Below are 121,896 nucleotides of genomic sequence, written 5' to 3' on the forward strand. Positions count from 1 at the left end.
CTAAGATTGAGACCATCTGCTTCACTCCAGTTCTATCTTTTGAATGGAAAATAAACACAAAAGATTCATTAAAATCACTCTCATAAATTAAATTGTAAGGAAAGGATTGACAAGTCATGTATTTTTCCCTAGAAATGGAGTGAACGGTCAAGGATTTCCTGACAAAGGGTCTCGACCCGAAACGTTGACTGCTTCTTTCAACGGATGCTGCCCAACCTGCTGAGTTCATCCAGCTTGTTTGTACGTAAGGATTTCCCCAAACAGCTCTTGAACCATGATCTTGGATCAGCTCTGATCCACCATCATGAAATGTTTCAAGAGATGGTCCCAGCCTCCTAGACAATTCAGACCACTGCATTTCACTTGACTTCAAAATATTTCTACAGCAGATGCCTTCTCTGTAAGACCACAAGACCTAGAAGCAGAATTAGGCTATCATGGCTGATCCATATTTCTCTAAACCCCACTCCCCTGCCTTCTTTTTGTAACCTTACATGTTCCGACTATCAAGAACCGATAAAACTTCCACTTTTAATATACCCAATGACTTGGCCTCCACAGCTGCCTGTGGCAACAGACTTTATCCTCTGGCTGCCCTCTGGCTAAACAAATTCTTCCTCATCTCTGTTCCAAATGGATGTCCCTCTCTTCTGAGACTGTATCCTCTGGTCCGAGACTCCCACACCATAGGAAATACCCTTTCCATATCCATTCCATCCAGGCCTTTCAATATTTGACAGGTTTCAATGAGAGTCCCTTTACTCTTCTATATCCCAGTGAGTAAAGGCTCACAGCCATCAATTGCTCCTCACAAGATAAGCCTTTGATTCCCAGAATCATTCTTGTGAAAATCCTCTGAACCTTCTCCAATGTCAGCACATTCTTTCTTAAATAAGGGGCCCAAATCTGCTCACAATACTCCAAGTGAAGCCTAACCAGTGTCATAAGTAACCTCAGTATTACATCCTTACTTCCATATCCCAGGCCTCTTGAAATGAAGCCCAATATTGCATTTGCCTTTCTCATCACCAACTCAACCTGCAAGTTAACCTTTAGGGAATCCTGCACAAGGACTCTCAAGTCCCTTTGCACCTCAGATTTTTGAATTTTCTACCCATTTAGAAAATAGTCTATGCTTATGTTCCTTGTACTAAAGTGCATGACCATATACTTCCTAACACTGTATTCCAGCCTGCCACTTATTTGCCCATTCTCCTAATCTGTCAATATCCTTCTGCAGTCTCCCTGCTTCCTCAACACTACCTGCCCCTCCACCTATCATTGTATTGTCTGTAAACTTGGCAACAAAAGCATAAATTCCATCACCCAAGTCATTGACATATAATGTAAGAAGAAGCAGTCCCAACACCGAACCCTGTAAAACACCACTAGTCACTGGCAGCCAATCAGAAAAGGCTCCCTTTATTCTCAATCTTTGTCTCCTGCCAGTCAGCTAATGTTATATCCATTCTAGTATCTTTCCTGTAATACCACGAGCTCACAGCTGGTTAAGCAACCTCATGGGCAGCACCTTGTCAAAGGCCTTCTGAAAATCCAAGTAGAGAACATCCACCAATTCTTCTTTGTCCATCCTAGAATCATAGTCATAGAAAACTACAGCAGAAGAACAGGCCTATCAACTCATCCAGACTATGCCAAAACATTTAAACTGCCTAGTCCCATTGAATTACACCCGGATCATAGCCCTCCATACTCCTCCCATCAATGTACCTATCCAAACTTCTCTTAAACTTTGAAATCAAAATTGCATCCACCACTTGTGCTAGCAGCCCATTCCACACTCTCACCACCCTCTGAGTGAAAATATTTCCCCTCATGTTCCCCTCAAACATTTCATCTTTCACCTTAACATGTGACCTCTAGTTGTAGTCTCATTCAACCTCATTGGAAAATACATGCTTGCATTTACCCTGTCTGTTCCTCTCATAATTTATATACCTCTGTCAAATCTCTCCTCACCCTTGTTCATTCTAGGGAATAAAGTGCTAACCTATTCAAGCTTTCCTTATAACTCAGATCTTACAGTCCCAGCAATATCCTTATAAATTTTTCCTGTAGACTTTCAAATCTTTTTTACACCTTTTCTGTAGGTAGGTGTTCAAAAATGAGGCATCACCAATATCTTACACAACTTCAACATACTCATCCCAACTTCTGCACTCAATACATTGATCTGTGAAGGCCAATGTTCTTTGTGACCCGATCTACCTGTGATGCCATTTGTAATGAATTAAGGACCTGGATTCCCAGATCCCTTGCTTCTTCTACACTGTGTGTCCTAAAGGCTCACTTTGTAAGACCTACTCTGGTTGGTCCTTCCAAAGAGCAACACCTCATATTTTCCTGCATTAAATTAAACCTACCATTTCTTTGCCCATATTTCCTGGCGATACAGATCCTGTTCCAAGCTTTGATAATCTTCGTCATTATCCACTACACCCCCAATCTTGGTGTCTTCTGCAAGTTTGCTGATCCAGCTAACAACAACATGATCTAGCTCGCTGATAGAAAAGACAAACATCGGACCAGCACTGATCCCTGTGACGCTCCACTAGTCACAGGCCTACAGTCAGAGAGGCAACCATCTATTCCCACTCTCTAGCTTCTCCTGCAAAGTCAATGTCTGATCCAATTTACTACCTCTTCTTGAATGCCAAGCGACCGAACTTCCTTGACCAACCTCCCCTGCAGGACCTTGTCAAATGACTTGCTGAAGTCCGTGTAGACAACATGCACTGCCTTGCCTTCCACAAAAACTCTATAAAATTGGTTCGACATGATTTTCCATGCTGACCATCCCTAATCAATCCATCTCTCCAAATACTCATATATCCGACCTCTTAGGATACCTTCCAATAATTTTCCCACTACTGATGTCAGGCTCACCCACCTATAATTTCCTGGTTTATTCTTAGAGCCTTTCAGAAACAGTGGAACAACATTATAAATTTATGCACTTGCCTCCCTCAGGCCCTAGATACTTGTCCACCCTGATTTGCTTCAAGACAGCAAACAACTCCTCGTCTGTTATCTGATTATGGTCCATGGCCTCACTGCTGCATTGCCTCACTTCTACAAACTCTGTGCCATCTTCCAAGTAAATACAGATACAAAAAAATTAATTTAAGGTCTCCACCATTTCTTTAGGTTTGATGCATAGATTACCAATGCGAGCCAGTTTTTTCCCTTGCAATCCTTTTGCTCTTAACATACCTGTAGAATCCATTAGGAATCCCTTAGGATTCTCCTTCGCCTTGTCTGCTCTATCAACCTCATGCCTTATTTTAGCCCTCCTGATTTCTTTCTTATTCTCTTGCATTTCTTAGTCTCCATAGGCACTTCATTTGGTCCTACCTGTCTATACCTGCTATACACCTTTTTTTTCTTAACTAGGGCCTCGATAGCTGTTGATAACCAACGTTCCCAAAACCTGAAACACGAGGAAATCTGCAGATGCTGGAAATTCAAGCAACACACACAAAATGCTGGTGGAACGCAGCAGGCCAGGCAGGACACTGTCCTGATGAAGGGTCTTGGCCCGAAACATTGACTGTACTTCTTCCTATAGATGCTGCCTGGCCTGCTGCATTCCACCAGCATTATGAGTGTGGTGTTTGAGTTCCCTAAACCTGTTACTTTAACTTTTATTCTGATAGGCACATACAAGCATTGTACTCCCAAAATTTCTCTTTCGAAGGCCTCCCTCTTACCAAGTACACCTTTGCCAGAAAGCAGCCTGTCCCAATCCACACTCACCAGATTTTTTTCTGGTACCATCAAAGCTGACCTTAGTCGAATTTAGAATCTCAACTCAAGGACCAGAACTATACATTACCATAATTCGCTTGAAACTAATGGCATTATGTTCACTAGATGCAAAATGTTCCCTTTTGCAAACTTCTGTCACCTAGCCTGTCTCATTCCCTAATAGGAGATCAAGTATTGCACACTCTCTTGGGGATTTCTATGTTAAGATTAAAGAAACTTTACTGAACACATAGGACAATCTCTATCCAATTTAGTCCTTTTACAGTATGTGAGTCCCAGTCAATATGTGGAAAGCTAAAATATCCTACTATAACAACCTTATGTTTCTTGCAAGAGTCTCTCTACAAATTTATTCCTCTAAGTATAATTTTTGCTCCATTATATGCCCTCTTTTTGGCTTTTATGTTGGCTTTGACTTCTCTTATCAGCCACAGTTATATCACCCTGCCTTTAGAATTCTTTTACCTCTTTGGGATGAATTCTGAATTGCTCCCAGAAATTCCACCCATTGCTACTCATTCATCATCCTTGCCAGTGTTTTTTCCCAATCAATTTAGGCCACCTCCTCTCTCATGCCTCAGTAATTTCCTTTACTCCACTGTAATGCTGATAGGTCTGACTTTAGTTTCTCCTTCTCAAGTTGCAGAGTGAATTCTATCATTTTCCCTAAGGGTTCCTTTACCTTAAGCTCTCTAATCAATTCCAGTTCATTGCACAACACCCAATCCAGAATAGTTGATTCCCTAGTGGACTCAAACACAAGCTGTTCTAAAAAGCCGTCTTGTAGTCATTCAAGAAATTCCCCCTTTTAAGATCCAGCACCAAACTGATTTTCCCAATTTACCTGCATATTGAAACCCCCATGATTATTGTAACATTGCCCTTTTGGGAATATTTTGTATCTCCCATTGTAATTTGTAAGCAGCATCTTTACTACTTTTTGAGGGTCTGTATATAACTCCAATCAGGGTCTTTTTACCCTTGCAGTTCCTCAGCTCTACCCAAAATGATTCAATACCTTATGGCCTAACGTCACCATTTTCTAATGATTTGATTTCATTTTCTACCTACAAAGACCAGAAGACCATAAAACATAGGAGCAGAATTAGGCCATTTAGTCCATCAAGCCTGCTCTACCATTCCATTATGGCTGATCCCGGATCCCACTCCACCCCATACACCTGTCTTCTTGCCATATCCTTTGACTTCCGAACAATTAGGAAACTATCAACTTCCACCTTAAGTATACTCATGGACTTGGCCTCCACCGCAGTCTGTGGCAAGAGCATTCCAAAGATTCACTATTCTCCGGCTAAAAAAATTACTCCTTACCTCGGTTTTAAAAGGTCACCCCTCAAATTTGAAGCCGTGCCCTCTAGTTCTGGATATCCCCGCCAGAGGAAACATCCTCTCAACAACCACCCTATCTAGTCCTTTCAACTTTCGGTGGGTTTCAATGAGATCCTCCCACATTCTTTTAAATTCCAGTAAGTACACACCCAAAGCTGCCAAACACTCCTCATATGCTAACCCCTTCTTTCTAGGAATCATCCTTGTGAACCTCCTCTGGACTCCCTCTAATGACAACATATCATTCCTGAGATATGGGGCCCAAAACTGTTGAAAATACTGCAAGTGTGGCCTGACGAGTGTTTTATAAAGGCTCAGCATTATCTCCTTGCTTTTATATTCTAATTCCCATTGAAATGAATGCCAATATTGCAATTGCCTTCTTTACCACAGACTCAATCTGTAAATTAACCTGCTGGGAGTCTTGCATGAGAACTCCTAAGTCACTCTGCACCTGTGATGTTTGAACCTTCCTCCCATTGAGATAATAGTCTGCACTATTATTCCTTTTCCCAAAATACATTATCATACATTTCCCATCACAATATTCCATTTGCCACTTTTTTGCCCATTCTTCTAGTTTCCTTAAGGTAAAATCTTGCCTGACATGTTTTGGAACTCTTTGAGGAAATAACAAGCAGGATAGACAAAGGAGAAACTGTACATGTTGTTTACTTGGATTTTCAGAAGGCCTTTGACAAGGTGTTGCTCATGAGGGTCTTAATACTATAAGAGCCCATGGTATTACAGGAATGACACTACCATGGATAAAGTAATGGCTGATTGGCAGGAGGCAAAGCGTGAGAAAAAGGGAGCCTTTTCTGATTGGCTCCTGCTGGCCAGTGGTGTTCCATAGGTTTTGGTGTTGAGACAGCTTCTTTTTACGTCATATGTCGATGATTTACATGATGGAATTGATGTCCTACTGGCAAAGTTTGTGGACGATACAAAAAGAATTGGAGGGGCAGGTAGTTCTGAGGAAGCAGAGAGGCTGCAGAAGGACTGAAACAGATTTGTAGAATGGGCAAAGAAGAGGCAAATGTAATACATTGTCAAAAAGTGTATGGTGACGCACTTTGGTAGAAGGAAAAAAGGCATAGGCTACTTTCTAAACCGAGAGAACATTCAAAATTCTGAGGTGCAAAGGGTGCCCTTGTGCAGGATTCCTTAAAGTTCATTTGAAGGTTGAGTCGGTGGTAGTGATGAAGGCAAATACAATATTAGCATTCATTTCAAGAGGTAAAGAATATAAAAGTAAGGGTGTAATGCTGAGGCTTTTTAAGGCACTGGTGAAGCCTCATTTGGAATACTGTGAGCAGTTTTGGGCCCCTTATTAAAGAAAGAATGTGTTGATTTAGAGTGAGTTCAGAGGAAGTTCACAAGAATGATTCCAGGAATGAAGGTTTATCATATGAGGAGCGATTGATAGATCTGGGTCTTTCCTCACTGGAATTTAGAAGAATGAGGAAGGGATCTCATTGAAATCTATCAAAAGTTGAAAGGACTGGATACAGTAGATGTGGAGAGTCTAGGACCAGAGAGCACAGACTCAGAATAGAGGGACGTCCATTTAGAATGGAGATGAGGAGGTATTTCTTTAGCCAGAGGGTGGTGAATCTGTGGAATTTGTTGCCAAAGTCAGCAGTGAAGGGTGTATTTAAGGCGACAGTTGATAGATTCTTGATTAGTCAGGGCAGGGAAGAAAGGAGGCAAGAGAATAGGGTTGAGAGGGAAATGGATCAGCCAATTTCCATTGTTATTCTGCATTATTCTATTGTTTATTAACTACACCTCTCATTTTCAATTCTATATTTACAAGCAAATTCATCTTCAAACTTCGTTCCATCTGGGTAGCCACCAACCTGATGGCATGAACATCAATATCTAAAACATTCGGTAATTCCCCCCCACCACATCACTATTCCCCATCCCTTTTTCCTTCTCTCAGTTTATCTCCCTGATTGTCCATCACCTCCCTCTGGTACTCTTCCCTGCTTTTCTTTCTTCCATGGCCTTCTGTCCTCTCCTATTAGACTCCCTCTTTTCCAGCCCTGTATCTCATTCATCAATCAACTTCTCTCCTTTCCCTCCTGGTTTCACCTGTCACCTTGTGTTTCTGTCTTCCCTCCTCCCCCACCTTTTAAATCTACTCCTCATCTTTTTTCTCCGGTCCTGCTGAATGGTCTAGGCCCAAAACATTGACTGTACTCTTTTCCATAGATGCTGCCTGGTCTGCTGAGTTCTTCCAGCATTTTGTGTGTGTTCCAAACTCCTAGAACTGGGATTCAGAAACTCTTTGTGCAATTGGATTCTACTTCTTAACCAACAGATTGCAGTCACTAGGAATAGGCAACAAAACCTCCACCATGACTACCCTCAACATTGCTGCTTCACAAGGCTGCATCCTCAGCCCCAAGCATTACCCCCTCTGTTGGCCATGGAGGAATTAAAATATGGAAGGAAACATTGAACTTGAATGGGTCAAGGACAGTGGAAGTAAACAAACCAATTGTTTTTGTTCTTACCATATGGTTGAAGGAATGGAGACTGCCATTTTGTGAAGCTGCTCTGTAACTTCCATCAAACAGAATCAATTCTGTTTGAGAATTGATTCTTGCTCTGCGGTAATCTAACCAGAACAATTGAAGCGGACTCAAGGGGTTTCTGCTATTGACCTGCTAAACCAGAGATCATTCTCAGATAAACTGTACAATGGCAGGTTTGCCAAAGTAGTCTCATTATCTTGGCCCAGTGCCTGAGTGATCTGGTTTGATTGGTTTGAACCAGAGCCAAATAAATAAAATAAGTCACCTAAGGCATGAAGTTGTGTAACTCTTCGACTATATCCAGTGGGAGGTGTTATAGGTGAGTCAGATGACCTCAGGCCAACAAGAATGAAGTGGATAATTTGAACTGATAAGAAGCATTTAAAAGAAGCAGCTTCAAATGCAAAGGCATTTGAAAGATTAACCATCACAAGGAAGAAGCCCCAAGCCAGGGTCTGGGAGAAGAAAGGCTCAATCATTTGACCCACAGGCCCTGTTAAGACCCTGTTTTAATGTTATAAATTGGGAAAGCAGTCCGAGTGAGTATTGGTACAATGGGAACAGGAGAATTCATGTCTTAAGTTGTTTGCCTGTGGTCAACATTGTTGTGTGTGCGGACACAATAAAATGTGAGTTTTGATTAATTAAGAGTTGCATAGTGAGTTTCCTAACCTAGTTCTGTCGATGAATAGTCAACATATTTTGGTGTCCCTGAGTTAGCTCATAGTTAAAAGAATAGAGGTCAGGGACCCTAGTTTCGAGCTGAGCCACCTATTAGATTAGGATATTAAAATGGGAAAAGGGAAGGACAAGAAGAACACAGGAAGTTCAGAGGGGATCGGAGAGAATACCTTCTTAGTTATATATTAAGAAAATGGCCCGACTATGAGGAGTTGAGAGTGAAGGGCCAGGGATGCATTGTGAAAAGCAGTTAATGAAAAGGAATCAAAGAAAATATGAGAGATTTTAAAAGGTGCTATGATGGGATTTGTACTGGACGATCTAATTGAAGGGAAGAGAGAAAAACAGTAGTGTAAAATGTAGGGAAGAGTTATAGAGAGAGAGGGGGGAAAGTAAATGAAATTCTGAGGGAGCAGGGTTATGCAAATTTGATACACGAATCATCTTCAGGCTTAGTGTGAACATTTGAAAACAGAAAAGGAGAAAAATAAAGAGGGGTGTAAAAAGGCGAATACAGAAGTGGAGAAATGAAAAAGTCAGCATCGGGATTTACGGACTGCTATGAATATCGTACAGAATCAGCAGCTGAGAAGAAAGGCAGCGCCAATCACACCCAGTGTTTAAAACAGATCAAAGAGCTGCAAAGTTAACTCTCAACTCAGAGAGAGGTAAAATGTGAATTTGGGGTGAGGACTAACGACGATGGTGATATAGGTTGGGGTAACTTAGCATATGAGGCAATGAACTATAATATAGAGGATGACTGGGGAAGTGGCCCGCCTCCCTATGGATCTTTTCAAGAGGGGGTGAAACCTTCAACACCCACTGCCCCAATGGCACCTGTGATAAGTTCTGGAGACACCAGATCCCGGAGAACCAGTTGTAACAAGGTGTTCTGCCCTTTTTGACAGGGTTCATTGAGTGCTATAGCCCGGCACTGCAGGGTTGGAATGCAGTTGTAAAAGGTATTACAGTTTCTACCTTCCTTGCAGATAATTCTCATTGTACTGGAGAACCACAGGGGTGTCAGGATATGATAACAAATGATCCCAAGGGACTATTTGTATTAAAATATTAATGGGGGAGGAGGTAAGAGATCAGAAATCAGTACCCAAGAACACAGACACAAACAAAGGAAACCCTTTTTCTTTTGTATAAGGTTGTTCCCCTGTACAGGGTGATGAGAGGACAGCCAACTGTGGGATATATGTGAGGATAAAAGAACACAGCCATCAAGGTGGAAACTCACACCAAGCATCCCAGAGGGAATAATGGTCAGTATTTCGGTCCAGTTACTGCGCAGCCCTCAGGTAAGATTACGGTTCTGTGGGATCACACTCATGTGAATGCGAGTGGGGCAGTGACTCACTCGAGATAGATCTATTCGGGTGGTTACAGCCAAGTATTTTCCAAAGGATGCTTCGTTCTTTATTAACTGTACACAGGAGAACAGGGGATAGGGGATAGCAGAGATAAAAGGTTCACAATGTGAGCAAATATCATGAGTATACCTGGAGATTCTTAAGTAATGCACCAACATAGGCTATTGTTATGGATGGTACTAGGAAAGGGATGGGACTATCAAGATGCCATCAACAGGGAGACCAGCAGTCTTGCCCAGAAGAAATGACAAAGCAGAAACTTGCACATTGTGGTTTTAGCATTTATGAATATTGTTTGTTGGCTATTTCACCTGTGAATAATCAGTCTCTCTTAGAACATGCATCGGTGGGACAGACATGTTATATAGCAATAGCAGACAAGTTATACCAAGGGATAGAAACAATGCCCTTTGGAAAGTCACAATTTCACAATGAGGAACTTGACGTTGGATCTGGCTACTGGAGGACAAACATTGTCTGAGCTGGCAGTAAATATGGTAACAAAGGAGAACCTCACAATCTAATGTAGTGATACAGATCAATATTTGTGGGACTATGTTGTTACTGAGTTGCCACTGAATCCTCATTTGACTGCAGAATGAACATGTGTCATGAAGGAGGCAAGGCAGATGAGACTATCTAGATTATAATCTATCAGTGGACTAAACATATTAAAGTAATTAAAACACACACTGGTTGTTTCTGGTTTAAGATGGTGCAACTGAAGATATGCGACAGTTTACTGGTACATCATAAGGCAATAAGAATCGACTAAAAACGTTACTTATAACATCTTTCATCTTTCAATTGTGGTGAACCATCGCCACACACAGAGAGGAAGCAACCAGTGTTGAGGCTGGTTTGAAAGATGAGCCTTTCTGAGGCATTGCGATACGCAAAGTGTTCGAGCTGCCAGGTTCACAGATGGAGTTGGTATCACTGTCAGAGATGGAGTGAGCAGTTTGGAGGGGGTCAATGTGGCAGAGTTTCAATGCCCATCCACCTAACCCAGATATGAGGTCGGATCGCTCCAAGTGCCGAGCCGATTTGGTGAGTTCGAGATGGCTTCAGGCAGGGCAGCCCAGGCGTATTGGGCACTGGGATCAAGGTCCTAGAATGTAGAACTACTCAGTGCTTGGACAATGTGAACGATGACACAGGTAGACTGGGACCCCAAGTGTTGAGTACAGAGGTAGATAGAAACATAGATACTTCATTGATTCCAAAGGGAATTAGTGCCACAGCAGCATTACGAGTGCACAGATATACAAATATTAGAGAGAACTAAGAAAGAACAAAAAAATAAGTTACCCCAAACAGTCTATAAGAAGGAGGTCATCACCTCCCTGGCTATAGACTGACTAATTATAGAGCTTAAAATCCGAGGGTAAGAATGAGCTGATATAGTGCTCTTTGGAACAGCGCGGTTGTCTTAGTCTGTTACTGAAATTGTTCCTCTGTTCAGCCAAGGTGGCATGCAGAGGGTGAGAAACATTGTCCAGAATTGCCAGGAATTTCTGTTGGGTCCTTTGTTCTGTCACAGCCTCCAGTGTGTCCAGTTTGACTCCTATAACAGAGCCAGCCTTTCTAATCAGATTATTGAGCCTGTTGGCATCACCCATGTTGATGCCATTGCCCCAGCACACCACTGCATAGAAGATTGTACTGGTGACAGACTGGCAGAACACGTGAAGAAAAGATCAAGGTGAGGCAGATTTTGATCGCTCTCCCGCAGATGTTCATTCCTTTCTCCACAGCGCCAAGACTATGATCTGGCTGCTGAGCATTTCTGTCCCACTGGTGTGAAAACCAGGGACTGAGGCTTGATTTCGGCCTACTCCAGCTGCTCTGGGAGCAGATCTGGGACTCGGTCTGGCTCGGGATGCTGTAGGCTCGCTTCTATTGTATGCACAGTGCGTTTTTTCTCTCTCTCTTTCTCTCCACAATGATTTTTTTTTAATTGGGTTAGACAAGTTTCTTGCCTATAAGCAGACAAATTTCAAGGTGTATAATTTATATAATCCTTGATAATAAATGTGCTTTGAATCTTTGGTGTTTGAAATGATTGCTGTTGGAATACAACTGCTAAGTGGCCTCTTAATGGTTGATGGCTCTGTTGAAGGTTACATGTTCTACAATGAAGTCTGTTATTGGCCAATTGAAGATTCATCTGAACAGATACAAGGTATGAAGATTAGGTTGGCGATGAATAGACTATTCACAATATTTGTTCAATTTCATCAGACGCCACGGCAGTAGGCTATGTGGATGAGAAAGGTGAAATAGTAGTACGCATTTTTATTATTATTCAAAATCAGTGGGGACTAGCCTCTTCTGGCCCTTTGAGCCACTGCACCCAGCAACCCCCCAATTTAATCCTAGCCTAATCACAGAACAATTTGCACTACCAACTGGAATGTCTTTGGACTGTGGGGGAAACCAGGGCATCCAGAGAGAGAATGTACAAACCCCATTCCGGCAGCAGTGAGAATTGAACCCGGGTCGCTGGTACTGTAAATGTTGTGCTAACCCCTACACCACTGTGCCGTACTGGAGTTATGAAGAACTGATACGGGTTCTGTAAAGGAAATGAGGCCAATGTTTGTTGATAATCGTGTTTGAATAATGATAATACGGGAAAATGATGGGAGAATTAGGATAATGATAAAAAGTCCTGTTTTTTTGGGGGGTGCTGCTTTAGAAAGAAAGGACTTAGAACCCAAGTACGACTTCACTGTGAACGTAATGGTAATACTGACATGGACACAAATCAGAAATGAGATCATGGGTTAGCAGGTACGACAGGTAACTCAATCCCTGTTGCTTGGAAGCCTCAAGATCTTCTGCATATACCTTACCCCTTGATGTAGTCAACAACTGATACCACAACCACTGCAGTGCCAACTGGTACTGGTCCTTTGTTGTGAGATGAGGTTCAGACAAATACAAAGGGAGTAGGATTTGTTTTAGAAGAAACAGAAAAACAAATTATTCTAGTACCGGGATAGAGACCTACTGATGCACCATCAATAACTCTCCAAGACATGAGGTGAGTATTGGCTTTTATTGACTGAAAGAAAGAACAAGCAGTAATTGACCACCATACTACATCCTGGAGACTGAGGGCAGGGCTCAGGCCTCAATCGCCTTTATACCGGGGTCTGTGGGGGGGAGCCACAGTCAGTGGGAGGAGCCACAGGAGCAGTCAGCGGGGGGGGGGGGGACATGTCCAGACAGGTATATGTAGTTCACCACACCTACACATGTGTTTTTCAACTTAACGACACTCCAAGTTCCTAGCTGGTGTGGAATAAGCCACCAGAGCTTTTCCAATATTTATTAATTGAACAGTTGGGTTCATAGTGTTGGAAAATATCAAAAGGAGATTGGAGGTGAGGCAGAGACTGGGGGAGGTGAAAGTAACTAGTAAACAATAATATCAGTGGTTCATTGATCTTGGATGATGCAGAATGTAAATATCAAGTGTATGAGTATTCAGAGTTGGATAATCCAGGGAGGGATGATTCAGTCTTCCTGAAAATGCTGAAGGTGGGCCTGACATCAAAGGAGATAATTTGCTAGAGCTGCAGCTTCCCAGGCCATGATTGGAACTAGTGTCCTGAAAAGAGGGGTAAGTGTGAAAATCACTCACCAAAGCAGGCAGAATCCAGCAGCGCCCTCTCTTTCCCAGTTGACTGCTGACCAGACTAAAGAGCTGGTGAGGTTAGCCAAATGGCTGACAGCAGCCTCTGATGGTCATCCACGGAGGTACACAAGAGGTTTATTACCGGACCGGCAATGTGAAATGCTAGTGGACAAAGGGTCATCAGTATTGATAACTGACCTATCCTTGCCCACGACTGGAGAGACGATTTACATTACCAGTGCAGGAGATGAAACAACGAGGGTGGAGGGAAGTCAGCCCCGGGTACCTGAGATTGAGGGAGTGCAGATTCCTGTAGATTTTTGGGTGTGCCCAAACAATGAAGATGCTATCCTGGGAATAGACATACTGAGAAAGACAGGACTGATAACAGACTCAGGAAAAGGAGAAATAACTTGGACAAGACAGGGACAGCGAACATGTGTGAGCCGCAAAGCAGCTAACATGGCCCACAGAGAGACAACAGCCCCAAGCAGGGAGGAGAGACAAGGTGATGTGTGGGAATCATGTCAGGAGGTCCCAGGGGTTGGGCCAGGTACAGTCAGGAGCTGCTGGAAGTAGTGGACCTGCCTGAGATTAAAGTAAAGGCTCACCAGAAAGGGGACAGTAAAAAGCAGAAAGAGAACAAGTGGGCAAACACCAGTGTGAGGAGAACAGTGGAAGGATGTATGAATGCCAAATCGGTAGGATTACATGGAGATGTGAAGGACCACTATAACCATGGTAACACATTGAGGGATCGAGCAAACAGCAGTGACATATTGCAGATCAAAGAGAGCCAGAGAGAGAGAAGGTAGTCCTCCCACAGCCAGGAGACCAAGTCACGGTAAGGGAGCCGGCTGAAAAGACAGGTTTCACTCGCAGGTGGATGGAACCACAGGAGGTGCTCCGGACGAACGACGCCCGTGTGGGTGAGCAGTCCCAGCAAGGCAGCCAGTGGAAACACTGGACTCCGGTTAAACCGAATGACCCACGTTCTTGTCGCCCTCACAGGCGGAGCAAGAGATCGAGTGTTCCCGGTAACAGTGTCATTGCAGAGAGCCAAGTGATGACCACCAGCCGACTGCGTGAGACCTGACCAGAGCTGATAGACACAGACCCAAAGCAAACACAAAAGTAGATCTCACCAAGAGAGCTCAACAGCAAGCTGTGAACGCCATGTTAAAGTATAACAGTATCTGTACACTGTAATGAAGGCTGCGTGCTGAAGACAGATGATTAGTTGTCTAGAAAAACAGATGGGACGGCATCCGAGTTACAGCAGAGACATCAAGTGCCACAATTGCAATGGCGTGGCAGACCGAAATTACACACATCGGGCCAGTAACCAACTGAGCAGTCCTGAAGGGTTTGCCACCGGGGTGAGGAATTGCAGTCATTCAAATAGAGACCACCCCAGCCCCTCCAGTACACCGATGAGAGGGTCTGAGAGACTAGTTGTCAAGATTCTGACCAGCATTTGTCATAACAATATTCTGGAGTTAGGGCATATAAAAATATGAAGTTCAACAGCAGCCATTCTTCAGACATGAACATGGACTGTAGATTAAGTTTAAAATGCATCCCTGAACAAGTTTCCTGGAGCTGTGAACACCAGTTGATTGAAAACCAAACAATGCTGATGAACATTCATCATGGGTGTCTGGAGTGTGGGTGCAGAGGAGGGGTGTGAATATTCAAAGGAAGCATTGTGCATACATTGTAACTATTGAGTTGTCCTGTTGTTACCTTTGATCTTCAGCATATAAAATGTCATGTAATATTGGATCAGGCAGGTCTCTTCCTCCAAGAGTGTCTCAATATGATACCTGCTTCACGTTTTTGTTGAATAAAACACTTCCGTATCCACTAACTTCAGTGTCTCTCCGGTAACTTTGTTCATGTTGCAACACCTTATTATTGATTGTCACTCTGCAACACTTTGATAAGAATATAACTTAATTAGTTTTTACAAAGTGACAAGCAGAAAAACGCACAGAATTTTGGGCCACTGTTTGAAAGGCAGAGCATAGGTTCAGTTCTCCTGCTGGAGTTGTGTTGCAGCTCAGCCTTTCCTCACAGTTCCTGGGTGTAAGATATCAGGGCTCTATGCTTTAAGCTTTTGGAGATTCTAGGCAATTTCACTTTAAATAATCACTTCCATTAACAGGTTTACACCCACCACTACCGGTTAATCTATCCAACTGTCCACCTACTCTGTGAAAACCATATTTTATAGAACTTGTGTTTATGCATGTGCTTCCTTGTCAGTCATATCTGATTCAACGTTAATGCAAATTCACACTTAAAAAAGACCTTCTTAACAAAAATAAGAACATAAAGTACGGAGACACAGAGTCTGTGGGCTCTGAATTCACCATCCTATAAATAAATCCAGGGATCTGGTATCAGGTTTCTTCTGCTCCATGAGTTTGAAGTGTCTGTTGAGACCTTGAGGCAAGTGTAGGCTTCTCAGAATATCTTTGAATCATTTCCTCTGACCACCTGTTCTCTTGACTGTGTCCAGAATAATGTGTGTTGAGTGCAGGGCATGTGAACAACGTGGCTCACTCAACGTAACAGACTGAGTATAACTAGGGCCTCACTGGTGGGCTCTGGGAGAGGCCACTTATCCTTCCAGTGGAAATGGTGGATTTCCCAGAGGTAACCTTCTAGTTTCTCTCCAGTGCCTTGAGGTCCCTCATAAGTCCCAGAAGCATATAAGAGGGAAGGGATCGACCCTACCCAATTGACCATGGGTTGTATAGCAAGTTTGAGACCTGTTATTCTTTCTCTTCCTCTGTCAGCTATAAATTAGAACACAGAACAGTACAACACGGGAACAGACCCTTCAGACAACAATACTGTACCAAACCAATTAAATTAGTAATCAAGAGGACAATTAAACTAATCCCTTCTGCCAGCACAATGTCCATATCCTTCCTTTTCCCTCGCATTCATTTCCCTATCCGGTTATGCTTACTCTGTGACGCACAAAGACAAGTATCACTGGCAAACTGCAGTTCCACTGAGACTGGTCCCAGTTAGGTGCCATAAAATGAACGGTTCCTAAATGGTGCTGCATATTAATTGCGCTCCAGCAGAACAATGCTTGGACTATTACCACAACAGCAGTAGCAAATTGTATGAAGCCATCCATTATTTACTTAGCATCACAAACCTACTACATCTTGCCCTTTTAACAATAAAACTCAGTGAATAAGTGAAACCAGTAAAAGTAAGGACAAGATCAAATATAGCTTAACTGCCATCTGTAACAGGGCTCTCTCACAAAATAAAAAAAAAGCAGCTCTGTCTTGGATACCAATAATTTATTGGCATGTAAAATAATATTATAGAGGGAGATAACAAGTTATTTATAACTAGGAAAAAGAATTGATTAACCACATAAATTATTTTGTTCCTATTATCACAAATAATAGAATGGAAATTAAAACAGAATATTGATAGTGGTCTATACTGTGTGAAATTGAAGTCATTGTAATTACTAATCCCATTGTGACTTGCTTATTAAAGTTCAGATTCAGATTTGTTTACTTATCAGATGCACATTGAAACAGCTAAACGTGTTGTTTGTGCTAACGACCAATACAACCCAAGGATGTGCTGGGGACAGCCCGCAAATGTCCCCATACATTCCTGCGCCAATATAGCATGCCTACAATGTTCAGCAGAATAACACAAGCACCTACAATGTATCAGATGTAATTTCTATACTTGCGCAAGTATATTTGGATAAACAAGGCACAGATGGATAAGGTTCCAATGCAGGCAAATGGGTTTAGTGTTGATGGACAAAAAGATCAGCATGGATGTAGTGGGCTAAAGGTTCTACTTCTGTGCTGACTTGGGATCTTAGTGATGCTGGAATAGTGGATTTTCCAGACGGGTACTGAATGAAATTTCTTTTAACTCTTAGATGTTATATGGGATGAAGATAAACCTTCCAATGAACCAGGGGGATTGAAGGTGAGTGCAGAATTCAGTTTACCTAGTGAGTGGAAAGAAAACACGGTAACTGGAGCCCCAAGGAATAGAAAGGATCACGGAAAATCGGACCCTGGTGAATGAGAAGAGAACAAATGAAGCAGGGTGTTGGTAACTGGATAGGGTGCATGGGGAAACTGTGTCCCTGTGAACAGGAAGGGAGTTCTGCAAAGATTACCAGGTAAACTTGAAGCTGAATCATCAGGGATTCTCTAGTAATTAAATAGCAGATTATTGTAAATTATTATATGAGTAAATGTACCCAATAAGCAGTCTGCAGAATATATCATTTTAGGTATTAAAATCCTCGAAAATAAGAAGAGGCTTGTTGTTAGGAGGACAAGAAATGCACTGCAGACTGCAGAGTTTTACTGATGCTAAGTAAACAAAAGAAGATTTAATCTGGTTTAATGCTGTTTAGCCTGGAGATTGTATCCTGGTTTTAATTCTGAGAAAGTGAACTGAGAGATTGTACAAACTGTGTCTCCGATATTTTACCTCTGTATTTTTGTTAAGAATGCTATTGCTTTTTAATTTGTGAAATCTTACATTAAACACTTAATTTTAAGTGTAACTGACAAAAAGGACATTATTAAATAAAAGTTCCATAAAATATAGTTTTCGCAGAGTGGGTGGATAGATTAACCAGCAAAAGTGGGTGTAGAACTGTTAATGGAGATGATATTTAACAAGAAACTGTCAAAAAGCTCCTCAGACTTCAGGAATTCAAATCACAGAGCACTGGTAACTTCTACCTGGAATTGTGAAGAAGACCAAAAAGACCTAAGTGAGGTATGAGAACTAATTCAATGCTCTAGTCAAAAAAGGATTCTGGGGGCTTATGTTGTTCATCATTTTGGATTTACAAATTAAGTGGTAAGCAAACAACAGTTTCTCCAAATCTGTCAGGATTTTAGAGTAGTTCAAGATGTACTTCAAAAAGATCTCTCCTTTTGTAAACATGAGGAAATCTGCAGATGCTGGAAATTCAAGCAACACACACAAAATGCTGGTGGAACACAGCAGGCCAGGCAGCATCTATAGGGAGAAGCACTGTCGACGTTTGGGGCCAAGACCCTTCCTCAGGACTAACTGAAAGGAAAGATAGTAAGAGATTTGAAAGTAGGAGGGGAAAGGGGGAAATGCAAAATGATAGGAGAAGACCGGAGGGGGTGGAGTGAAGCTAAGAGTTGGAAAAGTGATTGCAAAAGGGATACAGAGCTAGAGAAGGGAAAGGATCATGGGACGGGAGGCCTAGGGAGAAAGAAAGGGGGAGGGAAGCACCAGAGGGAGATGGAGAACAGGCAGAGTGATGGGCAGAGAGAGAACAAAAAGGGGAGGGGGCATAAATAAATAAATCAGGGATGGGGTAAGAAGGGGAGGAGGGGCATTAACAGAAGTTAGAGATGTCAATGTTCATGTCATCAGGCTGGAGGCTACCCAGTGGAACAAGTGCTACACCTGCCCTTACACTTCCTCCCTCACCACCATTCAGGGCCCCAGACAGTCCTTCCAGGTGAGGCGACACTTCACCTGTGAGTCGGCTGGTGCGGTATACTGCGTCTGGTGCTCCCGGTGTGGCCTTTTATATATTGGTGAGACCTGATGCAGACTGGGAGACAGTTTTGCTGAACACCTACGCTTGGTCCGCCAGAGAGAGCAGGATCTCCCAGTGGCCACACATTTTAATTCCACGTCCCATTCCCATTCTGATATGTCTATCCATGGCCTCCTCTACTGTCAAGATGAAGCCACACTCAGGTTGGAGGAACAACACCTTATATGCCGGCTGGGTAGCCTCCAACCTGATGGCATGAACATTGACTTCTCTAACTTCCATTAATGCCCCTCCTCCCCTTCTTACCCCATCCCTGATTTATTTATTTTTCCCCCTCCCTTTTTTGTTCTGTCTCTGCCCATCACTCTACCTGTTCTCCATCTCCCTCTGGTGCTCCCCTCCCACTTTCTTTCCCCCTAGGCCTCCCATCCCATGATCCTTTCCCTTCTCCAGCTCTGTATCCCTTTTTCCAATCACCTTTCCAACTCTTAGCTTCACCCCACCCCCTCCGGTCTTCTGCTATCATTTCACATTTCCCCCTCCCCCTCCTACTTTCAAACCTCTTACTATCTTTCCTTTCAGTTAGTCCTGACAAAGGGTCTCAGCCAGAAACATCCACATTGCTTCTCCTTATAGATGCTGCTTGGCCTGCTGCGTTCCACCAGCATTTTGTGTGTGTTGCTCAATATAATTTATTCTGGAGACAATAAAGGGTGAGTTTTGAATCAATTAAGATTCCACCAATTTTACATTAATAAATGCAATTCTGGGACTGGAAATAGAAGTCCTCAGTAAGACCTTTATTCCCACACAAAAACAGAGTTCTGTGCTGCTACTGGGTACACCCTACCCTCGTTATATGCGTCTTCAGACTATGCGGATTCACAGTTTGGCGAGGGGCCGATTTCTACCTATGTCTCTTTATATGCGTCCAAAATTCACAGTTATGCGAGGAGCCCCGCTTTCCCGCCAATACAATTCAGGTGTGCGCGCCTCACAGTCTCACTCCCGCCAGTCTCGCATTGGTTTTGGCAACGTGTGGATGCGCGATCTTGCGCTCTTAAACTTTTGTTGGTTTTACCTAGGGCGCAGTGATTTTGTGCTTGAAATATTTAACTATGCCCCCTAAGCATCCGATGTCATGTCCTGGGCCATCAGCTGAGCGGCAGAAAACCGCTTTAAGATTTGATAAAAAGTTGGAAATTATAAACAGTGCGGCATCAGCTGAAAGTAACACAGCTCTGGGACGCTACTACCGGGAACAGAATCTTGCCTTTAAAGTTCTTTTGTTGCTTGACAATGCGCCAGCCCATCCTAAACATTTGGACAGCATTCATCCTGACATAACAATGCGTTTCCTGCCGCCTAACACAACATCGCCGATTCAGCCACTCGACTAAGGTGTGATGCACATTCAAGGCGTTTTTTTTTACGGCGAACTATCTCTCAGATGCTGCAAGCAACAGAAGATTTTGAAAATCCCGGGAGTTTACCAACGGTGAGAGAATGGTGGAAGTTGGAACACTTGGCACAAATGGACATGGACCCAAGTTTAGAACGGAGTCAGCATTTCCGTTGTTCCCTGCCATCAACCCTTCTTCCCTACAAGCAAATTTATGCTGAAAAACAAAATGCTGCCAAACAAGCAATCCTCACCACTTTCTTCAAACCGGTGCCGGCAGTTCTAAGAGCTCTATGAGTCTTCCTTCACCCCTTGCTATGCTTGATATGATCCTGACGACCACAACCATTGAATGCATCTTATCCACGTAAAGCTGCCCGACACAACACCCACCCATCTCCCTGAGTGCACACACCTGCCACTGTTGGTGAGTACTGTACATCCTAGTACGTTAACTTTCTATGATTTATTACATTGAATATTACTTTAAATTGATGATATCTAATACGAATGTGCCTTGTGGTACTGCTTTTGTGTCGTATTGGTATGAAAATGTGAATATATTACAGATAAAACATTTAGGAAGCCCTCTGGATCGCATCCCTATTTTCTCCATTTAAATAATTATTCACATTATGCGTCGACTGCGAGGAATGTATCCCCGCATATAACGAGGATAGGGTGTATTACCTCCCAAGATGAATTTCACTACTAATGTGGTCAATGTTTGAACAATGTTGCCTTAACCTCTGCTTCCTTAAAGCTATTCTGGCTAACTGCCTACAAGCTAGCAAATAGCTAGTTTCCACAAAGTATATGTGGCGTGGTGAAGTGTGTGAGGAGCACGGAAGACTGTTGTTAAACCATGCCAAGAACAACTGGCAAGGAGTTTCTCACTGCACAGTCTTATTATGAAATAACTTTCACTACACAACAGCTGCAAACAATTTATTATGATAAAGTTACCGTACTTCCTGCTGTTAATTTTCAAGCAAAATAACTGGAATATTTTACAGGCTATTCAACTGATCAATGACCATGCCCAATTTCTGATACTCTCCATTTATCCCCCTCCCCCTTCCTCAGTCGTATATTATTCTTTCTCTTCTATCAACTGTTTTTAAATGTCTTTATTCTCCTCCTGTGAGATGTGGGATTTCAAGGTACCAGACGATCTCCCTGATGACTACACCTACAGGAAATGCATCCACCTGTCGCTCCTGACTGACAAGGTCAGGGAACTGGAGCTGGAGCTGGAGCTGCGTGCACTCGGGACTGTCCAGGAGGCAGTGAACCTCATCGATGAGACTTTTACTGAGGTGGTTACACCCAGAGTGCAGGTTTCAAAATAGCAGGTGGGTGACAATCAGAAGGGTGTAAATAGGCAGAGCAGGGTTCCCTGTGGCAAGTATGCTCCTTTGAATACTGCTGGGGGTTGATCTTTCAGGGTATGGCACCAGCAGCCAGGCCAGTGGCATTGTATCCATCTCTGAGGCTCGGCAGGGAAGGGTAAAGTCAGGCAAAGCTGTAGTGATAGGAAACTTGATAGTTAAGAGGATGGACAGGAGATTCTGTAGCTGCGAAAAAGACACCAGGATGGTGTGTTGCCTCTCAGGTCCTAGGGTCCAGGATGTCTTAGATCTGCTGCAGAAAATTCTCAAGGGGGAGGGTAAGCAGTCAGAGGTCGTTGTGCACATTGGCACCAATGACATAAGAAGGAAGGGAGTTAGAGGTCCTGGGCAGTTGTTATAGGGAGTTGGGGAACAGGCTGAAGAACAGGACCACCAAAGTAGCAACCTCTGGATTACTTCCAGTATGTGCTGGTCAGTACAGGAATAGGATGCTAGTACAGAGGAATGAGTGGCTGAGGAAATGGTACAGGGGGCAGGGTTTCAGATATATGGATCACTGGGATCTCCACTGAGGAAGTTATGATAAATAGGATGGTTTGCACTTGAACCTGAGGGAGAACAGTATCCTTGCTGGAAGGTTTGTTAGACCTGTTGGGAGGGTTTAAACTAATTTGGCAGGAGGATGGAAACCAGAGTGATAGGGCTGAGGATGGGGCAGTTGCCATACAAGTAGATTCATTCTATACTGAGACTGTGAGGCAGATGGTATAGCAAAACTGCAATTAGCGGGTGAGCTGAAATGCAACATGCGGGAAAAATTGAAAAGGATGACAAATATAGGATGGAAAGTGTTAAATCTGAATGACCTCAGTATACCGAATAAGGCACATGATCTTGTAGCACCATTAGTGATTGGCAGATATGATGATTGGTAGGTGTTACCAAGTCATGCAGAAAGAAGATCATAGTTGGGAGCTTAACATCCAAGGATACACATTGTATTGAAAGGATAGGCAGAGAGGGTCTGTGGCTCTGTTGGAAAGAAAATGAAATCAAATCCTTAGGAAGAGGTGACATACGATTCAAAAATGTAGAATCCTTGTCAGTGGAGTTAAGAAACTGAAAGGGGAAAGAGACCCTGATGGAAGTTATATATAGGCCTCCAAACAGTAGCCAGGATGTGGGATATAAATTACAATTGGCGATAGAAAAGGCATGTAATAACGACAATGTTACAACAGTCAAGAGGAATTTCAATATGTAGGTAGATTGAGAAAATCAGGTTGGTGCTGGATCCCGCAAGGGAATTTGTAGAATGCCTACGAGATGACTCTTGGAGCAGCTTGTGAATGAGCCCATTAGTGGTAAGGCAATTTTGTATTAGATGTTGTGTGATGAACCAGATTTGATTTAGGAGTTTAAGAGAAAGGAACCCTTAAAAACTGTGATCATAATATGAAAGAATTTACCCTGCACTTTGAGAGGGAGAAGATAAAGTAAGATGGATCAGTATTACAATGGAGTAAAGCAAATTACAGAGGTATGAAAGAGGGGCTGGAAGGGATTGGATTATTGGAAAGTTGATTGGAAGGGATACTAGCAGGGATGTGGGCAGAACAGTAATGGCTGAAGTTTCTGGTGGCAATTATGAAGGTGGAAGATAGATACATCTCAAAAATGAACAAGTATTCTAAAAAGAGGATAAGGCATTCATGGCTGACAAGGGAAGTCAAAGACAGCATAAAAGCAAAAGTGAAGACATATAATATAGCAAAAATTAGTTGGAAGTTAGGGAAACTTTTAAAAACCAATCTACAATGGAAATCCAATTCTTACCTACAGCGAGATCTTTGTCTTTGTTAGAATTCTTTTCCTCCAGTTTTAGAAGGAAGCCATTGAAATAAAACTAAGGGAAAAGAATTTAACAAAGACGAGGATCTCACCCTAAGTAAGAACTGGAACTTGATTATAAACAAGGTGGGACAGCAGAAACCTGATTGGATGAGGACTAACCAATCAGGAGGGAAAGACAATGGGGGTGTAAGTACCATCAGACTACACATGCCCTAGCATCATCCTTGATGAAGGTGGCAGAGCTTATCATCAAAATGTCAGTTATGATTGATACCTGTACCCAGCTGGAAGCCCAAGCAGAGTTTATTTGTCATTGGGTGTTGTTTACTTGGATTTTCGAAAGGCCTTTGACAAGGTGTCACACATGAGGCTGCTTAACAAGAGCCCATGGTATAACAGAAAAGATACTAACATGGATAGAAGATTGGCGGACTGGCAGGAAGCAAAGAGTAGAATAAAGGGCGCCTAATCTGAGTGGCTGCCTATGATTAGTGGTGTTCGGCTGGGGTCGGTGTTGGGATTGCTTTTTTTCACATTATGTATTAACGAGTTTGATGACAGAATTTAGGCTTTGCTGTCAAGTTTGTGTGGACAATAGGAAGGTAGGGAGAGGGGCAGATGGTATTGAGGAAGCAGAAAGTTTGCAGAAGGACAAATTGTGAGAATAGGTAAAGAAATGACAGATGGAATATAATGTAGGGAAGTGTACGGTCATGCACTTTGGTAGAAGAAAGAAAGAAGACTATTTTCTATACAGGGAGCAAATTCAAATATCAGAGGTGCTAAGTGATTTGGGAGTACTTGTGTATGAATCTCTAAAGGTTAATTTGCAGTTTGAATCAAATACAGATGGCAAATGCAATATTATCTTTCATTTATAGGTAGAATTTAGCAGCAAGAATGTAATGCTGAGGCTTTATTGGACATTGATCAGGCTGCATTTGGAGCATTGTGAAGACTTTTGGACCCCTTATCCAAGAAAGGTTGTGCTAGCATTGGAGGAGGTTCATAATGCTTCCGGGATTGAAAGTATTAATGTATAAGGAGCATTTGATGGCTCTGGGCCTATACCTGCTTGAGTTAAGAAGGTGGTTGGGGTGGGGGGGGGGGGGGGAAGTTTGGGAAATCACATTGAGACCTATATAATATTGAAAGGCCTAGACAGAGAGGGTATGGGGAGGATATTTCTATAGTGGGTGAGTCTAGGGCCAAAAGGCACAGCCTCAGAATGGAGGGAAATCCATTTAGAACAGATGAGAAGCAATATCTTTAGCCAGAGGGTGGCGAACCTAAGGAATTCATTGTCATGGATGACTGTGGAGGCCAAGACATTGAGTATATTTAAAGTGGAGGTTGATAACTTCTTGATCAGTTACAGGGAAAAGACAGGAGGATGTGGTTCAGTGGGATAATAAATCAGCCAATATGGAATATCAAAGCAAACTCGATGGGCCTAATGTCCTAATTCTGCTCCTATGCCTTAAGGTCTTATTCACTGTATTTCTCTTCTATTGGAGCACATGTTTAAAAAGAATCTGACCCTCCCCTTGTCCTTCCTCCTTTTATAATCTTAGAAACATAGAAAAACTTACAGCACAATACAGACCCTTCGGCCCACAATGCTAAGCTGAACATGTACTTACTTTAGAAATTACCTAGGGTTACACATAGCCCTCTATTTTTCTAAGCTCCATGTACCTATCCAGGAGTCTTTTAAAAGATCCTTTCATTTCCACCTCCACCACTTTTGCCGGCAGCCTATTCCACACATTCACAACACTCTGCGTAAAAAACAAAAACTTACCCGACATCTCCTCTGTACCAACTCCCAAGCACCTTAAAACTGTGTCCTCTTGTTGCAACAATTTCAGCCCGGGGAAAAAGCCTTTGACTGTCCACACGATCAATGCCTCTCATCATCTTGTACACATCTATCAGGTCACCTCTCATCCTCTGTCATTCCAAGGAGAAAAGGCCTAGTTTACTCAACCTATTCTCATAAGGCATGCTCCCCAATCCAGGCAACATCTTTGTAATTTACCAACCACTGCAGTAAGACTCACGGGTCGATAATTTCCTGGGCTATCTCTACTCCCTTTCTTGAATAATGGAACAACATCCGTAACCCTCCAATCATTACCAGAGGCTCATCAATCTCTTCCCTCACCTCTCACTGTAGCCTGGGGTACATCTCGTCCGGTCCTGGTGACTTATCCAACTTGATGCTTTCCAAAAGCTCCAGCATATCCTCTTTCTTAATGTCTATATGCTGAAGCTTTTCAGTCTGCTGTAAGTCTTCACTACAACTGCCAAGATCCTTTCCCCTAGTGAATACTGAAGCAAAGTATTCATTAAGTACCTCTGCTTTCTCCTCCAGTTCCATACACTCGTTTCCACTGTCACACTTGATTGGTCCTATTCTCTCACGTCTTATCCTCTTGCTCTTCACATACTATAGAATGCCTTGGGATTTTCCTTAATCCTGCTTGCCAGGGCTTTCTCATGGCCCCTTCTGGCTCTCCGAATTTCATTCTTAAGCTCCGTCCTGCTAGCCTTATCTTCTAGATCTCTATCAATACCCAGTTTTTTTTAACCTTTCGTAAGCTTTTCTTTTCTTCTTGACTAGATTTTCAACAGCTGTTGTACACCATGGTTCCTGTACTCTACCATCCTTTCCGTCTCATTAGAATGTACCTATGCAGAATGCCATGCAAATATCCCCTCAACATTTGCCACATTTCTACCATATACTTTCCAGAGAACATCTGTCCCCAATTTATTCTTCCAAGTTCCTGCCTGATAGCTTCATATTTCTCCTTACTCCAATTAAACACTTTCCTAACTTGTCTGTTCCTATCCCTCTCCAATGCTATGGTAAAGGAAATAGAATTATGATCACTATCTCCAAAATGCTTTCCCAAAGAGATCTGACCAGGTTCAGTTCCCAATACCAGATCAAGCACAGCCTCTCCTCTTGTGGGCTTATCTACATACTGTGTTAGGAAACCTTTCTGAAACACACCTAACAAACTCCACTCCATCTAAACCCCTTGCTCTCAGAAACTGCCAATCAATATTTGGGAAATTAAAATCTCCCACACCGACTCGTTATTATTACACCTTCCCAGAATCTGTCTCTCTATCCGCTCCTTGATATCCGTTACTATTGGGTGGTCTATAAAAAAAAATACCCAGTGGAGTTATTGACCCCTTCCTGTTCCAAACTTCCACCCACATTATCTTAAACATATACCTTTATTAACTCTCTATCCAGGAGGAACAGCTATTCCACATTAATACAAAAGAAAAACTTTAACAGAGCTCACCTTTGTCTGCTGTTCTGAAAAGGGCCGATTTTTATTTCCAAACCGATTTTCATCCTTGAAGCACTGTCAGTCAATCTCTTCCATCTTTTCCCAGTGGCTTTGACTTCCTCCCTGAAGCAGGGTTTTAACAACTATTCTGTCAACATTTTAAATTAAAGCTTTGCAAAATGGAAGGGTTCCTCTCCTCAAGGTATTTGAACTGTTCCAGTCAGGTAAATGATATAAACAGAGATGAAGCCTTTCATATATTTGGTTTGATGTGGTCAGGACAAATATCACTTGTTTCCAAGAGCATAATTGGCTTCACTCAAGCATACTAATCAAAGTCATGTTCAAGGAAGCTATCAGATTACATACAGCAATCAATCATCATATTTAAACAGCTTGGCAAGAAAATGCTTTACATATATTATATCAGCAACTGCATTTCAATTATCTCATCTGCTTAAGCAGTTCCTCAGCATCAATGATAACTTGCTTCCACTACAGATCTGAGAAGCAGAAGACACCTATGTATGAATACTTCTCATGTGAATTTGCTGTTGCACTCACCAGTTATCAGACTCCAAAGACAATGGGAGATGAGCTCTTTTCTATCTGCTTTCCTCCCTCTAACATTCTTCTTCTCCTAATCAATGTGAGGAGTTGCGTTTTGAGAGGTCAAATGCTAAAAGTATATTGGAAATGGCAATTCCACTAAGGAGGATTGATGTTGAGGAATCTTGGAAGTCCACAGCTCCCTGAAAGTGGCTGCGGTGCGGAGGTAAAGGTGGTGTATGGTAAGTTTGCATTAATTGTTAAGGACAAAGAATGTTGTAATTGTATGGTCTCATTTAGGCCACACTTGGCAGTCATGTTTGCAATTCTGATCACCACACTGTAGGAAGGATGTCAAGGCTTTGGAAGTGATTCCAAAGAGGTTCTCATAAGACATTTCCTGGGTTGGGAAGTTATTAGCCCTGAAGAGACACTGGGCAAATCATATATATGATAATGGGTCTTGGCCCAAAACATCAACTCTTTATTCCTTTTCATAGCTACTGCTGGACTCGCTGAGTTCATCCAGTATTTTGTGTGTATTATGAGAGATGGAACAAACTTGGACTGTTTTCTTTGGATTATTGGATGGTAAGAGACAACCTTTAGAAGTATAGAAAATTATGTGAGACATAAGAATCTATCCCAGAGTTGAAATGTCAAATACTAGAAAGAAAAATGTTCAGGTGCAAAAGGGAATATTTAAAAAAATACTTGATTTTTTTTTACAGAGGGTAGTAGGTATCTAAAACCTGCTGCCAGATGAAGTGGTGAAAGTAGATACAATAACAGCTGAGGAAAGTTTAGGCGAGATGTCAAAGGTACATGTTTTTTTAACACAGTGGCAAATGCCTGGTATGTACTGCTGGGTTGGTGATAGAGGCTTTAGGAAAATGTTAGATTGATCATGGAGTAGGTTAAAGGGCCTGTACTGTTCAACAAGAAGCCATTCAAATCTACCATTTTAAAGGCTTTAAAATTGCATTCAAGTACTGATAAATTATAAAATAATAGTGACTAGGAAAGTTACTAGTTACCCCACGAGAAGGTGGGGGTTTGGAAGATCGATTCGGGGGAATCGATCAGAGGCTCACAGTGTGTGAAAGCAGACCGGTGGGGGTGTGTGTGTGTGTCCACCCTCGCCTGAGTGACAAGCTCACCACTGAAGAACGGTCTGGCCTGGTACAGAGGAGTCACAGTCGGTGACCACAACAGTACAAGACAATGGAAGGTTTGCCTGCAACTGCATCACCTCTCGCTCTCTCTCCCTCCCCAATGGTACAACAGCAACTACCTCGACTTAAACAAAACTGAACTGAACTCTGCACCATCATAAGACTATTCATTTACCCCTAGACTTCGATAGAGTTTGGTTTTGATTCCAATGTCCACACTTCTGTATATATCGTTGCTAACCTGTTATATATATATATATTTGCATTTTATAGTACTGTATTACTTAGTTTATTAATAAACACTTTTAGTTACAGTACCACCAGACTCCCAACGTATTATTCCATTTCTGCTGGTTTGGTAACCCGGTCATGGGGTACGTGACACAGAGTAAAATAGAGCTTTGAATATCTATAAAAATGAAATACTTGTTCAGCTTTTTACTCACAGCTGTTTTCAATCTATAGCACCGTGACTGTTAGAGATTTTATGCCGAAGGCCACAATCACAAATGCAAATCCCAAAATCTTACTTTGATACTTAAATTATCACTTTAAATCTCAAAATGCATGCAAGAAAAAAATCAAATTAGGGTGAAATATGTCATGAGCATACCACCAAACACCAGAGATTATAGGCTTCTACTGTTATTACCAGAAGTTGCTTATGCTTCTGGGTAAGAAAGATGAATTGCTCTCGGAGCAAACTATCTAGCTACATAAATATAAATATTTGTCTAATACTTTTAATTCCAAGATCAGAAATTTCTGATTATACACCAGAGTTCATGTTATTCTCATCTTTATGCACCCTTTCAAAATGATAAAATATTGAGATTTGTGTTAGATTGGCATACTTTCATCTCACACAATTAGTGCATTCAAATTTAATAAACATAGGTTACTGAATATTCAATAGGGAAAACAACTTTTAAAAATAAATGGCAACCTTGATTAAGTTAAGCAATCTTCAGAATTCATTGTTTTCTGTATTAAATGAAAAGAATGACCATTTTTTCTAATTATTTTCATTAAATTTTGCAGTTTCAATAAAAACTCTATGAGTACCATTGCAAACACAGACCCCGGTTGAACTTAAAAATAAATTAAAGTTCAAATGATATTTACATTTCATTCTGAGCTGGCATTTTCATTTTTCACATACACCATCACAAATGCATAGTTTTCATTAAATGAAAGACACAGTTCAGTGAGAATCTGAACAGACATCAAAACAGAAAAGCCTTGAAAAGTCTGCATCGTGAAAATGCTCCACCCAGAAAGGAAAACTTACACTAATTTAAAACTTTGAAATTAAAAAAATGCAATTACTATTCAATATCTACGGAAAGAGAGACAGAATTAGACTTTCAGGATGAAGACACTTCATTAGAGAGAGGAAGACAGAAAACAAGTTAGTTTTAAAGAGCAGAGAGGGTCAGACCAGCGTTGTACTTAAAACTAGCTTGTTTTCACTGTTCTCTAGCTCTGACAAAGGGTGCTTTACCTGAAATGTTAATTCTTTTCTATTTCTGCAAATCCCGCCTAACCTTCGCCTTTCTCAATATTTTCTTTAATTTTTTTTCTCAATTTCCAGCATTTACAGGTTTTTTAAAAAATCATTTAGGACTTTTTTGCAGCAGCATAGGGAGCTGTAATTACACTTATAATTACACCACATGGCACTAAGCTTTATATTGCTCATGTTGTCTTTATTTGAATTTTCCATAAAGTTTGATAATACAATGGACTTAAAGTGAGCCACATGGCCATTGCTCCATATCATCTGATACTTTACCAAACAGAAATCAATGGATTGCAGTCTTCAAATTTCTCAAAATTCTTGCTTCCTCAATCTTCCATATTTGTGCTAAGTGGGAATTCTTTGGGCCAGTGTTTTATTTGTTTAAAATAAACAGGAGCGGCATAATGGAAGAGCATTTTTAAAAAGAGAAACTAAATTACATGCAATGTACACATTTGTGTAATGAACTTACTAAGTTAACATATTATTTGTTCTGTATCATTGAAGGTACTAAAATTATTTATTGATAAAATTTACAAAATTACAAAAATTGCTGATATAATTAACTGTGCAAGCTGACGGAACATAGTTACCCGATACATATCAGCAGTAAGCAAGCCATAAAAATGACCCATTTACATCTTCGATGGAAGAACAAAAAGCAATCTAAAAAGCACAGAAAATAGCATAATTACTGTTTCTGTAAATGCAAATCTTATGCTCAGTGGAGGACACCTTAAAATACATTTTTCAGGACTAGCATTACTCTGGCAAGGACAGCATTTATTGCCTATTCCTATGTGCCCTTCAACTAAGGGGTTTGCTAGGTTCTTATATGAGATTTGAGTCACATAAAGGCCCCATCAGATAAGGGGCAAGTTTTTTTCCATGTATTTCTGATTATTAATTAAAATTAAATTCCACAGCTGCCACAGAGAGATTTGATTGTAGATCACAGGGATTGCTGAAACTAGATCTCTAGATTGCTAGTCGAATAATTTCACTATTGTACTTTGACTCTTGCATGACCAACAGATGAAGGAATTAAAAGACAGAAAATACTGTTTGTTAACAATTTAACAAAAGCTCTCAACATTTACACGACATTCCGTATTTTAATGTAGATGTTAAAATTTTACACATTTCATTGGAAGAAGCCAATTGACACACTGCACTATGACCATGTACACCAAAGAAAAATAGCCTTTGTGCTAAGCAAGTTAAGATGTTTCATGTAGAGTACATTGCTCTGAATCATCCAATGTCAACAAACTGGCATGATAGATTTTCATAAGTTAATATAGCCTGGAAAAGGCAATAATGAGTGTTGCTTCTTCTAAACATACCTTTTTTTCCCCTTCAAGCAAATAAATAACTCCAGGTTGCTATCCACATTCATTTTATTAAGCAAACATTTCAAAAAACATAAGCATATGAAAAATAAATAGCTGTTTAACAACTGTCCCCTTAAAGCATCCACTTTCGAGGCTGGAGTATTGTGATTAGATTGGGAGCTGGAAATTCACATTGACTTGTGCTTCTTTAGCCAGTGAAACAATTTCTGAAAGTTTTACAACCTGTTCAGAAAGGAAAAATAGAAGTGAAAAAAGAGAGGGCACATAATATCTGCAACAACAGATCAAAAACATTAGTAATTCAGTTTGTTTTTACTCTTTAAAATTGGTGTTCAGAATATAATTCATGATGACAGTTACTCTTTGAAGCATTATTTGTTCTTTTTCAAAGCAAATAAACTACACAATCCCATTACAAATCATTATCCAGTGTTCTATTTAATAATCATGCCAGTTCTTCAGTAATCTGATTGAAGCTTTACCTAAGTATTTATCTGATTGTTTCTGAATGTTAACACTGGATGCCACATCCATATTGTCCCTTTAACCATTCCACATAAGTAAAGATCGTCACCCCCGATAACACTCCAGGAACTGTTCTCCTTGCCTTCTGCTAGGGCTCCACATTCATTCAGTGTGGACCTTGAACTGAATACAATACCCTCACCGATGCATAGGAAATGTTTCATAGCTAACAGCGTTCTTCTTGACATTGTAATATTGTTCTTTTATTAGTAAAGTCAAGGATACATATGGTATCTTAAGCTTATTCCCAATTGGGCCTGATGACTTTATTAAATGTACAGTATGTGTACCTGATTTACCCTACCCTTTGTGTCACTCTTTATACTAAAATGTTTAACTTCTGCTCTTGCCATTCTCCCAGTCTATTCTGTGGATATTTAAGCCTTGTTGACAGAAAAACACAAAATAAAAGACAAGTGGTCTAATAAAGATTTCTGGGGAATAATATCCTACTTCCTTGGGGCTGGTAGAAACTGAACAAAAATCCTCCCTCCATTCTGAACAGTCAATTTTATACTTATGATGTTACTGTTTCTTTAATCCATTTGGCATTAATTTTGCAAGTATGCTTATGATATGGCTCTTTGTCAAACTCTTTAAAAGAATTTGGCAACAAAATTAAAGATGCCTATCTCTGATAATATTCTGGTCATTGTTTTATCCATCCTTTGAAGTAACTTGGCATCCTCATTAAAGTGTTCCTTCTGAACAGAATACAATACTCCAGCTAAAAACAATCTGCCAGAGGATCTCAGCAGGTCGAAAGTATCTATAGTGGGGGAAGGAATTGCTGATATTTCAGATCAAGACCCTACATCAGGAGAGGGAAGGTAGATGGTTTAAAACAAGAGAGGGGAAGTGGTTACATTATGCTCTCCCACTGTCTTCCACGGATATCACAAGACAGATTCTGCAAACAGGATCTCGACCAGAACCATCGGCAATTCCTGCCCCCACCCCCCCAAACCCCACCACAGATGGGGCTTGACCCTTTTGAGTGCTTTTGTTCCAGATCCCCACAATTGCAGTCAGAATCAGAATTAGGTTTAATATCACTGGCATATATCGTGAAATCCACCCCCCACCCGATCTCAGCTCTAATCCTTGCCATAAAACATCGACTGTTTATTCATTTTCACAGACGCTGCCTGATATACCAAGTTACTTCAGCATTTTGTGTGTGTTACCATGCAATTTGTTGTTTTGCAGCTGTAGTACATTTCAATATATGATTTAAAAACTGTAAGTTACAATAAAATTGTATATTACACACACACACAGTAAATATAATAATCAATTATTTAACTAGTGCAAAAAGAGAAAGAATTAGTGAGGTAGTGTACATGGGTTCATATTCCATTCAGAAACTTGATGGTAGAGAGGAAGAAGCTGTTCATGAAACACTGAGTGCCTCTCTTCAGGTTCTGTACCTCCTCCCTGGTGGTAGCAATGGGAAGAGTGCATGTCCCAGGTGACGGGGTCCTTAATGATGGCCACCACCCTTTTGAGGCATCGCCTTTTGAAGGTGTCCTTGATACTGGGGACGATAGTGCCTATGATGAAGCTGGCTGAGTTTACAACTTAAGGCAGCTTTTTCCAATCCTTGATAAAACCAGTAGATGGCACTTTATAAAGTCCAAATGTACTAGAGCAGTTGTATTTCTTTCATCTATGTTCTTTGTAACATCAATAAGCTTCAGATACTATATTTTTTTTTAACCCATCTCTTCATCCACATTTGTTAAAAGTGATTTTGTCTCCAATCCCCCTTTTTAGAACTTACCATACTTCTGAAGTTAAACTTTAGTTATTACAGTTTATCTCTACACCCTTTGTGAACGAGGTCACCATCCATATATCAAGAGATAAATATAAGTGTATAGAAGGTAATGATGGAAATATTCTAACAACATTCTAAGATTCCTAACAACAGCTGCATCTGTAACTCAGTCTTGGCATTGTTTATTTCTCACTGCCCTGCTCTAATTGATCCCCATCATCCAGACAGAACAGTTGCTATAAACTATTTCCTGTCAATTGTCATCCAGTTTCTCTTGGGCTTTGACTAGTTACAAACATATCTTTTCTTCTCTTCACCTAGTCCCATCTCTGTAATTTATAATTTTCACAGACCAATGAAAGGTAATTGACCTAAACATCTTGACCTACCAGCCCTTGCCTCACCTCTCTCTTACCTCTATAGTCTTTTATATTTTGGATACTTTATATCAATTGATATTGTCAGAATCAAGGGTCTGAGTCAACTGCAAGATCATGGTACACAATAGCTTGTGGAAATCTTCTTCTACCTGTAAGCTACATCTAGGTCTTTCTGCAGGCTCCCTGATTCCTCAGTAAAACCTGCCTCTCCATCTATCTTTGTATCACCTGCAAAATTAGTCACAAAGCCATCAATTCAATCATCCAAATTGTTTACATATCTTGTGAAAAGAAGCTGTCCCAATACTGACCCCTGTATAACATCACTAGTCACTGGCAGCCAACCATAAAAGGCCCCTTTATTCCCACTCATTGCTTCCAACCAGTCAGCCAATTTTCTATCCATGTTAGTATCTCCCCTGTTATACAATGGACTCTTGAGCAGACTCGTGCATCATCTTGTTGTCAAAGGCCTTCTGAAAATCTAAGCAAACATCCACTGACTCTCCTTTGTTTATCCTGCCTGTCATTTCCTCGAGGAATTCCGACAGATTTGTCAAGCAACATTTGCCTTTAAGAAAACCATGTTGACTTTGGCCTCCAAGTACACCAAAACCTCATCCTTAATAATGGACTCCAACATCTTCCCAATCACTGAACTCAGGCTAACTAGTCTATAACTTCCTTTCTTCTCCCTCCCTCCAGTCTTACAGAGCGCAGTGACATTGCAATTTTCCAGTCCTCTGGAACCATTCCAGAATCTAGTGATTCTTAAAAGGTCATTACTAATTCCTCTACAGTCTCCTCAGCTACCTCTTTCAGAACCCAGGGGTGTAGTCGATCTGGTCCAGGTGACTTTCTACCTTCAAATTTTTCAGCTTCCTAAGCACCTTCTCCTTAATAGTAGGGACTACACTCACTTCTGCCCCCTGACACTCTCAAATATCTGGCATACTGCTAGTGTCTTCCATTTCATTGTCCCCCATCACAGCCTCCCCAGTGTCATTTTCCAGTGGTCAGATATCTAGCCTCGCTTTTCTTTTATACTGGTAAAACTTTTGACATCTTTTATTTTATTGGCTAGATTTCCCTGAAAATGGTTAGCTTTTAAAAGCCACCCAATTCTCTTAACTTCTAATTTTTGCAATATTATATGTTCTCTCTTTTCCTTTTATGCTCTCTTTGACTCCCCTTGACAGCCATGGACACCTCACCCTCCTTTTAGAATATTATGTGGCGACCCACTTTCTGCGCAGGCGAACCGGCTCACAAATAGCCAGTGCGTGGGGAGAGACTTTGGTAATGCACTCTAATGTCATTTCCACCCGGAGAGGGCGGACGCTAGGGATTAAATGCCAGCACCGCAAAGTTTGAATAAACTAGTCTCGAAACGACTTACCGACTGCGTGTCGTTGTCTCTAGCTCTGTAGGTAGTACATCGCTATATTGGTGACCCCGACGGTCCAAACGGGATTTGGACCAAAGATGACCGACTCTTCATCTGTTCACGCAGTTTCGCTAAAACTGCCGACTTTCTGGACGCTGTGACCACGTGCGTGGTTTAGCCAAGCAGAAGCCCAGTTCCAGATTCAGCAGATATTTTCTGATTCCACACTTTACTATCACGTGGTGAGCGCCCTTGACCAGGAGATGGCCGCCCAGGTTGCGGATTTCATACAGTCGCCCCCGGAAGAAGGCAAATATGAAGCATTCAAAGCGCTGCTCACTGGGACCTTTGGCATCTCACGGAGTGAGCGGGGTGCCTGCCTGCTTCACCTGGACGGTTTGGGAGACAGACTGCCATCAGCATTGATGAACGAGATGCTGGCCTTGGCTGACGGACACAAGCCCTGCCTCATGTTCAAGCAAGTGTTCCTAGAGCAACTACCCGAGGACATACATCTGCTGCTGGCCGACACAGATTTCAGCGACCCCCGGAAGGTGGCGGCCCGGGCAGACGTGCTGTGGAAAGCCAAGAGGGAGAGCGTGGCATCCGTCGGTCAGATTACCGAGCCACGCGCCCCAACGGCAGACCAGACCAGGCCCGGCAGGGGGGCACACACAACACAGAGGCAGGAGTGAGGAGGACAGTGAACAGTGGTGTTTCTACCACCAGTGGTGGGGCACAGAAGCCTGCCATTGTTGCCTGCCCTGCAATGGCCAGGGCCAGCTGCCGCTAATGACTATGGCGGCTGGCCACCAGGACAGCCTCTTGTACGTCTGGGACAAACAGTCGGGACGCCACTTCTTGGTCGACACCGGAGCAGAAATCAGCATCTTGCCCCCAACGGGGTACGACACCCGCAACAGGAAGCCAGGACCCACCCTGAGGGCCGCAAACGGCAGCATGATACGGACCTACGGCACCCGCACAGTGCAGCTGCAGTTCGGCGCCAGCCGGTTCACGTGGGACTTCACGTTGGCCACGGTGGCCCAACCACTCCTGGGGGCGGACTTCTTGCGAGCTCACAGCCTGCTGGTCGATTGCAAGGGAAAAGACTGGTACATGCCGAGACTTCCCAGATGTTCTCCCTGGGTGAAGCCAAGCTGACGGCCCCACACCTGGACTCCATCACGCTGTCCGACAACGAATTCACCAGAATCCTGGCAGACTTTCCATCGATTCTGGCACCGCAGTTCACGGCAGCCATGTCCAGACACAGGGTACAGCACCACATCCCAACCCAGGGACCACCCCTCCACGCCCGTGCATGAAGGCTCCCCCCGGAAAAGCTCCGCCTGTTGAAGGAAGAGTTCAAGAGGATGGAGGAATTGGGGATCGTACGGAGATCCGACAGCCCATGGGCCTCCCCCCTGCACATGGTGCCCAAAGCAGCCAGGGGTTGGAGACCATGCGGCGACTACCGCAGACTGAACGAGGCTACAACTCCAGGCCGCTACCCCGCAGGACTTTGCAGCAAACTTGCATGGGGCAAGAATCTTTTCCAAAGTAGACCTCGTCCGGGGATACCATCAAATCCCGGTGCACCCTGAAGACATCCCCAAAACAGCACTCATCACCCCGTTCAGCCTGTTTGAGTTCCTCCGAATGCCGTTCGGCCTGAAGAATGCCGCACAGACGTTTCAGCGGCTAATGGATGCGGTGGGACACGACCTGGTGGGACTTTGCGTTCATCTATTTGGACGATATCCTTGTAGCCAGCAGTTGTCGCCAGGAGCATCTGTCCCACCTCCGCCAGCTCTACTCCCGCCAGAGTGATTTCAGCCTCATGATCAACCCGGCCAAATGCCAGTTCGGTCCCAATACCATCGACTTACTGGGCCATAGGATTACCAAAGGCGGGGCAACACTTCTGCCTGCCAAGGTAGACGCGATCCGCCACTTTGCCTGGCCCAACACGGTCAAAGGCCTGCAGGAGTTCGTTGGTATGGTGAACTTCTACCACCGTTTCCTCCCCTCAGCAGCCCGTATCATGCGCCCTTTGTACACCCTGATGTTGGGTAAAAGCAAAGACATTACTTGGGACGAGGAGGCCGCGGCCGCTTTTGTTAAAGCCAAGGATGCCGCAATGCTGGTGCACCCCAGAACGAATGTTCCGACCGCCCTCACAGTGGACGCATCCAACACAGCAGTCGGTGGGGTGCTGGAGCAAATTATCGAGGGGCGCTGACAACCACTGGCGTTCTTCAGCAAGCACCCACGACCACCCGAATTCAAGTACAGTGCCTTCGACCAGGAGCTGTTGGCACTGTATCTGGCAATCCGGCATTTCAGGTACTTCTTAGAAGGCAGGCCGTTCACCGTGTTCACGGACCACAAACCATTGACCTTCGCGTTCACGAAGGTGTCCGATCCCTGATCGGCTCGCCAGCAGCGACATCTGTCCTACATCTCCGAGTACACGACGGACATCCAGCATGTCTCGGGAAAGGACAACGTCGTGGAGAACGCACTCTCCAGGCCAGCTATCCAGGCCCTGTCCCTGGGGGTGGACTATGCAGCACTGGCGGAGGCGCAGCAGGCAGACGACGAGATGCCCAGCTACAGGACCGCAGTCTCGGGTTTGCAGCTGCAAGACTTTCTCGTAGGCCCAGGTGATAGGACCCTCCTGCGCAGCGTAGCTACCGGCCAACCTCACCCCATCGACCCGGCAGCCTGGAGGCGGCGAGTTTTCGACTCCATACACGGTTTGGCGCACCCATCTATCAGGACAACTGTCCGGCTGGTCTCCAGCAAGTTCGCGTGGCATGGATTTCACAAGCAGGTCAGTGAATGGGCCAGAACGTGCGCACAGTGCCAAACAGCGAAGGTGCAGCGGCACACTAAAGCCCCGCCACAGCAGTTCGAACCCACCTATCGGAGGTTCGACCACATTCATGTGGATATGGTGGGCCCCCTACCAGTGTCCCGAGGAGCGCGGTACCTCCTAACTACGGTAGACCGGTTCACGAGGTGGCCAGAGGCGGTCCCGTTCATCAACACATCTGCCGATTCCTGCGCCAGAGCATTGATCGCAACCTGGGTAGCACGCTTCGGGGTACCAGCCCACATTACCTCCGACAGAGGCGCCCAGTTCATTTTCAGCCTGTGGTCGGGTGTGGCCAGCCTGTTGGGAACGCAGCTACACCACACAACTGCCTACCACCCACAGTCCAACGGAACTGAAGTCGGCTCTCATGGCCCGCCTGAGAGGACTTAACTGGGTGGACGAGCTTCCCTGGGTCCTGCTTGGAATTCGTACAGCGCCCAAAGAGGATCTGCATGCCTCGTCGGCTGAGTTGGTGTACGGCGCACCTCTGGCCGTCCCAGGAGAGTTCATACCAGCCCCAAGGGGGCAAGAGGAAGAACCTGCAGCAGTCCTGGACAGACTATGCGAAAGGCTCGGCAACCTGGCCCCCGTACTGACTTCACAGCACGGACGGACCCCGACCCATGTACCCAAAGACCTGCAGAACTCTAAGTTTGTGTTTGTATGAAGGGGCGGACACCGGGCACCGCTACAGTGGCCGTACGAGGGGCCGTTCAAGGTGATCAACAACAACGGGTCCACGTACGTTCTGGACATTGGGGGGAGAGAGGAGGTTTTCACGGTGGACCGACTCAAACCAGCCCATGTGGACTTGGCGCAGCCGGTCACGGTTCAGGCACCACGGCGCAGAGGCAGACCTCCCAAACAGAGGCTGATCCAGACTGTGGACATTGGGGGGGTGTATTGCCGATTCTGGGGGTGGTGGGGGGGATTTATGTGGCGACCCACTTTCTGTGCAGGCGAACCGGCGCACAAATAGCCAGTGCGCAGGGAGAGACTTTGGTAATGCACCTCTGATGTTATTTCCGCCCGGAGAGGGCGGGCACTAGGGATTAAATGCCAGCGCCGCGAAGTTTGAATAAAACTAGTCTCAAAACGACTTACCGACTGCGTGTCATTGTCTCTAGCTCTATATGTAGTACATCGCTACAACTACATCTTTGTGATGCATCTATGCTGAACTGCCCCCAGAAACTCTAGCCATTGCTGTTCTGCTGCCATTCCTGCTAGTGTCTCCTTCCAATCAACTCTGGCCAGCTCCTCTCTCGTGCCTCTGTAATTCCCTTTACCCCCACTGAAATATTGATACATTTGACTTTATCTTCTCCCTCTCAAACTGCAAGGTGAATTTTATCATGTTACGATCACTGCCTCAGAAAGGTTCCTTTAAGCTTCCTAATCAAATCTGGTTCATTAGACAACCCCCAATCCAGGATTGCCTTTCCTCTATTGGGCTCAACCACAAGATGCTCTAGAAAGCTATCTATTGGCTGATTAATTAATCTGGAAACATTTACACCGAAGTTCATCCTTTGTAATAAACCCTAGTTATAATACAAATAAGAAAATGACTCATTCTTGTACCAGGTGGGACACTCAACGACGGTCTCCACTGAGAGTGGAGGAGAGGAGTGGCATACACATGCAGGCTTTCAGCTGTTTTCTGTTTGTTGCAGTTAATTGCAAAATTTAAACTTTTAAATATTTTTACATAAACTCCTGATTGCAGAATGTATATTACCATTCGTGCAGCATCATCCAGATCATCACAGGCAAGAATTTTCAAGCTGCTTGCTGCTATTAATGCTTTTGCATCATCAACACGTGTACCTAAAATAAGACAGAAACCAACAAATTTGAAACACTGCAACACTACCATCAAAAATCAGTACAACTGTGGAAGAAAATCCAACAATTCATGCTGGTTATTTGTCTCCTGACCGTGTAACACTTTGCAAGAACATGTGGTGGAGCAGTATCACTGGAGGCTAACATTTATCAGCCCCACCCAAAACCTGGACTGGCCAAATTACTGATCAATTAATAACTATAATTATAATCGTGATATTACGGACTCCTTCCATTGTTTGCTCAAGTTCATTGCAGACTCCAATCTACACTCAAGGTGCTTAGCAACTTCTTAGATACACTTTTTACATTGAAATTAATCACCAAGAATACAGATAATGGATTTCCCCCAAATAGGCCTGACATCATCCTTAAAACTCTTTGGCTATACTGGAAACCATTTATGTGATGAGCTCCAAAGACAGGTGTCGATGCAGCAGAAAACAAAAATCTGGATGAACTCCAAGGGTCGAGCAACATCTGTAGTGGTGGGGATTGGGAAAAGACGGCAGACATTTTGGGTTGAGACACTGCCCAAAATATATACATATTATCCTCCCCTCCAGCCAACAGATGTCCTTCAGCAATCTGATTTATTTTGCTGAAGATTGCAGCATCTACATTCTCTTGTCTCCGGGGGCCAGTATTGTTTGAGGAAATGTGGGAACAACAGCCTTGGTTGGAAAAAGAACCCAGAAAAATGATCCCAGGTAAATCAAAGGAACGTAGGAACAAATTCCATTTAATAAAAGGAGCACATGAGCAAAGTCTTAAGAGATTAAATGGAGAACAGAAAACAATCCCTGCTGAATAAAACTAAGGAGAAAAACAGATCCACAATGAGTAAAGGGAGAGTGTAAGACAGTGTTGCAGCAATAACTGGAATTCAGGAGATGGGCTCCAAGTGCATACAAGAACCTCCAGGGCATACAAGAAATGGGGAGGTGGGAATGTATCACCCCAGGTGGACATATTAGTTGCAAAAAGTATTACGGTTTTGAAAAATTAATTAACACTACCAAATGTATTGACCATATCACACTGGAAGAGATTGTAAAAGAACTGAGGAACAGTAAGGGCAAAAGGACCCAAATGGGTGTTGTCTACAGGCCACCAAACAGTAGCATGGATATTGGGTGCAAGTTGAATAGGGAGTTAACATTGGCATGTGGCAAAGGTAATGTCGCAGTAGTTATGGGGGATTTCAACATGCAGGTGAACTGGGAGAATCAGGTTGGTGCTGGACCACAGGATAGGGAGTTTGTAGAGTGCCTACGGGATGCATTCTTGGAACAGCTTGTACGAGAGCCGACCAGGGACAAGACTATTCTGGATTTAGTGTTTTGTAATGAACAGGATTTGATAAGTGGTCTTGCAGTAAAGGAGCCATTAGGAGGTAGTGATCATAATATGATAAGTTTTTATCTGCAATTGAGAAGGATAAGGGCAGCTTGGAGGTGTGAGTGTTGCAGTTAAACAGGGGAAACTATGGAGCCATGAGGGAGGAGCTGCCCAAAGTTGACTGGATGGATAGCCTAGCAGAAAAGACAGTGGAACAGCAATGGCAGGTATTCTTGGGAATAATGCACAAGGTGCAAAATCAGTTCATCCCCCAGAGAAGGAAGGATTCAAAGGGGGGAAAGGGGCCACAGTGGTTGACAAAGGAAGTCAGAGATTGCATAGCATTAAAAAAAAGGAAGTATGACAGAGCTAAGGTGAGTGGGAGGACAGATGATTGGGAAGTTTTTAAGGAACAACAGAACTTAACTAAAAAGACAATACAGGGAGAAAAAAATGAGGTACGAACGCAAGCTAGCCAGGAATATAAAGGAAGATAGCAAAAGCTTTTTTAGGTAGGTGAAGAGAAAGAAGATAGTTAAGAACAATGTTGGGCCCTTGAAGAATGAATTGGGTGAAATTGTTATGGGAAACAGAGAAATGGCAGAAGAATTTCATGAGTACTTTAGATCTGTTTTCACTAAGGAAGACACAAGCAATCTCCCAGATGTATGGATGGGTCAAGGACATAGGGTAACAGAGGAAATGAAACAGATTGACATTAGGAAGGAAACAGTAATGAGAAGACTGATGGGACTGAAGGCTGACAAATCCCCAGGTCCAGATGGTCTGCATCCTAGGGTACTAAAGGAGGTGGCCCTGGAAATTGCGGATGCATTGGTAATCATTTTCCAATGTTCCTTAGATTCAGGATCAGTTCCTGAGGATTGGAGAATGGCTAATGTTATCCCACTTTTTAAGAAAGGAGGGAGGGAGAAAACAGAGCACTATCGACCTGTCAGCCTGACATCGGTGGTGGGGAAGATGCTAGAGTCCATTATTAAGGATGAAATAGTGGCATATCTAGATAGCAGTGATAGGATTGGGCCGAGCCAGCATGGATTTACCAAGGGTAAATCATGCTTGACTAATCTGTTGGAGTTTTTCGAGGATGTAACCAGAAGTTAGACGGGGGAGATCCAGTGGATGTAGTGTACCTCGATTTTCAGAAGGCATTTGATAAGGTCCCACATAGGAGATTGGTGGGTAAAATCAAAGCTCATGGCATTGGGGGGGAAGACATTGACATGGATAGAAAACTGGTTGGCAGATAGAAAGCAAAGGGTAGCGGTGAATGGGTGTTTCTCGGAATGGCAGGTGGTGACCAGTGGGGTGCCACAGGGCTCGGTATTGGGACCACAGCTGTTTACAATTTACATCAACGATTTGGATGAAGGCATTGAAAATAACATCAGCAAATTTGCTGATGATAATAAACTGGGTGGCAGTGTGACATGTGATGAGGATGTTAGGAGAATTCAGGGTGACTTGGATAGGCTGGGTGAGTGGGCAGATACTTGGACGATGACGTTTAATGTGAATAAGTGTGAGATTATCCACTTTGGGAGTAAGAACAGAAAGGCAGATTATTATCTGAATGGTGTAGAGTTAGGTAAGGGAGAAATACAAAGAGATCTAGGAGTCCTTGTTCATCAGTCACTGAAGGTGAATGAGCAAGTGCAGCAGGCAGTGAAGAAGGCTAATGGAATGTTGGCCTTTATTACAAAGGGAATTGAGTACAAGAGCAAGGAAATCCTCTTGCATTTGTACAGAGCCCTAGTGAGACCACACCTGGAGTATTGTGTACAGTTTTGGTCTCCAGGGTTAAGGAAGGACATCCTGGCTGTAGAGGAAGTGCAGCGTAGATTCACGAGGTTAATTCCTGGGATGTCTGGACTGTCTTACGCAGAGAGGTTAGAGAGACTGGGCTTGTACAAGCTGGAATTAAGGAGATTGAGAGGGGATCTGATTGAAACATATAAGATTATTAAGGGATTGGTCAAGATAGAGGCAGGAAATATGTTCCAGATGCTGGGAGAGTCCAGTACCAGAGGGCATGGTTTGAGAATAAGGGGTAGGTCATTTAGGACAGAATTAAGGAAGAACTTCTTCTCCCAGAGAGTTGTGGGGGTCTGGAATGCACTGCCTCAGAAGATAGTGGAGGCCAATTCTCTGGATGCTTTCAAGAAGGAGCTAGATAGGTATCTTATGGATAGGGGAATCAAGGGATATGGGGACAAGGCAGGAACCGGGTATTGATAGTAGTTGATCAGCCATGATCTCAAAATGGCGGTGCAGGCTCGAGGGGCCGAATGGTCTACTTCTGCACCTATTGTCTATTTATATTTTGTACATATATTTTTATTATGAATGAAGTTTATTTTTGAAATAAAAACCAGTGAGTAAAAGCTGTCCAGGGTACAGAGCATTACTGAGTAAAACAGCCAAAAACAGATGGCCATTTAGTAAAAACAGCCATAAAAACAGTAATAAATAAGAGGAGCACAGGGAACAGATTCTTGATGGGCCAGAGTCCTGGTTGGGTTCGGTGAGTTAAAAAGAGTATGGGTGATTAGAGACTGATTGGGGTTTAAAGGCAACACTGCCTAAAAGGAACAGGAACAAGTTTCCAGCAGAAAGAAAAAGAACACAGATCCCTGTTATGTTTAAGGAGTACAGTGTTACTGAGTAACAAAACAGTAACAGGATTCCAGTGTGGTTAAAAGCAACATGGTAAGCTTGGTCTAGGTGATTAATGGTACTGCAAAGTGAAATGACCTGATGAAACTAAATCTCTGTGAGCAACAGGAGTGGAGGAGAATGTGTCCAGTCAGCAACAGGACTGTAGGATACAAGATCCAATTACTTTAAAAGGAACATGGACAAAAGGGCCACAGTGGGTTAAGGGAACAGGTACAGTATCTGGGTAGAGAGTAAAGAAGCAGCTCAGTATCAAAATGGACCCAGCATTGTGAATAAAAGGCGTATGGGACATAAAAAGTCTGAATAAAAGGAGTGCTTTGCATTTTCAGAATCTCCAATGACACCAAATCTGGAGGCACAGTGAACTGTGAGGAGAATAGCAAAAGGCTGATAGAATGAGTAGATAAATGGCAGACTGTAAGAAGAGTGAGAAAAGGCAATAGAAACTCAAGTATACAATTCTAAAAGAGAGATAAGAACAAAATATTGAGGTATATTTTGTTAATTGAGAATGATAGGGTAGATAAAGAAAATGCTAATGAAGCAACTGGAGATATAAAATACAAGACCAGAGATATGATGATGAATTTTTATGAATAACTGGTTTGGCCATAACTGGAATATTGTATTTGATTCTGGACATCAATTTTTAAGAAAGATCCCAAATCTTTTTACAAAAGAAATTTGTCAAAATAATTACAGAGAAGACAGACCTCAGTGGGGAGAGTGAAGATGCTGACACTGATTTTCCTTGCAACTGAGAGATTGTCAGATGATCTAATATAGAAAGTCAAATTAATTTAGTTTAGAGTAGCTGGACAGAATCAGTTCTCACAATCTGAAGGAGCAAAACCCAGAGGATGTGGAATGAGAGACAATGGAACAACCAACTGGACATGAAAAAAATCTTTTCAGAGTGAGTGGGTCTCAAATACAATGGCAGAAGTTGTGGAAGCTGACTCAATTAAATACTTCAAAAGATAGTGGGATCAGAATAAAATAACTTGTAGGCTATGGAATGAGGTTGTGAAGTTAGCTAGATTGTTCTTAGATACAACTGATTGAGACTTAATGGGACAATTGACTACTTTCCATATCAAGAGTATTCGGTAAATATGTGATTTATGCTTGTTTTATTTGCTGCATTATCACACTGAAAGATTATTGCACTATCTCAGTTTTCAGTCAGATTGCTGGACAAACCTGCAAACAAATTAATTTTATTTACCCAATAAAGACATAATAACCTTGAAATAATGAAAACTTATTCTACTTTTCAAACATATTTAGTTGTTCATAAGAGTTTGAATTTTAGGACTGACTTGCGGAGGACTAGGTAACAGCATAATGTTTCATCCTGCAGGTTATCAGAGTTGATCACTTGAAACAAAATGTATTTTCAACAGTGCATTGCAGATGCTTAAAATTAACACAAGAACTTTGGAATTGTTTTGTTAAACGACAAACACCTCTTCATTCTTCTGCTTATTGGATACGACAATAATTAATCACTGACTATTAAATGAAATGGAAAGCAGGGATATCGACCTTGTGCAGACAGATGGGATTAGAACATAGATCATTAGAGCACAGCACAATATTGTGCCAGCTTTTAACCTAGTCTAAGATCGATCAAACCTTCCTTCTACGTAGCTTCCATTTTTTCTATCATCCATGAGCTTATCTAAAAGTTTCTTAAATGTTCCTAACATATCTGTCTCAATCATGAACCCTGGCAGGGTGTTCTATTCACCCACACTCTCTGTAAAAGATTTACCTCCGACATCCCTCCTATATATTTAAAATAGAACTGATTAGCACAGACATAGTGAGCTGAAGGCCCTGTTCCTGTGCTATACTGTTCTATGTTCAATCAATCTTTATTGATTAGAGTACATCAACAAGCTAAGGAAAATACCAAGTTTTAGAAAGCTTTAAGAGAAGTAGGTCTAAAGTCACCCAATCTCCTAAATATTCTACACTGAACATATCACCTCTCAACTTGTTTACATACTGTATAATTACTGAGCAATCTAATTTGCATTTAGATTATTCAACACCAACTGCTTTCACAATTTCCACTGGGAACTTATACTGCAAATGTGCTAATCCATCTTCATTTTGAGGCTATGCCCTAGTAATCTGGGCAAGATTGAAAAATCTTTTGATGTCAGAAGTAATTGCAGTTATATTATTTCTCAATTTTTCCTCTTCCACTAAGTTAATTAATTTAAATCACAGCTGCATTTGATCCATTCCTTTCTCCCATGGCCCACTCTCCTCTCCAATCAGATTCCTTCTTCTCCAGCGCTTTGCCTTTTCCACCTATGACCTCCCAGCATCTTGCTTCTTTCCCCTCCCCCACACATCTAGCTTTACCTCTCACCTTCTGGATCATCCTCCTTACCCTCCCCACAACACTTATTCTGGCATCTTCCCGCTTCCTTTCCAGTCCTGATGAAGGGTCTTGGCCAGAACAGCGAGACCAGGGATTACAAATATATATTCCTGAAAGTGGTGACTCAAGTAGAGAAATTGGTGGTGATAACCCTTGCTATGCTTGCCTTTATCTGTCAGGGCATTAAGTACAAGAGTCTGGATATCATTTCACAGTTTTGCAAGTCATAGGTGAGATCTCACCTGTGGTTTATTGCTATTGCCCATCAATAGGAAACATATCATCAAGCTAGTGAAAATGTAGAAAAATATCAGAAGAATGATGCTGAGAATGGAGGACTTAAAATACAAAGAGATACCAGTAGGCTGGGGCTGTTTTCTCTTCAGCGAAGGAGACCTTATGTAAAATCTTGTGGGGCATGGATAAGGTGAATTGACTCAGACTTTTTCCTAGGGTAGGGGAATCAAAAACTATAAAGCATAGGCTTAATGTTACAGTGCTAGGATTTAAAGGGGATCTTAGGAGCAATATGTTCCACACAGAGGCTGATGGGTATACTGAACAAACTTCTACACCCTAGTTCACAATTGTCCAGAGTAGCAAATATATGGTGAGAATGCACGAGTAAATATACTAATTATTTAGAACAGCAATGGTTGATTTATGTATAAAAGTTTAGTGGTTATTCTCTACATTCATTTATGTAGAGGCTTGAAAAATGTGTATATAACTTTTAAGTGCTCTCACCTTGCAATCGAACAACAATGGGAATTTTTAAGTGCAAATCTGAAACAGCAGTAATGATTCCTTGAGCAATTATGTCACAACGCATAATTCCACCAAATATATTCACCAGAATTGCCTGAACCTATAAAGCAAACAAATATAGTGATATTATCTATAAGTGTTTTCCAGCAACAGATCATTGAAAATCTGAGTTATGATGCTAAATAAAACAATTTCATAATACAATCTACAGATGAAAACAAGAAAGGAGCTTCCTCATTAATGGAAGGCATGAATATATCTCACCAACATTATATTATAATGATATTCTACATGTCTTTTTAGACTAAAACATTATTTTAAGTAAAACTGTGAATTTGCTGGTACAACATAGCAACCCAAAATTGGTCATTAACAAAAATTCTTGCTTTTTTGGCTTTATATGCACTCCCATTGAATTATTCAAGAAAACAAACTAAAACAATTAAAAAACTTCAGTACAACAGAAAAAAAACCATAGAACAGTACTGTGCAGCACAGAATAGGTCCTTCAGCCAACTACGTCTGCACCAAAGTTCAAATTTAACTAATCCCATCTGCCTGCACATAGTCTGACTCTCCCCCTAGCCATCTACATGCCTCTTAAATATCATCATATCTGCTTTTATGATCTCCCATTGAGGGGTATTCCAGCCACCTAACACTTGCTGTGTGAATAAACTTATTTTGCACATCTTCTTCAGACTTGCCCCCTCTTAATTTGAACCTCTGCCCTCCGATATTTGAAATTTCCAACCTGAGAAAAAGACTAACGAGAAAACTAATTGTCCAAATACCTCTTACAGCTAATACTCTCTAATTAATGTTCCCTCTAAGGTGTGTGATTGCGCACAGCTTTTGCTACTAGTGCACAAAATAATTTAAATTACGCTCAAAAGGTTGTCACCCTTTAACTCATCGGCATGTTAAGTATATTTCACAATCATACATAATCACATTTCCGTTTCTGGTTTCTGATGCGGACAACATGGTGTTTGCGATGATTTGTCTGCAGATTTTGAAACTGGCTTATTTATACTATTTTCATCAAAGAAATTATTGATTCACTATGTCGAATTCCGAAGAAGCAAAGGATATAAAGTGCATAAGAACTGCTAGTTGATTTGAATCAGAATGGCTTATGAAACAGTAGATACTATTAGACCAAAGCTCATGAGGTCAGGAATGAGCAGCCATGAGACATATTAATGTTTAATACAGAAATTGATGTTATTTGAATGTATTGTTGTGATGCAAAAGTGCTGGAGAATTTGCAAGTGGGAAGAGGTGGAGTGATATTTGGAAACTTGATTTTTTAAAATGTCATTTATTTTGCAAATCATAGCTGGACGGTGTGCAAAAGTTCCAGCGAGAAAATTCTTCATTACCTTCTATATATGTTCTGGGAGAGTGCACATGAATGAGAGTGAAAACAATCAAACCCAGGGAAGATCAAAGTTCTTATCGTCAGTGTTTTGCTAGCTGTTAAAATGAATATCTCTATATATAAAATTCAGTGCACACGTTGTTGTCACTACACAAAAAAATTGCACAAGGTTTTTGTGCACCCTGGTCATTACAAATTAGAGGGAACATTGTCTCTAATCCAGGCAACATACTATTCTGCACCCTCTCCAAAGCCTCCACATCCTTAATATAGATAGCAAGGTGACCAAAACAGTACACCACACTTCAAAAGTGAACTAAACTGAAGTTTTATACAACTGCAATGTCACTTCCCAATTTTTATATTATCAATAACCCATAACAGTAAGCATGACAATTTTATCTGTTTGTGTTCCTACTTTCAGGGAACTATAGAGTTGCAACAAAATGTCCCTCTGTACACCCAATGCTCACAGGGGTTCTGCCAAGTAATATATTCTCGTATTTGGTCTCTGAAATGCAACACCACAGATTTCTCCAGATTGAACTCCATTCATCATTTCTCTACTCATTTCCACTTGACTCAAATCTGCAACATCTTTTGACAACTTTTCTTACTATCTACACTCAAAAGGCTACTTTATTAGGTACCCCATATCTAATAAAATGGCCACTGACTGGATGTTTGTTGTCATTTGCAGCTGTAGCCAGCCTATTTCACAGTTCATTGTGTTTTGTGTTCAGAGGTGCTCTTCTGCACACCTCCGTTGTAACTCATGGTAATTTGACTTATTGTCGCCTTGGTGTCAGCTTCAGTCAGTCTGACCATTCTCTTCTGTCCTCTCTCATTAAAAAGGCATTTTCGCTGACAGTACTGCTGCTCACTGGATGTTTTTTTGATTTTCGCATCATCCTCTGTAAACTCTATAGACCGGTATGCATGAAAATCCAAGGAGATTAGCAGTTTCTGAGATACTCAAACCACCCCTTCTGGCACCAACAATTATTCCAAGGTCAGTCACTTCGATCACATTTGTTCCCCATTCTGAAGTTTGGTCTGAACAACAACTGAACCTCTTGACCATCTCTGCATGCTTTTATGCATTGAATTGCAGCCACATGATTGGCTAATTAGATATTTGCATTAATGAGGTTATAGGTGTATCTAATAAAATAGCCACTGAGTGTATGACTCTTACCAGCTTATTAATCAATCCATTTACATTTTCATGCATTGGACATCCAAGTAATTATCCTTGCAGAACAGCATTGATCACAGACTTCCAATCAGAATAACATCTTCCCTCCACTACCTATCTTTTATTTCAAAGTCAATGTTGTATCCTATTTAATTAACCTACTCCTCTGGGCCACCATGTACACGACATCCACTGCCTTATCCTCAATTATCTTCACCACCTCCTCAACTCAAATTTGTGAGACAGAACTTTCCTTGTGCACAGTTTATCCCTGATGAGTCCATACTTTTCCAAATGCAAGTAAATCCTATCCTAAGAGTCTTCTTCAATAATTTCCATACCATTGGTGCAAGGTTCACCAGCAATTTCCTGGATTTTTCCTGTTACCCTCCTTAAATAATGAACAACACTGGCTATTCTTCAGTCTGCCGGGATCTCACCTGTGGCTATAAAGGATATAATGATCTCAGTCAAGGCCACAGCACTCTCCTCCCTTAGTATCCTGGGAGATTCCATCAGGCCTGGAGGTTTATCCACTCTAAGCGTTTTTCAAAATACAGTCGGCCCTCCTTATCCGTGGGGGATTGGTTCCGGGACCCCTCGCGGATGCTCAAGTCCCTTATTCAACTTGTCTCAATCCAGAAGACCTTAGGACCCAGCAGAACCCCAGACCTTATTTAACCTGTCTCAGTGCAATGGACATTAGGACCCAGCGCCAGGGCTCTGAATGCGCAGTGTTTCTGTTCACAAAAATAATCACGATTATGATTGAAATAAAGCGATCGGAACAGTTTTAAAGGATAAAGTGAGAAAGGCTCCGTCCCGATGAAAGCTACAATTATTACTAAGCAACGCAGTGGTTTAATTATTGGGTTTTTGATCCTCCACGTCAACCTGGCACGTTGGAGAGCGCACTCCATAGCGATCTGTCACTAGATCGAACTCGGGAACTTCCCAAGCCTGGTGCTGAAACATACGTTCTTAAGTATTTTATATGCATAGAAAGGTAAAATATATACTATATACCAAGACAAACGTTTGACTAACTGACGCTAAATAATACTGGATGTACCTGTTCCAACTTACTTAGTAAGAGAACTTCTGATTTTTTTTTATCCCAATGCACGATAACCCACGCACATCCTCCCGTATACTTTAAATAATCTCTAGATTACTTATAATAGCTAATACAATGTAAATGCTATGTTAAATGATTGTTATACTGCATTGTTTAGGGAATAATGACAAGAAATAAAAGTCTGTACATGCTCGAACAAGAAGAGCACTTCCGGGTTTTCGCGATTTGCGGTTGGTTGAATTCGTGCATGCGGAATCTGCAGATAAGGAGGGCTGACTGTACACAACACTTCATCCTTCTCAATACTGACTTGCCCTAGAATATCAACATGCTCTTGCCCTGACCTCACCTTCATCTATTTGTTCTCTTTGGTGATGTTGGAAAGCACTGACTTTTTAATATTATTTTTCATAAGCTGTGTATTTTTTAAACAATCTCATGTATTTTTCACAGTATGTGGTTATTCATCCCCAATCACTGGCTGAAAGCAGTACAGAATCTAAACTAACAGTTTATCACCTTTATCATCTTTCATTGGCTAAGTAGTAGCACATAACCTACATGATGTAATTGTTTTAATTATGTAGTCTATTAGCTAGTTTACTCTTAATAAGGAATTTTTCTTTCGTTATTGATGCACCATCAATAACTCTCCCACAAGAGCAGTCAGCAGGGGGGGCGTGTCCAGACAGGTATATGTAGTTCACCAGTTATCTATAAAAGTAATGGCTTTTTCAGAGGTGCCATCTTCACTTCTTTATTCTCTTGTCTTTGCAATCACCTCTTAGCATCGTTTCTCAGCTCTTTATTTTATTTGCTTATTATTTGTACACTTGTTTGTACTCTAAAATAAACTGAAATATTGGAATTAAGACTGCTCACCATTCCTGACTCCCAGAGGATCAGAAAACAGAGATCCAACAGTGAATACTAATGTGAGTAACTCATTTAGCCCTCATACACTTCTTCTGACTCAAGAAATAAATTCCTTCCTTTGACCTGAAATAGCTTTCCTCATTCCCTAGTTATCATCTTGCTTTTAATATATGCATAAATTATCTTGAAATTTGCCTTAATCCAACTTAGCAAGGGCATTTCATGTGACCTTAGGCCTATTTCCTGCTTCTTTTACATTTTCTGGTCCTTGCCTGATTTCATACGTGTTCTGCCTTTTTCTTTTGGGTACATTTGCAACATTTCTTGTCATCCAAGATTCCTGAACCTTGCTATCCTTATCTTTCATTGTCACACGAACATGCTGGTCATGACCCCAATGCAGCTGGCCTTTAAAGTTCGATGTGGACTTATCTCTGGACTATTCTTTCCAGTTCCTGACTAATAATGTTGTAATTAGTATTTTTCCAATTTAACACTTTCATACGGAACTATCATATCCTAAGCCATCTTAAAACTTTCAGATTTATGATCACTGTCCCTAAAATGCTCCTCCAATATAACTTCAATAACCTGGCCAGACAGATTCCCCTGTATAAGGTTTAATAAAACCCCCTTTCTAGTTGGTCTATCTACATATTTCAAGAAATTTTACCCCATCTAAGGCCTTGGCACCAAGAGAGTCCCAAACAATACTGGGAGAATTAAAGTCACCCAATACAACTACCCAGTTGCTATTACATTTATCCACACTCTGCCAACACCTCAACAGCATGAATGCTAAATTTTCCAATTTCAGGCAACCAATTCCATCCATGTTTTCTTCCAATACACACTCATTTTCCCACGTGTTTCCTCCTTCCTTTGTCCACCTTTCCCATACTCTCCCAGTTCCATTTGCCCATTATCACCCTTCTTTACCTTACTGCCTCTGTCACACTCCTTCCTTGTACTGCTACATAACTGGCAATCTTTACTCTTCTTGGTCCTGATGAAAACTTGATGTATATGCTTTGCCTCCAGAGATGCTGTCTGACCCAATGGCTTCCTTCAGCATTCTGTTTTTTGCTCAAGTAGAAGTTATCCATGTCTCCACAAGAGTATCAAGGAAGACAACCTTCAGAGTTGACTATTCCCACATTTCACTCCACCCTGAGGTCTTCTAAGCTTAGCTGTCCATCTTCTCAATTGTATTATATATTAGCCGCTCATCAACTCCGTCAGTGAACTCAAAATTGGTTATCCCTGTTTTCAAATTTTTAACCTTTTTCCTCCAAGACCTTACCCCTTCTTATTTTAATCTTTTCCAGCCACACAACCTATGAAAACTGCCTTCCTCCAATGATAAGTAGCGAGTTTCAACCTTGCTCATTCTCCCATGGTTACACCTTTAGTATCTATGTATTAAGTGACCAAGGCCTTGTGATCTGGAATTTTCTTCTCTAATTTCTCCTCTCGCTCCTTATTTAAGGTGACCCTTAAAGCGTTCTTTCGTCAAGCTGCCCCGATATCTTGTTATGTGGTTTGTTTGATGAGCTCTAATGAAATGCCTTTTGTTACATTAATTGTTCCATATTACCACGTTGCTGTTGTTGTGAAATGATTTCTATATGGATTGTTACTTCTGATTCTTCTACCCTTTGTTCAGTCCTGTTGCTAGCTTATACCATCTTTTATAAAAGGCTGCACTGAATAGTCAAGATGCCTTTTCAGATCAGTTATATTTTTATTTCATGAAATTTTTGTTACCTTTACTATGCTTAAGGGTTAACAATTTGCCCTTATGCAATGTCTTTACAGTCTTATAAATAGTGTCTGTGTGTGGAGAAAAAAACATAGTCTAGCAATAAATTGATAAGGTATACATCATTTCAAGAGGGCAGAGAGTTATTCAGATTACAACTAACCATCAGTAATATAATATTATTCACCTGGTCATCATGGCCTTTAAAGAGAAAATTCAATTTAACAATATCAGTTGAGAACCATCATTGCCCTTCTAGTCTTGGTAATTTAAGCTTGAGGAGGGTCGCATCACTAAACCGATAAAAGTTTAACTAAAATTCTGATTTTTTTCCAGTACTTTAGCATTTTTCCAGCTCCTCTAGGTTTGACTTTCATCTCCACAATTTTTTTAAAATGATACTTGAACTTTGCACTAAATGGTCACAAGATATTTTCAAGACAGTCTATAAGTAACTTTCCTTCTGCACAATCATGGAACAGATCACCCCTTAAAAGATTTTCAGAACCACTGGTAAACCTTAAATTCATTCAAAGCCCAAATAAATCATTAGTTTCCAATGAATTTCTTGTTCTTATCAGCAGGCTCGCCGTGGGAAATAAAGCTGATCAAATTTAATTTCAGGGTTATTATTAGGAACTCTGGTATTATGAATATGAATGAAAGCAGCCAAGTAGAACAATCACCCTGCAGGTTGTTCATGGAACAAAAATACCAAGAAATAAAGTTTCACCAATTTATCTTTGCTCTTACTTAAAAGTTAAGAAACTCAAACAGAAGTAAGCCATTTGAGACCATCACTCCTATTCAGAATTAAATTGGAGCATGGCCAACCTGAAGCTTAACTCTATTGGAACTCCATGTGAAATTGGTGTCTGGTGTGGCAGTGAGTTCCAGATAATAACCACTTTTTATATTGAGGGTTTTACAATCGGTCCTTGAACTAATAGTTCATAGGAACAGTTTTTACACTAGTTTTCTGCCTAAAAAAACCTCATCTTAAATATACACTGAAATTACACTGGAAAGTGTTGAAGTTCCCGATTATAAATTCAACCTACTGAGATAATTTATAATGAGTTACTAATTATAATCTGGTAAATGAGAAGAATCATGACTCATTAATTGCAGTAAGTGTTGGTGTTGAGGTTACATTGCAACTGCTGAGGACAGAGTGAGCTGTTGAAGATGATCCAGCTTTGGAGGGCAGGTCAGTGTATGTAAATTGCCATAGACCTGGATTCACATCCAGACAAGTGGGAAGAGTTCTTCACCTGAAAGGCATTAGTAAAATGGTTGGGTTTATATGAACACCCCGGTGATTTTATTGTAATCCTGACTGAGGTTGTGCTTTTCTTAAATTCCAACATTTAACTAACAGAGTTCAATTTCCATCACAAGATTTGAACTCAAATCTCCAAATCATTTGTCCAGGCTTCAGATTAATTGCATCATATCCCTGCTCAGGAGAGCCAGTGAAATTGCTTCTGCTGTAGACCTATTATGACAATGGGTAAATTGCAGCAGGTGAAGGTCCTTGCTTAGGCAGGAGTTGATTCTAGTCATGATCAAAGTTCTTCGTCACAGAAAGATATAAGTGCCACTGGGCGACAGTCATTGAGACAGTTCATCCTGATCTTCGTGGGCACTGGTATGATTGTTGCCCTTTTGAAGCAGGTGGAAACCTCCGACTGCAGCAGTGAGAGATTGAACACTTGGCACAGATTGTCAGAGCCCTACCAGGTATGCCAGCAGGGCCCCGACACCCTACAAGGGTTCATTCACCCTTTTGAAAGATGAACTGACATCAGCCTCCAAGACAGAGATTACAGGGTCAGGAGATACCAAAGAGATTCGCATAAAATGCATTGAGCTCATCTGGGAGCGAAGCATCACTGCCATTCATGATGTTAGGTTTTGCTTTGGCGGAAGTAATGGCCTGCAAACCCTGCCAGAGCTGACATGCATCCAATTCCATCTCTAACCTAAATTGGAATTGTTTTTTCACTCTTAAAATAGCCTTCCAAAGGTTGTACCTGGACTTCTTGTGCAGTTCTGGATTACTGGTCTTGAATGCCACAGATCTAGCCCTCAGCAGACTATGAATCTCCTGGTTCATCCACAGCTTTTGATTTACATGTCTGGTATGATCTTGCAGGCACACACTCATCCACATAAGTCTTGATGAAATCGGTGGCAACAATTGCATATTCATTCGGATTTGAAGGTGAATTCTTAAATACTGTCCAGTCCACCAACTCAAAACAGTCCTATAAGCGTTCCCCTGCCTCCCTTGGCCATACCTTGTTGGTCCTCACTACTGATGCTACGGTCTTTAGTCTCTGCCTATACTGGGAGAAGAAGTACAGCCAGGTGATCGGACTTTCCAAAGTGTAAGTGTGGGACGGCACGGTAAGTCTTCTTGATGGTGGTATAACAGTGGTCAAATGTGCTGGCTCCTCTGGTTCCACAGGCGATATGTTAGTGCTAGTTGTTCAGAGACTATGTCAAGCTGGCCTAGTTGAAATCCCCTGCAATGATGTGGAAGGCATCAGGGTGCGCAGTTTCATGCCTGCTGATTATGTTGCTCAGATCCTCCAGTGTCTGCCTGATGCTGGCCTGAGATAAAGTGTTCACTGCTACCAGGATGATGGCGGAAAACTCCCTCAGCAGATAAAATGGACAGCATTTAGCCACTAGGTGATCCAGGTCAGATGAGCAGGACTGAAGCAGAACCGCCATGTCTGTGCACCAGAATGAATTAATCAAAAAGCATACAGTTCTCCACCTTCTCTGCCTTTAAGACTGAGCTGTTCTACCTTTATGGAGAATGGCGAAGCCATCGAGCTTTATGTTTCATGTTTCCGTGAAGCAGAGTACACAGCAGTCCCTGATGTCCCTCTGGTACAGCAATCTTGCTCTGAGGTCTTGAATTTTATTTTCCAGAGACTGTACAGCAGTCGGGAGACAGGATCATCGGGAGTGGAGGTCTAACACCTCTGCATTTCAAGCTAAACTGGTTTGGCTTCCCTGCTTCTGCTTTCTTAAAAGGGAACTGCACTCGCGGCCTGATTCTGCCGTCCCAAGTTCATCGATTTTCCACATCAATAGATTTTTTAAAATGTTTTAAAGCAATGCTGCTTACTGAAGTACCCATGGCTGAGACTGCGAATTTCAGCTATAGTAGCCTTAAACTGTAATATTTCATGGTTCCCATCAGAGCTGCAAGCAAATAGTCACCACTTAATGTTGCCACATAGTAAGCTAGTGTGATGCCAAACACAGTTAAATACATTACCCAGAGGCATATTCAATTATGATGTTACAATTCAGCATGAGTCATCAACTTCAAATTTCAAGTCCATGTTTAATTTTTTTTATGCCTACCTTTTTGTCTGAAGTAATTAGCTTAAAGGCTTGTGTAACTTGTTGGGCAGTTGCTCCACCTCCCACATCTAGAAAGTTAGCTGGAGTACCACCATGAAGTTTTATAATATCCATTGTTGCCATAGCCAGTCCTGCACCATTCACTGCAATGACAGAAACCAATTAAAGCACTCAACAACCTGCACAAGTATTTGGGCACAATAATAGAAAAGTAATTTTGATTTTCAAAATCACATTGGGAATGAAAAAGATTCAAGTTTTGCAAAATTCACAAAAGGCACCAGACATTTTGTGTAGAGAAATGTTACAAATGCTGTTTAGAGGGTAAATGATAAAATTTTCACAAAATAATGTGAAAATTATTGTGATCAACAAACTGCTGGAGTGATACTAAGATTTTTTTAAAAGAAAAAATATGCTTGAAAATTTAAAAATAGCACTTACTACGTGCCAAAAATAAGTTAGGTCAGAATGCAAATAGATAGTAGGAGAGGGTAAAAAGCTGAACTAGGCTGAGAGTTTACATATGGTTTCCAGCCATTTGTTAGGTTATATGAAACTATTGCATGATTGAAATAAAAATATCCAGTAGTGTCAATGGCCTGAGTACTAAAGGCCATGGACAGCAGCTATCCCATGCAAAACTTATGCTCAGTGTTGAACAGTTTGTTTCGGCCAGTTTAGAACTCCACTGTCACTCTTCAATGCCACTGGCATTACAGGTTCAAATAAGGCATACAGTGATAGGAGATAAAGCCAGCCAAATGCCCCATTCTAGAACAGTATACGGCCATACTTTGGAAAACTTTGTGACATAGGATAAGAAAAGATGAGACTCTGCAATGTAGACAAAACAATTAAATAGTGTCTATAAATAATAGGCTTGCCTTACACATTACAATTTGTTAAGTTACTGGATACCTTTATAAGTTATCTTTCAATGAGTGGCATATTTAAAAATTACTGAAAGAGAGGAGAAGGAATGATAAAAAGAAAACAAGTGGAAGCAAGCATACATAAGCTGATATAATCTCTTAATTATCTGAATCACTTTTTTTTCTAACCACATTCTTTCCTACCCAAACAGCCAATGTTGCCATCTAGTCCAATGTAGTTCAGGTCTGACTTCGCTGCTTCCTGGTCTCTTTCATCTTCTTGGCTCCAGTCTTGCAACTCAAAAATTTGTTTTTGGCGATATGCAGCATTAGAATCAAAAGTGATTTTTGCATCCATGCACATGACTGAAAAACAGACCAAAAAATTTACTAATCGAAAAATAAAATATACATGCTGAAGGCTTGTAATAAATCAGAAAAGGCAGCAAATATTCAAGTCAGAATAAGTACAGAGAGGAACAAAGTTCAGTGGGAGACAAGCTGGATTGCCTTGATCTGCATTGCATGATATGAGGAACCTCTGTGCCTGTTCTTGCAGAAAGTGGCTCAGGATAACATCTATGCACCATCAATCTACAGGCCAGGACACTCTATATTATTACTTCTTAATTTTGTTTTTTGTAACTGTATTTTTTTTCTGTTATAATTATTTGTGCTAAATGTGCTGTGTTATGTATTTGGCACCATGGCCCCATAGGAACGCTGTTTCATTTGGCTGTACTCATGTATGTGGTTGAATGACATTCAAACTTGAACTTGAATTAAAGTTTCATGTCAATGATCATGTCAGAACTGAGAAAAGGTTCGGGTAAATAAGCTTATGAAGATCAGAAAAACTGGAGACAACATTAAGTCTCTGACAAGATGGCAGGCAGGAGAGATTACCTGTCAAAGGTATTAATGGAACTAAGTGAAATCAGATGATAAAGCATTAGTGAATAACAAACTGGAGTTGACGTGTTGTTTCAAGAAGATGAAGCTGGGAAAAACCTGTACTCGAAGTGTAAGGTATAAAGATAAAACTTGCTGAATTCCAGGCTGAAGCATCAAATTAGCAGCAAAGAACCCCTGGAGGCCGTACCTGTACTACCATTCAGTGATCTGACTAACCTCAAATCTGCCTATTTCCAATAATCTTTCACCTCCTCATTTTTCAAGGATCTATTTACATCTGCCTTAAAAGTATTCGATTTTTAGCTTCCTCTATCCTACTATGTAAAGTTCCAAAGCATCATGGCACCTCAAAATAAAACCTGATCTATTTCAACTGGATGACCTCTTATTTTTAACCACAGACCCCTAGTATAAAATTCTCCCACAAGGAGAAACATTCTCAAAAGTGGCCACTCAATTTGCATTGATTGTGTGAGCTACAAATGTAGAACAATAAACTAGCAGTGACACTAAACGGCAGCTTCATCTGAATGGTGACAAGGGTGGCTGGAGGATAACGAGCAGGTCTAGTCCTTCCTTAAGTTGCCTAGTAAAATGCCAAGAGAACGGATGTGGATTTTATCAATGATGGAACTAAAAACCAGATCACTCCTCATGGATCAGCCCCTTTGGAATTTAGACATCTCAGTTGCTGAATGGTTGTTACAATTGAATCTTTAGGGCATGTGTTCTCAATTTCCAGAGCTTTTTGTGCTGTAACAGCTAAACGAAAAGCAGCAAATGAAATCCCAAGCAGGTTCCTATGCATCAATAAAAATTGCTCGCCAAGCCAAGCATAGAATAGGTGATGGTTTGTGGAGATTTGTGCACTGTGTGGTATGACCAGAAGTCCCAATTGTATGGCATGTCAACTGCCCTTCCCAAACCGGCCTATCCATCCATGACCTTCTCCGTTGACAGGGTGAAGAAACAGGAACGACAACAATAATACCTCAAAATTTGGCTGGGTAGTCTATAAACCTATGGTATTTTCCAAACGTAAGCAATGCATACTCTATGTTCTTTTCTCACTCCTTCTGATTGACCCAGGTTCTCTCCTGTTCTTTTTCCAATAATCCCACTCCAGTCATCGAACCAGTTCTGTTTGTCTGTCACCCATACACTTAATCCACTGGGTCACCTATTTCCTATACCCTCCCTCAAATGAATCTCACCACCTGGGTCCATCTGCAGACTTCCTGCATCAGTTTACTTTTTTGTTCAAGGATGAGCAGTCAGAAAAGATATAACAGAATCTGTGGGAACTGAATACAGCACTTACAGGAAATAGGGTGGGAAGAAACGTGATCAAGTAGCTGTGGTAGCTTGTGAGCTTGTTGTAAAAGGATGTTCGCCTGAGATATCAATTTATTCTCTCTATTCAGATCCTGTCTGTGCTGCTGGGTGTAAGCAGCATTTTAAGCTTACTAACCCCTAAGTTCAAAGAAAATTTAAAAGCAATGATGATTAAGTTAAAACATAAAGATTAGAAAATGGACAAAAATACATGAAATTTGCAAATTCTCAACCCATAGTCAGATGACCAAGATCAGAAAACTTTTATTCCAATCAATGGGATTGTAACAAGAAACAGAATATATTGAGGAATAAACAAGAGAAAATTTGCAGATACTGGAAATCCAAGCAACCACACAAAATGCTGGAGGAACTCAGCAGGCCAGGCAGCATGTACAAAAAAGAGTGATCAGTCGACATTTCAGGCCGAGACCCTTCATCAGGACTGCTGAAGGGTATCGGCACGATACTTCAACTGTTTACTCTTTTCCACTGATGCTGCCTGGCCTGCAGAGTTCCTCTGGCATTTTGTGTGTGTTGCTATTGAGGAATGAATCCGTGATTTGCATATTAAAGTTCTACAACACTCAGTGGCAGATGGGACAGTTAATTGCGCAGGTCTTTCAAGAATGCCACTCTAGAAAAAATATTGCTACTTCTCCAGCAGGAGTCCCATCAGTCTCTTTTGCCTTCTTCACTCTCAGTTGTTCCTGCTTTCAATTTTCTTTGATAAGGTGTTGACCAAAAGTCGCACAATGGCAGCCCTTACCTAAAATACTTTTGTCCGACCCACTTCTCTCCATCCCTTCAGGAACCTAAAGCCAATTTTTTCCCCCAATTCTAATGAGAGGTCTTCACCCTAAAACATTAACCATTTCTCTTTCCACATATTTATGCTATTTAAACTGCTGAATGTGAACACCATTTCTGTTCTGTTTTATTTCAGTTTATTGCTATACAGATGTCATTTAGACATGGACTTAATACATCTGCAATGAGTGTAGGATTTTGTAACAATGGATCTTGCTATAAGTGACTTTTTTTAAGAAAGTTACCTAGTAGAGATTAGTAACTTTACAATAGATTACCATTTAAGTTGAGATAGTAAAAAAAGTACAATCTCATTTGAAGATGGATATAAACAATAATCCTGCATGATACATAGTGTTCATTATTCCAAAATGTTTAACTGAAGACCAACTTCGTTCGTTATCTTTCTATCACTTTGGCTAATTTATTAATCACTTCTTTACTAAATTATGCTTTCTATTCTACCAAAATCCTTACATAAAATCTGAAAACAGAGTTAGAATTAAATAATCAGCTAATAAATTAAATGTAGAATTCTGTTTTACTTAACAATTAAATAATTCCAAAAAAATTGAAGCAGAAATTTAACTCTTAACAGTTCAATTACTTTTACGAATCTGCTTTTTTAGTAAGCACTTTTAAAGTACTTTAATGTGAGTGAATTCCAGAAGACAGAATGTTAAGAGTTACCTTACCCATGCCCGATGAGTCTTCCACCATTGGGTTTATTTCAATTAAAGTAGCATCATATTTCAAAAACAGTTCATACAAACGTACAATAATGTCAGCAGCGTCGTCTATTAGTGCAGCTGGGAAATCCATTTGCTGAGCAACCTATTATAAAATGAAATTTTAAAAAATCAGCTGTGGCTACAATATTAAAAAAAAGAACTCCTTCAACAACATTGAACATTCAAGGCCTATAAACTGATTAAGGAGGTATTTTAAAGCATAAGGATTTAAATATTACAAGTACTTTGTAATAATTTGGCTGGAGTTGACCTATAAAAAACAAATTAAAAATAAGATTATTTTTAATTATCCTGAATAATAGGAACCAAATGAAATAATTAAACTCCCAGAGCAAGTAAAAGTATTGCTAGTCTACCACAAACCCAGTGGTATATTGCTGTGGCATGACTTGATTTTACAAATGGGCCCAGAGGAACATAAAGGATGATGATTTTATATTAGATTTTCCAAAGTAACTTGATGGTAATCATGCATACAATCAAAACTTACTGCTTCGCAAAGGAAGTTTTAAGGTGCATTTTCTTTTAGGTCTATTTTGCAGCAAACACAATTCTCTTTCAGTTAATGCTCTGTTTACAAATTGTTTACAGTATGGCAGGAGCCCATTTAGCTAATCTAGTCACTGATTCTATGCAACAGCAACTTGGCTCATTCCACTCTCCTGTTCTGTACTTATAACCCTGTAATTTTCTTTTCCCTTTCAGATACTGACCTAGCTCCCATTTGAAAACTACAATTGAATTTGTTTTCTCCTCCACCAATGGAAGAGCAAACCATTTCTTAACCATTTGGTGTGAGATTGGAGATGATGCGAGGAATGGAGGCGTCAAGGTGGCTGCTATCACATTGGCAACCGGAAAATAAGATTTCAAGAGAGGGTAAAAGGCCAGAAAGAGGTGTCCAAGAGGGAGAGCATCACAAGCTTAGCTGGTAGAGCCTTTATTTCCAACTCAAATTGCCTATTCTCGAACCCTTTTCTAAATTACTCTCAATACATTAACATACTTTCCTAAATAAGGAGACTAGTACTATACACAGAATTGTAGCTGTCTCACCAATAAAGTTTCCACTGAATTCTCCTAGCCACAAACAGTAAGATTCTACTATCTGTCCTAATTACTTGCTGTACTTGCATGCTAGCTCTTTCCAAATTGTCCCTTTGGATACTTCACATAACTCTGCAACTTAGACACAACTTTGCAATCTCTTGCCACTTACATTAAGCTGTTTTTGTAATTATCTTGCCAAAATAAACAGCTTTCCCACAATGTAAGTAAGAATGATTCCAGGAAGGAGAGTGTTACCATATGAGGAATGCTCTTGGCAGCTCCTGGGCTGTATTCCCTGTAGTTCAGGAAACTGAGGGGGGATCTCACAGAAACATTCCAAATGTTAAAAGGCCTGAACAGATTAGACATGGCAAAGTTATTTCCCATGGTAAGGGATTCTAGGACAAGAGGGCACAACTTCAGGATTGAAGGACATCCTTTTAGAACTGAGATGTGGAGAAATTACTTAGAGGGTGGTAAGTCTGTGGAATTTGTTGCCACAAGTGGCTGTGGAGGCCAAGTCATTAGGTGTATTTGAGGCAGAGATAGATAGGTTCTTGATTAGCCAGGGCATCAAAGGGTATGGGGTGAAGGCAGGGGAGTGGGGATGACTGGATGAAATAGATCAGCTCATGATTGAATCACAGAGCAGACTTAATGGGCTGAATGGCCTACTTCTGCTCCTAAATCTTATGGTCTTATGATCTAATATGCTAGGATTTTTGCCATCACCCTTTTCTTGCTTTCAGTTTATCTATATTTGTGTCCTTACCATATTTATCAACTATACCTAGTGCCTTTGTCCAGACAATTTATATGATGTAAAAAGTTTAGATGCCAGATCCAATTCCTGCAACAAAGCATTCATTACATCATACCAACTAGTAAAGAGCTTGTTGGTAGTCAACCTTCTACACAAAGTGCTACCTCCTAAACCATGCGATTCTAAGTTTTATGAGAACCTTTGATGCAGCACCTTATCAAAATGACTTCTGATACTGTACAAATGTCATTCTCATTTATCTACAATACTTCAAAGAATTCCAATTAATTAGTCAAACATTTCTAATCACAAAACTATGTTGACTTAGCCTCATTACATTCTACAACACATTTAATGATGCTTTCTCATGATGGATAGTAAGCTGACTGGCCTCCAGTTTCCTGCTTTGTTTTCCCTCTCTGTCCTATCTGAATAAATGAAATTTGTTACTTGCCACTCTGATGGACCCTTTCCCAATCCTAAGGAATTCTGGAAAATTAAAGCAACCATCAGGCACCAGACATTGCTTGTACAACTCTGGCATTAAATTCATTAGTACCTAGAGGCACAACAATTTGCTCAAGAATCCTTTTTTGTTACTTACAGTTTTCCCATGGAAGCCATTGTCTCATGACACCATTTTCAATCCCAACCTCTGTGTGGTTTACATGTTGGTGGTAACCGTGGGGATTTCTTTTGGTACTTCAGATTTCTCCCACTTGTTCTTCCAGCTCTCACACCTCCTATGTCTCCACTTATTATCCTCAGCCTCAATCTCTCCCTTTGCCTACCCCTCCCACCTGGATGTTTCTGCTTCCATTTTACGTTTGCTGTCACCTTTGGTCATGTTCACTCCTGTCTCTCATACTTTATTATTACTTTAAACATGTATAAGCAACCTGGTTCACATCTCTATAAACTCGGCATCTGTCATATGTTCTCGTGTAATTCCACTATTTCATCCTCTACCTTTATGATCTTGTTCTGGTTTTAATTCTGTTGTGGAAATGTGCATACAGTACAGCTGAACTTTAAAGTTTTACTTTTCCCTGCCAAGCTTTAATTCAATTTATCCAGGCCAGATCTATCACTCACATCCAAATGTAAGTGGCTCTTTTCTAGTTGGAGTGTACTGCATTCTTTTCCACTGCTATTTTGAACTTTATATAGGTTGATCACTGTTCCCTGGATGCTCACCACTGACATTTCCTCCATTTGACCTGACCTATTTCCCACAACCAAGACCTACTGATCAAGAGCATTCTCGTGAATACACTTAAGAAGCAACTTCCTTTTCTGGCCCTTTATTGCTATCAAAGTCCATATTTGGGGAATAGAAATCTCCCATTATCATTATGTATTTTGCACACTGTGCAATTTTCCTGAAAATCCATTCCTCAACATCTTTTACACTAGATGGTGGCCAATAATAAAATGTTATCACACCTCTACTGTACCTTAATTTTACAGAAACAGAAATATTCTGTCATTCAAAGATATCTTCTCTGTCTTGCACTGAAATATTGTCTATAATCAATATTCATTTCTTTCCTTCTCAATATCCCCGGAATACCTTGTATGTGGGAATATTTTAGAACCTATTCCTGCCTTTTTTTTGAAAACCAGGTCTTTGTTGTTGCCATGATCCATAATTCTATTTGGTTAACTGTATGTGCACCTGACCAACCAATACATTTCTCCCTTTATCTACATGCACGATAAACCTTTAAAACTTTGCACTCTCTGAGACTCTAATTCAAGGACGGTATAAGTAGTGCCATGATAAGGTGCTGCTGGCTCTTGCTGACACACTACAGCGAGAGAGATGCAAGAAGAGGACGGCTGGCACAGATTTGAGGAAGACCATCACCTTCATCAAAGAGGGAGCAAGGCCTTTCGTAACCAAACAACCAAAGCCAAATCTGCTGCTAACGGCCAGGTCCTGGGAGATGAGGGTCGATGTGGGAAGGAGGCTGCAGTTCCCAAAGGTGGTGCACACAAACCTCCGCCCAGACATTGTATTGTGGTCAACTGAAGACCGGAAAATAACTCTGGTTGAGCTGACGGTGTTGTGGGAGGAGGGATGGGAAGAGGCCCACGAGAGAAAGGCCTTGAAGTACCAGCCCTTAGTGCAGGAGTGCAAAGACAAGGGATGGCAGGCATGGTTGTTCCCTGTGGAGATCGGCTGCAGAGGTTTCCCAGCCAAATCAGCATGGCGGTTGTTGTCAGCTCTGGGTCTGGACGAAAGGATCAAAAAATAAGCAGCTCGTAGGATGGGGAAGAGGCAGAACGAGCCTCGTGTTGGATTTGGAGTAGGTGAGAGGAGGGAAGCTGGAAGCCAGGAGCAGATGGGCAGTGATTTGGCCACCACTGCCGGCCCACCAGCTGGACAGTATTGTGGTTAAGGGTCGAAACACTCTGTGAAGGTTGGGAACCACGGGATGACATCTGCTCCTGGCTGAAGGCTATGGTTACCTCATAAGGTATCTGGAGAATGCACCCTAACAGGTGTATGTAACAAGCAAATAAATTCTATTTCATGTTCATGATATTTATCATCTCCCAATATCATTACCCAGAACTAACACAGTTTTAAATAGGAAAGCTTCAATTTGACTACTAAGTCAGATTGTGATCCAAGTTTCTAATCTTTTGACATTGGAACTATTTTATAAATTAAATCAAGCGCAGCCTTCTCAAATACCCAGATCTAATTAGAAATCCGCAATTTTTTTCTGATTCCTATATAATTTTCCTACATAAATTTCAGAACATCATTTTTGACTTTTCTGTTAATCTAATTTAGCTGTATACTGAATTGACTGCAAGGAGGTTAAACAAATGGATAAAGGAATTACTTTACTTGAATAAATGAGCTTTATACATTGTTGTTGATTCATCTATTGGAAACATGTTAATCAACAATTTGGTTATTTGCAAAATAGTACTATGTTGAAAATCTCGAGAATGGAAGGGGTTGTTTCAGTTACATGATAATTGTCTGCTAATGTGTGCTTATCTTGATCATATGCTAAAAAACTAAATAGTGAACTAGCTGGATTTTGCAAGATCTACCTTTGTGGTGCCTTTCATACCTGCAACAAGAATAACACCAAACCTCTATATAAAAATAATACCATTTATCACAAATGCACAATTTTGTCATACTCCTAGCAAACCATTCACCGTCTTACTTTTGATGTCAAGACTGAACTGCATATACTATATTTTGGTTGTATTTGCTGCTTATTTACAAAGTATATCAGTTAACTGTTCTGTCCATAACTTTATAGAAGTCCTAAAACAGGAGAACATTACCTGAACTATTCAAGTTCTTTAATAGCACCCATCAGTAGACAGCAATTAAATCATCAGAATTATGCACCACCCCCCTCAAAACCCACACTAATCTTCACACCCATGTGTAACTGTTTTGTCCACACCAGTTTTTCAAACTCTACACTGTAATTAGTAAAGGAACTGGTACTAAACAAAATGCTTCAGCCTGTCTCACCTGATCTGAGTCTAAATAGAAGACCTGTCAGGCATTAGGGAAATAATATTTAAGCCAACATAGTGGCAGTAAACAAAAGTCAAATAAAACTGCAGATACTGGATAACAAATAAATGCTCAGCAAGTCAGACAGCAACTGTTAAAAAAGAAACAGCTGACATTTCAGGCCCAGGACCCTCATCAGAACTAAGAGAAAAACAAGTTAACTTCCAGTCACTAAGAAAGTGAGGGGAGGGTGGATAGAAGAAAAGAGGATATTTCTGACAGAATGAGACAAAATGAGCAAATGTAGCAACAGGAGTAGTAGTTAGGATACTCTTCCACTTTGTGGTTTGTGTTGCTAATTGCCCAGCAGGTCACACTACCTAAGACAGAAAAAGAAAAACTGAGCTAAGTTGATGTTAGGCACAAGTGACCAGGTCTGATACATTAATGATTTGAATGATAATGTAGTTGGCACAATTAAAAATCTGCAGAAGACACCAAAATTGGAGGTATAGTGGACAGTGCAAGTTATTTAAGATTACATATTGATCTAGATCAATTGGGAAAATAGGCTGCGTCGCCTTTTGGAGAGTTCAGCCAGGGAAGGAATTCACAGTAAATGACAGGGCTGTAGAACAGAGACCTAGGGTTACAAATGCATAGTTCCCTGGAAGTAGTGACACAGGTAAACAAGGTGATGAAAAAGTCATTTGGCATGCTTGCCCTGAGGGCAAGAGTTGGGACACGATGTTGTAGAAAACATCGTTGAGATGATGCCTGGCATACTGTGTGCAGTTATGGTCACCAAACTAAAGGAAGGATGTCCTTAAACAGAAAAGGCTCCAGAAAAGATTTGAAAGAACTGGGGGGGGGGGGGGGGGGGCAACATTTTTCACTGGAGTGTAGGAAATCTGAGGTATTACATTACAGATATATAAAAGGGGCAGAAATAAGGTGAATGGTTAGTCTTTTTCCCAGGGTAGCAGAGACTGAAATTAGGTGAGTGTATGAGATGAGCTGCCAAAGGAAGTGGTACAGCAGATAAAATTACAATGTTTAAGACATTTAGGCAAATTCAAGATTCAAGATTGTTTAATGTCATTTCCTGTACAGAAGTGTAAGGAGAACGAAATAATTGTTATCCGGATCCAATGCAGCAGAAAACAAAAACACAGAAGATAAAGAACAAAATAAATATAAATACTCAAGACAGTTTATAGAGCATCGAAAACCTACAGCACAATACAGGCCCTTTGGCCCACAAAGCTGTGTCAAACATGTCCTTACCTTAGAAATTACCTAGGGTTACCCATCACCCTCTATTTTTCTGAAATCCATGTACCTATCCAGGAGACCCTATCATATCTGCCTCCACCACCATTGCTGGCAGCCCATTCCACACACTCACCACTATCTGTGTAAAAAAACTTACCCCTGACAGCTCCTCTGTACCTACTTCCAAGCACCTTAAAACTGTGCCCTCTCATGCTAGCCATTTCAGCCTTAAGAAAAAGCCTCTGACTATCCACATGATCAATGCCTGGTCATCATCTTATATAGCTCTATCAGGTCAGCTCTCATCCTCCATCGCTCCAAGGAGAAAAGGCTGAGTTCACTCAACCTATTCTCATAAGGCATGCTCCCCAATCCAGGCAACATCCTTGTAAATCTCCTCTACACCCTTTCTATGGCTTCCACATCTTTCCTGTAATGAGGCAAATAGAACTGAGCACAGTACTCCAAGTGGGGTCTGACCAGGGTCCTATATAGCTGCAACATTACCTCTCCGCTCCTAAACTCAATCCCACGACTGGTGAAGGCCAATGCACCCTATGCTTTCTTATATATATAGATTGATTGTATGCTCATTAAGTGACACACACTGTACATAAGGTGACTGATGGGAAATAATAACGTAGTTAGTTGGTGGAGGAGTTGATCAGCATTACTCCTTGAGAATAATAACTGTCTTTGAGCCTGATGGTCCTGATGTGGATGCTACGTAACCTCCTCCAGGAGGGGAGTGAGCAGGGAGCGAGTCCATGAGCAGGGTGTGTGGGATCGTTCATGATTTTAGTGCCCTCTTCTGACATCTAGTGTAGTGGTCAGCAAATCACTATTACAGAATTCAATTCCAGCACCGTTCTGTAGGCTTCGGAATGTCCTCTTTGTGGAGTATGTTTTCCCTGGGTGCTCCAGTTTCCTTCCACAGCCCAAATATGTACTGGGTAGGTTAAATGGTCATTGTAAAAGGTAGTGTTAATCGGGGTTGTGGGGCTGCTGTGACTGAGTGGGTTGAAGGGCTGGAAGTGCCTACTTCGCACTATATTGCTAAATATGTGTCTTCGGTGACATGGAGACTGGTTCCAGTAACGTGTTGAGTAGTTTTGACTACCCGTTACAGAGCCTTCCTATCACCGCAGTGCAATTTTCATACTAAGCAGTGATGCAGTTTGTTACGATTCTTTCTACTGTACATTTGTAGACTGACCCAAGTATAAATGTTCCAGCATCTGCACGTTTTCTTGTTTGTGTCTGGATGTGCACAGTTCAGCTCTCTTCCACCTCCTCAGAAAGTAGAGGCATTGATGAGCTTTCTTGACAGTGTAGGGTGTGTTCCTGGACCAGAAGAGGTTTTGTGATCTGCACCACCAGGGGTTTGAAACATTTTGCAGTTTCCACTGCTGTGCCGCTGATGTAAAGAGGGCTGTGCGTAATGCGAGTTCTCCTTAAGTCGATAACCACCTTCATTGTCTTGTTGACATTAAGGAAGAGGCTATTTGTCTGACAGCAGGCCTTGAGCTCTTCCACCTCCTCTCTGCAGGCTGTCTCATCGTTGTTGGTGATGAGCCCCACCATTTTCATGTCATCAGCAAGTTTGACAATGTGATTGATCGGGTGTATGGCTGTACAGTCAGATGTGCGAGCAGAGTGTACAACAATGGGCTTAGCAATGGGTTGAGGATGATGGGTAAGGAGGAGTAGGCGTGACTCCTGACTATCTGAGGTTTGTTTGTTAGGAGGTCCAACACCTGGTTGCATAGTGGTGCATTTGCCACTATGCAACCATTATTTCCCACCCCCCCCCCCCCCACTCCTTTACAATTCCCCATTCCTATTTCTCTCTCACACCTCATCTTACCTGTCCTCCTCTCTCTGGTATCCTCCTCTTTCCCTTTCTTTCATGGTCTTCAATCCTTTATCACATTCCCTCTTCTCTCACCCTTTATCTCTTTCACCAAACAACTTCCCAGCTCTTTACTTCACTCCTTCCCCTCTTCCATTTTCACCTATCACCTGCCACCTGTACTTCTTCCTTCCTTCCCCCCACCTTCTCATTCTCCCTTCCTTTCTGGTCCTGATAAAGAGTCTTGGCCTGAAACATCAAATGTTTACTGTTTTACATAGATGCTGGCTGAACTGCTGAGTTCCTCCAGCATTTTGTGTGTATTGCTTTGGATTTCCAGCATCTGCAGATTTTCTCGTGTTTGCGAATTCTATCATATTATGATCACTGTCTCCAAAGGATTCCCCTTTACCTTAAGCTCCCTAGTCAAATCCAGTTCATTACACACACCCAATCCACAATAGCTGATCCCCTAGTGCACTCAACGACAAGCTGCTCTTTAAAACCATCTTGCAGGTATTCTATAAATTCCTTCTCTGGATCCAGCACCAATCTGATTCTCCCAGTATATCACCATATTGAAATCCACCATAACTATCATAACACTGCCCTTTTGACATGCCTTTTCTATCTCCCATTGTAATTTGTAGCCCACATCCTGTCTACTGTTCGGAGGCCTGTATACATCCATCAGAGTCCTTTTACCTTGCAGTTTCTTAATCCTAACCATAGAGAATCCACATCTTCCGATCCTATGTCACCTTTTTCTAAGGATTTGATTTCATTTTTTTATCAACAGTGCCATTCCTCTCCCTCTGCCTATCCTTTCATTACAACGTGTATCCTTGGATGTTAAGCTCCCAACTATAAACTTCTTTTGGCCATGATTCACTAAAGCCCAGAACATCATACATGCCAATCTCTAACTGTGCTACAAGATCATCAACCTTATTCCAGACACTGTGTCTACTCCTTCTGTAGAGCCCTCCTTGAACATCTGCCAGTTGGTCCGTACAAACCAGTCCTGTAGCATAAAGATTGCCTCAGTAGGCCATCCAGTGATGGTCCTCTTGACTGGTTTCTCCATTTTCAGCAGTGGATTAACATTATGGAGATGTGCTCAGAGGCCAGGATGATGGTATGGGATGGCTTTGCAGGTACCACGTCTGTATAAACATGGTCCAGTCTATTTGTTCCCCTAATGGCCATGGTGATGCTTTGGTGGAATTTGGGTAAAACGTCCTGGAGGTTAACATGATTGAAGTCTCCTGCAATTATAAAGAGACCATCTGGATGTTTGTTTTGTAGAGAGTTGATGATACTGTGAAGCTCACCCAGTGTGTCCTTGGTGACTGCGTTTGGAAGGATGTGACAAATACAACAGTAAACTCACTGAGCAGGTAATGTGGCTGGCTTTTAATTGTAAGTTGCTCAATACTAGTAACAACGGATAAGCTTGTGCACCAACCTTTGTTAATGTACACACAGATTCTTCTTCTTTTGGATCTCCCGTACAGGGAATTCCTGTCTGTGCTGAAATGAGTCATCTTGACAAGTCGAAACGCCTAGTCAGGTATGTTGTTGTTTAACCACATTTTGATGAAAAGCAGATTATTGGCCGAGTGGATATTGGCCGGAAAATGTGCGGGTACCGCTGATCTTATCAGGTTAGCTCTCAGTTTACTAGTGCCCCAGCTCTCTTGCCATGTTTCTGCTTCCTCTTGCACAGCCTGCACCTGCCGCTTCCTCCGCTGAGCTGCTTAGACCGGCCACTGTCACCAGACCTGGCGTCTCTAGAATCTGTGGTCTATTGAGCATCGCTATTAACTCTGCTGCTGGCGGATTAAAAGTAAGTTTGCTTAAGAGCTCAGTGATGCTGCATTCGCTGACCTTTGGTCGACTGATATTCCTGGCTAAAATCTTTGAAATGCTATCTAAAACTTTAAAGCTAGCACCATCATTGGGAACTAGAGTCCCTGTGTGTCACCATGAACACAAGTGATTCTATAGATGATGGAAATCTTGAGCAACACACACAAAATGCTGGAAAAACTTAGGAGGCCAGGCAGAAAATGTGGAGGGAATAAACAGTTGACAATTCGGGATGAAACCTTCAATCAGGAGAAGGACAGAGTGACAGGGATATTGGTAGAACGTGGAACTTAGTCAGCATGTACAAATTGGGCCGAAGGGCCTTTTGCTGAGTTGTACAACTCTATGACAGAACCAGAAAGAGCAAGTTTTCTGAAGTTGGAGAATTCATTTCAAATCTGGAAGGCTCAGATAGAAGAATATGGCAAATGGAAGCTAGGGTCACTTGAAGATCAAATGCAGATATGCTGCAAAGTGATCACGTAATATGTGCTTGGTTTCTTCAATATGGAGGAAACATCTCATTGTAAACACTGAGTGGATGAAGTGCTGTTTCACCTGAGTAAGCTATTTGCTTCCCTAGATTCAGGGAAGGGAAGAGTGAAAGGACAGGTATATCATCTGTAGTTCCATAGCAAAGGAAGAGGTAGGTGGGAATGGAAGAACTAATCATGGAGTTATGAAGTGAAGAAGCCCTTTGAAATGGGTAGGTTACCTTGCATCTCTTAGAAGGGTGTGAAGAAATACTTTGCAAATACTGAGACAATATATCAAATTTATTTTACCACACAGTGTTAGTTAAACATCCATTACATGAATTATTTACATCAACACAACTAGATAAATTTCTAGTAGTTGGGAGTCTAGGCAAATTATAGATTTAACATTGGTAGGCAATTAACATAGAAGGATTTCCATTAACTCTTTATCCATTTTACTTAAAATAGAAGAAACAAAACAAGAGAATCAGAAATAGAAAATAATGTAAATACTTAAGTCAAGCTCATCTTTGGAGAGAGAAACAAGGGTTTCTGTCCAAAGAAGCTGCCTGATTTGCTGAGTATTTGCAGCAGTTTTTGTTTTCAACCTCTCACTGCTACGGGCGGAAGTTCTCACTTGTTTCAAAATGGCAACAATTACACCAGTGCCAAAGAAGAATAATGTGGGCTGCCTTAATGACTGTTGCCTGGTAGCACTCACATCGACAGTGATGAAATGCTTTGCGAGGTTGGTTATGACCAGACTGAACTCCTGCCTCAAAAAGGACCTGGACACATTGCATTTTGCCTATTGCCACAATAGTTCAATGGCTCTCCACAGGGCTTTAGACTACCTGAACAACACAAACACCTTCATCTGGTTGCTGTTCATTGACTATAGCTCAGCATTTAATACCATTATTCCCATAACCCTGATTGAGAAGTTGCAGAACCTGGGCCTCTGTACTTCCCTCTGCAATTAGATCCTCGACTTCCTAATCGCAAGACCACAATCTGTGTGGATCGGTGATAACATGTCCTCCTCACTGATAATCAACACTGGCGCATGTCAGGGCTGTGTGCTTCGCCCACTGCTCTACTCTCTACATACACATGACTGTGTGGCTAGGCATAGCTCAAATTCCATCTATAAATTTGCTGATGATACAACCATTGTTGGTAGGATCTCAGGTGGTGACAAGAGGGTGTACAGGAGTGAGATATGCCAACGAGTGGAGTGGTGTCGCAGTAACAACCTGGCACTCAACGTCAGTAAGACGAAAGAGCTGACTGTGGACTTCGGGAAGGGTAAGACAAAGGAACACATACCAATCCTTAGGGGGGTCAGAAGTAGAGAGAGTGAGCAGATTCAAGTTCCTGGATGTCAAGATCTCTGAGGATCTAACCTGGTCCCAACATATTGATGTAGTTATAAAGAATGCAAGACAGCAGCTATATTTTATTAGGAGTTTGAAGAGATTTGGCATGTCAACAAATGCACTCAAAAACTTCTATAGTTGTACCATGGAGAGCATTCTGACAGGCTGCATCACTGTCTGGTATGGAGGGGCTACTGCACAGGACCGAAAGAAGCTGCAGAGGGTTGTAAATCTAGTCAGCTCCATTGTGGGTACTAGCCTACAAAGTACCCAGGACATCTTCAGGGAGCAGTGTCTCAGAAAGGCAGCATCCATTATTAAGGACCTCCAGCACCCAGGTCATGCCCTTTTCTCACTGTTACCATCAGGTAGGAGGTACGGAAGCCTGAAGGCACACACTCAGTGATTCAGGAACAGTTTCTTCCCCTCTGCCATCTGATTCCTAAATGGACATTGAATCTTTGGACACTACCTCACTTTTTTTTAATATACAGTATTTCTGTTTTTGCATATTTTTCAAATCTATTCAATATATGTAATTGACTTACTTGTTTATTTATTATTATTTTTATGTTATTTATTATTATTAGTGCTTTTTTTTCTCTGCTAGGTTATATATTGCATTGAACTACTGCTGCTAAGTTAACAAATTTCATGTCACATGCTGGTGATAATAAACCTGATTCTGATTTTCTTTCAACTGCCATTTGCATTTTTGCTCTTCAATGAACTTGAATAGACATTTTTTAATCTAAAATAGCACCCCTTAAGTTTTTTTCTATAATATAAAGTTACATAATTAAGGTGCTATAGGAAATGGGCTGTAATGAACTGGACAAGATTGTTTCATTTCTGCAGATCTGAGGTTAAACAAAGCCTTAATAAATCTTGCAGCCAGGAAGCTCTTCACCTTACGTGAAAGGAGTGTGAGAAGATCAATGTTATAAAACATCACTCCAACCACAATAGACAATGACATTAAGAGGCCTAACCTGCTGAGTATCTTCAGCATTTTGTGTGTGTTGCACAAGGTCAAATGATTACTTTGGCAACAAATGCCTAAATATCCTGCTGGATTCCAAAATATATTCTGGCATCACAGCTGCATCTAAAGTACAGATTCATCACTGCTCCTGATTGTTAGGCTTCATTCTCAGTGGTTCATTCTCTGAAGATTGATTAAAGTGAAAGCTGCACAGTCAGCAACCAAAGCCATGTGTTCACTGTAAAATAAAATTAGTCACGTGGCATTCTCTGGAATCAAAATCATACAAAGCTATGCCAAGAATGCTTTCTACAATTTCTCTTTGTTAAATAGTGAATTAACAATACCTTGGCAGCCTGCTCTCCTTTGATGCCCTCCATAATATCCACTGGTTCTTTGATAATTGCATCTGGTGTCTCAGCTGCCACATCTTCAATGTTCACCCCTCCGTGACTGCTACCAATGAGAACTGGCCCCTTCAAGCAAAAACACGTAGAAATTGTTTTAAAGTTCCCATGAACTCTACTACTGCTTCCTCTTTTCATGCATTATACCAGATGAGACCACGCCATTTCAACTGAAAATGTTTTTAGTTCAGAGTATGGGAAAAGGAGGTGGGGGGGGGGGGGACATCTTTTGCCAATCTTATTAAAGGAGCACATACCTAGAGTAATATTTACAGGTTTCCTGATGATACAAAGCTAGGTGGCATTGTGGGCTGTGAGAAAAATGCAAGGGTATTGGGGAATATAAGTGGGTTAATACACACTTGCTTCTGGTCAAGATGCAGTTCCCATCGGAGTCATAACTCAGACTTAGTTGTTTTATAGGTTCATAGAGGTGGTTCAGAGGACAGCACAAGGAGCTAGGGGTTAGATCAGGGTTTAGGGAAAGTGAGGTAAAGCAGAATCAGGGCAGGAGCCAGTGATCAACTCCAAGTTAGAATGCACCATAGTCAAAGGTCAACAATCCCTGTGGGCAGATGCCGGGTCAGCGGGCTCTGAGGACAAAGCCCACAATCCCCATGGTCAATGACGGAGGTTGGTGAGCCCCATGGATGAGGCTGATAAATCCTGAGGTCAGAGGTCCGTGTGAGTCTGGAATTTGAGGCCCAGAATTCAAAAGTCTGATCAGCAAAACCTGGGTTGATACTGGACAGCAAAGCACAAAATCTGAAGTCCAAAGTCGGCAAGCCCGAAGGTAAAAATTCCTGAGTTGGAATGCCTGGAAGTCAGAGGCCCAGTCTGCAAGTGTGGCACAGGGGTGGTCTGTCCCGAGGTTGGAGGCCTGTGTGAGTGGAAGGAGGGAGGAAAGGGGCTTGTACTGCTGTTGTTTTGTTTCTAAAGGGAAAGGTTCTTAGGAAACTGAAAGGTCTGGAGGAAGGTAAGTCCCCTGGACCAGATGATACACACCCCAGAGTTTTGAAAGGACTGGTTTACAAGATTACGGACGCATTAGTAATGATCTTTCAAGAATCACTAGATATTGGAACAGTTCCGGATGACTGGTATATTGTAAATATTACTCCACTCTTCAAGAAGGGAGAGAGGCAGAAGAAAGGAAACTATAGACTAGTTAGTTTGAACTCAGTGGTTGGGAAGATGTTGGAGCCAATTCTTAAGGATGTGGTTTCAGGCCACTTGGAGGCACAAGATAAAATAGTTCATAGTCAGCATGGATTCCTCAAGGGAATATCTTACCTGACAAATCTGTTGGAATTCTTTGAAGAAATAACAAGCAGGATAGACAAAGGACAAATAGTTGATGCTGCGTATTTGGATTTTCAGGCCTTTGACAAGGTGCCACATGAGGCTGCTTAACAAGCTACAAGCCCATAGTATTACACAAAAGATTCCAGCTGATTGACAGGAAGCAAAGAATGGGAATAAAGGGAGCCTTTTCTGCTGGTGACTAGTGGTGTTCCACAGGGGTCTGTGTTGGGACCAATTCTTTTTTAAGTTATATGTCAATGATTTGGATGATGGAATTGATGGCTCTGTTGCAAAGTTTGCAGACAATATGAAGACAGGTGAGGGGTAGTTAGTTTTGAGGAAGTAGAGAGACTACAGAAGGATTCTTGGTAGTGTGGAGGAGCAGAGGGATCTGGGGGTACATGTCCACAGATCCCTGAAAGTTGCCTCACAGTTAGATAGGGTAGTTAAGAAAGCTTATGGGGTGTTAACTTTCATAAGTCGAAGGATAGAGTTTGAGTCGCGAGGTAATGATGCAGCTCCATAAAACTCTGGTTAGGCCACACTTGGAGTACTGTGTCCAGTTCTGGTCGCCTCACTATAGAAAGGATGTGGAAGCTTTGGAAAGGATACAGAGGAGATTTACCAGGATGCTGCCTAATTTAGAGAGTATGCATTATGATCAGAGATTAAGGGAGCTAGGGCTTTACTTTTTGGAGAGGAGGATGAGAGGAGACATGATAGAGGTATACAAGATATTAAGAGCAATAGATAGAGAGGACAGCCAGCGCCTCTTCCCCAGGGCACCACTGCTCAATATAAGAGGACATGGCTTTAAGGTAAAGGGTGGGAAGTTCAAGGGGGATATTAGAGGAAGGCTTTTTACTCAAAGCGTAGTTGGTGCGTGGAATGCACTGCCTGAGTCAGTGGTGGAGGCAGATACACCAGTGAAATTTAAGAGACTACTAGACAGGTATATGGAAAGACTTAAGGTGGGGGTTATATGGGAGGCAGGGTTTAAAGGTTGGCACAACATTGTGGGCCGAAGGGCCTGTAATGTGCTGTACTATTCTATGTTCTAGAACTCACTGCCAGTGAACATGTATGTATGTTATGTAAGCAATTAGGAAGGCAAATACTACACTGGCCTTCACATCAAGAAGAAACACAGTAGTAAAAACATATTATCATGCTCACATAGATCAATTGTAGAGCGTACACATGGAATATTGCTTGCATTTCTGATTCCCCGAATCATGGTAGACAGAGAGTAAAGAGTTACCAGATTAATTCCTGGAATTTGGTGGGAGGCAACTGGAATTTGTCTTGTGAAGAGAGATTAATCAGACAGGGCCTACACTCTCCAGCACTTAGAAAAACAAAAAGGGGATCTCATTCAGATACATCAAATTCTTTAAGAGCTTGACAGGCTCGATGTGGAAATGTTGTTTTCCCTGGCTGACCAATATAAAGAGGTCAACTATTCATGACTGAGATGAAAAGAAATTTCTTCACCTAGAGGTAGTGAATATTCTGAACACTCTACCCAAGATGGTTGTGGAGACTCAGTTAAGGCCAACATTCAAAACAAGTACAGCTAGATTTTGTTTTGGCTCTAAAAAAAACCATGTGATATGTGCAGAGAAGTGATGCTCAGAAGAAGATCAATGATGGCCTTATGAAACAATAGAATAAATGGACCTCTCCTCCTACTTCTGCTGTTATGTTCACCATACCCCCTAACCGCTCCTCTAAAAGCAAACAGGATCACCTTTAGCTTCCCCATTGGCTTAGCTGATAAGGCACCAGTAGGTCGGTACTAAGCCTAATATGCCAGAAGATTGGAATTTTGGTTCAACAATTTATTCTGAAGAATCATAGGAATAGCTGGTTTATAAACAGAGGCAATGTGTAGTCAGGAAAGGCTGATGATAGGGCAAAATTGCAGTCAACAGAATGAACTGCAACATAAAAATCAAACAAAATCAAGAAAGGTGAATACAGAACTGAATGTGTGCAGAATGCGGGATAATGCAGATGAACTTGCAGCGCAGTTGCAGATTGTCAGGTATGATGTTGTGGGCATCACTAAGTCATGGCTGAAAGAATATTTTAGCTGTAATGTCCAAGGATACACATTATATTGAAGGACAGGCAGGAAGGCCGTTGCTCTGTTGTTAAAAAAAAATCAAATAATTAGAAAGAGGTGACATAGAGTCAGAAGGTATTTAATCATTATGGATAGAGCTAAGGAACTTCAAAGGGGAAAAGACCCTGATAGGAGTTGTATACAGACCCCCAAACAATAGTAAGGATATGGCCTACAAATTACAATGGGACATTGAAAATGCATGCCAAAAGGGCAATGTTACAATAGTCATGGGGGATTTCAAAATCCAGAAAGATTGGGAAAATCAGTTTGATTCTGGATTACAGGAGGAGGAATTTCTAGAGAGCCAACGAGATGGCTTCTTAGAGCAGCTCGTGGTTGAGCCCACTAGAATTGATTAGAGATCATAAGGTAAAAGAACCCTTAGGTGCAAGTGATTATAATATGAACAAATTCACCAAGAAATTTGAGAAGAAGCTAAAGCCAGATACATCAGAATTACAGTGGAGTAAAGGGAATTACAAAGGCATGAGCGAGGAGTTGGCCAGGACTGATTGGAAAAGAACACTAGCAGGGATGACAGTAGGGCAGCAATGGCTGGAATTTCCGGAAACAATTTGGAAGGCACAAGATATGTACATCCCAAAGTGGAAGAAGTATTCTAAATGAAAGATGAATCAACTGTGGCTAACAAGAGAAGTCAAAGCCAACTGATATAATGGGAATGTGAGTTGAGGTGGTATGCAACCGGTTAGTTTGGATGGGCATTTTGTACAGGTGCTTTTTAACCCTTTCTCTTACATGAGCAAAGATGAAAAACTGTGAACCTTCCATCCTCTCATTAAACTGCCAATCTGGAAGTATGTTAAACCAAATCCTGTGTTACATCTCTAACAACATGAGCATTTTCACTTCCTATTTCTCCTCTAATTTCTACAATCTTTCTTTGTAAAATCTGATACAAAGGAGTCAATTAATATTATGCCATTCCTTTAACCAGTGTTAAAACATTTCTGTTTACTTCCAAATCAGCTCAATCATATCCCAATGAGTTAACTTATTCTGTATACAAACCTTGATTTTTGCCGCATACTGTACATAACCTGGGAGACTTCTTCACTCTCTTACAATACTTCTTTTTGCCCTTATATACTTTTATATTAGTTATAACTGTCAAATTAAATAGATTTAAGCCTCATTTTAACCTAAATTTCTTCACATAAAATTTCATTAATCGTTACACATTCTGCAGAAATCCATGATTTCATTTTAAGACTCTCTCCAATTAATTTAAGTTAGACAGTCTTAAAAAAAGAGATAATATCCGCTTTCAAATTAATTTGGTTATCTTGGATTGAGCAAAAATTTCAGCTTAGTGGTGCATACAGGTACTCGATGGGTATGCAGTCAGTGGCTAAAGGACCTATCAACCTATTTACAGTCTGTATGGCAATACAACAAGTTAACAACAACTTGCCATGGTTGTCAAAAAATTCTAAGATGCAAGTTTAGTTCCAATGCAGGATTAGTCAACTTCAATCAATATGGCGATTGGAAAATTACAGCTTGAATCTTTCTCAAAGGATATGGAAAAGACAAGAATTACAATAATTCTATTCATGATCCAAATGCTGCAAAGCTTACTTGAGCCAAGGTTAGATAGGAACTAGTTTGGTGATACTTATTGTAACATCTCACACAAAAATTTCAATATGATGTAAACTCGAGTAATGTTAATACCCTTCAAACAAAGCATTAACTAATTCTCTGCAATTCCCTGTTCCAAAAGAATTGCTATATTTAAATATTGTAGCCATAAACTAACATGAATAAAATAAAAAAATGCTGGAAACATTCCAGATATTAGACAGTATTTGTCGTTTGAGATAAACATTTCAGATCAATGATCATTCACCAAGCTAAACATAAAAACTTCTATTTCAGAATTTCAGCATCTTCATTCTTCAAACCAAAAAGATCAACTGTTTCTCTATCCCACAGATACTGCCCAAAAAGTTGAATGTTTCCAATAATTCTTGCTTTTCATCCTTAGTATTTGACTAATGAAGTTATGAACAACATTAATTATTCACCTGAAAAGATCTGTCCATTGTGATAGCAAAATAGTACTCTCTTCTTGGATACCTGCGTTCACAGATAAACACCTTGTTGCATATCCTTCCTTTCTTCCCAGTTTGTTTAGTGATTAGTTTTCTTCCAATCATCCTTGAAGCAATATCTCGGACTTCTTCTGGGCTGCAAGGGGATCAATACTTTACTGAACATAATCAGCAAAATACATAAATTGACAGTTTTTAAATACAAGAAATTTTTAAATGTTTTTGAAACTCTCATCTAACTGATCAACATGTGCAAACTTGAAATAAACAGACAAACCAAGTCAAATCAAAGACCAAAACTGTAATTTTTCCAACGTAACCATGAATTTAGAGAAAAAATAATTCAAGCAACAAATCTTTCCCCTGAAGGTGCCTTTTTTGTGGAGCTGTTTTGGATTAGACATTTAATTGTTTTCTTCTCATTCTTCAAAAATGACATGAAAAACCAGGAATCATCTAAAAATTGAATAGACAAAAATACTGCAGGAACTCAGCATGCCAGGCAACATCAATGGAAAAAAGTAAACAGTCAAAGTTTCAGGTCAAAATCCTTCATGCGGACTGGATCTCTTGTTTGTAAAATTAAAGTGTCAACTTTGTCACAGACACTGCACAAAAATCTTAAGTTCTTTTACACAATTGAGTCACTATGGAAGAGTGCTATTCACCTCCATTCGGAGCAAATGTGCAAGGAAATGGAAGTGCATGTTGTTCAGAACAATTGGTCCCCTCACAATTAAAAAAAAAAGAGAATAGAATGGAATTATCCCAAACCAAAAAATTCAATTTCCACCCGGATAACTCAATAATTCTGGGCAATAAACACATATATTAATATCACCCAAGGGAGTAACATGGCATCCCAACTTAGCCTATCCCACATATTATTAACTTAATCCTTTGTAAGACTGTCTGATAAGCCATATAGTCAGACATCTGATCATTTTGACATTTAGCAATCACATAACCTGATGGGTCTTTCATTAATGACCTAACCATGGAACACAGTAATACTATCAACTCAGTTTGGTCAACTTAGTGTAGCTTTCCGACTAGGTCCAAGTGGAGAGCAACAGCTGACACTGGCACATCTTGGTAACCCTGCCCCTCTCACACTTCCCATTTTCAAATCAATAATTAATACTCTACTTGTTCCAAAAGTGAAACAAAGATATTTTTGTTTAATCACACATCAAGTAATTAGGATTTCTGATGTATACCATACTAAACTTGAGAATTCAAAAGGAGACCTGAGCAAGTCTATGAAAGAAAAGAATGTGTAGGGCTATGGAGAGAAGGACAAGTATAAAAACAAGGGTATTTACAGTATACAGAGCTGGAACAAACATGATAGTCCAAAGGGCAATACTGTGACCTAACTGAAGGAAGAATCTAATAAACATTCATTGCTGGACTGACTTTAAGCAAGTAGCTGGGGAAATAAGATAGGCTGCAAGGCATCCTTAACACTAGATTTAACTTTCTTTGAAACAGAATTCAGAAATATAGTCAAAGAATCACATTAATTACAGTAGAGCAGACAATTGACACAAGTCTGTGATTCATATTTAATTAGATTTTAAATTACAGTTAGGTTTATCTTATTCAAGGAGATCCATCATATGCTCACAACTGGGACTTCGAAAGGTTTTTTCCTCAGTAATTTCAATATACTTACTAAACAGTATGACATTTACTTAACAATGGCAGTACCTGACTTAAGAGAAGTGATAGATAGATAGATACTTTATTCATCCCCATGGGGAAATTCAACATTTTTTCCAATGTCCCATACACTTATTGTAGCAAAACTAATTACATACAATACTTAACTCAGTAAAAATATGATATGCATCTAAAATCACCCTCTCAAAAAGCATTAATAATAGCTTTTAAAAAGTTCTTAAGTAGTTTACTTAAATACATTGAGTCCTAACCCCAGCACTTTAACATATCTTATTCCTGGCGGTTGAATTGTAAAGCCGAATGGCATTGGGGAGTATTGATCTCTTCATCCTGTCTGAGGAGCATTGCATCGATAGCAACCTGTCGCTGAAACTGCTTGTCTGTCTCTGGATGGTGCTATGTAGAGGATGTTCAGGGTTTTCCATAATTGACCATAGCCTACTCAGCGCCCTTCGCTCTGCTACCGATGTTATACTCTCCAGTAATTTGCCCACGACAGAGCCCGCCTTCCTTACCAGCTTATTAAGACGTGAGGCGTCCCTCTTCTTAATGCTGCCTCCCCAACACACCACCACAAAGAAGAGGGCGCTCTCCACAACTGACCTATAGAACATCTACAGCATCTCACTACAAACATTGAATGACGCCAACCTTCTAAGGAAGTACAGTCGACTCTGTGCCTTCCTGCACAAGGCATCTGTGTTGGCAGTCCAGTCTAGCTTCTCGTCTAACTGTACTCCCAGATACTTGTAGGTCTTAACCTGCTCCACACATTCTCCATTAATGATCAATGGCTCCATATGAGGCCTAGATCTCCTAAAGTCCACCACCATCTCCTTGGTCTTGGTGATATTGAGAGGCAGGTAGTTTGAGTTGCACCATATCACAAAGTCCTGTATCAGTTTCCTATACTCTTCCTCCTGTCCATTCCTGACACACCCCACTATGGCCGCGTCATCAGCGAACTTCTGCACATGGCAGGACTCCGAGTTATATTGGAAGTCTGATGTGTACAGGGTGAACAGGACCGGAGAGAGCACGGTCCCCTGCAGTGCTCCTGTGCTGCTGACCACCGTGTCAGACCTACAGTCTCCCAACCGCACATACTGAGGTCTATCTGTCAAGTAGTCCACTATCCAATCCACCATGTGAGAGTCTACTCCATCTCCGTTAGTTTGTGCCTTAAGATCTTGGGCTGGATGGTGTTAAAGGCACTAGAGAAGTCCAGGAATGTAATCCTCACAGCACCACTGACCCCATCCAGGTGAGAGAGGGATTTGTGTAGCAAATACGTGATAGCATCCTCCACTCCCACCTTCTCCTTATACGCAAACTGAAGAGGATCCCGGGCGTGCCTGGTTTGTGGCCTCAGATTCTGTATTATCAGCCGCTCCATGGTCTTCATCACGTGCGACGTCAAGGCAACAGGTCTGAAGTCATTCAACTCCTTTGGTTGTGGTTTCTTCGGTACCGGGACAATACAGGATGTTTTCCACTGTCTGGGTACTCTTCTCTGCTCCAGGCTCATGTTGAAGATGCACTGTAGTGGTTCTCCCAGCTCAGTCGCACAGGCCCTCAGTAATCGTGGGGATACTCCATCCGGTCCAGCCGCCTTGCTGGTACAGATCTTCCTCAGTTGACCTTCCACCTGTGCAGCCGTAATCCTGGGCGTGGGCAAGGTCTCCTGTGAGTGGCTATTTTCATGTGAGGGAAGTAAGAGGGAGGACGATTAGAAAGACAAGCCTGGTGTGGAGTTCTGCGGTGAGGATGAGATTGTGCTGTCGAACCTATTGAAGAAGTTGTACAGGCAGTCCCCGGGTTACAAACGAGTTCCATTCCTGAGTCCGTCTTTAAGTTGGATTTGTATGTAAGTCGGAACAGGTATTTAGCGTCAGTTAGTCAAACATTTGTCTCAGTATATAGTATATATTTTACATTTCTATGCATATAAAACACTTAAGAAACGTATTATTTCAATAATTAAATCAGTGCGTTGCTTAGTAATAATCGTAGCTTTCATCAGGGCAAGGCCTTTCACATGCTCCATTATTCTCACTTTATCCTTTAAAATTGTTCTGATCATTGACCGGCTGTAGCTTAATGCTTTTCCAATGACCGATAGCGTTTCACCTCTTTCCGATCACTTTATTATTTCCACTTTATTTCAATCGTGATCGTTTTCCGTCAACTGCGGATTCAGCAGCAGCTGCGGACGACGGGTCCTGACCTGAGCTCCCCCAGGTCCTAAAGTCCACCCGCACTGGGGGCAGTGCTGACTGGAAAAGTGGGGGGGGGGGGGTCAGGGCGAATCTTGCTAAGAAAAATTTAAGCTAAATACAAAGTAACACACTCAACACAGCATTAACGGCAACAAATTAAAATGGCAGAAGACGCTGTGATCTGACTTAAAATGGCGGATGGTGTTCTCCTTCTTCCGTTCGTAAGTTGAACGTTCATAACTCGGGGACTGCCTGTATTCCAAAGCTTTAAATTGAACATCAAAAAAGTTGAAAGTAAATAGTCTCCAAGTAATAAGTAAATTGGTTCGTTATAGCTAAGGAAGGAACAGGCTCCTCAGCAACTACAGGAAGTCATGAAATCAGGAGATAGGAATCAGATCTTAAATTAATACTCTGCATTTGTAGTCTCCAGGGAGAAGGACACGGAAGCGGGAGGTTTAAGGGAGAGGTACATGGGGATATTCTACAGCATATTGTATTAGAAAAGTGGAAGAGCTAAAATTATTGGAGCACTTTAAAACAAATAAAACCCCAGAGCTGATAGTATAAGAACATAAGAATTAAGAGCAGGAGTAGGACATCCACCATTCAATAAGATCATGGCTGATTTGGTCGTCGACTCATCTCCACCTACCTACCCATAACCCTTAATTCCCCTACTATGTAAAAATCTATCCAACGTTGCCTTAAATATATTTACTGAGGTTGCCTTCACTGCTTCATTGGGCAGAGAATTCCACAGATTCACCACCCTCTGGGAAAAGCAGTTCCTCCTCATCTCCCTCCTAAATCTATTCCCCTGAATCTTGAGGCTATGTGCCCTAGTTCTAGTCTCACCTACCACTGAAAACAACTTTCCTGCTTCCATCTTTATCTATCCCTTTCATAATTTTATATGTTTCTATAAGATCTCCTCTCATTCTTCTGAATTCCAACGAGTACCGTCCCAGGCAACTTAATCTCTCCTCATATCTAACCCCCTCATCTCTAGAATCAACCTGGTGAACCACCTCCAAAGCCAGTATATCCTTCCTCAAGTAAGGAGACCAGAACTGCACATTGTTTTCCAGGTTGCAGCCTCACCAGTACCCTGTACAGATGCTGCATAATCTCCCTGTTCTTCTAGCAATGAAGGCCAACATCCCATTTGCCTTCTTGATAGCCTGCTGCACCTGCAAACCAACCTTTTGTGATTCATGCACAAGCACTCCCAAATCCCTCTGCAGCATGCTGCAATATTTTATCAGTTAAATAATAATCTGTTCTTTCATTTTTCCTTCCAAAGTGGATAACCTCACATTTACCAACATTGTATTCCATTTACCAGAACCTTGCCCACTCATTTAACCTATCTATATCTCTCTGCAGACTCTCCTTATCTTCTGCACAATTTGCTTTTCCACTCAATTTAGTATCATCAACAAACACTACACTCGGTCCTCTCTTCCAGATCGTTAATGTATATCGTGAACAGTTGCAGGCCTAGCACTGAGCCCTGCAGCACAACGCTCACCACTGATTGCCAACCAGAGTAACATCCATGTATCCCAAACTCTCTGCTTTCTATTAGTTAACCAATCCTCTATCCATGCTAATACATCGCCCCCAACTCCATTCATCCTATCTATCCCAGGAAGCTGTAGGAAGAAAGGGAGGGAATTGCTAGAGTGCTAAGAAAGATTTTTGCATCTTCATTAGCTACAGGTGGTTTATTATCGTCACATATACTAGGATAATGAGACGTTTTCATCTGCATGCAATTCAGACATTTAAGGAGTACAAAAGGAATTAAATGATTAACCGCAGAATATAGTATCACAGTTACAGAAAAAGTGCAGTGCAGGTGGACAAATTAGGTACAAGGGCCGTGATAAGGTAGATTTAGAGATCAAGAGTTCATTTTTATCACAGAAAGTCCATTCAAGTGTCTTACAACTGTGGGATAGAATTTATTCTTGAGCCCAGTGGTACATGTTCTCAAGCTTTTAACCATGTCCCTCTTAACCTTCTCTGCTCCAGGGAAATAGACCCAGCCTCACTTCATAGTTGAAATGCTCCACACCAGGCAACATCCTGGTGAATCATTTCTGCAACCTTTCCATCACTACCACTCCCTTCTACAATGTGGTGACCAGAACTGCATGGAGTACTCCAGCTGTGGTTTGACAAATGTTAAGTCTCCCACTTATAAAACTGCATTGCCCTCAACAACTCATTTTGCCATTAAAAGTTCAACAGGATTGACCAGACACGATCTGCCCTTGTCAAAGCAGTGCTAGCCATCTCTGATGTAAATCTGTTGTCACTGAGTCAATTCAGCTCTTGTACAAAGTTTGCTTGCAGATGGTAGCTTTGTGCTGCAAATAATCTGTTAGGAGCAAACTGCGATCCTATTGTAGTAAGTAAGTATGAGACAATTTCTGCCTGTAGCTCAATAAAACCAAAAGCCAGCAGCAAAATATCAAAACGCAGCACAGGAAGAGGCCCATTGGCACACAATATTTGCGTTGACCATGATGCCAAATTAATCTGCCTGCATGTGATCTATGTCCCTCCGTTCCCTGTATGTTCACATGGAATGTCCAAATGCCTGTAAAATGCTACCATTGTCTCTGCCTCCACCACCCAACCTGGCAGTATTTTCTAGACACCTACCGCTCTCTGTACATAAAACTTACCATGCACATCTGTCCCTCTCTTACATTAAAGCTATCCATTGTAGCATTAGCATTCTACACTGGGGAAAAGACTCTGATTACTGACCCTATCTATCCCTGTCATTATTTTAAAACCCTCTACTATGTCTCCCTTTAGTCTCTGAAGCTCTAGGGAAAACAACTGAAATTTGCCCAACCTTTCCTTATAGTTCCTACTGTCTAATCCAGGCAGCATCCTAATAAACCTCTTCTGTAGCTTCTTCCACAGTCTCCTCATTCTTCCTGGAATAGGGTGACCAGAACTGCACACTAACTCCAAGTGTGGTCTGACTACAGTTTTAAATAGCTGCAGCATAACTTCCTTACTCTTCTACTCATCACCTCCACATATGAAGATAAACATTCCATACACCATCTTTGCCACCTTAACCACCTGCAATGACATTTTTAATGAACTATTGATTTGGGCCCCAAGACCCTTCTGTACCTCAATGTATAGAACATAACAGCCAGGTACAGGCCCTTAAGCTTTCCCAACCTTCCAATCAAATCTAAAAATCAGTCTAAACCATTCCCTCCTAAACAGCACTCTACATTTCCATTCACCCATCTACTATTAACTTTAGGAGTTTATTGTTAACTGTATACTTTTTTTCCCCCCATTTGACCTCCTGAAGTACAACACCTCACACATGCCCAGGTTAGACTCCATCTGCTACTTCTCTTTCCATATCTGGAATTGATCCATGTTCCACTGTATTCTGTCATAGTCCTTCACACTGTCCACAACCCAAGTAATCTTGGCATATCAGTAAACTTCCTAATCCACTCAAATCATGATTACATATCACAGGTAACAAATAAGAGATCATTAAAGAACACCACCGATCACAGATCTCCAGTTGGATTACATCGTTCCACTCCAGAAGACTGTCTGTCTTCTATGGGCAAGCCAGTTCTGAGATCATGCTAGCGATGTATTCTGGATCACCTACATTTTATCTTCTGAATCAACCTAATACAAGAGAACTTAGCAAATGCCTTGCTAGAGTCCATGCAGGTAATGTCCATAACCTACCTCATCAAGCAGCTTTGTCACTTCCTCAAAAATTGTAAATTTATAAGGTGTGACCAGCCCTGTACAGTCAAGCTAACTGTTGACAAGCAGGCCAAGCTTTTCCAAATGTCCATAAATCCTATTTCATAGCAATCCCTCCAATAGCTTCCCCAGTACTAATATGACGTTCACTGACTATAATTGTCTGGATTATCCTCATTTCCCTTCTTGAACAAAGAAACGTTTGCTACTCTCCAGTCCTTCAGGACCACGTCTATTACTAACTATAAAACTCCAGCAATCTCTTCACTTGCTTTTTTTCTGTATTCTGGGATATATGCCATCAGGCCCTAGGGAATCCAAGACCACAAGACATATGAGCACAATTTGGCCATTTAGCCTACTGAGACTTCTCAGCCATTCAATCATAACTGTTTTATTTCCCCTCTCAAACCAACCCTCCAGTCTTTACTCTGTAACCTTTTGACACCCTTACTAATCAAAAAAACATCAACCTCTGCTTTAAATATACTCAACAATTTGGCCTCCACAGATGTCTGTGACAATGAATTCTACAGATTCACCACTCTCTGGCTAAAGATATTCCTCTTCTCTGTCCTATTCTGAGACTCTGCTGCTATTGGAAATATACTCTGCACTCTATCTGGGCCATTCAATATTCCACAACTTTCAGTGAAAACACCCCCTTCATTCTTCTAAACTCCAGCAAGTACAGGACCAGGGCCCAATGAACGCTCCTTATACATGAACCTTTTCATTACTGGAATCATTCTCATAAATCTTCCCTACTACATCCTTTCTTAGATATGAGGCCCAAAACTGCTCAGAATACTCAAAGATCTGACTACTGTTTTATAAAGCCTCAGCATTGTTTTTATATTCTAGTCCTCTCAAAATGAATGCTAACACTGCATTTGCACATCAATCAGCAAGTGACCTTCAGTGAATCTTGCACGAGAACTCCCAAGTACCTTTGCACCTCTGATTTCTGAATTTGCTCCCCATTTGGAAATAGTCTATGCCCTTATTTCTTCTACCAAAGTGCATGACCTTATACTTCGCTACACTTACTCCATCTGCCAATTTCTTGTGCATTCACCGAATCTGTCCAAATCCTTCTGTCGACTTCCTGCTTCCTCAACACTATTCACCCCTCCACTTTGTATCATTTGCAAACCTCACCACAGAGCCATCAATTACATGTAAAATAGCAGAATTAACACTGCCTCTTGCAGAACAATACCTGTCACCAGCAGACAAACCAGGAAAGTCCCACACTTTGCCTTCTTCCAGTCAGTCACTCTTCTGTCTAATCTATGGTCTTTCCTGTAATACTACATTTATCTTATCTACCAGCCTTATGTGTGGTACCTTGTTAAAGTCCTTTTGAAAATTCATCTAAACATAATCCACTGACACTCCATTGTCTATGTTGCCTGTTACTTCCTCAAAGAATTCCAACAGCTAAGATTTCCCCTTAAAGAAACCAAGCTGAAATCGGCTTATTTTATCATGTGCCTCTAAATAACCCCAAACCTTCCCCCTAATAATGGACTCTAACATCTTACCACACAATTACATCACCTACAATTTTAAACACGAGAAAGTCAGCAGATGTTGGAAATCCAAAGCACACACAATATACTGGGGGAAATCAGCAGGTCAAGTAGCACCTATCAAATTGAACAGCAGTCGACATTTCGGGCTGAGACCCTTCTCCAGGACTGAAAAGGAAGGGGGCAATGCTGGAATAAAAAGGTGGGGTGAGAGGAAGAAGGTTAGCTAGAGGTGATAGGTGAAGCCAGGTGAGTGGGAAAGGTAAAAAGCTGGAGAAAGAATATGATAAGAGAGGAAAGACGACTATAGGAGAAAGGAAAGGAGGAGGCGACCCAGGAGAAAGTGATAGTCCAGAGAGAAGAGGTAAAAATTCTTTCAACTATTGATATATTGGACACTTTCCACAATTTTAAATTCCAAAAAAGTTTGAAACTACTTAAGCTGCATGAAGCAACATAACTTTGGCAACATGACAAAATGTTCATTCTTGATTATTCTTGAATAAAATCATATTTTCACTGCCATAGTCAAGAGAGAACTCACTGAGTACTGCTCAGCATACAATTTCAACAGTCTGAATGCTGGGGCAGGAGAACCTACTGTAGAAGCAGTACATTTAATTACAGTACACTGAATTGTAATCTCCAGACTTACGAGTATACAATTTTCACTCCTCCCTTCAGACCACCTTCAAATTCTCCTTTCCCACGACCACCAGCAAGCACTTGAGCTTTCACCACCACATCTTTTGACCCTGTTAGAGCAAGAAGGATTCATTAATCCTATGAGCACAAACATTTGACATTCTTCTATGAAGGACTGGGGGGGGGGGGGGGATGCCAAAGAGGGAAGGGAGACAAATGAGTCCACCCACAATCAGGAATCGTTCACTTTTGGATGACAATATGTATCAGCTGATGTATAGCCAACAATAAAACAACAAAAGTGAATCTGCAGATGCTGGAAATAAATAAAAACACAAAATGCTGGCAGAACTCCGCAGGCCAGACAGCATCTACGGGAGGAGATAGTGACGACACTTCGGGCCGAAACGTCATCACTACCTCCTCCCATAGATGCTGTCTGGCCTGCTGAGTTCTGCCAGCATTTTGTGTTTTTAACAAAACAACATACTTCTATTCAGAGATCCTCGCAGACTACTGTCAATGAACTGTATCTGAAATGTAGCTACTGTTGTATTGAAGAAAATATGGCAGCTAATTTCCAAACTACACATGTCACAGAGGTGAAAGACATGACCCTTAATACAGGTAAGGAATGAATACTGGATTTTCTATATGGTAGAAACAGGACTGTGTGGAGCAAAGCATATACAAAAGGCTAAAGATGCTAAGTGAACAAGAAAGTACCAAATTGTAAATGATATGTAATGAGGAAATATTATATTTTTGATTTTGGTAGGTACGTATTGTTATGACCCCAGCCCCCTCCTTTGTGAGATTCGCAAGAGCCCTAGACAAGGGGGGGTCAAATGACCCAAGAGAGAGAGGGAGACGTGCTGAAGACCACGTTCCCCCGGGAAGCAGAATAAAGCGACTCTTTGACTATTGTCTCATGAAAACCACGTGTAAAGCCCTCGGGCAAAGTGGGCTGATCGCTCAACAAGACAAAAACCTCGGACATAGCCATCGTCTTGGGAGACACCTTTGTGAGATAAGGAACTGGCCTACGTGCAAAATCTCAGGGCAATGTGAGATGGGTGATGGGGGGGAAGGATTGCCTCGCCCCCCCCCCCCCCCCACCCTGATGGACATCTACAACCCTGCCAGTCCAGATAAAAGGTGAGCTGCCGAGGCGGGGCGCCAGACGCACCAGAAGATACGCGAGAATTCCTGCGACTGCGTTTAGAGAGCGACAGCCGGTGGTGGTGTGTGCGTCCTTCCCTTGCCTGGGATTGGCGACATCACCACGGAAGAACGGCCTAGCTACAGGGGAAGCCACAGATGAGAGTCCATACCCCAACGAGACTTCCGACTACCTCCTACAGGTTGGAAAAACTGTCAGGTAAATGTTTCATTCTCTCTCTCTCTTTCTAACCAAAGTGCACCAACGTGACATCACGACAACGGCAGCGGGTGGAACTGCAGTGACCACAAAAAGACTTTTGAATATCCAGTAAACAATATATATCTACATTACCCCTAGACATCTGTAGAGCTTATTTCTGATTGATTATTACTATACCTGTGCTTTAGATTGAGTTGTGACGACGTATATGATCTGAATGTTTTGTATTAACCATACGTTTGTGCCCCTTTATAAATAAAAACATTTGAAAATAGTAGCATCAGGCTTCGGTGGCTCCATCTATCTCTGCTGGAAAACTACCCGGTTACTGGGGAACGTAACAGTATACAAATACAGAATAATGCTTAAAAGACATAAATCTTGGAAACGTTGATTTATATAGAGAGCTGGGCATACTGGTGCAGAAAATATTATAGAACAATCAATCATAAAGACTGAGTGTCATAACAAGACTGTTGAACTATAAGGGCAGGTAAATCTTGCCACATCTTGTAGGTTGTTTTGACAACTGCTTACAATATGTAAAAATATATTTGTCTTGCAGGTACTGAAGTTAATTCAGATGCAATGTTACTTGACTTACGATGGTTTGTGAAAGGAGGGTGGGTCTTTTGAGGAGAAAACAAGAATATAATTATACTCATTGAAATTTTACACAGTTGAAAAGACAAACACTATCTAGTTCAAGATCAGTTTATTGTCATTCAACCATACCGTTTGTACTGCCAAACAAAATAACGTTCTTCCTGACAAGGTACACTACATAGTACATATAACTCACACACTTAACACATTAAGTGATATTACCACAAATAAAATAACTAATAAGGTACATATACGTTACAAGTTAAAAAGGAAACCGTATAATGCTATTGATGCTTCATACGTGATGAGACCCAAATGGCGGCATGGAGTTCGGTAATCTTATGACCTGAGGGTAGAAGCTGTTTCTCATCCTAACAGTTCTTGTCCTAATGCTACAGTACCTCGTGCCTGATGGTAGGGGTCAAACACATTGTTGGATGGATGGGAGGGATCACTGACATTGCATACACAGGTGCCTTACAATTCCCATACCAGACAGTGATTCTGCTGGTCAGGATACTCAATGATGCACTAGTAAAAGTGGGTTAAAATGGGGAGGGAGGGGGTGTGGAGAGAGAGTCTCACTCGCCTTAATCTCCTCAGGAAGTGGAGATGCTGCTGCGCTTTCTTGACCAAAGAGGTAATGTTGAGGGACCAGGTAAGATTGTCTGTCATGTACGCTCCTGGAAATCTGGTGTTCCTAACTCTCTCCACAGAGGTTCAGTGAGGAGAGGTCAGCCTGCACCTTCCTAGAGTCCACAATCATTTCTTTGGTTCAAAGTTTATTATCAGAATACATACACATCACCACATACAACCCTGAGATTCTTTTTCTGCGGGCATACTTAGCAAATCTATAGAGTAGTAACTGTAAACTATAAACATCAGGAACTGTAAACTAAACAAACTGTGGAAATGCAGATAATAAATAAACAACAATAAGTAATGGACATGAAATAACTAGATAAAAGAGTCCTTAAATGAGTATAGTTAACCCCTCTTGTTCATGAGCCCGATGGTTGAGGAGTCTTGACCACCTTGTGCTCACACAATTTTAACAGCTGCTCTACCTCCTCTCTGAATGCCATCTCATCTTTGTTGCTGAAGAGGCCAACCACTGTTGTGTCATCAGCAAACTTAATGATTCAGTTTGGACTACATCTAGCAATGCAGTCATGCACCAGCAACATAAACAGCAGCAGGGTAACCACATAGTCATGGAGTGCACTGGTGCTCAGTATGATGGAGGTAGAGATGTTTCTGCCAACACAGCTAACTGTGGCCTTTCTGTCAAGAAGTACAGGATCCAGTTACAGAGAGAAGATGTGGACAGTTTACCCACCAGTTTCTGAGGTTTGATCATAATAAACACCAAGCTGAAGTCAAGATACAGCAACCCGGCATACAAAGTACCATTTTCTAGCTAGGACAGGACGGAGTGGAGTGCAGGGGCTTGGCATCATTAGTAGACTGACTAGAGCAATAAGCAAACTGTAAAAGGGTCCAATGTACAAGGAAGATGGGATTTAATGTGATCCATAACCAGCCACTTCATCATTGTTGAGGTCTGTGCCATTGGATGGTGGTCACACATCAATGGAGGCAAGGGATAGGAACGGGCAGAACCACTGCCGGGCAGCGGCAGGTCGGCCGGATCCGCCCGACGGAGGCAAGGGGTAGGAACAGGCATAGGTCCAGGGTGACCAACACAACAGTCATGATAACGGGAAAATCAGAAACGGCCGGCAGACAGCGCGACCGCACAAACAAAACAAACGAGTGGAGAAGCGGGACCAGCGCATGGGAAGAAAGGTGGGGGAGTGTACCAACCTGGCAGTACTGGTACGGGCAGAGAAGCATGATAAAGAATAGATCTGAGCCCGGGCGGGATAACAGAATGCAGAGAAGAGTTCGGAGCAGGCGGAGAAACAGGAAACAGAACAAAACAACCATCCACCTGGTCCCAGTCCCAAGGCCCCTTATAAACACCTGCAGCTCAATGAGTTACAGGTGTGCCTCCTTGAACCAGGGGGGTCCCAACTAGTTCACGGGTGACGGGAGGGACAACTGCAGTACCCGGAGTCCGGAGCCCTCGGACCGGATCAAAACCCGGAACGCGGTTCCAGACCGGACCGACAGACGGTGGCTGCCTTGAAGCCTGAGGGAACAGCGGACTGTTCCAGAGAGATGCTGAAAATGTCTCTTGGAACTTCAATTAACTGAGCTGCAGTGGTCCATATGGAAGCATTAGCTTAACAGATAAGTTTCAGAGAATCCAATCCAAAGGGAAGCAGCTTCGTTTGCACCAGAGATGTTGGTATAAACCAGGTCTAATGTGTCTTCATCCAGGTAGCAAAGTCAACAAGTTGATAGAATTTAGGCAGGACTTTTTTTAAGTTAGCATGGTTGAAGTTGCCAGTAACAACAAAGAAACCGTCGGGGTATGTGGTTCGCAAGTCACTCATGGCACCATAGAGCTCACAGAGTGCTTCCCCAGCAACAGCACAAGTGGGTGGGGGAGAATGTAAACAGCAACAATCACAGTAACAGTGAACTCCCTTGGTATATAGAAGGGCCTGCACTTCACTATTAAGAACTCTACCATAGGTGAACAGTGAGTCACTACCAAAGTGTTGGTCAGAAGTTTTATCAGAAGTTTGATCACATTTCATTCCACTAAATTACACTTAGTGCAGTATAACTTACCTGCTCCTCACAAGACAAACTCCTCATTTCCGAGAATCCAATGGTTGGGTACAGTATAAGTAAAAGTTTTACCGTTTGACTCGGTGAAAAGTGCACCAAATTTTGTTTTTAAAGACTAGATATGTGGCCAATATCCTCTTTTTCTCATGCTTGCGCTATGTGCAATTTCTCTTCAATAAAATACAATTTGTAGGCACATATATAAATGAAAGCATGTAATGGATCTTGAAGAGCCATGAGGTAGCTGACAACAACCAGAGTGCATGCTTTGTCTGAATGAGGACAAAAGGACAGTGTCCAGATACGGTATAAACTCATCACAAGATAATTCATTCACAATTAGATGTAGAAGAGCTCACCTGAGACATACACAGGCGCTTCAAAAGGAAATTATGCTGCACTCTAGCATTTAGGTGATAGTATGTGTCAATATTTAGAATATTTGCTAGACAAGATTAAAAAATGTAGGAAAAATCTTTGCAGAAGGCAAGTAGCCTGCTCTCATCCCTGATATTTTTTCTATACATTATACTAGTGACTCATACCACCCAGTGATCAAAGATAGGTACTACTCGCATTAGCATTGCTTTATATACATACTTTTAATTCAACCTCCTGGCAAAAGCCAATTACCTGAAATCCAGAAATAACATTGAAATTCTCTAAATGCTTCCTTCAGAAAAACCAAAATAATGAATGGATATTTTAATTGCCCTTCTTTGGTTCTCAATCTCATCTTTTTTTAAATACAAACATTACATCAAAACGAGTAGGATATTTAAATCGCCATAACAGGTTAACTTGCATGCACAGACATACCTATTGCTTTGGCAGCCTTGAAGGCCTCATCAGCAGAGCTGGCAACTTGTCCTTTAGGGACCCTTACGCCTGCATCTTTCAGTAAATCCATGCTGAGGTACTCATGAAGGGAAAGACTTCTTTTGTCTTGTTGTTGAGCTTCATTTCCAACCAGATTTAGGGGCCCACCAAAAATCTAAATGGAAAAAGATGTTTAAAAAATAAGATCCAGGGGTTAAGTGCCATAGAAGGCAAAGAGCTTGACGTTGTAGCTCCAGAATAATAGGAATTTGTTACCTAAAGAATTGTAAAGCAATGGAATTAGAAAAATTTCTAAAGTAATATTTTTGAGAATATTTGAACATTTTATGTACTTCTGTTAGCTAAAACAAGAAAATGCGATGTTCAGCAAACACTGAATTGAATGCCAGCTAATGCATATTTTAAAGCATTACTGCCCTCTTCAGATGCCACAGCAAATTTCACTTAACAGCACAGCAACTTCTAGGTAAACATGCGCCTCAGTCCAATAGGTTTGTGTAAATCAAACTGAATATAAGATAAGTAGGGCATTGTTACAAAGGGAGATTGATATCAGTAAGTCAGGGCTCTCTTAAATTCCATAGTTAAATTGATATGAGCAAAGAGGAATCAGCAAAATCCCAGTAAAGGCAAAACTTTAAGATTCTGTACCTTTTGTGTTTTGAAACTCAGTGCTACTTTTAAATAAAATGGAAAGACTGTGGACTATAGTAAGAGGTCGATGAATAGCCTGGTAGAAAACAATCTCACAAAGGCATGCTTCTTTGCTAATGCCCCCATGATGACCTTGCGACTGATGCAAGGTCTTGTTCTGAAAGATCAACCATTCTTTAGCCTCTGCAGATATCATTCCTACAAAAAAAACTCAGTGGCTTTTCAATTCTGGGACAAAGCTTCCAAAACAGCCAAGAGCAATCAGCAAATCTCCTCTGACACTTAGCTGCAAGGGTGGGCAACCTCAGTCAAGTCAGTGGTTATCAACTATGTAGAACTGAAGGATCAAGTTTCCACTTTAACTGAAGAGAAATGCCAGATAGATGATGTGAGGAACAGAAACATGTCATGCCACTACTCTAGATTATGAATGATTCCTGAAGGAGCGCAATTCATCACAGTTACTGAAATTAACATGTTCCTATTTCAAAATGGGTTAATTCCTTCCACAAAAAAAATTAAGTATAAATTTAAATAGAAATTTTTGTTTCAGAACTCAAAAATATCATTACCACAAAATAATTTTGTATTTTAAACAAAAGATTCTGCAGATGCTGGAAATCTTAAGCAATATAGACAAAATGCTGAAGGAACTCAGCAAGTCAGGTAGCATCTACCGAAGGGGAATAAACAGTCAATGCTTCGGGGCGAAACCCTTCATCAGGACTGGAAATAAAGAGAACAGAAGCCAGAATAATAAGGTGGGGGAGGGAAACAAGTACAAGCTGGTAAGTGATAGGTGAGACCAGGCGAGAGGAAAGGTGTGTGAGTGGGGCAGGCTATGAAGAAGTTGAAAGGGGATAGGCAGAAGAAGTGAAGGGCTGAAAAAGGAGGAATCTTATAGGAGAGAATAGTGGACCATTGCAGAAAGGGAAGGAGGGAAACCAGAAGAAGGTGATGGGCAGGTGAGAAGAAGTTAAGGGGTGAGAGTGTAACCAAAATAAGGTATGGAAAAAGAGTGTGGAGAGAGGGGGAGAAATTACTCAGGAGAAATCAATGTTTATTCCATCAGGTTGCCATCCCAGATGGAATATAAGGTGTTACTCCTTCAACCTGAGACACACAGACAGACATGTCAGAAAGGGAATGGGAAGTAAAACCGAAATGAGTAGCCACAGGGAGATTTTGCCATTTGCAGTGGACAATGTGAAGGTGTTTTGTAATTTTAAAACAATTCTGTGGTGATTTTGCTATACAACTGACCATAGGGTTTGTGTGCAAAATCTTAGAACATGATATTGCCAAGATCCCCTATCAGTTACACAGCTGAGTACATTAGAAATATTTTGCCATTTTTTCATCATTGCAGGGTCAAAAACTACATTTGGATAACTTCTTTAACTTAGCTAATATTCAAAGCACTTAAGAGGAATATAATACAGTCACCAACTGCCAGATTAGTCACATAAACAAAACCCAAATATGAAAGATCAAGACCTTTAGCTGACCAGCATCAGGTTTCAAAAAGAATGGTCCAGCTTTCAACTGGAGACCTCTGCATCGTACCTCAGGTAGGATACACTGGCTTTGGGGGGGAACAGTGAATTTCACAGAAACATATGAGTTTCTGTATGTTATTAAGACTTATTCTATATGATAGAGAGAAGCTACTTTTGTTTGCTGGGAACAAAAAGACATTGTATAAGCATCAATATGTAAATTGTTTGATGAGGAAAGGAGTTTTAATAGGTAATCCAAATTTCAGCAGGGAGCACATTGGGAACAGTCAACAGTCATCAGAACAATCACCTAGACTGTCAGAGGCGGTTTCAGGTTAAATCCACCTCTAATATGTGAGAATCTTTTATAAGCCAGCTGGTCAAAGTACAGGACCAGCATGTTCCTGTGAACACAAGGAAATCTGCAGATGCTGTAAATTCAAACAACACACACAAAATGCTGGTGAAACACAGCAGGCCAGGCAGCATCTATAGGGAAAAGCACTGTCGACGTTTCGGGCCGAGACCCTTCGTCAGGACTAATCCTGTGAACCTTGGATGACAAGATATTCTAAGTTTAGTCAAGCAGAAGCCAAAATCAGAAAAGGCTCTTGAAGAACAGAAAGGACAAACAACAAAGAAAGAACTGAAGAGGCCATCAAATGTCATTGGCAAGTAGAATTAAAGATAATATTAAGGCATTTTACATGCAGAAATGGAGGGGAAGGGGAGATCCACTCAAGAACAAACAGGGAATTAATGTATAGAGCCAAAGGAAGTAGTTCCGGACTGGTGAGGTCACAGAAGACTGGAGAACAACCAGAGTTGTTCCTTTGTTTAAGGGCAGCAGGGATAATCCTGGAAATTACAGACTGATGCATTTTACCAGACTGGCAAGGAAATTATGGGAGAAGATTCTGAACTACTGTATTTACCTGAAAAATCGTGAACACTTTAGGGATGGTCGGCAAGGCTTTGTGCAGAGAAGGTACTACTTCACAAATATGACAGGATTTTTAAGAAGATTGACAGGGATAGGGAAATTAATGGACTTTAGTACACCATTTGACATTTAGTAAGTTCCCACTTAGGGTGGCCCAGTAGATTAAATTACACGAGATCCACGGGAGTTAGCAGGAGTAATAGAGTTACATAACATGGAAGAAGGTCCCTCAGCACAATTCATCCCTGTAAACCTAAGCTAGTGCTATTTGTCTGAATTTAGCCCATATCCCCAAACCTTTCCTATCCATGTACCTGTCCAAATGTCTTTTAAATGCTGTAATTATTCCTGCCTCCATCATTTCATAAGATCATGAGACCACAAGACAAAGGAGCAGAATTAGGCCAATGGTCCATCGAGTCAACTCCACCATTCAATCATGGCTGATCCTTTTTCCCCTCTTTAGCCCCACTCCCTGGTCTTCTCCCTGTAACCTTTGATGCGCAACCAATCAAAATCCTATCAATGCACCCAATGACCAGGCCTTCGCAGCTGCCTGTGGTAACAAATTCCATAAATCCACCACCCGGTAAACATATTTCTTCACATCTGTTTTAAATGGATGCCCCTCTATCTTGAGGCAGTGCCCTCTTGTCCTAGACTCCCACACCACAAGAAACATCATTTCACATCTCTGTCTAGGCCTTTCAACATTTGAAAGGTTTCAATGAGATCATCCTTCTAAATTCCAGCGAGTACAGACTCAGAGGCATCACACGTTCCTCGTACCCTTCAATTCCCAGAATCATCTTTGTGAACTTCCTTTGAACTTTCTCCAACGCCAGCACGTTTTCTTAGATGAGGAGCCCAGAACAGTTCACAGTACTCAAAGTGAGACCTCACTAGTGCCTTATAAAGCCTCAGCTCTTGTATTCCAGACCTCTTGAAATGAATGCTAACATTGCATTTGCCTTCCTCACCACTGACTCTACCTGTAAGTTAACCTTCAGGGTGTTCTGCACTAGGACTCCCAAGTCTCTTTGCGTCTCAGATTTTTGGATTTTCTCCCTGTTTAGAAAGTAATCTGCACATCTATTTCTACGTCCTCCTAGTACGTCTAAATCCTTCGGCAGCTTTCCTGTTTCCTCAACACTACCTGCCCCTACAGCAATATCATATCACCTGCAAACTTGCAACAATGCCATCCATTGCATCATCTAAATCACTGAAATACAGCATAAAAAGAAGCAATCCCAACACCAACCCCTGCAGAACACCACTAGTCACTGGCAGCCAAACAGAAAAGGATTCTTTTATTCACACTCGCTACCTCACTAATCAACCAATGCTCTAAACATGCCAGTAATTTTCCTGTAATACCATGGGACTCTTAACTTGGTAAGCAGCCTCAGGTGTGGCACCCTGTCAAAGGTCTTCTGAAAGTCCAAATGTACAACATTCCCTTTAACTATCCTACATGTAATCTCCTCAAAGAATTCCAACAGCTTTTTATGGGAAGATTTTCCCTTAAGGACACCGTGCTGCCTTTGTCCTTTTTTGACCTGTGTCACCAAGTACACCATAACCTCATCCTTAACAATTGACTCCAACATCTTCCCAACCACTGAAGTCAGGCTAACTGGTCTATTGATTCATTTTTGCTGCCTTCCTCTGTTCTTACAAAGAGTGACATTTATAATTTTTCAATCCTCTGGCACCATGCCAAAGTCCAATGATTTTTGAAAGATCATTACTAATGCCTCCACAATCTCTACCAGTACTTCTTTCAGAACCCTAGGGTGCAGTTTATCTGGTCTGGGTGACTTAAGTACTCTTATGTCTTTCAGCTTTTTGAGCACTTTCTCCGTTGTAATAATAACTGCACCCACCTCTCTTCCCTCACACCCTTCAGTATCTGGTACACTGCTAGTGTCTTCCACAGTGTTGGCGTGTTGCCAAGTAGTTAAAAGTGTTCGTTTAGTGATCTGAAGGTCGCTAGTTCGAGCCTTGGCTGAGACTGCGTGTGTGTTCTTGAGAAAAGCACTTAACCACACATTGCTCTGCGACGACACTGGTGCCAAGTTGTATGGGTCCTAATGCCCTTCCCTTGGACAACATTGGTGGCGTGGAGAGGGGAGACTTGCAGCTTGGGCAACTGCCGGTCTTCCATTAAAAAAAACCTTGCCCAGGCTTGCACCTTGGAAACTCCAAGGCGCAAATCCATAGTCTATTGAGACTAATAGAGGCCTACAAAGTGTCTTCCACAGTGAACACTGATGATGCAAGTTACTCATTTAATTCATCTGCTATCTCCTTGTCCCATATTATTATTCCTCCAGACTCATTTTCTAGTGGTCCTATATCCACTCTCATTTCTCTTTGATTTTTTATAGACTTGAAGAAGCTTTTACTATCCACTTTGATATTATTTGCTAGGTTGGTTTCCTATTTCATCTTTTTTCTGCCTAATGATTCTTTTAGTTGCACTCTGTAGCATTTGAAAAGCTTCCCAATCTTCCTTCACAATTTTACTGCTAGTTTTTGCTTTGTTATAGGCCTCTATTTTGCTTTTACATTAGCATTGACTTCCCTTGTCAGCCAGTTACACAATTTTGCCATTTGAGTATTTCTTCATTTCTAGAATACATCTATCCTGAATCTTCCTAATTTTTCCCAAAAACGTACTGCATTGCTGCCCTGCTGTCATCCCTGCCAGCATCTCCTTCCAATTTACTTTGGTTAACTCCTCTCTCATACCACCGTAATTTTCTTTACTCCACTGAAATATTGCTATGTCAGATTTTACTTTCTCCCTATCAAATTGCAAGTTGAACTCAATCATACTATGATGACTGCCTCCTAAGGGTTCTTTTACCTTAAGCTTTGGTTCGTTAGATAACACCCAATCCAGTATAGCTCGTCTGCTAGTAAGATCAATAACAAACTGCTCTAAAAAGCCGTCTCGTAGATCATCAAACTCACTCTCTTGAGATCCATTACTAAACTGATTTTTCCAATCAGTCTGCATGCTAAAATCTCCCTGAACTATCATAACATTGCCCTTTTGACACACCTATTTCCCGTTGTAATCTGTAGTCCACATCTCAGCAACTACTGGGAGGCCTTTATATCAGGGTCCTTTTACCCTTGCAGTTTCTCATCTCAACTGCAAGGATTCAACATCTTCTGATCCTATGTCACATCTTTCCACGGAGTTCCTGCCATTCTTTACCAGCAGAGCCAAGCCACCCTCTCTGCCTACCTTCCTATCCCTCCAATACAACATGTAACCTTGGACATTCAGCTCCCAACTACAACCATTCTTCAGCCATGATTCACTGGTGGCTACATCATCATACCTGCCCGACCTATAATAGTGCAACAAGATCATGCACCTTATTTTTATACTCCATGCATTGAGATATAACACTTTGAATACAATATTTGATTCTGCATCCCTAATGCAATGATACTCACCCAGCTGACTGCAACATTGTCCTATCACCTACCTGCCCTTCCTGACAGTCTGACTGCACGCTATCTTTTTTTTTAAACATCTATCCTATTCTGAGTCTTTTCCCTCCGGTTCCCACTACCCTGCTAAATTAGTTTAAACCATCCCCAACAGCTCTAACAAATCTGCCCACAAGAATATTGATCTTCCTCGGACCAGTTTCCTCAGGAAGCTCATTCCATTCACCATCTGTGTGAAAAACTTAACTCTGAGATCTTAAAAGTTTCCCACTTCACCTTATACCTATGCCCTTTAGCTTTCAACCTCACCGACCTGGGAAAAAGATTATGATCATCCACCTGTCTTATACAGCTCATGATTTTATGAACCTCTGTAAGCTCATCTATAACCTTTATGTACACGCTGGTTTTAGAAGAGGCAAGAGGCACCAGAGACCAAATTGCTAACCTATGCTGGATAATGGAGAAATCGAAGGAATTCTAGAAAAGTATTTATCTTTGTTTTAATAACTACTCTAAAGCCTTCAACAGTGTGGACTATAATAAACTATGGCAAATCCTGAAAGAAATGGGGATACCCGGACATCTGATCTGCCTTACGAGAAACTTTTACGAAGATCAAGAAGCAACAGTTAGAAATGAACACGGAACAAAAAAACTGGTCAAGATTGGGAAAGGAGTACGACAAAGCTGAATACTGTCACCCCACTTATTTAATTTATATGCTGAACTCATCATCAGGAATGCTGGTCTAGAGGACTCAAATTTTCCAATCAAAATTGCCGGACGAAATATTAACAACCTCAGATATGTGGATGATACTAGTTTAATGGCTGAATGTGAGGAGGATCTGAGGAAGCTTCTAATCAAAGTGAAAGAAGAAAGTGCAAATGTTGGCTTGTTGCTCAATTTTAAGAAAACCAAGATTATATTGACCGGCCCTATTAACTCAGTGGTAATAAATGGAAACGAAGTGGAAGCAGTGACAAATTTTGTCTTCCTCGGTTCAAAGATTTCTAGACATGGTAACTGCAGCCACAAAATTAAAGAACGCTTACTTCTGGGGAGGGCAGCAATGGCAAATTTCGATAAAATACTGAAGAGCAGAGACATAACATTGTCTACAAAGATCCGTATAGTCAAGTCTATGGTATTTCCAGTTGTGATGTATGGCTGTGAGAGCTCGATTATTAGTAAGGCTGAATACAAAAGAATCGATGCCTTTGAACTTGGATGCTGGAGGAAAGTGTTAAGAGTTTGTTGGACAGCAAGAAGATCCAATAAGTCAATACTGAAGAAATACAGCCAGACTAGGAGGCTCGATTATGAGACAAAAGCTCAAATATTTTGACCACATCATGAGAAGACAGGATTCCTTGGAGAAGACTCTAATGTTAGGTAAAAGGAGAGGATGAGAGACTACGATGGATAGATAATATTACTCAGACAATGCGTATGATCCTTGGCGGATCTTAGAGAGGCAGCTTCCAACAAGAAGGCTTGATGTGCAGGAGTCCATGAGGTCATAAAGAGTCGGACTCGACTTAAAGACTGAACAAAAACAAATGAAGTCATTTCCTCACCCTTCCTTGCTATTGGTAAAACAGTACCAAGCTTATTAGTCTTTGCTTATAACTCAAGTCCTCCAGTTCCATCAACATCCTTTTCAATCTGCTCTGCACCCTCTCCAACTTAGTCACATCTTTCCTATAGAATGGCAAACAAAAGTACACAATACTCCAAGCAATCTTACCAACTTCATGCATAGCTATAACATCGTGTCCCAACTCATGTGCTTCATCCTGACCAGCAAAGGGAAGCATGCCATATGCTTTCTTCATCCCCCTATTTAACTATGTTATTACCTTCAAGGAATAATGTAAGTGTACCTCAGGTCTCACTGTTTTACAACACTTCCCAGGGCCATGTCAATCACTCGGTATTTCAAGCTCTGGTTTAACTTACCAAAATGCATTATTTCGCACTTGTCTGAGTTTGCTCTCTTTCGCAATTGATCTAGATACTCTTATAAACTGAGGTAACCTGCTTCATTAGCCGCTATTATCAATTATGGTGTTATCCGCAAATTTACAGTACTGTGCAGAAGTCTTAGGCACATACAGTGGCATGTAAAAGTTTGGGCACTCCTGGGCAAAATTTCTGTTACTGTAAATAGTTAAACGAGTAGAAGACGAACTGATCTCCAAGTCATAAAGTTACAGATGAAACATTCTTTTCAACATTTTAAGCAAGATGAGCGTACTATTTTTGTTTTGTACAATTTTAGTGTGAAAAAAAAGGAAAGGAGCACCATGCAAAAGTTTGGGCACCCCAAGAGATTTGAGCTCTCAGATAACTTTTACCAAGGTCTCAGACCTTAATTAGCTTGTTAGGACTATGGTTTGTTCACACTCATCATTAGGAAAGACCAGGCGATGCAAATTTCAAAGCTTTATAAATACACTGACTCCTCAAACCTTGTCCCAACAATCAGCAGCCATGGGCTCCTCTAAGCAGCTGCCTAGCACTATGAAAATTAAAATAAATGATACCCACAAAGCAGGAGAAGGCTATAAGAAGATAACAAAGTGTTTTCAGGTAGCTGCTTCCTCAGTTTGTAATGTAATTAAGAAATGGCAATTAACAGGAATGGTGGAGGTCAAGTTGAGGTCTGGAAGACCAAGAAAACTTTCCAAGAGAACTGCTCGTACGATTGCTAGAAAAGCAAATCAAAACCTCCGTTTGACTGCAAAAGACCTTCAGGAAGATTTAGCAGACTCTGGAGTGGTGGTGCACTGTTCTACTGTGCAGCGACACCTGCACAAATATGACCTTCGTGGAAGAGTCATCAGAAGAAAACCTTTCCTGCGTCCTCACCACAAAATTCAGCGTCAGAAGTTTGCAAAGGAACTAAACAAGCCTGATGCATTTTGGAAACAAGTCCTGTGGACTGATGAAGTTAAAATAGAAATTCTTGGCCGCAATGAGCAAAGGTATGTTTGGAGAAAAAAGGGTGCAAAACTTCATGAAAAGAACACCTCTCCAACTGTTAAGCATGGGGGTGGATCGATCATGCTTTGGGGCTTGTGTTGCAGCCAGTGGAACGGGGAACATTTCACTGGTAGAGGGAAGAATGAATTCAATCAAATACCAACAAATTCTGGAAGCAAGCATCACACCGTCCGTAAAAAAGCTGAAGATGAAAAGAGGATAATTATCCTAAACACACCTCAAAATCCACAATGGACTGCCTCAAGAGGCGCAAGCCGAAGGTTTTGCCATGGCCCTCACAGTCCCCTGACCTAAACATCATCGAAAATCTGTGATAGACTTCAAAAGAGCAGTGCATGCAAGACGGCCCAAGAATCTCACAGAACTGGAAGCCTTTTGCAAGGAAGAATTGGCGAAAATCCCCCAAACAAGAATTGAAGGATTCTTAACTGGCTACAGAAAGCGTTTACAAGCTGTGATACTTGCCAAAGGGGGTGTTACTAAGTACTGACCATGCAAGGTGTCCAAACTTTTGCTTCTGCCCTTTTCCTTTTTAGTTATTTTGAAACTGTAAAAGATGGAAGTAAAAAAGTAATCTTGCTTTAACTATTAAAGAAATGCTTCATCTTTAACTTTATGCCTTTTAGAAATCATGTCATCTTTTACTTGCTTAGCTATTCACAGTAACAGAAATTTTGACCAGGGGTGCCCAAACTTTTGCATGCCACTGTACATATAGCTAGGGTGCTTAAGACTTTTGTACAGTATTCTACTTGTTAACATAGAGTGGAGAGCAAGTCTGTAGACCTGGCGAGAGCAGAGGACACTGGGAAATACGAGGATAGAGCGTTGCAGGAGGGCTGTGGGACAGGTAGCAGAGAAGGAGTGCCAGGGTGGGTGAGGGACTTAGATCAATCAAACACAAAGTTTGACTCATTTAAGCACCAGGCCAAATAGAAAAGATCAGATATGGGTCAAAACAAGGCAGTGGGGCTTGAGTCTGAGAACGCAGAACGATTTAATCAGTAAACCAGACTGAAATGGTCAAGGTGTTGGGGCCAGAGGCAAGGGATGAGCAGGTTCATCTGGCTGCTCCACAAGGTTTGAGACTTATGCAGAGTCTCATCATACAACCTAATTCCCATCCAAAGTATTAACATTTATAGTCAGTGGCCACTTTACTAAGTAACAGAGTAGAACCTGGTGTGGCCTTCTGCTATCATAGCCCATCTCAAGGTTCAACGTGTTGTGCATTCAGAGCTGTTCTTCTGCACACCACTGCTGCAAAGCATGGAATTGAGTTCCTGTCAGTTTGAACCTATCCAGTCATTTTCCTCTGACCTCTCTAATTAACAAAGGAGTTTTTGCCCACAGAACTGCCACTCACTGGATGTTTTTTTGTTTTTCACACCGTTCTCGGTAAACTCTAGATAGAGACTATTACGTGTGAAAATCCCAGATCAGCAGTTTCTGAGATACTCAAACCACCGTGTCTGGCACTAATAATCATTACACGGCCAAAGTCATTTAGATTATATTTCTTTCCCATTCTGAACTTTGGTCTAAACAACAAATTAAACTCCTATGTGTTGAGTTGCTGCCACATGATTGGCTGATAGGATATTTTCATTAACGAGGTATAACAGTGTACCTACTAAAGTAGCCAATGAGTGTACATACAGTTGCAAGAAAATGTGTGAACCCTTCGCAATTACTTGGTTTACTGTATGAATTCCTCATAAAATGTGGTCTGACCTTCATATAAGTCACAATAATAGACAGACAAACACAATCTGCCTAAACTAGTATCACACAAGCAATTCTACTTTTTCATGTCTTTATTAAACACATAGTTTAATCATTCAGTCCAGTGTGGAAAAAGTATGTGAACCCTTATATTTAATAACTGGTAGAACCTCCTTTAGCAGCAATAACCTCTACCAAACATTTCCTGTAGCTGATGATCAAACTTGCACAATGGCAAGGAAGAATTTTGTACCACTCCTCCATACAAAACTGTGTCAGTTCATCCATTATTTCTGGGATACCAGGCATGAACAGCCTTCTTTAGGTCATGGCACAGCATCACAATTGGGTTAAGACCTGGACTCTGATTTGGCCACTCCAAAACACAGACTTTCTTCTTTTTAAACCATTCTGTTGTTGATTTACTCATGTGTTTTGGATCACTGCCTTGTCGCATCATCCAACTTCTACTAAGCTTCAGGTGGCGGACTACTACCCTGACATTCTCCTGTAAAATGTCTTGATACAACTTTGAATTAATTGCAAGCTGCCCAGGCCCTGAGAAAGCAAAGTAGCCCCAAACCATGATGTTCCTTCCACCATGCTCCACAGTTGGGATGATGTTTGGGTGTTGGTGTACTATGCCCTTTTCCTGCCAAATATAGAGGTGTATACTTCTGTTTAAAAGTTCAACTTTTGTTTCATCTGTACACAGAACACTGCCCTAGAAGTGTTGTGGCACATTCAGGTGGTCATTTGCAAACTTGAGACATGCAGCGCTGTTCTGGAGAGCAGTGGTTTCCTCTATGATGTCCCTCTATGAACACCACTCATGTTCAGTGTTTTCTTACAGTGGATACATGAACAGAGACTTTAGCATGTTCTAGAGACGTCAGCAGGTCTTTTGCTGTTACTCTTGGGTTCAGTTTCTCCTCCTTCAGCATTGCATGTTGCATTCTTGGTGTGATCTTTGCAGGACGTCCACTCCTAGAAAGAGTAGCAACAGTACTAAATTGCCTCCGTTTGTGGACAGTTTCTCTTATTGTGGACTTATGAACACTCAAGTATTTAGGAATGCTTCTGTAGCCTTTTTCAGCTTCAAACATCTCTACAATTCTTCTTTTAAGGTCCTCGGAAAGCTGTTTTGATCAAGGCATGGTGCACATAAACAGATGTTTCCTGAGAAGAGCAGGCTCTGTCAGTAACCTGACTTTCTCTGTCTTTTTTACAGGGCAGGCCATCTATACATCCACACCTCCAATCTGCTTTCATTGATTGGAACACCCAACGCCAAATAGCATTTTTGGAACACACTACCCCAAACGTTCGTGTACTTTGAATCTAGACCAGTGGTTCCCAACCTTTTTTTGGCCATGCCCCACCTAATCACCTCTAAAATCCTGATGCCCCCTGTGGTGATATATAATTCTTATTATTCAAAAAGTGAACTCCTATTCATCTGGAGGAAGCCTAAAAGACTATTAACTTGGTTTAAACAAGCTTCCAAAGAACATGGCATTCATGAAAGAGAAAAATAAAAGAACCAAAGGACTGTTAAAGTTCTCAGGAAGAAATTACTAAGAAATTGTAAAAAAAAAGAACATTAAGTGATATTAAAATAATAATAATAAATAAATAAAACAATGCTGATTCATTTCTACAGCATACAAAGACAGATACACCGTTTAAAAGAGATGACGCAATGTACACACCTTCACACCACCAAGAACCGAAAGCTACTGCAAAAAGCAGCATTGGCGCGACCTCGTACGAGTTTCTTACGCATTTGGACTTGTTCATTCGTTCCTTCCTACATCAGTCAATTCATTAATTTAATTATGAAAGCCATTTGATGGTTGTAATGATGGTGATACACTATATATACAGTACATACGCAATTACACATGTACATACACACAAGTATTTTTATGTATGCATACTGTATATACACATATGTATTAACTCGCACACACACTCATACTCACACAGACTTACTAGAAAAAATTCACTGTTAATAACTCATTCTCGAATTGCCCCCCTTAAAAATCAAATTACCCCCGTGGGGCGTACGCCCCACGTTGGGAACCACTGATCTAGACTGTTGTTGTTTAAATGGTATATTCAAGATTGACGAAAAGAAATTCAGTTGTTTATGCGTTATTAGTTTAGGCAGATTGTTGTTGTCTATTATTGTGACTTCAATTTTATGAGTAGTTAAAGCAGAAAACCAGGTAATTGCAAAGGGTTCACAAATTGTTTCTTACAACAGTGGGCCCTGCACCAATCCATACAGAAAAGCACTAGTCACAGGGTTCCAATCTGAAAAACAAAACTCCAATACCATGTTCTGCCTCTTTACACCAAGCCAACTCTGTATCTGGGTAACTCATGGTGGACCTGATGGATGTCACGTTCCAGACCAGCATACGAAGTGGGACTTTGTAGACGTCTGCTACTCTGCCCTTGTAAATTCTTGAGGTACCTCTTCATAAAACTCAATCAAATTTATAATACATGATTTTCCACACACAAAGCCTCACTGAATATCCAGTTTACTGTTTGTTCGGTCATAGAAGACAGGGAGTAGTGAAGGATGGGTGTTTCTTTGACTAGAGGTCAAACTCTAGTGCATATATGTCAAACTCAAGGCCCGCGGGCCAAATCCGGCCCGTGGGCCAAATCCGGCCCGTGGTGGAATTATCTTTGGCCCGCGAGATAATATCTAATTACTATTAAAGCTGGCCCCAGTAATCGAAGCGCCTATGGCGTATGATATGGCTAATGCTGAGTTTATTCAGGTACCAGGTTTTCAGGGTTTTTAGTGTTTATTCGGCAGTCTTCTTCATAAGAAACGGAATTTGTAAAGTGAAACACTTTGTAGTTATAGCAGAGACTGAGACACATGAGAGCAGGCTGAAAAAACTGAGGCAACGAAAGCTGCGTTTGCACGCGTCCGACTGATCCGGCCCGCATGAAGCTGCATTTTGCTCAATCCGGCCCGTGACCTAAAATGAGTTTGACACCCCTGCTCTAGTGTATCCAGTGATTTTCCACAAGGATACATGCTGGGACATCTGTTGTTTGTTATAATATATAAATGATTTAGGCAAAAATTGATGGGAGTTCTGGACAGGGAGGAAGGCTGTCAAGGATTGAGTAGGAGGTGGACAAGTTGAGTATTTGGGTAATTAAATGGCAAATTGAGATAAATCTGGACAAGCATGAGATGAAATATTTCAGGGTGTCAAATGAAAGAGGAACATGCAGTTTACAGTAAATAGTAGGACCCTTAGGAACATTAACATACAGAGGAATTGTGGCATACAAATTCACTCCTACCTGTAAATGGCAACACAACTGGAGGGTGGTTAAAAAAAAGCATAAGACAATGCTTGCCTTCATCGATCTGAGCACTGAGTATAAATACTGGTAAGTTGTAATGTTGGTGAATAAATATTTGGTTACATATTTAGGGCATTGCGTGCGGTTCTGTTTACTGCTCTATAGAAAGGACATAGAGGCTTTGGACAGGGTGCCAAAGAAGTTCCTGCATATGATGAAGTATATTATATGCATAATGGAGTATACAAACTTGTATTGTTTTCTCCAGAGCTTCAGTGATCTGATAGAAGAATATAAAATTATGAGATGCATGAGATAGATGAGTTGGCTTTCCCCCAAAGTGGAAAGGTCATCAAATTAAAGTGAGAGGGGCAAACTTAAAGGAGATGTGAATGGGGAGTGTTCTCCCTCATCACAAAGTGGTAGGTCCTCAGACAGTCAGGGTTGCTGGCAGAAGCAGATGGAACAGCAACATTTAAGCGGTATTTAGGTATACAAAAACTGACAGGAAATAGAAGGAAATGGACCATGTACAGACAGATGGAATTAGTTTAGATTGGCCTGCTTCCAAAGCTGTGTCTCTTTACGCTTACTGGAAACTGGAATTAGCGGAGATAGGTACTTGACAGCTGAAACCAATGTAGGTTTAAATGAATCAATTACTCAGAAAAGATGGAACCTGTTATAAATGGTGCTTTCAAGTGGCACATATAGACCAATAACCAAATTACTGATGTCCAGTTTGGGTTTTACCAAGACCGCATCACAGATCTCACCACAGCCTTAAGACGAACATGGACAAAGAACTAAATATCAGAGATTAGGTGAGAATGTCTATTCTTGACCTCACGGCATCCTGGTAAAACTGTAGTCAACATACATCAAAGGGGAAAACATTTCATGGAGTCACGCACTGAACAAAGAAAGATAGGTGTAGGTGGCATAGGTCATTCATCTCAGCCCAAGACACCACTGTAGGAATACATCAGGGCAGTCTTAGATGTACATCTTCAGTTGTTTAATCAATAACTTTCTTTCCACCGTAATGTCAGAAGTAGAAAACGTTTACTGATAATTGAGAATAGAATTTCTTTCTCAATTCCTCAGCAAATGAAGCTGCTCATGTCTGCATGCAGCAAGACCTAAACTAGTGGTTGTCAATCCGTCGATCGCGATCGACCGGTCGATCTTTGAGACTTTCCCAGTAGATCCCGAAAGAAATGAAAAATAAATACACAAATGCTGTTGTAATGTGAGCATTATAAAACTAAGTAATACTATTTAGGATAACGGTAATATAGAAATACAACCGCTACTGAAAGCTGTTTGTAAAGAGAGATTGTTTCCAGATTGTGGAGTTTTCGTTCCGTTCTTTCTGCCCAGTGTGCATGTGTGTAGCTCCCCTGCCATGCACCGCAGTAGAAAAGACATGAAGTAAAACCCCGCAACCCGGAAGCAACCTCTCTTTACAAACAGCTTTCCGTAGCGGGGGTTATTGCTATATTATCATTATCCTAATTTGTATTAACATATCTTTATAATGCTCACATTAGAACACTTCTCCCCATTTAAATTCCAACATTCCCCAAATGTAAATAACTGGGAAACAAAAAAACAGTCGTGTCATTATCTTGTGTACCTCTGAAACTTATACTAGTGTCTCAGTAACAGTTTACCAATACAAAAAACCTGAAAAACATGGCAGATTCAACATTCAGTCTAACAAAGGAAACTGTTCATTCAAATATTCAGTCTGTCAGGAGGTTTGCGAGGGTGCTCTGCTGCAACAGATGAAAATTATTAAATCTAAGTACAGGAGCTGTCTTACTGACAGACACCTCACAGACTGTCACAGTCTGGCTGTCTGTAGTTATGAGCCAACTTTCTCACTCCCAGATAAGGGACAAAAGTAGCAGTCAAATACGGGACACATGTGCTTACCCCAAGAAAGACTACCATGACTATGAAGCCCTGCGCTGGCTCATGTGTGCACATGCGTGTACATGCCTAATTTTTTCTACAAATCGGTTTTGGCTTAATCTTCCCGATTCTGTTAAATGAAACTACACAGTGTACATACATTATTTCCACTTCCAGATTGCGGGGTTTTACTTCCGGTCTTTTCTCCCTGGTGCGCATGCGAGTGACTAACCGATTTAGTAGGTCGATCTTGCCTTTCACTAAGGCCGTGGTAGGGGATCTTGCTCTTAGAAAGGTTGGTTACCACTACCCTAAACAATATTCAGTTGCAGGTTGATGGTAGCAAGCAACATTTGCACCACAAAAGTAGTGGGCAACGATAACCTCCATCATGAAAGAATCTAATCACTTACCCTAGACATTCAATGAAAAACAAATAATGTTGTTCAAAATTGCACCTTTAAACAAACGTAGAGCAATTGAGAGGGAAAGAAGATAGGGTAGCTTTGTTTAACAAGAAAGGAATAAATACAGTATTGAGTATCAATAGAATGCAGTGAATGAGTTGGAACAATTTGGGTGAAAATAAGAAATAGCGCAGAAATAGAGAGGAGGGAGAAATTTACAAAGAACAAGGTGTTGTTTCTCGTAATTCCAATTGAGCATTAATTGGAAAATATCAAGGATATACAAGGAATTATTGTTGGTGTTTTCCATTGGCATTTTGATTGGATTGGTTAAACACACAGGGGTTTCATGGAAGAATTTGTAGAGTGCATCAGGAATTGTTGCTTAGAGTAAAAGAAGAAAGACCCTACCAGATAACAGGCTCTTTAGATTTGGTCATGAGTAAGAAAGAAAATTATTGTTTAAGGATCCCCTAGCAAGCAACATATCAACATAGAGGAATTCTGGATGCACTTCAAGGGTAAATGCCAGAGGTTCATAAGCAACATCTTCCATATAAATAAGGGCAATTATAATGGTATAAAAGGTGGAGTATTTAGAGTGGATTGGATAAAAAAAGGCTAAGGAATAGATCGTCGATTTCATTAACTTTGCCTCCAACTTTCACCCTGCCCTCAAATTTACCTGGTCCATTTCCGACACCTCCCTCCCCTTTCTTGATCTTTCTGTCTCCATCTCTGGAGACGGCCTATCTACTGATATCTACTATAAGCCTACAGACTCTCACAGCTACCAGGGCTATTCCTCTTCCCACCCTGTCTCTTGCAAAAAGGCTATCCCCTTCTCACAATTCCTCCATCTCCGCCGCATCTGCTCTCAAGATGAGGCTTTTCATTCCAGGACGAAGGAGATGTCTTCCTTTTTTAAACAAAGGGGCTTCCCTTCATCCACCATCAACTCTGCTCTCAAACGCATCTCTCCCATTTCCTGCACATCTGCCCTCACCCCATCCACCCGCCACCCCACGCGGGATAGGGTTCCCCTTGTCCTTACCTACCACCCCACCAGCCTCCAGGTCTAACGTATAATTCTCCGTAACTTCCGCCACCTCCAACGGGATCTCACTACTAAACACATTTTTCCCTCTCCCACTCTTTCTGCTTTTCGCAGGGATCGCTCCCCACCCGACTCCCTTGTCCACTCGTCCCCCCCATCCCTTCCCATCGATCTCCCTCCTGGCACTTATCCTTGTAAACGGAACAAATGCTACACCTGCCCTTACACTTCCTCCCTCACCACCATTCAGGGCCCCAGTCCTTCCAGGTGAGGCGACACTTCACCTGTGAGTCGGCTGGTGTGGTATACTGCGTCCGGTGCTCCCGGTGTGGCCTTTTATATATTGGTGAGACCCGACGCAGACTGGGAGACCGTTTCGCTGAGCACCTACGCTCGGTCCGCCAGAAAAAGCAGGATCTCCCAGTGGCCACACATTTTAATTCCACGTCCCATTCCCATTTTGATATGTCTATCCATGGCCTCCTCTACTGTCAAAATGAATCCAAACTCAGGTTGGAGGAACAACACCTTATACACCAGTTGGGTAGCCTCCAACCTGATGGCATGAACATTGACTTCTCTAACTTCCGTTAATGCCCTTCCTCCCCTTCTTACCCCATCCCTGACATATTTAGTTGTTTGCCTGATCTCCATCTCCCTCTGGTGCTCCCCCCCCCCCTTCTTTCTCCTGAGGCCTCCTGTCCCATGATCCTTTCCCTTCTCCAGCTCTGTATCACTTTCGCCAATCACCTTTCCAGCTCTTAGCTTCATCTCACCCCCTCCAGTCTTCTCCTATCATTTCGCATTTCCCCTCCCCCCACTACTTTCAAATCTCTTACTATCTTTCCTTTCGGTTAGTCCTGATGAAGGGTCTCGGCCCGAAACGTCAACAGCGCTTCTCCCTATAGATGCTGCCTGGCCTGCTGTGTTCCACCAGCATTTTGGTGTGTTGTTGCTAAGGAATAGGTCAATGGATGAGCTGTGGCAAGTATTTAAACAGATGGTTCATACAGAAAATGATCCCAATTAAAGAGATCCAGGAGCAAGATTGTAGTTAACACAGTGAGTCAAGAAAAGCATTAAATTAAAAATTCAAGCTTACAAAAACAGCAAAGTGGCTTGTGGCAGGCAAGAGGACCAGGAAGTTTACAAGCAACAGGGAAAGACCAAAAAGCTAAAAAGGGAGAAACATAATGAGAGAAAACTGGCAATTAATAGCAAAATAAACAGTAAGAGCTTCTACTGAAATATAAAAAAGGGGGGAGAAGAGAGGCAGGGAGAGATTAACTAGAAACAAAGAAATGCTAGCTAAATCAAATCAATACTTTGCATCAGTCTTTAAGGTGAAGGATATCACAAATATCCCACAAAGATACTTGATTCTCTAGTTTCACACAGAATGGAAGGACACGCTACAAGTATCATAATGGACAATGTACTGGGAAAAACTAATGGGACTAAAGACAGACAAGTAAGATGGTTTTAAAAGAAGTTACCTCAGAAACAGTAGAACCATTTTTTAAAACACAGCTAGTTCCTAGAACATACTAGTGGATTGGAAAACCATAAATGGGACTCAAACATAAAGGCATTTTTGTATGCTTGAGTTTTTGATTTTAATGTTTTTCTTGACCTACTGTGTTAAGTGTTAGCTTAATCTCCTTTGTTGGCAAGACACTGATCTCTAAAATCAAGGAAGAAATAGCTGCTCATTTAGGAAGCTTAACACAATCAAACTAAGTTAACATGATCTTATGATTGGTAACTGTGTTTGACAAACTTGCTAGCAATCTTCATGGATGAAACAAAGAGAGTCAGAGAAACCTGCTGATATACAGCATTTAGATTTTCAAAAGCATTTGACAAGTGCCACATAAAAAGCTGGTGCAAAAGGTAGGAGCTTATGGTGTTGGGGAGGTATGCCAGCATGGTTTGAACGTCTTATAAGCACAGTTAGAATAAACAAGCCCTTCTTTAGGCTGACAGCAGTACACCCTATCCTCGTTATATGTGTCTTCAGATTATGCAGATTCACACTTATGCAAGGAACCTATTTCTACCAATGTCGCTTTATATGCATCCAAAACTCACAGTTATGCGAGGAGCACTGCTTTCCCACCAATACAAGTCGCATGTGCACGTCTCAGTCTTACTCCTGCCAGTCTCGTATTGGTTTTGGCAACGTATGGATGTGCGATCTTGCGCTCTTAAACTTTTGTTGTTTTTACCTATGCTGCAGTGATTTTGTGCTTGAAATATTTAACTATGCCTCCTAAGTGTCCAATGTCAAGTCCTAGTCCATCAGCCAAGCGGCAGAAAACTGCTTTAACACGTGAAAAAAGTTGGAAATTATAAGCAGGGTGGTGTCAGACGAGACCAGGCTTTTTTGGAAGCGTATGCCGAAACGTACTTACCTAAGTAAGGATGAAAAAACTGCGGCAGGTTTCAAGGCAGCAAAGGACAGATTGACTTTGCTTAAGTGTTCCAATGCTGAAGGAGACTGTAAGATGAAGCCTCTCTTAGTTTACCATTCACTAAACCCCCATGCTCTTAAGGGTCTGAGTAAGAATATGCTTCCTGTGCTCTGGGCAGCTAACAAGCCCACTGGGTCACTGGTCAAATCTTTGAAGATGGGTTTGCTAATCATTTTGCTGCTGAGGCTAAACACTACTACCGGGAACAGAATCTTGCCTTTAAAGTTCTTTTGTTGCTTGACAATGCGCCAGTCAATCCTAAACATTTGGACAGCATTCATCTTAACATAACAGTGCGTTTCCTGCCGCCTAACACAACATCGCTGATTTAACCACTCGACCAAGGTGTGATGTCCAAATTCAAGGCATTTTTTTAACAGCGGACTATCTCTCAGATGCTGCAAGCAACAGACGATTTTGAAACTCCCGGGAGTTTACCAACGGTGAGGGAATAGTGGAAGTCCTTCAACATCAGACATGCCATCAACAACATTGATGAATCTTGGAAAGAGGTCAGGTGAGTCTTCCTTTACCCCTTGCTGTCCTTGATGATCCTGACAACACACAACCATCCACCTCATCCATGTAAAGCTGCCATACACAACAACCACTCATCTCCTGGAGCCAACACACCTGCCATTGTTAGTGAGTACTGTACACCATAGTATGTTAACTTTCTATGATTTATTACATTGAATAATACCTTAAATTGATGAAATATAATATGAATGTTGCCTTGTGGTACTGCCTTTGTGTCGTATCGGTATGAAAATGTAAATAAATTACAGATAAAACATATTTAGGAAGCCCTCCAGAACGCATCCCTGTTTTCTCCATTTAAATAATTATTCACGGAATGTATCCCCCGCATATATCGAGGATAGGCTGTAATTGGTTAATTATCTACAATTGTTATTAATGATCTGAATCAGGTGGCAGAGTGCAAGCTATCTAAGGTGATGCTAACAAAAATTAAGTGGAAGGACATACTGCTATGAGGATACCTGGACTCTGCAGATCAGTTGCAAATGGAGTTTAATGTGGGAAATTGTGAGGTCATCCATTTTGCTAAGTCAAATCTAAAGGCAGGCTGTTATCTAACCAGAAAGATTGCATATGAACAAAGTACAAAGGGAACTAGGTGTTCCTGTATATGAATCACAAAATGTTAGCAGGTGGAGAGTGCAGCAAGTGGTTAGGGTGGCAAATGTGATTTTGTAATTGGACATCTGTGTTTAGTGCTCCACAAAGATCAGTGCTGTTTGTGATGTGTACACAATGTTTTGTATGTTAGTGCAGGTGGCAACTTCAAAGAGTTTGCTGCTGTCATTAAGATTGTGTGATGCTGAAATGCCACAGACAGTGCAGCACTGGAAATGCCTGTGCTAAATTAAACTAACTCCATGTACCTGCAGGTAATCCATTTCCCATCAACCCTTGCAGTTCATGTGCTTGACTGATCGTTCTTAAGTATCTCTGTTGTATCTTACACCCCCACAACTACCCCTCTCCCCACACCCAACCCAGCTGTGTGTTCCAGACAGCTAACACTGTAAAACAAATTTGTCTCACTCATTTCTTTTAAATGTTTACCCTCTCACCTTCAAGCTATGCCCTCTAGTATTTGAGGTTGTGGTGTTGATGGTTGAAGACACAGCCAGCAAGAGATGACTGAAAAGTCAGAATTGAAGAACAACAAGAACCTCAGGATAATTGATGCTGACAGTAATCCAAGATGGGGAGGAGTCCACAAAGTAAATTGAGAGCAAGTAATTTCAAATAATTCCTGGATTAAAGAAGAATTGATTACAGAAACATGCAGCAGTGATTTAAAAAAAAACTTAGAGTAAGTGATTCAAAGCAAATATTTTGAACTAGTCAGTTCATGAGGAAAGAGACAAATGAAAATTTCAACATAGACAACAGAGTAAGTTTTAAATTCAAATTATTGATGATAGAGTAAACCAAGAGAACCAAGATGCTTAAATCTAGAGCAAAAAAACTGCTGGAGGATAAGGAATAAAAGACAAGTGGCACTGGTGAATTGGGAAGTGAGTATGCAGGGGAAGTATCTGCAGTATCTGACAGAAAAAAGGAAGCAGAAGAAATGACACAACCCAGCAACACAAAGAAGTTACAAATAACAAGAGTGGAAAGGACACCAGCAATATACCAAATTGCAAATGAACGTGGGTTAAAGTAATTGAAAAAAAGAACAGCATGGTTATCTGGTAGGATGAGAGGCACACATCCCAGAGACAGATGAACAAGAAACAAAGGGTTTAAGAAAGCACGCAACATTGAAACATGGATACACAAAGGAATGAAAGCAGGTACAGAGCAGCAATGTAATTGAGGAGAGCAAGAGGGAGAGAAAAGAGCAGGCACTGTCAAAGATAGCAAGGCATGGAGGATGGATGGATGGAGGGCAGAAAAAACACTCATGTACAGGAGAATGCACAGGCAAGAACAGAAGGTAAAGAGGGGCCAGGAACAACAAAATAAGAGGAAAGAACACGTTAGTCTGGAGGGATGAGGAAAGAGGAAAAAGACACTGGTGGTCAGAGGACTTGGGGAGAGGTCAGAAGGAATTCCTATTACTTCTTTACCCAACTATAATGGCAAGGAGTAGGAAGACTGGTTTGAAGGGTGAGGATGGGGAGGGGTGAGGGGGAGAGGAAGAATGAGGGCGAGAGGAGGGGTGATGGGGAGGGGAGGAGTGAGGATGGGGAGGGGTTGGCTAGGGGAGGGGAAGGGATGGGGAGGGGAGAGGATGGGGCGGGGAGCGGATGAGGTGGGGAGTGGAGTGGATGGGGAGGGGAGGGAGGGAGGGATAGGATAGAACAGGCGGGGATTGGGGAGTCGGCAAGTTGAGTGGTAGGAAAGGCTGGCGGGGAGGAAGCGTGAGCTGGGGGGTTGGAGGGACTGGCAAAGGGAAGGGTGAAGGTCGAGAGCGTTGGGCATGGGGAGGGTTAATCTGCACCGCAAATTCTGCACGGTCGCCTTTAGGCCTGCGATCGCAGTGTCGTGCGGCTGCTAGCACACCAACTTCTCCGCACCCAAACCCCGTGCTCAGCAGCCCCTCTCTTTATCGGCACTCACCCTGGAGAAGCGACAAGCCACGGATCTTCCATTTGACCCGAGCCAGAGCCGGGAAAGGACACAGACCGCCATTTAAGTCTGAATCGGGTGTACTGCGCTTGCGCGGCCGGCTGCGACTGCTGGGTAATCCGGTGCCGCTGCTGGCTGTTGTGCGCGGCATTGCGACTGCTGCAGGATGCAGTGGCGGTTCTGTACCTGTACCGTCCAACCCAGACCAGCGCTACAGTACCTGCTTTGTGTAAAACTGTTCACAATAGTTATTAATTATGGAGCAAACCATAGCGTGGTGTCAATACTGTTTGAATGGGAAGCTCAATATAATACTTTTAATCCCAGCATTCTTCACATAAAACCTGTTGTAATTTTCCAGCGGCTGATTAACATAAGTGGGGGAAAAAACTAAGATGTGAAATTTAAAACCAACACCTTGTAGAACTCACAAACGAAAATAATTTCTGCTAAAAGACGCGAGGCTGCAGATGCTGGAGCAACAAAACGTGGGTTCGAGCAGTGTCTGTGAGAAAAAGGAAATGCCAATGCTTCAAGTTGCAACCATTCATATGGACTAAGAGTTACCATTATAAGGAGAACGGTGAATGGTAGACTGAAAGTGTAAATGACGGTGGCAGGTTGCGCCAGGTAAGGGAAGAGAGGCGGGATGGATATGAGACACAGTGGCAGGTGGATAACAGATGGAGGCAGACAATGAGGGGAAAAAAAATGAAAGGCAGGTGGAATGGGGTTGGGGAGGAAGGGGGGTGTGAGCGTTGGAACAGTTGCTTGCGGGAGATATGAGAACACAAATGGTTACCGCGGCTGGAAACTAAAAAGTTTAAAAAAATGGAAACCATTGGGAAAGAGTGAATGTCTGAGTTGTTTTAAGTTGGTTAAAACAATTAAGTTTATCTCTCAAAGCTACCTTTGAATATGATTAGTTCCCCAAGAACGATAATTAATTTCACAAGGGAATACAACATAAGTTCAAATCAGCTCAGATTCAGATTTATTTATTACACGTACATGGAAACATGCAGTGAAATGAGGCATTTGTGTGCTCCAACCTACCCAAGGATATACTGGGGCAACTAATTGTCTTTGGTGTTACTGTAAGTACAATCAGTCAGACTGGCCTTTAACAGAATATCTTTTATTGAGAACAAGACATCAAGAAGCTTGGTACAACAATATTAAAATTGTTTATCTCAGTAAATATATTTAAGACAAGGTTGCATAGATTTTGCATAGTAGGGGAATTAAGGGTTATGGGGAAAACACAGGTAGGTGGAGATAAGCCCATGGCCAAATCAGCCATGATCTTACTGAATGGCGGAGCAAGCTCAACGGGCCAGATGGCCTACTCCTGCTCTTATTTCTTATGTTCACACTAAAGACATTCACAGTCATGCGCATGCACATACATCATTTCAGATCAGATCAGAATCAGGTTCAGTATCACTGGCATATGTCTTGAAATCTGTTGTTTTGTGGCAGCAGCACAATGTATAACATAGTAATTTTAAAAACACATTAAAATAAGGAACATTTTTAAAAATAGTGCGAGAGCAAGAGAAACCAAAAAAATATTGAGGTAGTGTACAGAAACTGTTCCTAAAACATTAAGAATGTGCCTTTAGGTCCCTGTATCTCCTCCTTGAAGGTACCAATGACAAGAGGGCAGGTATTGGGTGATGGGGGCCCTAACTGATGGATGCTGCGTCTTTGAGACATCATCTTTTTAATATGTTCTGGATGCTGGGGAGGCTAGCGCTCATGATGGAGCTGGCTGTTTGCAACTTTCCACAGCTTTTTCCAATCCTGTGTAGTTGCTCTTCCACTTTAGACAGCGATGCAACCAGTTAAAATGCTCTGCACAATACATCTGTAGAAATTTGAGACAATAGGTCTCCTCAAACGCCTGATGAAATATAAGAGATGTTGATACCCAGGAACT

The 121,896-nt window shown here is 41.5% G+C and overlaps 1 protein-coding gene across 1 annotated transcript; it reads right to left on the reverse strand.

Moving 5' to 3' along the window:
- Positions 1-30,291: 30,291 nt before the first annotated feature.
- Positions 30,292-120,058, reverse strand: LOC140734467 (succinate--CoA ligase [ADP-forming] subunit beta, mitochondrial-like). Its single transcript, XM_073058454.1, has 11 exons — positions 119,946-120,058; positions 96,316-96,490; positions 90,811-90,910; positions 80,912-81,074; positions 75,365-75,493; positions 61,807-61,945; positions 58,256-58,417; positions 57,177-57,319; positions 47,471-47,591; positions 40,178-40,266; positions 30,292-31,702 (listed from the first exon to the last, which is right to left on the reverse strand). Exons 1-11 carry the CDS (start codon positions 120,015-120,017, stop codon positions 31,628-31,630), a joined length of 1,368 nt encoding a protein of 455 aa, XP_072914555.1. The 5' UTR covers positions 120,018-120,058; the 3' UTR covers positions 30,292-31,627.
- Between the last annotated feature and the right edge of the window lie 1,838 nt (positions 120,059-121,896).

The sequence above is a fragment of the Hemitrygon akajei genome, chromosome 10 (assembly GCF_048418815.1).
Source record: "Hemitrygon akajei chromosome 10, sHemAka1.3, whole genome shotgun sequence".
Classification (NCBI taxonomy): domain Eukaryota; kingdom Metazoa; phylum Chordata; class Chondrichthyes; order Myliobatiformes; family Dasyatidae; genus Hemitrygon; species Hemitrygon akajei.

What these genes read in the sequence shown, in the direction of transcription:
- LOC140734467 (XM_073058454.1), bottom strand. Translation starts at nt 120,017, where the DNA reads ATGGCGGTCTGTGTCCTTTCCCGGCTCTGGCTCGGGTCAAATGGAAGA. An exon ending in TGGCAACATTGGCTGTTTGG is followed by an intron (nt 57,320 to 58,255) that starts GTAGGAAAGAAT and finishes CTGTCATTGCAG; the next exon opens with TGAATGGTGCAGGACTGGCT. An exon ending in TGGATGATGCTGCACGAATG is followed by an intron (nt 31,703 to 40,177) that starts GTAATATACATT and finishes CTTTCTGAACAG; the next exon opens with GTTGTAAAACTTTCAGAAAT.